The sequence below is a fragment of the Xyrauchen texanus genome, chromosome 2 (assembly GCF_025860055.1).
Source record: "Xyrauchen texanus isolate HMW12.3.18 chromosome 2, RBS_HiC_50CHRs, whole genome shotgun sequence".
NCBI lineage: Eukaryota > Metazoa > Chordata > Actinopteri > Cypriniformes > Catostomidae > Xyrauchen > Xyrauchen texanus.
In genome coordinates, this window is record NC_068277.1 from 58,529,961 (window position 1) to 58,652,925 (window position 122,965).

Genomic DNA, 122,965 nt, shown 5'->3' on the forward strand with positions numbered 1-122,965 from the left:
GACTTGAAATGGTGCCACCGCTGCATTACCATGATGTATGCCATCAAAGTACCACGAGAGTGATTCAAGATCAGCTCAGCTGGCGCAGTTTCTCCAGAGCAGCTGCACGATCTCTGAATGACAAAACAACTTGTTCACGATTGGCCAGTCTCACAACAGGACAACGGTTACACATTTCATGGGCTGCGTTCACAGTGGCATACTACAAATACTACTCTTACTACTTCTGCTATGTCAGTCTATGGCAATAATATGTGGTCTGCCATTACCAAGGTGTTTATCCTGACACCTCCAATTTGGCAAAAACTCTCAAAAATCCATGGTTTTATAACAGTGCATCATATCATGTTATATTATGTTTGTCATATCAATATCATGTCTATTCATAAAAACATTCAAAATGATTACATTATCTGATTAAAGTACAGCATCCTTTATTGATATTCAAATAACACAGGCTTTTATTGGAATTTCTTCTTGTACACACAGCAGATACTGTGTAAACCGTTCAAATTAACAATGTTTCTGGTTATTTTGTGAAAATTCAAGCATCTGTCTATCTGTATTCCACTTCATCTGTAATAAAGAAAGCAAACATCGAGCGATCTTCCGTGACTGGTGTTGGTTCCACAGATGATGGGAAGTGCAAAGTGTCCAGCTTGACGGCTCTCTTTTCAACTCCTCCCCCAACTGCAACCGGCAAATCTCATCGATCGGTAAATCATGATGCAGTTCAAGTGGAACACACCTAATGTGGCAGGATGCCATTTTTGTTATATTTCTAAAAACGTCATGCGTTTAAAACCTAAAATTTTTTAAAAGATTTCTTCTTTTATCATCTCTGACACCCTTATTTGTCACTGACCCAATGCTTTATATTATCAGTTATTACATCATAACAGTTTAAAAGCTCTTTTCAAGCTGTGCTTTGTGACGAGCGTATGGGAATTTTATTCTAGTTGACTGGGTTTAAAAATTAACTGACAGACATTTGGAGTCACAATGAACATAAAAGTTGTATTGGACATTTGGCAATAGGTACAGTGTTACAGAATGACAGATGGATTATGACAGGAATCTCAGTAAATATCTCTGAATAATTGTTTTGTCATGGGGCATGACTGTATGTGTGCATGTCTGAGGTTAAACTGCTCTGTGGTGATTAATTTGGATGTAGACATGAGGGGATTAAAAGATGTCAATCATGTTTTTGGCCAAATTGCCAAAAGCTTAAGCTTGCTTGTGTGGATGTGTTTAAATGCCCATCATCCCCAAACCCTCCCTCCATTACCCATCTGTGACAGCGAGAAGGGCGGGGCCGGGTTGTGATGCTAAACGCCCACCCCCTAATCAGGCTAATCAAGCATCAGAGAGGGATAGAGGCCGACTGGAGACTGCAGCGGGACAGTGAGAGAGATTTACGGACAGCTGTCCGACACCTTTGTGTGTTTGTCTTTTTGGTTGAGTTTTACATTAAAATATTATTCATATTGTCAAGCCGGTTCTCGCCTCCTCCTTTAAATTAATACCTTTACTCTGGTGCTGAAATCCAGGAAGGAGGAGGGATGTGCCGTAGTAGAGTCCTCGCCACTATCATCCACCCCAACGGAGCAGCCACGGCCATCCGCCGGAGACCAGCAGTCTGAAAACGGAGGAATGGCTGCTGACCGCGAGGGGAGGAGGGGCTCCCAATCAACTGCCTGGAGTGGTTACCATCCACCAGAGGCCGGAGGTCTGCCTACGATCTGTCCAGGGAGGGGCGGTGGTCATCCATTAGAGGGTTTAGGATTGGCCAAGTACCAAGCTACGGCGTATTGGAGACGATCGCCGTTACGGCGTGTAGGTGCCAAATCGTTTTTTTGTTTCCCTCCCCTTTTCTCCTCCCTCATCCAGGTAGACGGGGATGACTTGCCGGCAGACGGGGCGTTATGCACGCCCCTTCCCAGGGAAAGGGGGGGCATCATGCTGGGGCCTCCCCGGCCTAAGAGAATGAGGGAGGAATGTGACAGGGCGGCTCCGGCTCGCCTCCTCCTTTCCATTAATCCCTTTACAACATCATGCCCTCTTTCCATTTACCCACCTTTCCTGTAATGATTTGTAACCCTTTGTTTTGTAAAGCTCTCACAAGATTAACTCTGACAATACCTCTTAGCAGCAAATGCATTCCTTTTGCTGAAGAATAAGGTTACCATCAAGGCATCACCCATTTTTCCCCACCCAATTACCCATCATACCTCTCTCCCAATACCCATCATGCCTCACAACACCCAATCCCTCTTTTACTCTCTGTTTATTTCCCTTTTTTCTCATGTCGTGTTTCGTTTTTCTGTTGTTCCTGTTTCTGTTCTTGCTCTCATGTTTCTTTCTTTCTTTATCTTTCACACTCTCTGCTCCAGTCTCATTATAATGTGTGAATAAAAATGGCTTAGGGCTGCTTATGTAACACCCCGGCATGTTGTGCTGACACATATAGGCTACATGAAAGATGATAGGGATTGAGACCTGGATAGAGAATCTGATGATTGTGGATTATTTCATATTGATGCATGTTTCTGTCAGTGCTCAGTCACTGCAGGCGAATCAGATGTGACCTGTGTAATCATTACGGAAACTGAAGATTGAGAATGTGGCTGGCAGCTGGAGAGGAGAGGATACAAATTGAGCTGAATAGCACCCACTCACACCCACCCATTCCCTGCCTCTCCGTCTCGCACAGTCTCACATCTTACATATGCTTCTGCATGTAGCTATTCCCTGATGTTCAATCTCCTTGTACATTTTCATGATTTCCTACATATATTGCAAAATTACAAATCATGTCTTTAGGAGTTAAACATCTTTAATGAGGAAAAAATGACTCGATGCACCTTTAAATGTAACCAGTATCAGATACCAGTCTGAGCAGCCGATGCTCAGCATGTTTAAAATACTGCTGAGCATGTGTATAACAAGCCCAGACATGTTTATCATTATATGAATAAAGAATTAAATTGCATTTAAAAAAAAATGTATTAGCTGTTTTTTAAGTGGATCGGACACTTCGTGCCTATTTCTTATAATATTTAAGCAAGTGATGGAGAAAGGCCATCTTGATAGATAAATGCTTGTATTTTGAAATAAAGTAATTTGCCTTCGTATGGTGCAATACAATTATCATGGAAGCTCAAGAGTGTAATTTTACACACCAAAGCATTTTCTTTCCTTAAAAAAAGAGCTGCAGGGTGATATGGATCACTCCACCCCCCTGTACCTATTCCATTTTCTTTATTTGTGCCCACACGTCTTTACAAATACAATCGTCTCGTATAAATACTGTCACATAGGCCTACACACATAAAAATTAGCAAAAATGTTTTTTTTTTTTCAAATAAAATATTTTTGTTAATCATTTGTTTATTAATTAAAAAGTTATATTAGGGCTGATTAGAACCCAGAACTTCTTGTACTAGAGGCGAACATTTACCAAAAGTCCAAATTAGTCTTTCTGGCTAATACTAAGCTATGTACTTTATCCACTAACTAACAAAAATCCCAGTACTGACTGTGTTAAATATACAGGTCAAGTTATCAAATTAAATATGTCAAATATTTATTGGAGTGCTTGAATTGGTCATCAAAATGACTATTTATCAAAACAGTAAATTATTATTTGACATTATCTGCACATAACTTAACATTCATATGTATCGTCACTTTGTCATTGTGATTTTTCTTTCCCACAGATTTAATGCTCTCTCTCTCTCTCTCTCTCTCTCTCTCTCTCTCTCTCTCTCTCTCTCTCTCTCTCTCTCTCTCTCTCTGCCTGGAGAGGTCTTCTTGAGTCCCCCTGATGATTCAACAGGCGGAGGGGGTCACTGTCAGGCCAGTGCTGACAAAGTGTCACTTCCTGCAGGCGTCCTGAGACACTGACTCATTCATCCATCACTGTGCTGATGATTGGATGAACAGCCTGCAAAAATCATTCAAAAGTTTTGACTTTCTGGATCCTGAGGAATAAATTTCATGTGAAAATATGAAGCATGTGACAAAGAGAGATGTGGGCATTTTAATTAACATCCAAATCTGCCATATTTTGGTCAGATTAGCGCTGTGTCATTTTTATTAAGGGGCGAAATTTGAAACCTGGTATAGATTTTCATTTTCACCATTATGAGGGTGTAATATACAAAAAATGCTTCAATTTAGTCAATTCACTGAAATGGTCACTATGGATGTCATAAACAATCGATATATTTGTTATTGTACATTATTTTATCAATATATTTTAGAGGCATCAATATATAAAAATTAGCTGACGTTTATATTAGAAGCCCAATTTGTGTGCTTTCACATTCAGTCATTTGGCCATCTGTTTAACAGTCTGGTATAATAGCATTGGGAGACCACAAGGGGGTGATATACCATTTACTGAAGCAGGTCGTGTTCACAATAACACACACACACAGAACGAGCTGATGCGGCACAGGAGACTGCAGTCCAAAGTTACAGAGGGTTTTGCCCGTGCAAGTACGGCTGCCAACTCAGCTTTTGCCTCATCCGTAGCTCTTCCACCCGAGGGCAGGAGCTCAGAAGATTTGTCCGCTTCCGAAAGCAGAAGCCCACCCTCTGATGTTGTGACCGATAACTCATCCTCGACGAAAGCCCCGAACGAGATATTAAATTTGTCTTGATGCGGACCGCCTGCATCGCTCGTAAACTCTACTGGGAAGAACGAGTGTACTGGAGGGTGGGAGGACTGCGGGGATTGAGCCAGCGGAAACGCTCCCATATCCACATCCAGATCACCCGCGAGCACAACAACCCCGTCATCTGAGTTTCATCCCAAGACTGACCGGGTCAGGAAGCAGCCGCGGTGGCTCTCTGCTTCACAAAGAAGGAAGAGAGCCACGACCGCAACGTTCTCATGGGCATGTTCTCGCAGTGAGAACATGACCCCTCCACAAAAGCTGCCTCGGTGTGCTGGTGACCCAAGCAATCGAGACCATCCAGAGGGGAGAGATAACGGCCACACCCAGTAGCACAAAGGCAAAAAGACATCTTTAAAAATATGGCAATCATTTCTGCGAGCTCTATGAAATATACTCTTTTTTTAGAATATACTCTTCTACACCTGTGGACTCACCGAAGTGCCCTTGAGAAGCACAACACTTGACCATGTGAGGGTGACCGCTGATATGCACCGTAATTCCAGCAGACAGCAAGGTGACGGGACGAACACATACATGTGCTTGGCTCCGAAGAACAAGTCTGATTGAGTGGTGCACGCCATCTCCTTTTATACCCGTATGTCCGTGACGGAGAGTGGCATGCAAATTCCACTTGCCAATGAAAATTTCATTGGCCTTTTCTGAATAATGCAAAGGTGATTGGGGCTCTCAATTGGGGCACCCCTAGTTTCACTACATCAACACAACGTTGAGTGAGTCACAGACAGGGAAATTACATTAATGTCCTCACTGTTGTTTAGTCAAGTCAAGTCATTTTTATTTGTATAGCGCTTTTTATAAAACACATAGTTTCAAAGCAGATTTACAGAAAATTATGCGATAACAAAATTAAGTTGTCAAATGAGGCATGAAATCATGTTCCCCCCTGCAAGCCAAACCCAACTGTGACATGGTACCCAATGGTTACATTTCATACGCTAAGTATTCTATCAATGCAAGTCATTTGGAGCTTTTAAAATGTATTATAAATCATAGTTTACAAAAGACAAAAGCTTATTTTTTCACAGTGATTGCTTTGTGAGGACATATCTCCAGAGTTTGCCTGTACACTATAAATGAACTCTACTCTGAAGAAGTGTGTACATGAACACAGTGCAGACCTATAGTACAGTATCACACAGTTTCTAGCCCTAACTTAGCCTGTTTTAGATTTGCTCTGTATTCACATGCTTTAAACTGCCCCACGCCTGTGTTAGAAGAAATCTCTTTCACCTCTTCTTGATTTGACAGCAGTGTGGTCCTCTCCTCTGCTCTGGTGAAGTGGAAAACATCTACCTTATTGAGGCATGTAGAGAGCCAAAGGCACAGCAATCAGCTCTCGCCTCTCGGCACTAATTACTGCAGAGGATGAGGGCATTGGAGCGTGTGGAGATTGTGCCGTGTTTCTTTTTTTAACCGGTTACTGTTGAAGCAGAGAATACTTTAAAAAGGGAAGGAGAGATATAGACAAGTTGGATAATTTGTTCCTTTGATGTTACATGCAAAATGATGTGTGTAGTGAGGGAAGTGGTGTCACAAAGTGTATCAAGATTGAAAAATAGGGGCCTGGGTAGCTCAGCGAGTACTGAAACTGACTACAACCCCTGGAGTCACGAGTTCGAATTCAGAGTGTGCTGAGTAACTCTAGCCAGGTCTCCTAAGCAACCAAATAGGCCCGGTTGCTCGGGAGGGTAGAGTCACATGGGGTAACCTCCTCGTGGTCGTGATTAAGTGGTTCTCGCTCTCAATGGGGTGCATGATAAGTTGTGAATCGTGGAGAGTAGCATGAGTCTCCACATGCTGTGAGTCTCCGCAGTGTCACACACAGCAAGCCACGTGATAAGATGCACAGATTGACGGTCTCAGAAGTGGAGGCAACTGAGACTTGTCCTCCACCACCCGGATTGAGGTGAGTAACCGTGCCACCACGAAGACCTAGTAAGTAGAGGGAATTGGGCATTTCAAAATTGGGGAGATAAAGGGATAAAAAAAAAGAAAAAAAAAGATTAAATTTACTTTTATTGAATTTGGATGGAGCAACACACTAAAAGATAAAACCACCCTGTGAGTAAAAGGTACTCAGGGTGATTATAGTGATATTGTGTAAATATCGGGACAATAGTTATAGGGCAAAATTTGACAAAATATTAGATTAGATTAGATTCAATTTTATTGTCATTGTGCAGAGTACAAGTACCAAGACAACGAAATGCAGTAAATGCAAATGTATTTGAGACAGCAAGATACTTTTTTGAGGAATAACAATAATGCTTATTGTTATTTTGAATAATGCTTATTCAAAATAACCACTTCAGAAAAGGGTTTCTAACAGGAAGACTTGGAGACTTGAGTGATTTAAGATGACATATATTTGATGAATATAGTAATGTCTCTCTTTGGCATAGGCCCCGTCTGGCGGTCCAGAGAAGTTGTACTTGGAACCATCATATCCTGCCGGAGATAGGAGGCAGGTGCGAGGAGCCTACCCCCGTGCAGGATGGGACTCAACTGGTGGTGGTGGGGTGGTGGAGGTTGCCACGTTAGCACACTAAAACAGCAATGTGATAGATTGTGAGTAGACATATAAAGCAACGGTTTACATGTGATTGGCTGGGAATTACCCAGCTAATGGCGCGATGATGTACAGCTGCTAGTCTTCCTGCTAGAACTACACTGCGCTTACATTTACCATTTTCTGTTAATTTCAATCACATTTGGCATTTCATAACATCTCAAGTGTTCTATAAACCAATTATCTCCATTGTGATTGGATCAGTCAATGTGAGCCCCCTTTTTTAACCTTTTCACATAACAAATCTATTTGCCCTACTTAAGGAAAACAGTGTTTTATAGTGGCCTTTAGCCCCTGCCACATGGGGGCTTTTTACCCCAAATACTCTTTTCACTTATTGGACAGTTATTAAAAAACTTTATATTGAATCACCTTGAACAAAACTGACAAATAAGTGTTTTGTCTACAAATAAATTTGATAATTTCAGGGATTCTCGTGAGCTACACATTTGCAACTTTTAAATAATAATTAAATATTAGATAAAATGAAAAAAATCTAAATCAAACTTTAGGTATTGGACGCAAAGATCTCATGGATCAGGAATATTTTGCAGTGTAAAGTGAGAAACAGGTGTTAAGGAAAGTACTGTGGTGATTTTTTTTCTACTCTACTTAGCTATAGTATGGGGACAAATTAGTACCCAGAGGCAAGACCGTAACCATGTCTTGAACATTGGGGGGGACCAAACCATTTTAGTGGTGAGGGGTCACGGGGTGTTGAGGTCACAAATATAATGGTCCTCTACAAAATTATTTACTGCCCTCAAGTTGTCCCTCATTGTTGTTGATTGTTTTTTTTTCCAGTGGAATCTTAACACAATTGTTTTTCAAGTATCTTAACGCTGCTCTTTTCCATACAAAAACAGTTCTGACCACTGTCAAGGTCCAAAGAGAGAATTTTTTTATTATTATTATTATTATTAAAATACCAACACATAGCTTGGAATATACTCCACAAGTCATATGGACAGCACATTTTCCATTTTTAGGTGATCTAATTATTTAACTGGTGGCTTGTTTTTTGAGCACAGACCTGACAAGGACATACTAAAAATAAAAGGGTATTTTTAAAAGAAGATACTTAGGAGATGCTGTGCAAAATTCTGAATGCATAAGAGACATAAATATATTATTTATAATGTCTTAAATTGATTGTAAATTATTCCCTAATATCTGCGTTAAAAAAAAGTTATGACACTGTCGTTGCCACAACCTAAAAACATAATGGAGGCCTCAAATCACAGGTCTTACCATGTTCTAGTTTTAATCTGAGGTTGATAACGCTCTACTTTGAGTTTTATAGATCATTTTCTTAGACAATGTCAAGTGAATATTCTAAAAAGCTCCTTCAAAAACCTGCCAGATTACCACATTCAATTCCTTTACAATGTACACGCATTTGCTCTTTATCTTAAGACTGATATGCTGATAACGGCTCTTTTAATGTTTTCACATTCACAATTATGAATGACATAAGAGTCACGTAGGCCTACTGTACATGACATATTTTCCATTCAAAACGGCGAATTTCGCCGAATGGTGAATAGTTTACACCCTTGGAAATTAATGACAGTCGGATAACATTTTACTCATAAAACATGTGGCAAATTTAGCATATTTAGTTAGATACTTTAATTTTACACGACACTAACACTCTTAACCTGAACTGCTTGCTGATACGCGTCACTGGAATAATCAACAAAGTTCCCGCTTAGCTTCTGAAACTTAAGTCACGCCTTTGTCGATTTGATTGGCTATCTCATATGACATTGACGAGCTGTGTTAGACTACTGAGCATGGTAAAAAATAAACTTTTTTTTAAATCATAATGTTATTACTTAATGACAACTAGACAGCGGTTCATAATGGGCTACAGCAGAACAGCAACAAGGATATTAATTAGTTGGGGGGACAATCAGGCCATATCTGATTATTTGGTGGACTTTTCCCCCTAAATGTATATTGTGGTTACAGCCCTGCCCAAAGGTGAGCAAAATCAGACAAAGCCTTCCTTTGGGGACATTTTGTGATGTCCTCATTTGGAAAACCAATCCATAGATAAATTAAATAATGATGTTTAAAAATGTCTAATAATGCAAAAAGTTTTCTGTTAAGTTTAGGATGTGGGTTAAGGTCAGTTTATAGGAATTATAGCTACATTTATATGAAGACAATAGCTCAGCAAACAAACAAAAAGCAACATAAAATTACATGAAAAAACATCTCCAAGTCCATATGACTAAGCTTTTAACTGTCCCCAAAATCTCCTAGTGGAGGTTTCATAAAAATGCATTTTTATGAACATTTTTAAATAAAAATGCCACATTTATTATTATTAAATTTTTTTTTCTGTTTTGATTCTTTAGGCTTAGAGTTTTGTAATTGTAGTAACTGTACATTAGAAACAATGGATGTTAAAGTTCTTATTCAATGGCTAAAAATAAATTATGTTATTTCTATCTATCTATCTATCTATCTATCTATCTGTCTGTCTGTCTGTCTGTCTGTCGTAGCTCTCTACTCTCAAGTGCTTTCCTGTAGCGACATCCAGCGGATTTTGAAGGAAACGCAAGCGCTGCCAATTTTCCCCGGTGTGGGCTGCGCCTATAACACTTTCGCTCACAAATTCTGTCACATTTCTTAGCAGCCAATATTTCAGAGTATATATGTTTTATATTAATTATATAAGCTTTAGGTTTCATTTATTTTTATTTATTTTTTTTTATTTTTAAACGGCATACTCACCCAATCCTGTAATTAATAGTATTATATTACTTGCCCACATTGTAGAGTAGCCTAGTTTGGTTCGTGTGGGGAAAGTTGCGCGGGTAGCTTCAGTGTTCGTGAATCACAATCCGAATCACAATGTGATGAACACGGAGGATCATATCAAACACACCATATCTCGTGATATCAAACACATCACACCACACATACTCCCGGTGCTCCTGAACGGAACAAACGTGCGTGGACACTTCGTGCGTCTCCATTCAATCTGATGACAAGAGGATCATGAATAAGAAGATGAAGATCTATTAACGGAGAAGGTAAAGTAAATCTTGCATGAAGAATCTTTCCCTGGCATCTTATCACGCTAATAAAATGTATCAAAAAGTACTATGGTGTTCTACATAGATGAGTAGGCTACTAATACGTGTGTGTGTATGTATGTATGTATGTGTGTATATATATATATATATATATATATATATATATATATATATATATATATATATATATATATATAGGCATTGTGTGTTTTCTTTTAAGTATCTTGGAGTACTATGCAAATACCATGGTAGGGGTGATGCTGATCAGCTAATGTGGTCCACTTTTGGGTATATCATCTAGAACAGCACTAAAATGTTTTTGTGTCCTTTCCATACTGCTCTCTGTGAGTTAATTTAGGTTTTATGTTGTGAAATATGTAACAGAAAACAACTGTTTAAGCCCAAAGAACTATTTAAATGTCAGAAGTCCCCCTTCATGTCATCATTGCTTTGATCAGGTAAAATAGACCAGTTAATCTTTATAGTAAAACCATCACTGTGACCCGAGAAATATGCACTTTAAATGTATTTATTATGTCTAATTGAATTATTGCATTTCTAAAAGTGTATTGTGGAATTACAAATAAATGTTACAATGTAGTGGGAGAGGCTGAGTTGAGAGAGATGAGGTGGATTTAAACAATATGTCACTTTAAAAGGCAACTTTCCTTACTAAAAGTCACTCAGCTTAATATTATAATTGTGTGTGTGTGTGTGTGTGTGTGTGTGTGTGTGTGTGTGTGTGTGTGTGAGTGTGAGTGTGAGACTGTGGACTTTGAGACCAAAATACTTTTTGTGCTGTAAAGACTTTGTATAGCATCAGCGTGGCTAATTCGAAGTTGTGAATGTTATTTCTTTTCAATAGCAATTTTATTTGTAAATGTACCTGTTTTTTATTCAAAACAGTTTTTTTTAATTTAACAGCCATTTTAAAAATAGCCATGAGAGTGCCCCTGTAGGCAAAAAGGAGGCATGAGTGTGTGTTAGGGGGTTGTGTGTGTTTGAGCACATTGATGGGTACTGTGTTCGAACAATACTAACATAACAATAAATTTAAATTTGGATTCTTTCAATATTAGTTTAGTCATTTTAATGAAAGGAACCATCAAACTATCTCTAAAAGCCAGTTTTGCAGTTCTTGGAGATTAAATCTTAAAGGGATAGTTCACCCAAAAATGAAAATTCTCTCATCATTTACTAATTTACTCACTTTACCCTCATGCCATCCCAGATGTGTATGACTGTCTTTCTTCAGCAGAACACAAACAAATATTTTTAAAAGTATATCTCAGCTCTGTTGGTCCATACAAGGCAAGTGAATGGGTGCCAAATATTTTAAGCTCCAAAATGCAGATAAATGCAGCACAAAAGTAATCCGTATCCAGTGGATTAAATATTTTGAAGCGAAAGGATAGATATCCTCTGCATAGATAGTAATACATAAATACCTTATTAGCAGCTGTTCCTATGGACTGTGATACTGTTTCTACACAAAAGCAGTTCATGCAGAAGTCTGAGCAAGGTGCTCGGTCTAAGGCATCTCCTCTATTCACTTGCATTTAAACCGATTCAAACAGATCTCCTTGTTAAACGTTCCAGTATGTCCGTGGCATCGCAGTTGACGTAAACAAATTAGCTGAATGAGGGATCTATGTATGACTATATATGCTTCTCTGTTGTACACCACACTGCGCTTCCATATTTTCCTTATTTCACGCATCAGTTCTCACGTCAATTTGCCAACGTACTTGCATCACGCGAGAGGCTGAGTGACATCGACCTCTTTAAATATTGTTCTATTCCTTACACATACCTTGCGTTTTGCTTCAGAAGACATATACTAATCCACTGGAGTCGTATGGATTACTTTTATGATGGCTATATGACCCTTTTTCACAAATGTGGTACCCATTCACTTTTGCATTGTTTGGATCTACAGACCTGAGATATACTTATAAAAATCTTTGTTTGTGTTCAGTAGAAGAAAGACACATCTGGGATGGCATGAGGGTGAGTAAATGTTGAGAGAATTTTCATTTTTGAGTGAACTATCATTTAAATAACCATGATAGTCCAAAATTATCTGGCCCATTTCACCTGATGGCCCACTTTAGCTGATATTACCCTACATGAATATGGTATCATCAGTCAGGTCCATGGTATACTGTATAACAAGTATCATACTATTACCATCTAAGAGTTTTTACAAATATGCATTTTGTTTCTCAAGCACTAAAAGGTAAATCTGATTAACTTGTACTGGGGATTCCTGTTCTTTTCTGGGGTAAATAAGGAAACCATTGGGCCCAATTTGAGAGTAATTGTTTTTTCACACTGAGCAGTTATTTTCATATTGTCATCCAAAGAATGTAGAACATATTTTAATAGTCTAATGCAAAATTCTGTTTAACAAAACCTTGTGCTTTTGGCATAGATTTTTTTTATTAGATTTTTTTAAGGTAAATTGTTTATTTAACACAGTCTGTTTAGTCTACCTATTTCAAAGATCTACCGGACACTCCCAGCACTAATACTCTACAATCCCTCTCCCCTGAGTACTGATCATCAGCACCTGTCCCTCATAATTGCATAAATCAGCTCCGCATCATAAAAGCCCAATCCTCCTTTTACTCTTAGTTTGGTCTCGACTAAGCATACAGACTTACTACTGCTGGTTACTTCCTGAAGACATTCCCTTGCTCTCTTATCCTGGTTCCTGCTCCATTGCTCCGTTTGCGATTCCCCAAGTACTTCTCTTCCTTAGTTTAGTTTGTTTTGTGCTCAATAAACACAACCTCCGGGCTCTATGCTATCTACGAGTCTGGGTGTCTGTAAAAACATGATAGTAGATGATTATTTGTACATATACAGTATACTGTATAATCCGAAAAACATTTTGTGTGCATGTCATCTGTTGTGGTTGTTACTAGTGGGAAGCAGTCAGATGGGGGCTTTTTTCTACAGTGATTCTCTGTGGCCAATTCACTTGCTTTTTAAAGTTGACCAATGAACTCTGAAAGTATTTAGATTTATCTAATTTCCCAAGACTTTTGAGAAAAGATTCCTATTTGTTCTAGTTGCATTTTTAGTATGTACAGTAAAGGTTTGTTGCCTGGTGGGATTTTGACAGAAAAACTGCAGCTCCTGCAAGCATCTTTGTCTGCGGGGGTGGGAGTGTGAAAAGTATGGTAGAGAGCCTCCTCGGAGACACACACACACAAACACACGCGCAGTCTGTTCACACTTTTGCACTGGCTTTATTCACAGCACATTGACACATACTGTAGATGAAACTCATATTCTGTTTTACATTGCCATCATGACCACTCTAAAAACAGTGATGTCATTTGTACTGCTACACAGACGTAACACCTTTGCCATTATTAGATTTTTGAAAAAAGGTGTGCTAGCCTTCACAGTTGAAAGACAACAAGATTTATTTGATAATGTAAAGGAATAGTTCAACCAACACTAAAAAATATTCCTATCACAGACATTCTTTCTTCCGAGAAAAAAATCTGTGGAGAAATTTTGAAGATTGTTGCCATTTACTGTAATGAAAGCAAACTTTGACCAGTAGCTGTTCATTTACCATAACTCTCAAATCTCATTAGCATTTGCACATATGCTACTTGGTATGTGACTACCAGTTACGAGACATGTAAGGACCAATGATGGTCAATGGCTTGACAACAAACCTGGCTTGATGTGTCTTGACACACCAAGTTTGAACAATGGCAACCACAAATTAGATTAGAGAGCTAAAGCAGAAGGGAAGATTTTCAGTGAATATTTATTTTGATCCATTACACAAATGGTTGTATAGAGCTGTTCAGCCATGATGTCAGTTTGTAGGTAAACCCGGAAGTCTAATTCGCCATGGGTTCCCTTTATATATTCCTATGGGTTTTCATAATGGGGTTTTTCAACTTATGAGTAAAATAAGGTCTGTGGTAATCAATACTTGAGGATATGTGGACGTTTTGTTCTACAAATAAAATTTTCATACATCAAATGTGAATTTTGAAGCGCTTGTGTGTTTTAAAAACAATTTAATTCAATCCGGCTTATTTCAATACCATCTGGCACCCGTGACCAGACCTCTGGAATCTCCACATCTGGCCCTTGGTCAGGACGTGGAAGACCTAAGTGGCCTACCACCCGAGGTGGTAGACACGAACACTCAGGCCTGGGCTCCCTGTACGAGGCGCCTGTATGTCCTGAAGTGGCGTCTGTTGGCTAATTGGTGTTCTTCACGATGCGAAGACCCCCATAGATGCGCAGTCGGATCAGTGTTTTTCTTGCTGCAGGAGAGACTGGATAGGCAGGGGTCCCCCTCCACCTTGAGGGTGTATGTAGCCGCTATATCAGCACACCATGATGCAGTAGACGGTAAGTATTTTGGGAAGCATGACTTGATCACCAGGTTCCTTAGAGCCACAAGGAGGTGGAATCCTCCCAGATCGTGTCTCATTCCCTCTTGAAAGCTCTCCATGGTCCTTCGGGGCCTACGAGGAGCTCCATATGAGCTCCTGGAGTCAGCTGAGCTAAAGGCACTCTCTTTGAAAAGACACTTTTTGGCACTCTCTCCGTGGTGTTCTTCCCTTGGGAGGGACCCCCCCATCGACGCGGACCCTATATGGCCCCCAGCTGAATGATTTTGATCCTTTTGGAGTTTAACCTCCGTTCCATGATGGAGGGAATGAGACTTTGTGTCTCTCCTGCCACAACACTGAACTACCCGCTGAAATGGCCGATATGTTGTCTCGGCTCCTTAGTGGTTGCAAGCCAGCTCCTTTTATACCCGTATGTCTGGGGGAGTGGCATGCAAATTCCACTCGCCAATAACCATTGGCCTTTTCTCAAAGATCAATGGTGTTTGGGGCTCCCAAAGGCGACCACCAGTGTTACTACATCGACACAATGTCTTGTACCCTCCGTCAGGGAACTGAGGTTACGAAAGTAACCAGGACGTTTTTTGTCAATTTCAAGCATTATATAGCCTTCATTCCTCAAAATAATGATTAACTGATGAATTCCTAGAGAAAGCTGTTTATTTATTTTTTTACCATTTTTGACCTAATATTTACCACAAACACAAAGACAATGTTAAGCTTCATTTAATGAACCAAATAGCTTTAAACTGTGATTTTTAAGCAAATTAGCAATTTTGTATGATTACTCAACAATGAGGTATTGGAGTGATGGCTGCTGGAAATGTGGCCTGTCTAGATTTGATAAAAAATTACTTTTTTTTTCCAAATAGTGATGGTGCTGTTTTTTTACATCAGTAATGTCCTGACTATACATTGTGATCAGTTGAATGGACAGAAATAACCTTGACAAGAACCAGATTCATCTTTGGGAAGCTTATCTTCCTTTGGCTTTACAATAAATGTACTTAGTCCAATATTATTAAGCGTTTTAAGCAAAAACTGATCAACATGATTTTGGCCCATTATCCTGATTTCACATTGCATGTAAAGACCTTTACCAGCATTCTAACAGTCTTGTCCAATGTGCTTAAGTGTTGTGCTTATACCTGTTTCATTCTGATGTTAAAAAATTGGCGAATCTTCCTCTTAAATCTGTGATTGGTGATCGGCTGATCATGTCTAGATACAGAGCCATAATTGTTTTTAAATTGCGGCATGCACATAATCACACATACACTGCTACCCTAATGAATGAGGACTTGCTCAGCCCTTGAAGCATGATGTTGCGGCCACTGGAAGGTTAGTATTTGGCAATTGTAAGCATTCGCGAATTTACACCTTCAGAAATGCTGTAATTCATTTGAATATGCTGGTTTGTTTTAAAAATGTGTACGAATATTAAGGTGCCCATTTTCAAGAGTCATTATCATAGCAGTCCTGACAATCGCTGTACAGTTAAACACAGGGAGGACAAATAATAGGAAACAGTGTAAAAAGAATTAAACAACAAATAAATGTGCTAACACAAATCTGAGTATACTTGCTATAGTGTGAGTTGTGACAGACTGTATGTGGAGCGATAGAGAAAGTTTGAGTGATTATGCGCGCTCTTAGATTCACTCCCTCAAACCTTCAAGCTGACAGAGTCAATCAAACATACGGGATCTCAGTCTCACATCAGTACCTCATCCAGCACTTTTTTGTGAGAACCCTGATTTAAATATAAGATATAAATGTTTGTTGCAATACCACTAATTAACAGCATCAACAGTTTAACCTTCAATAACGGCACCTCATCTTCTTGAAGTTGCTTATTTTTTTAGTGATTTTCGTTACAAGAAAACAGAAAATACTTTTAATGGATACTTATTTTGGAACTTTTAATGGATATATCTCTCTTAGTTCTGAACCTATCTCTGCTGTGTGTGATGCTCTCATGGTCTCTACTGATTGCCAGTATGTCACAATGATCTTTGACAACAGAACAGTTTTACTGTGTGGGGCATTAACATATAACTTCAGCATATTACTTCAAAAGTGTGGCAAAGGTCTCTTTTGAAATAAAATATTGGTGATCAGAATTGGCTGATCACAGTGTTAAATTATTGATGACTGGTATCAACTTAAATTTCCTGATCAGTGCACCACTAATACTAAGTGGATAGAGTGGGGCTATCATTGCGACTTATACATGGTTGGGACTAGGTCTGCATGATTTGGACAAAAAGTCATATTGCGATTATTTTGGAAAATAGTGCGATTTGAACTGTGATTATAATAGAAAAAACAAAGTTGTAATTTATTTCACATGTTCAACTGCCAAAAGACTAATGGGGTTTTCACACTTGAGTCCTCTTAAAATGAACCAAACTGAGAACTTTTTTCAATTCACCCACAAACAAATAAGTATATAAACAGTGAAACAAAGAGAAAACACTTTGAATATGAAGAAACCTTCTTCATATTCAAATTCTACCCATCCACCTTGTACCTGTTCTCCAATACCAATCTCCAATTATCTTTTCATTTTTTTCATCGAATTGTCCGATGCCAAAGTTTTTATCAGCAGCTCTGTCAAAACAGGTTATATGTAAGCTTTCTGCTCAATGTCACAATTAACTGAATTTCCCCTTTTGGTAATACCATAGTTTTCCCTAGTTTTTCCTGTCAAAAATACTGTTGTTTAATTGAATAAATAAATTAACACAAAATATTCCATTTTATTCTTTACTACAGGACTTAAAAACAAGTAGGCTCATAAAAACGATTCTCTACTGTACATAAAATAGTCCTAAAGAACGAGGCTTAATGTCAAACTGAAGTTGAACTGATAACACATTGGCGTAATTAAATTTAAAGTGAAAGTTTTGGTTAGTTTGTCACCATTTAATACAAATTGTATTTATTATTTTATTATATTTCATTTAACAATGCATTATATTATAGTATCTAAATATATTTTATAGAGGTATTATATGTAAGACTGAGACGCTTCTACCGCAGATGATAATAAAAATTGCTTCACGCAGGATGCGCCAGTTTAGTGTAAATAAAGCACTTAGCACATGTAAGCAAACGGAACCGAACGCTGAGCTCTTCTGTTTCTTTAAGCATGAGATGTATTTGTTGAGAACAGAACCGCTCTGAAAACACTGTAATAATGCTCTAACCTCATATAGACTGGACAGAGCAGCGCAAATAATCTTTGAAGTGAGCTGACAATTTATTTATTTTATTAAATCAAATCCTTTTGCGATTTAACAATCGCACAAGGTCATATCGTGATTTCGATTTTATTTTGATTAATTGTGCAGCCCTAAGTAGGACCCATTTGTGTTTTTTTTCTCTCCCAACAATGGGAGTTTAGCAAGGTGCGACTTACTGTAAGTGTGATTTTCAGGTAAATAAGGAACCGGATTAGGATGTTTCCCTCTTGAACTTCCCTCAGCATGATTTGTATTTTGACATGTCAGGAACACCTGCAGCAAAATGAACACTCAATCTGAGTGGGTTCACTGGCTCCCCTGGTTTAGGCAACATGATCACACGGGAAGTTGTTTCCAACAGTTCTGGTACCCTAAGATCAGCCACATTATGCTGACTCACCAACAAGTGCCATTTCTTATCAGACATTTTTGCATCGGCTCCAGCGTGTTAACCTTCCCCTTGTGGTGTGGCCGGAAGCATGTTGCATCAGTAGTGTGGAAGACCCGGGTTCGGAAGTAATCGCATTCACATAACCAGTGATGAGTGCGATTCGGAGGTTGCATTTTTCATACTAACATATAATTTTTACACCACTGATGGTTAGGCTTAGGTTTGGGGTTTGGGTACGGTTTATAAGTGTGCTTTCGCACTCGGTTTGATTGCTTGGACCGAAACCTAGTTTGTTTTCTTCCCCTCCCCTTTACTTCTAGAAAATGCAAACAGGTATAGCTGCAGGCCGGAGACCTCCAAATGGGGACGAAATTTCCAAAAGAGGGTGGGGTTATTCCAGAAGGGGCGGGGTTATTCTAAAAGAGGGGTTGCACCAACTCCAAAAGGGGATGCCATATCCACTCACAGTTAAGGTTAGTGAAAGGGTTAGGTAAGAGCTCCCAATACCTTTAATGGCAGGTTGGAGATCCTGTCCCTTTTTGGAGCACTGCCTACAGCTATTCCCTTCTCGAAAAATGGAGTTCACATGTGCCCTGGGCCCGCCCTTGGCATAGGCGCCATAGGGAGTTGCCTAGGGGGCAAAATAATAGCAAGGTGCCGCACAAATTATTATTATAATAAATTATTTTGTCAGAAGTGCGCCCTCTCGTGACGACTGTGCGCCCCTCTACCCATATATTGAGCAGTAGTGCAATGCGATTAATTTATAATTGGATCCTTATCATATGTGGACAAAATGAGTGAAAAATAAACAAATTATCAGGTGCACAAGGCAGGAAGCAGCACAAGAAATCACAAGTTAATGACTGTCCTATTGATGTTTATTTACTACTTTGAAATATCTCATTTAGAACCTCTTAACTGGTACGGACACTGTTGGCCATTTTTTGCTTGTTTTATTTAAGTTTAGTGCAGTTTATTTTCTTTAAAATAAACTTAAGCTTCTATAATGTTGATTTAATTTCAGTTATATTGCTGCTTGTTTTACTTCACCAAAAAACTCCTACGTGTCTTCTTTTAAAAGACACCATGATTAGGACTGTAGCCTAAAGCATTCATGCTAAGCACCCTCAAACGAAACTTAGCGCACCCTCAATTGCAGACCAGGGCAAACCGCTGCCCAAGGGTCAATTTATCATGAACGTTTTGTTATTAGATCTTTCATTTATCTGGCTTTGGTATCCATAAGCTTTTAATATGCTCAGGATTGCCAGATAATAGATTCAACATCCATATCAGAGATTTATACATGCACAAATAGGAAATATTTCGCTTTATATTATACTTAATTTATGCAATCTGGCAACCATGTATACAAGTGTGCTCTCTCTCTCTCCTCTTCAAAAAAATAAAATACTTAGTGCTCAATAGTGAAATATTCTTGGAGTGGACCCGCTAGCAAAACCAAGTGAGAGAGGAAAATGTTTGTTCTTTGTGTTAATTGTGAAATGCTGAAGTCCCTCAAACCTATATGTGAATGTTACTCTGGCAGTAATCATTAATCACTGTCATGCAGCCTGTTTTATTCAGCTGTGTGCTGACAAACCATTGACGAGACCCACATCATGACCCATGAGCGTGTAAACAGGTTGATCATGTTTTCAGTATAAAACAACTTTATTCACTTTGTGTCAAACATTAAAATAAGCTTTTAAATCTATAATTTCTACCAAATTACCACTGTATTGAAATATGGTAAAATAAACAACTCATAATTTTAATTATCCTTTATTCATTTTTAGTAGCACATGATAGAAAAGTAGCAGCAAAACTTCCCCCCATCAGTACAATACACTTCAGAAAAATTGAGCATCATTCATTGAGTGCATGAGTGCATTTCTACTTCTGGGCTTAAAAGATACAACTACGCAGACAATTTTTATATTCTCTCTTCCAGGATCTGCTTAACGGCTGATGTGGCCCCTGTACCAAAATAATTGCACACACCTGCTCAATTTAACATGTAGGACTATTCTGTAAATTGGCAAGTAGATTTCCTTGAATCCCATTAAACACACAAAATGCTGTATCAATGTATGTCCTAATCTGCAGGTGCAGCATTTTGCTGTCATTTTCAGTGACCGATAATGTGAGAAAAACAAAACGAAGCAATAAATGTCCATATAAAATCTCGCCTAGGGTGCCAACAGAGCCTGGGCCAGCCCTGCATGTGCCCATCCACCCAACATCACTTTGGCCACTGGGGACAGTGTTTCGGTAAGCACAGACCGATTTTATCTAAAGAAACGTCAACCTGCTGTTTCCGATTTTACTGTAAGATCATTCTTGCTTAGGAAATTGTTAAACTGCCCTAACCCAACTATTATTTTTATTTGTTATTTTGCTTACTGAGAGCTCTTTACCAACTATATTTCCCATATACACATAGCCACAAATATTGTGAGCTCTTCAGCTTTGCAGTAGGGATGCATCATTTGATTATTGTGGAGAGAGAAAGAGAGCAATTTGTTTTTGGATGTACGTATAAGATGAGAAGAGTTTTGAGCTCATATTGTGATCTCTGACTGTTTATTGCAAACTTTGGAACTGTATCTGAGCACAGTTTTAGACATCTCCAATTGAAATGTTACTGTAAAGAGATCTCATCTGTGTGTAGTGCTCCAAAGTAAAGACCCTCATCTCAGTTTCTGTTTTCTCCAATTTGTCACTTGTCATTTTGTGTGTGATATGACTTTAAGGGCAGCTTTATATCCAGGCTCCTCAGTGGGCAGCTGGCATTAGGACCCCTGATTTTACACATCCCACCTCATCTTATCCGTCACTTATCCGGCCTTTTTTAGACACATGCACAATCTGCCACGGATGCGGTGTGTCATCATTCATCATGAGCTTAAAAAGACTATGACACCATCAGTGCACTAATAATGGAATGCATATAGACAGATTTAAGACAAATGACATGCAATCATTTAACAATTGAAAAGCAAATGCTGGCACACTTTAACAGCTGAATAGAACTGACCAAAACTAAATGGAAATGAACACTGAGTTGTGCTGAACTGTACTGAGTTTCATTTAATTGAACTGAGTTGAATCGAAATAAACTGAACTCTAAATGAGTTAAGTTGATCTTAACCCAACAATAAATTGTTCAACTAAACTAAACAGTCAAATTGAACTGAGCTGAGTTGAATTAAGTTGAGATTAATTTAACTAAACTGAGCTGAGTTGAGTTGAACTGAACTGAGCTGAATTAAGTCAGGCTGAGTTTTATTTAATTGAATTGACTTAAATTTAACTAAATTTAAAAACATAACAACATTAATGTTTCACTCAGACAAACTGTCAAATTGTGAAGCTATATATTGTTTCCCGACGTCTTTCCCTGACTATATGTTCCACATGCCCACATTTCTCACTGCCATCCTCACATACCACAATCTCTCAGTGATACTGTCACTTTCTCTCTGTCTCTCTGAGCTGCATTATTCTGACAGCTGCTGCTCATTTACTGTTGAAGGTGCAATCCTGTCTCTTTCCTCACTTCCTCCAATTTCTCTCTCACTCTCTCTCTCTCTCTCTCATTCTCTCCTGTCCCAGGAAAGTTTCCTCAACAGGCTTCTGATGAGACTTGTTTTTAATCTCCCGCACACTTCAACTTGATGACTTCTCTCTCTCTCTCTTTCTCTCATTGTGGAAGTTACTGGAAATGTTGAGAGCGATCTTGCAGAAGTGCAGCAATTGTGAAGCCGTCTGACAGCCTACAATAATCAGCCACAACATTAAAACCACCTGCCTAATATTATGTAGGTCCCCCTCGTGCCACCAAAACAGCGCCAACCCGCATCTCATTATAGTATTTTGAGATGCTGTTCTTCTCACCACAATTGTACAGAGCAGTTATCTGAGTTACCATAGACTTACAATGGCCATTCTCTGTTGACCTCTCTCATCAACAAGGCATTTCCATCCACAGAACTACCGCTCACTGGATGTTTTTTTTAATTTTATTTTGGCAACATTCTGAGTCAATTCTAGAGAGTGTTGAGCGTGAAAATCCCAGGAGATCAGCAGTTACAGAAATACTCAAACCAGCCACGCACACTGTTTCTCAGTTCGTACTCCGAGAGAGTGAGCAGAACAAACAGGTCTAGTGTGGCCTAACTAATCCTAAACACCAAAGGGAACCCATCTGGACTATTTTGAATTGTTTTTGTATTGAAACATGTGCTACATAGGCTTTGAATGCTTGATAAATGTCTGATGGATTCTCTTATTCAGAGATGGAACTTGACACTGCGTCTTTTAAAAGTGGCCTGAGATATGTATCATGTAGTCAAAGTTGTCTGTTTATGCATGTTTAAATATAAAAATAAATTAAAATTGTCCTGATGGGTCCCCTTTGGTTCCCCTTCTGTCGCTCTCTCCACGTTGTGTCGGAGAAGCGACACTAGGGGTCTCTCTTGAGCGCCGATATCCACCTCTGATCTATGAAAAAAGGCCAATGAGAGTTGGCAGCCAGTATTTGCATGTCCCGCCCCCGGACATACGGGTATTTAAGCGGCGCAAATACGGGAGTTCATTCAGAAAATTTCTTCGGAGCCGATGGTCTGTCTGCAGTTTGCTGCGAGTTACACACCACTATTACGTTCCTGTTTCCTCTGACAATCTGCATGCTGTTGGATTTGACGGCGCACAACAGCGGCTTTCTCCTACTTTGCACGGCATGCACTGTTGCCCCTGAGCGCTTCGACAGCGCAGCCACACACACATACTGTGTATTAAAAGAGTTATTTCCCTTAAAAGAGTGAATTTCTCTAAAAGAGCAAAACACAGCGGCTTTGAACGTCCTTTTCAGGATGCGTCTTTTTCAAGATGCCCTTCCGCCCCTGTGTTGTTCCTGGATGCGGTAGAGTGCTCTCCGCTTCAGACGGCCACAGGCGCTGTCTTGTGTGTTTGGGCCGCGATCACACTGAGGCGGCGTTTGTGGATGGCTTATGTTCTCACTGCGAGATTTGGGGGTGGCAGCGGGTGCAGTTTCGCTGGGTAGCCCCCCGCGAACCTCCCATTCCCCGACACGCTCGCTGGTCCCCGCCTACGCTCGCGGCGATAGCGGCTCGCCTCACGGCCCGGCTATCTATCCTCCCGAGCCCGAAGCAGATGAGCTCACCGCTGCATCGGAGAGTGTGATGTCTGATGCAGAGGACTCCCCTGGACTGCCGCCTTCGGGCCAGCAGGCCCAGGCTGAGGACGACGCTCAGATGTCTGACATGCTTTCCCGGGCCGCCGTGAGCGTGGGGTTGGATTGGAACCCTCCATCCTCCCCACAGCCTTCACGGTTGGATGACTGGTTCCTGGGGGCAGCGCGCCGTTGCGACCACGCATCCCCCGGTCCCGTTTTCCCGGAGGTGCATGACGAGCTGATGTCTACGTGGAGAGCCCCGCTCTCTGCTCGTCTAGGTGCCACCCGCTCCACTCTCACCACCCTCGACGGCGGAGCGCCACAGATACGGGGCGATTCCCCAGGTCGATAGGGCAGTTGCGTACCATCTATGCCCCGGTAGCCCTACCTCCTGGCGTGGCCGCCCCGTACTCCCATCCAAGCCCTGTAGGACAACATCCTCGCTCAACACGAAGGCCTACAGTGCGGCTGGACGCGATGCCTCCGCCCTGCATGCGATGGCCCTCCTGCAAGTCCACCAGGCCAAAGCACTCAGAAACATGCATGGGGGTGGACCTGATCCTGATGTGCTGCAGGAACTGCGCTCAGCGACCGACCTCGCCCTGAGAGCGATGAAGGCCAAAGCGCAGGCACTCGGACAGGCGATGGCCACCCTAGTGGTCCAGGAATGCCATCTCTGGCTCAATCTGGTCGAGATGCGTGAGGCCGACAAGAACCGCTTCCTAGACGCACCTGTCTCCCAGATTGGCCTTTTCGGCGACACCGTCGAGGACTTCGCACACCTGCCGCTACGGGCCCTGCCCCGTCTGCTCGCCGAGGGCACCCCCCTGCGGCGAAGAAACCAGCTCCTGCTCCGCCCCAACCAGGGCCCAGCTCTCAGCCCCAGCGTCGAGCACCCCGCAGGCGGCGTACGCCCCCTGTCTCACGAACCCCCTCTAGGACCCGGAAGGCTCCCAAGCGTTCCTGAGACAGTCGACCCAGAGCCGAAGACGTTAGCTCCGGAGGTGGTAAGACTGCTCCGTCCCCAGGTGGAGGGCCGGGAGGAGAATCCTTTGTTATTTCATTTGCTACACCCCCTGACGGGGGCTGTGGTACCCACATTCTCAATAAAAGAGCTATTTCCTTTGCCTCTGGGTCACCTGGCCCGCAAATGCCGTTCTCACGGCAATCTGCTTTCAGATTACGACAGTCCCGGTACACCGGACACGGCGATCCCGCCTTCTGCCTGCCCACGACTGTTCCCCAGCCGGCCGGTTCAGACGAGTCCAGAGGACGCCAACATCAGACCTCCTCCTCAGTCACGAACCCACCCCCTGCCGGCGCGCGCGGAGCAAGGTAAGTGCTTTGAGTCTATTCTCAGCATCTCAGCCTCAGGCCGCAACGAAGCCGCCCGACGCTGCATTACCTGTTCCGCCCCGCTGCGAGGCCCCGCCGGGTACGTCCAAAATACTTGGTGCCCCTAGCGCAGAGCTATGAAGCGTGGTTTTCGCTTCCCAACGCGTCACGCTGGCTGCACCGGACCATTCGACTCGGTTACGCAATTCAGTTTGCCCGGCTCCCGCCCCCTTCAGGGGCGTCCACTTTTCCACAGTACACGGCGAGCATGCCAGTTCCCTGCACACGGAAATCGCGACCCTCTTAGCCAAGGGCGCGGTAGAGCCCGTCCCTCCAACCGAAATGAGGAAGGGTTTCTACAGCCCTTACTTCATTGTACCCAAGAAAGGCGGCGGCTTACGACCAATCCTGGACCTGCGAGTTTTCAATCGGGCCTTGTTAAAACTCCCGTTCAAAATGCTCACGCAGAGAAATATTCTGGCTGGTGTTCAGCATCTAGATTGGTTTGCAGCGGTAGACCTGAAGGACGCGTACTTCCACGTCTCAATTCTGCCGCGACACCGACCCTTCTTACGGTTCGCGTTCGACGGCCAGGCGTTTCAGTACAAAGTCCTCCCCTTCGGCCTGTCTCTGTCCCCTCGCGTCTTCACGAAGGTCGCAGAGGCGGCCCTTGCCCCGCTACGAGTAGCCGGCATCCGCATTCTCAACTACCTTGACGACTGGCTCATCCTAGCACACTCTCGAGAGTTACTATGCACACACAGAGACCAGGTGCTCCGGCACCTCAGCCGCTTGGGGCTTCAGGTCAACTGGGAAAAGAGCAAGCTCACTCCGGTTCAGAGCATCTCTTTTCTCGGGTTGGAGTTAGACTCAGTCTCGATGACAGCATGCCTCATGAGCGAGCATGCTCAGTCGGTGCTGGACTGCCTCGCTTCCTTCAAGCCAGGCACAGTGGTCCCTCTAAAACTTTTCCAGAGGCTCCTGGGGCATATGGCGTCCTCCGCGGCGGTCGCGCCGCTGGGGTTGATGCATATGAGACCACTCCAGCACTGGCTCCAGACTCGAGTCCCGAGACAAGCATGGCACCACGGCACGCATCGGGTAAGGATCATCCCCGCCTGCCTCAAAACACTCCGACCCTGGACAGACCTCTGCTTTTTACGGGCAGGAGTGCCCCTGCAGCAGGTGGCCCGACGCGTTTTGGTCACAACCGACGCCTCCCGGTCCGGGTGGGGTGCCGTGTGCAGCGGGCACGCAGCAGCGGGCCATTGGAAAGGGGCCCCGCTGCGTTGGCACATCAACTGCCTGGAGTTGCTGACCGTCCTTCTTGCTCTCAGGAAGTTCCTCCCGTTAGTTCGGGACAAACACGTCCTCGTGAGATCGGACTCAAGTCGCTGCATGCCACTCACATCCCCGGCAAGCTCAACGTCGTAGCGGACGCGCTATCATGACAACGCCTGCCCGGCGGGGAGTGGAGGCTTCAGCCCCAGTTGGTCCAGCTGATTTGGGAACGGTTTGGCAAGGCCCAGGTAGACCTGTTTGCCTCCCAGGAAACCTCCCACTGCCCGCTCTGGTACGCCCTAACAGAGGCTCCCCTCGGGACAGACGTGCTGGCACACAGCTGGCCCTCGGGGCTGCGCAAGTACGCATTTCCCCCAGTGAGCCTTCTTGCACCGGTGCTGTGCAAGGTCAGGGAGGACGAGGAGCAAGTCACGTTAGTGGCCCCCTACTGGCCCACTCGGACTTAGTTCTCGGAACTCAGACTTCTCGCGACAGCTCCTCCCTGGCAAATTCCCCTGAGAAAGGACCTCCTCTCTTAGGGACGGGGCACACTCTGGCACCCGCTCCCAGACCTCTGGAACCTCCACGTCTGGTCCCTGGACGGGATGCGGAAGAGCTAGCCGGCTTACCGGCGACCGTTGTGAATACAATCAACCAAGCCAGAGCCCCCTCTACCAGGCACCTTTACGCCCTAAAGTGGCGCTCGTTCGCAGATTGGTGTTCTTCCCGAACCGAAGACCCGCAGAGATGCGCGATCAAGTCAGTGCTCCTGTTCCTACAGGAGAGGCTGGACAGGAGGCTGTCCCCGTCCACCCTCAAGGTGTATGTTGCCTCCATTGCCGCCCACCACAATCCTGTAGACGGCAAGTCTTTGGGTAAGCACGACCTGATCCTCAGGTTCCTGAGAGGCGCCCGGAGGTTGAATCCCTCCCGGCCAGGCCTAGTTCCCTCCTGGGATCTCTCGGTAGTCTTGGCAGGACTCCAGAGACCCCCCTTCGAGCCGCTTGAATCAATTGGACTCAGGGCCCTCTCTCTTAAGACGGCCCTGCTGATCGCGCTCGCCTCTATCAAGAGGGTCGGGGACCTGCAAGCGTTCTCTGTCAGTGACACTTGCCTGGAGTTCGGTCCGGCGGATACGTCTGTGATCCTAAGGCCACGACCGGGCTATGTGCCCAAGGTTCCTACCACATCATTCCGAGATCAGGTAGTGAACCTGCAAGCGTTGCCCCGGGAGGAGGCAAACCCAGCCCTTTCGTTGCTATGTCCAGTGCGCGCCCTGCGCATTTACCTGGACCGCACACAGAGCACCAGACGCTCTGAGCAGCTCTTTGTCTGATTTGGGGGACGGCAGAAAGGGAATGCCGTCTCCAAACAGAGGCTCGCCCACTGGGTTGTTGACGCCATCACACTGGCTTATCACACCCAGGCCGTGCCCCTACCCTTGCGGGTCCGAGCTCACTCAACAAGGGGTGTTGCGTCCTCGTGGGCACTGGCCAAGGGCACCTCCCTAGCAGACATCTGTAGAGCCGCGGGTTGGGCAACACCCAACACCTTCGCAAGGTTTTACAACCTCCGCGTTGAGTCGGTTGCATCTCGTGTTTTCTCAGGTCCGAGCCCGTAGAACTCGGTAACACGTAGACTGACCGGCCGGGTGGATCGCTTGCGCCCTGCGCCCTTTTCCTGATGTCAAGGTTAAGTAGTGCGCCTTTTTTCCCAGGGCGCCCCACTCCGAGTCGGGACCCTGGTCAATTCCTCCCCAGCCCTCCGGGTCCGCGGTTCAGCGGAGGAACTCGCCGACCCAAGCCACTGCGGGTACCCTGATGGCTACCCTGTACTGGTATAGGTGCTCCACAGGTAAGGCCTCCTGCTCGGACTCCCCCTGTGTGTAATTCCACGGTTCTGTCCCCTTACGAGCGGACCCCCATGTCTCCCTTAGGCAGCTACAACTGCCCCGGTCGCCGTGCTGTAGCAACTCCCCCCTTTCGAGGCTGGATCTACCACCGCACCATACTTTCCACACGAGTCCTAAGACGGCCGTGTGACGTGTCTACCACTTTTCCTCCCCAAGAAAAAGGGCAGGTGTGGTCTCCGCAGGGTCTGGGTAAGACCCCCTTCCCTATATGCATGTAAGGGCCCCGGCCGTGATTGCTCTATGCGAGAAACATAGAGAGAAAAGAGGCCCAGCCAGGCTGGCCCGTTCCCATGTTGGCAAACATCGCCTTGTTCCCCTCTCAGGGTAACTAGAAGGATCCCGATGTTTGTATGGGGCATTGGGGAAGGGTACGTGCAGCCAGGTACAGATGATGCGCGGCACTGGATGAATCCCTGCCCGCCTCTGTATCGGCAGTCCACGTACACTGTTCAGCACATGGCAAGATTGGAATGGGTCCCCTAGTGTCGCTTCTCCGACACAACGTGGAGAGAGCGACAGAAGGGCAACGTTTGGTTACGTATGTAACCTCCGTTCCCCGAGGGAGGGAACGACACATTGTGTCTTTCCTCCGCCATGTCGCTGAACCGAGCCACTGTTGTGGCCGGACCATTTCCAGTTCCTCAGAAAAATCCTGAATGAACTCCCTTATTTGCGCCGCTTAAATACCCGTATGTCCGGGGGCGGGACATGCAAATACTGGCTGCCAACTCTCATTGGCCTTTTTTCATAGATCAGAGGTGGATATCGGCGCTCAAGAGAGACCCCTAGTGTCGCTTCTCCGACACAACGTGTCGTTCCCTCCCTCGGGGAACGGAGGTTACATACGTAACCAAACGTTTTCAGGAGTAGTTAGCCCACAGCAGGCCTTGTTTATCGTTCTCTCTCATAGCAAACTGAAGCAGTGGGCGGAGCTAAGGGTACGTTGATGTAAAAATTAGGCATTGATGTTTTTGAGCTGTAGAGGCAGTCATGAATTAATGTACCCCTAGTGACATATGGAAGTAGCGGAAGTACAGAACGATGAGGTTTCAATAAATGCTTTTAGTGCATTTTGGATTAAGTTTTTAAATGTACAATATGTTTTTATAGTAGAAAGGCCTCTTATATGTCAAAATATCAAGGAAAATGTGATTCCTTATGACATGACACCTTTAAGCACAAATGTAAAATTTACAAGGAAACTCTGCAGTTTTTGTCATTGCCTTTTAATTCCTTAAATAAATACATTTCCAGAGAATTGAAAGTGAAATTGTTCCTGCTAATGTCTGAAGTATCCTGGAGAGAAATTTCAGAGCAGTGTTTGGCTGATGAAGGTCGAGAGACCGAACATTGCTAAATACATTTTAATTCTCTTTGCAAGCCAGGATAGTGTGCGGGATGTATTTTTATTTAAAAAAAAATATATATTTTCATTTCATTGACTTTGCAAGAGCAGTGTTTGGGAAACCCTATTTGATCTGTGCTCATCTGAGCTCTCCCAAAACTTTTACTCTGAGAAAAGATGGTATGAAAGTGAACAGATTGTAAACGAGTGGGATAAATACAGATTTTGAGGGGAAAAAAGGTAATTCAGCAACAGGAAGTTGAAAGTTCTGCTGCTGAAATAAGTTTGCACTTACCAAAATTCAAGACACTGCAGTGGATGAAGCTGAAAGTGCTGTTGTGGTGAAATGTCCACATGGTGGCACTAAAGGCGAGTAAAATTTTTAGTTGTAGATGATGTAATTTGGTCAACAGGAATGCATATTTTATTAACCATACTCCCTAACAGAAACCCCAAACCTAAACCTAACCATCAGTGTTGAAAATGTTTTATTTTACAGCAAAAATGCAACCTCCGAATCACACTGTTGTTTATGGAAGATATAGTTACTTCCTGGTTTCCTTGGGGCCAGAACATATGAACCCAGGTCCTAAAGATTTCTCACGCAGTGCGCCAGTAGCGCCACATGGAAAGGTACATTTATTTGAATTGATGCAAAGATGTCTTATGGGGGAATGTATGAATGCTATTTGTCAGTAATTTGGCAGAAGAGGTTCCATTTCAGGGTAAATGATCATTCGGAAGCAGCATGTCGATTTTCTGTGTGATCATGTTGACTGGGATGTGGTGGTTGGTACATTATACTGTATTTTGATTTGATATACTGTATATTATATTTGGTGGATATATAGATATACACTCACTGAATATTCTTCATGCAATTATCTAATCAGCCAATCGTGTGGACTTCTGTGCAATTAATAAAATCATCCATATATGGGTCAGGAGCTTTAGTTAATGTTTACATCAACCTTCAGAATGGAGAAAAAATGTGATCTCAGTGTTTTCAACCGTGGCATGATTGTTGGTGCCAGACGTGTTGATTTCAACGCTTCTATTTCTGTAACTGCTGATCTCCAACGGAGAATGGGCAGACTGGTTTGAGCTGTCATTAAGGCTATGGTAACTCAGATAACTCCTCTGTACAACTGTACTGAACAGAATAGCATCTCAGAATGCAAAACACATCGAACCTAGAGGCGAATGGGCTTAAATAGCAGAAGACCACTTTGTGTTCCACTTCTGTCAGCCAAGAAAAAAAAGCTTAGGCTACAGTGTGCACAGGCACATCAAAACTGGACAGTTGAAGGCTGGAAAAACATAGCCTGGTCTGATGAATCTTCATTTTTGCTGAGGCATACAGATGGTAGGGTCAGAATTTGGCACAAACAACATGAATCCATGGACCCAACTGTCAACAGTCCAGGCTGGTGGCGGTTTTTTAATGGTGTGGGGAATATTTTCTTCGCACTCTTCGGGCCCGTTAATACCAGTCAATCATTGCTTGATTGCCAAAGCCTATTTGAGTATTGTTGCTGACCATGAGCATCTCTTCATGGCTACAATTTACCCATCTTCTAATGGCTACTTCCAGCATGATATTGCACCATGTCTCAAACTGGTTCCATGAAAATGACAGTGAGTTCACTGTTCTTCAATAGAACACCTTTGGGATGTGGTTGAACAGGAGATTCACAGCATGAATGAGCAGCTGAAAAATCTGCAGAAATTGCATGATGCAATCATTTCAATATGGGCCAGAAACTCAAAGGAATTTTTCCAACATCTTGTGAGATCCATGCCATGAAGAATTGAGACTTTTTTTTTTAGAGCAAAGGGAGGCCCTACCCAGTATTAATATAGTGTTCCTAATAATGTTTTCAGGGAGTGTATATGTAAATCAACCTAGACGTGGTCAGAATGACAGCATAAAGCATTTCAAAATAAACATTCTAATATAAAATCAGGGACATAATAATATGAACAAATACGACTAACTTTACTTTAAAAAACTTAATTTTAAACTTAACTTAAACCTAAATGTATCTTTATTAATTCTTTAACTTAAGTACTATAAGCCCTTCTTTGATAGTGTCACATTTTTATATTTGTAAACTAACTTGTAGCGGTTACACATTTTTGGAATTGTGGTAATGTGTGATTGCGTAATGTAATGTAACACACAAAAAGCACATTAATAACATCTCAGTCTTACTTAGGCTAGGCGGGGTGTTTAGCCTCTCACAGAAATGTGCAAAAGACAGGGACCCTTCCCAACATTTGGTTGTGGATTTTAGGCTGGCTGACATGTGATCTTTCTGCATTCACCCCCATCAACACTATTTTTTACAGATCGCACAATAAGCTTCGCATTTGTTGCCCTGAACCATAACTCAAAAGTCATTTTACTCCAGCCATTTCTCAGAGAACTTGTATTTCCCCATGTTTTCACAATCCTTCTAATGTCTTCTTGCCGCAAAGTTAGGCAAAATCGAAGGGGTGATGCCAAATTGGAACTCAGAGGCAACTGAGATTCGTCCTCCGCCACCCAGATTGAGGCGAGTCACTACGCCACCACGAGGACTTAGAGCGCATTGGGAATTGGGCATTCCAAATTGGGGAGAAAAAGAGGGAAAAAATCAAATAAATAAATAAAGGTGTACCAATGGAGCAGCCTATGTGTTGTCAGAGAGGACAACAATCAATTCTTTACATACTGTGTGCAATGATATGTCAAACCTCTGCATCCTGAAATAAATCTTACATAACACACCATGATAAACAGTTTCAAGCATCTGCAATGAAGAGGCAATAGTATTCCTAAATAAAATATCACCATAGTCAAAGATAAAGAGGTAGCAGTTTCTTTTTGGCAACAAAAGAAAAACATGACTTATTATTGTACAGACAGCTTGGGCTGTTCAATTACTGGAGTAATAAAGACGTGTGTGTACGTGCGAGAGAGAGAGAGTTCACAAGAGAGGAGCGCAATTGATAGTGTGTAATGTGTCACTGACAAAAAGACCATGCTAATCTCACACGTGTCACCTCTACAAGTCTTAACAATGTCTCAAACTGTGTTCAGATTTGCTAGGATGCCAAAGTCTGCAATCAAAAGTAAGATATATAAATATTTAAAAATTTACTTGTATTCAGTTAGCAGATGCTTTTACTGTTTACTGTTTTCCTCATTTGTAAGATTACTTACAAATGAGGAAAACAGTAAAAGCAAATCATCCTATGGAGGTAATAATATAAGAAGTGCTGCAATACAAAGTCATGGAGGTTCTTGAAAGTTGCAAGAGAGTTGGCTACATGGGTGGATTTAGAAATGTTGTTCCACAAGTGAGGAACAGTGGAAGTGAAAGTCCAGGAAATTAATTTTGCACCTCAATAAGATGGAACCCTGAGGCACTGCTCACACATTGATCAGTGGCTTCTGGAGTGCACAGACTTGAAGAAGTGAGTGTAGAAAGGGGGGTGCAGAGCCAGTGCTTGTTCTATGTGCAAGCATCAATGCCTTGAATTTGATGTGAGCGATCATTGGCAGCCAGTGCAGTGAGATGAAAATAGTTGATACGTGCGCACACTAGTGCTTGTTGAAGACAAAGAGGGCCGTGGGTTTTGGATCATTTGCAACGATTTGAGTGTACATACAGGATGACCTGTCAGAAGAGCATTGCAGTAGTCCATTCTAGATATAACAAGGGACTGGACAAGGAGTTGTGTCTGATCTGGAAATGTTTGATCTTCCTAATTTTGTTCAATACAAGTCTGCATGATTGAGCTGTTTTTGCGATGTGATCTGTGAAGTTCAACAGATCGTCGAACAATAGCTCAAGGTTTCTGGCTGGGCTTGATGGTGTAATCATTGACAAGTCTAGCTGAGTAATGAACTCAAAAACATTTCTGTAATGCTCCTTTGAAACGATATGTATTGTGAATACTAGGATTGGGTGTTGATACAGATTTCCCCAAACAATTGTGATTTTAATTCGATATCGATTCATGTTTGTGGCAGGGCGGAGGGCGGGGCCGGGTCGTGATCATACACACCCGGTCCCGTATTAGGCTAATCAAGCCTCTGAGGTATAAAGGTCGACTGCAGAGGGTCGTGCGGGAGAGAGAGATCGTTAACGGACATGTCCGTCGTGTGTGTTTATGTCTTCTTTTAAGTTTATCATTAAAACTATTATTTATATTGAAAATCCGGTTTTTGCCTCCTCCTTGCCCATCCTTTAACTGTGTTACAATGTTGTTGTTTTTTTTTGTTAGAATGTCCCTTTTGCTTAAATATGAAAGAAATGCTCTCCCAGCTAATGCTTTTAAAGGGATAGTTCACCCAAAAAATTTTAATTAATATTTAATAATATATGACTTTCTTCAGCAGAACACATTTGTAGAAAAATAGAAAAATATCTCAGCTCAATAGGTCCTTATAATGCAAGTGGATAGTAACATGATTTTTGATGCTCCAAAAAAACACAGACAATCAGCCTTAAATGTCATCCATACGACTCCAGTGGTTAAATTAATGTCTTAGAAAGTGATACGATTGCTTTTGGTGTGAAAAAGATCAATATTTAAGTACTTTTTAATTATAAATCATCGCATCCGCTAAGCAGCAGTGTGCATGTTCATGAGAGTGCTGAGGGTGCGCGGCCTTTCTAGCGATAGCATGGCAACGTTTCATTTGTTGCTCTGCTTTGTTTAAATTTGCTTCAGTTTGTTTGTGCTGTTTGGTCTCTACAGCGTTCCTGCAACTCGGTTGAAAAAAGCGCTGCTCTTCCGGGTGTTTCGCTTATGCGTCACTTCTCGCATGGACATGCCAATGCCAATATGTCACACAACAGACCGCGTGGCCTCAGCCCTCTCATAAACTTGCATACTGCTGTGTAATGGAAACGATGATTTATAGATAAAAAATACAAAAAATATTTAGATTTTTCAAGTTGTCATATCGCTTTATAAGACATTAATTTAAACAATGGAGTCCCATGGATGACGTTAATGCTGATTGTCTGTGCTATTTGGATCATCAAAAACTGTGTTACCATCTACTTGCATTATAATTACCTACTGAGCTGAGATATTTAAAAAATGATCTTCAAATATGTTCTGCTGATGAAAGAAGTCATATACATCTGGGATGGCATAAGGGTGAGAAAATGATGAGATATTTTTGGGTGACCTATCCCTTTAATTGTACTGGGGAACTTCTAAATAGGTGCATTACGAAAATATACATTTTAGATTTTCATCATTTTGGTTACATCATGGCTTTTTAAAATGAACAAATCCATGTATTCAATCAATAAATAACATATTATATTTCATATATTATTTTTTGTTACATGTTTAATTGCATAATTTGCATTATTTACAAGTATTCCCTTTCTCTTTAACAAAACCTTAATTTCTGTAAAGAGCGTTTGTAGATGAGTGGATGTTAATGAGAGAAGGCTTTATCTCATCTGTGCCATGCTTTTTTTGTTGTTGTTTTTGAGAAAAATATTATTACAAGAGACATTATTCAATGGCAAATGGGTCATGTGGATCTTGTTTTTGGACACGCATTTCACGGACCAACGTTTACCCTCAACACTCATGGAATGGATCTCGCTGCTGAATGCACCACTATACACAATTACTGGTTAGTGAAATCTAATCATTTACCAGCCAGTTGCCAAATATATACATTTTATTCACATAGTACGAAATTTGGTTGAGTGATTTCCTCTCATTGTAGTGGATTGTTGCACATAGAGTAGGAGACTGATCTTGGGATTTAAGAATCGATATCGTTCAAAGAATATTGCGATGCATCAGAAAAATCTGTATTTTTACCCACGCTAGTGAAAACCATTATACAAGTAAAAATGACTTAATGACTAAATGACCTTTCTCATCAAATTCTCACTAGACATATTTATCTGTCCACATAATCTTTTTGACTCTATACTATATGTCAACAATTGCCTGATTTGTTTCTAATTTAGTTTCCTCTTATAGCATTTTAGGAGAAACCTCTGAGACAAAGTTGATACTTAGGGTGTGTTCACACTTGGCAGGTTTGGTTCGATTAAAATGAACTCTGGTGCGATTGCTCTGTTAGTGTGGTTCATTTGAACAAGTGTGAACGCTGCCATCCGAACCTTGGTGCGCACCAAACAAGCGGACCGAGATCACCTGAAAAGTGGGTCTCGGTCCGCTTCCAAATGAACTCTGGTGCGGTTCGTTGATATATGAACGCAACATGAACCAAAGACGTCTAAATGGACCAAAAACAGGAAGTAATGTACCTAATACTGTCCTCAAGCATACATGGTTCTTCTCATCATAGGAGCGATGTTGTCCATTATAGTTCGGTAAAGGCGTCGGAACCGCCGTCAGCCGTCCTTGCAGCATATCTTCATTTGTGTGTGCAACAGAGGAATTCCTGGCGCCGTTTTGACTCCTTTATACATTTTATTAGCTCTTTGTTGGTTCTCAGCTGGTAAAAATACCACCATATATACAAATATAAATATAACGAGCGCATTTCGCCCAGCAGCCAGCATTGTTTTGGATGATCGGCAAGTTCCGTCAAAAAATATATGTCATAAAAGCTGTCCAACAGGTTGTGAATTTTTCCTGATGCCTTTGGTTTTGTATCACTAGGTTCTGTGTTAAAAATGCCAGTGTGAACGTTAAGTGAACCAGGACTGAATGTATCATTTTCTTTTTTGGTCCAGACCAAGAGGACCAAGCGAACCGAACTACAAGTGTAAACACACCCTTAAATTTATCACCTGAACGCTGAAACAGGGCAACCAATGAGCAATACAATTTTCCTCTGAAAACTGAAAGACATTTTTGTGCTTATAAAAATTCAAAAACTCGACTTGATTCATAAATGTTATCTTTCTGATCTCAGACTAAGAATAGCTTCGAGGGAAAAAAAGTTTTTCAAGAGGAGAAACTCACTGCTTGAATTTAACTCAACTACCTCCTTCTAGTTTTTCTTCTCTTCCTGTGTTTCTCACTGTACATTATAGCTTAATTGCATAACTGCATGTAGGCTGCTCAGGGTGTTATGTAAGGAGGCCTATGCTACCAATGGGTATATCACTGCTCTATCACTCTCTATTCTCTCATGTTGTACGGTTTGCGTTATGAAGGTTACTGACCCATCTGTATTTTATGGATAGATTTGCATGATGATGGCACTCATTCTCATGTTATCTTTCAGTGGTTTAGTGATTGAGTTTGTTGGTGGGAAAGTCACCCAGGTCGGTAATGTGATGTTTACATAATAAACTCTCTCCATTAACCTCCAATAGGTGATAGAGGTGTAAAATGTACACATGGAATAAACAAAGGAATATTGAGAGCTTGGATTGAGTTGTAATGTATTTGCTTGCTATTTTCACAGTCTTTTTAATTAACATTGTTCCATTCTGTAAATACACAGAAATCACAGTAACAGCTGCCTAGCTGTCTACATAGGCATCAGCTTTGTTAGACCCCGTTTCCACCTGGTATCATGATGCATCTCAGGTGATCTGATCTGATTTGGTCAGGTGAGACACATCGCTGTTCACCACTGGTCACTTAAATTTGTCCCCTGTGACCACTTGTGTTTGGATTTGGAAGGGAAGGTCTCTGGTTCATGACGACATACATCAATCACTATGTCAATGTGTTAATGCATGATATTAAAACTCAGTGTAACACAGTTAAAGATGAGCAAGGAGGAGGCGAGAACCGGCTTGTCAATATAAATGATAATTTAATTAAACTCAAACCAAAAACATAAACACACACACACACACATGACGGACATGCCCGTAATTCTCTCTATCTCGAACCGTCGTCACCGGCCACCTTTATCCCTCGCGCCCCATCAGGTCGATTGGGGACCGGGCGTGCGACATTCTAGCCCTTCCCCCCCTCCGCTCCACACTCCTCCCGGCTTTACCTCAGGCCGGGGTGCCACTGGCATGACCTACACCCCCTCTTTCCCTGGGGAGGGGCGTGCTTTGCACCTCATCGGGTCATCCCCACCTTACTCGACCTGGGAGGAGACAGGAGGGGAAAACTACAACATCAAAAAATAGGTGCGACAGAGAGAGAGAGAGAGAGAGGAGAGAGAGAAGCTCACTCACCGGTTCTCTGATGTACCGTTACGTGGTCCTCAAACACTATGCCACACTCTCCGGTGGACGACAGCTGCTCCTCTCCGGGCGAACGGAGTCAAATCTCCGACCCCCAGCAGACAGAACGTCCCCTCCGCTCCAGGCGATCGGGGAGTTACTTCCCTCCTCCCCTCACGGACGGCAGTCTAACCTCGATCCCTCCGCATTTCTGGGGGACGGCAGGGCACTCCTCCGCCCCTGGCAGCGGCTCCATCGCTCCAGGAGGTCGGGGAATCCAATCCCCACTCGCCCCGCGGACGGCGCCGTTCCCCACATCCGGGCGGTCGGGTTACTCCGTTGGTAGTGGTGCTTCCCTGGGTGGACCGTAGTGTTGAGGATTCTGTGATGGGCATCCCTCCTCCCTCCCGGGTTTTCGGCACCAATGTGAGGGGGTTAAGATGGGCAAGGAGGAGGCGAGAACCGGCTTGTCAATATAAATAATATTTAATTAAACTCAAAACCAAAACACACAAACATAAACACACACATGACGGACATGCCCGTAATTCTCTCTCTCTCGAACTGTCGTCACCGGCCGCCTTTATCCCTCGCGCACCCATCAGGCCGATTGGGGACTGGGCGTGCGACATTCTAGCCCGGCCCCACCCCCCTCCACTCCACACTCAGCAAACTCAGAAAAAACAAATAAAGTTAGAAAAAACTGTTGAAATTTAATCCAAGCACAAATGCAACATGTCAAGCAGAATTATCCATTATTTTGTGTATTACCTGTATTAAAGGAGTTTCATATGTTCGTGCTTCTTCATTGTGTCTGATATCAACAACGATGACAAGATCCGTGAAGCTCTCTTGATTGTGTACGTATCAACGGTTATTTCCTTTTAATGCCACTCATAATCGGCAAAGTATATACTCTCGTTTAATCCTAGCGGTTGACAGGTTAGGGGTGGTGATTCACTGCTTCTGGGACACATACAGGACGAAATAATATTTACACCTATAATGCAATCTGGTCACATGTGTTTTTGACCACATTCCTAAGTGGGTTTTTTATCTGATCACAAATCGTTTTAGACCCTGTTTATGCCTGAGCACATATGATCAGATCACCTGAAACACATCTTAATACCAGGGGGAAACAGGATCTTAGGTAGCATCCTAACTCAAATGGAACCTCTTAATCAGCAGATGGAATCTGCATGTGTAGAACTGAACCGAAATGTCGGCAGACTTTTACAAATATTGGAACGCACGTCATTCATCAAGGCCACATCCACACCGAGCAGTTTAAGTTTCTAAACTTCGTTTTCAGTGTCCAAATGTGATTCGTTTTCAAAAGTATGCGATTACAGAAAGCGTTTATTGAAAGTCTCCGTTTTCGGGGGAGGGTAAATTCTGGTCCAGTGTAGATGAGAGGCGTAAACATAGCAAAATCAATGCAATTTAAAATGAAAACGTACTGTATTACTGTGGACGTGATCAAAGTTCCTACACATCCCATATCGCATATTTGTTAAATATTATTTGGTACAATTTGATCATGCTTTGAGCTGCCAACATGAGTGCAGTACTCTGAGCTCCATCTCACATCTTGACCATGTTTAAATCCAAAAACAGCATTCACATATTTCCACACATATCCACATATCCTCCCCAAAAATTATTGAAATGATTTGAAATACTCTACATAGGCAGCAACTCCACACTACACAATTTGCACTCCTCATATGAGACTCGACTCACAGTTGATTTCAATTGAGTTTAGCGTTAGCATGTTACTAAGCTAACAATGCGACCAATATTTTGTCAGTGTCACAACTTGCGTCACACATGGTAGTGGTGGCAAGCAAAACTGAGCGAAGAATAAGCACCATTATTACAGCCATAAAGTGAACTAGCTACTGAAACTAACTGATTTATTGTTGTAGTATACACACGTTTTAGTCCAATAGCGATACAAACAGGACATACCCTGCCATGCAGGCCCTTACAAAAAATGTAAACAAGCCGTAAACTTTCCGCAGATTTGCAACAAATTTGCCGCTTGTTATTTTCACATGCAAATGAGCTTTTGATTCACGCAGATATTTGCCAGAAGTTTGTTGCTCTTCGCTGGCAGTGTTGAACCTCCAGCTAAACTTTGGCAACAATGGACAATTTGCCACAAGTTTGCCGCAAATGTTATTTGCATGTGAAAATGATCGTTGGCGAATTTGCGTCAAATTTGCCATGAAGTCTCCATTTTCGTAAGGGGGTGCAGTTTGCAGTCAGTATGTAGAGTTCTACTCAGATGTGATCATCCCTATGCTCTATTCCTTTCGAAGACTTCACCCTCCATTTTGACAGTTCAGGATGGCCGAAAGGTGTGGGGCTAATAAATAACAGTCATTTGGAAGCCTTTTTTTTTTATCATTCTTTTTGTAATAACTCCAAGCATGGCTACCATCACTTGAAGTGGGCGATAAACAGAACAAAATTGTGTGACATGACTTTATGCTTTTTTGTCACCAATGAGATTTGATGCTGTTGACGTTGCTGCCATATTTGATTCAAACGCTTTATTAATATGATTTGGTTTGACAGTGAATTACGACTTTAATTTCATTCTGTTCATGGCATAAAGTTATTGTCAGAAGACTTGGAATATAGTGCATGTACCATTTATTTTTAATTTGGTTTTTGTGCTTTTCTCCATTTTTCACTGAAATTATAGTGAAACCCGGTGAATACTTTTTTCAAATCAGCTTTTGTGTTCCACGGAAGGAAGAATGTCATATGGGTTTGGAATTACATTAGATTTAGTAAATAATGAGAGAAGTAAAATGTTTGGTTTTACTGTTCCTTTAATTAAATAAGTAATGACAGAATTTTCATTTATGGGTGAACTATTCCTTTAACTTGTGGGTTTCAAAAACAGGATAAAAATAACGTGAAGTGCTCTCTGATTCTGCTTGAGAAAGAAAGGGCAATAGAGAGAGAAATTAAAACATCCTCTTCGCTTTGCCAACAGTTCCTTGCCTTTTTAGCAAATTGTGTCTTTTGTGTGTATGTGTGTGTTACGGGTGAGTAGGTGTCTGTGGCTGAGTGGGACTGCCTGGTAGGACGTGTAGGCATCTGTTGCCATGGCAACCATCTGCCGTTATGTATAAGCATCCTCTCGGGCTGCCCACACAGTGCCATCGTAATGAGAGACACCGTTTGAAGAATTGGCTGCCGTACTGTTCATTGTCTGAGTGTTTTGTGTTGGTCCAGACAGAATCTGCAGATTTTTGCCGCTTCTGCACTGATTTTAAGGGATTAAAACATAGTAAATTATGTTAAACAGTGCTCCGAGTACTGGCATGATTAGAGTAAATAACTTTTTTGGTGTCCATTAGAAGCACAAATTATGTTTTCTTTTCTTTTATTTTTTTTCGAGATCTATTAGATATATTGGATAAACTATTTTATTACACAACACTCTAAAATACTTTTACTAGTGGCATTTAGTGGTGAAATATTTCTGAATAATGATTGTTATCCAGGAAACCTGTTTACTAAGCAGATGGATTGTGTGTGTTTTTGTTAAGCATTTAAATAACTTAGATTTTTTTAATAACTTATTTTAAATAATTTTAAATTCAATATAAGTTTATCAATTACCTACAGACTAACATGAAAAACTGGCTAGCCTTGACTAACTAATGTAACTTTTTTGTTTGTTTGACTGTTCATGTTATAAATATTGTCTATATAATTTTTATGTTTATTTAATATTGTAAATAAACAAAAAACATTTTTTTTTAAATTGCACAAATCCGGGTTTTAAACAGTAACCTGGGGCCGGTTGCATAAAACTGTTTTAGACTAGTCTTACTAGTTAGTCGTCCAAAATGTTGGTCTTCATTTTTTCAGATAGTTGCATAAAAACTTCGATCAGTCTAATTAAAGACCAAAATGTAAGACAGCACACCTCAGACTAACTTTTGTTTACATTCCATTTTGCCATTTAAAATAACTGTCAGCTGAGCCAGTGGGGGCTGAAAGGGGCTTGAGTTGAGACTCGGTTGAAGACTTTGACTTCAAAAATGGTAACAAAATGTTGTGTTTTTAATTATTTGGGTTAAATCACTTCGCTTCAAATTTTGAAGCATTGTAGTCCTCTAATAAGCAAATATTCTCAGCGAATAAAAAATGTATTGAGCGGCCACTGTTGGCCATTTTTCTTAAGCTGTTCAGTGTCTTATTTTTCCCACAATGCAATGCAAATTAGTCTGTCTTACTAAAGACAACTGTGAGCTTGTTTTATGCAACAGGCTTTCTATGGTGTCTTTAGCTAGTCAAACTAATTGTTAGATGCAGTCTTAAGTTAATGGCTATGTTTATGCAACCGGCCCCTGTTGGTTGGTTCTCAATTCATAGAAAGTTTACTCTACTACTGTACACTCATTTGTGGCTAATCATTGTCAAGTCTGGTTCCGAAAGTAAAAATCCCACTACTTTTTTCTAAATGATTTTCAACAAAAACCTTTATACCTTTAAAGACAGAACTACCGTGAACTCTGAGGTTGTTCATTGAAGGTATATGCTTTTTTTTAAAGCCATCAGTCCACATTATTTCAACTTCATTGTTTAAAAATCGTGTTTATGAATTCCTAATGAACAACTACACTACCCAAAATCCTGAAGAGAGATCCACCAATCAGAGAACCGCAGCCAACAAAGCCTGCCAAAGAAGCCTAGCAGCGAGTGCACACTTCCATGACACAATGTGAATGATGCATTCGAATCTCCCTACACCCTGGAATTGCATTTATATTAGTTTATATCAGAATATTTTTCAACTAACTAAAATTTATAGTTTTACTCATTTCCATTGTTTTTTATTCTATTACGTCATTCTCAGTGCTTCATGGGGTTGTAGTTCATACTCTTGTGAAAGACGGTAAGTACACAAATAAAGCCTTGTGCCTTTTTGTCTGATTTTCAAATAAATGTTTTGCTTCAAATCAAAGTTTGTTATGTTGTAATTCACCTCGGAGCTGGTTGGTTTGGTTCATAGCTTAGAATTTAGAAGCCTGGTTTTATGTCTGTTTGTTCATTTGTTGACCCCTGTCCTCTGCATTATAGATGGACTTGTCTCTCCAGAGGAGTTTGAGTGTTCTGGATCGTCTCCTCCTCACACACTCCATATGGTTGCAGCTGTCAGTCAACCTTGACTCCGCCTACCAAATCCTACAGCGAGAGATAGTAGGGGTGGGACAATCCCAATCAGTCACTGAGCATCAAATCACCATTACAGTTACAATTACAGTTAATCATCTAATCACATAACTTGGTATGACCAGCATAGCAATAATAAAACGGCTGTAATTAGCAGCTAATAAGCCAATTATACATATGTACATACACAGCCAAATACCATCAGTGGTGCTGGATGTAACACATTAAATAAAAAGTAATCTGATCTGTAATCAAGTAATGAAGTAATTTAGACACTACTATTTGTTTTTTTTTCAACAATCCCACTACTGTTATTGTGTCTATAATTTTCATGAGTTGCACAAACCATTTCAGTTAACATTGGTTACTTAAAAGTTTACATTTCATGGTTTCATTTAAATGGTTGAGCTTCCTTAGGTTGGCATTAAGCAATATTTAGGGTTGCAGGTCCAATGTAGAGTCAAATGCTCTTTGTAAAATGCTCTGATATCAAAAATCAACGCTGTGCCGCTTATGTAGTGTCTTCTGCGTAAATGTCCTACAATATAAATAATGTATTTTGATTTAATAGTTCAATTTGATGTTATCAAAAATGATCTTAACAGTTCATACAAATATAATTTTCACCTCAAACCATCAGTCCCACTCTACAGGGCTTGACAATTAGCTTTACTAAACATAGAGGACAGATTAAAATGGACTTTACCTATATTCATTCTGAACATTAATACACTATAAACATAAACAGATTTTTTTTAAAAACAAGGTGGGAAGCCCAATGTAATATTCAGTCAGAGGGCCCAGAATGTCAGTCCAGCACTCGAACAGCTCTAAAATGGTTAAAAAGTGAAAACAGAGCAGCACGTCACCTGTTCACATTTTGAGCTACATGCACAGAACATGTAGTAATTTGATTAAATCACAGCCTTTTTTGGTTTAATAATCACATAAGGCCATATCATACTTTTTATTTCGATTAATTGTGCAGCCCCAAAGGATTGTGAAATTTGTCTAAAGATGTTTTATTTAGGAAATGTAGTTGCCAAAGCACATTAAAATCATCATAATATTCAAGATATTGCAAATGTTTTTATATCCCCAGAAAAAAATCATTGAATATTAATTATATGTTATATGTATTTTGCTTATATGTAATGGTAGAAACATGGTTACTTACATTTTATGTTACAAACCAGAGACTAAAATGAAATGTTTTTCATTTCGTTCTGAGCAAAACAGTATTTTTTCGTTTCGGGTTCAGAAGTTCCACAGCTTCCTTTCCAAAAGGTTACCAGTTATAATAAAATAGCATAACATTAATAAAGTTATTTTAAAATGACAGTACTCTGCAATAAGGGGTGGGTGTACCAATTGCAGTATTGTCAGATCTCGCAAGAGAAACAAGCAACATGATCTGGGGAAAAAAGACCAAAATAAGCCACTTTCCTCAACAAACAAAGCAAAAATAATCACAGTTAATAAACAGTAAAGTATAATTTTGTTTACATATCTGTTTCTGAGTCAAAACACGACAGCATAAAATCTGTATTAATGCATCATATCTAACAATAATTCAGTGAAGACTGAATGTATGTATTTTTTAACTCTAATAATGATTTCCTTGTATCTGGATTGTGCATGTACTGTATATATAGTATTTATACATAGTTACCAGCATTTAAAAATAAAGTTTTCACTGGAACAATTGAAAATCACTTCGTTCCAGTTTTTGGTTACGTTCTGCAAAAAACAAATTTGCATTTTCGGTATTCGTTTCGTTCATTTTTTGTTTTCTAATAAATGAGTTGCGTGATTACTGTACTGACAGAATAACTAGTAATCAAAAGTAATCTAATTACAATCTAGAAAACTAGGTATGCACAGACATTTTGGCTAATAAAATGTTTAGGCCAGATGCAATAAAGTGACATTTGCGTTTTTGAGCTGAAATAGTAAAAAGGTAAAAATGCTGGCAGAAAGTCTGAACAGAAACTGTTACTTAAAGTCCAATAATCATTTGACATAGTCCTGGTTGAATTACTTCTAATATAAATGCCAGCTGATGATGGATAATATATTGGTAGTAACAAGGTCACGTTACAGGTGAACCACTATTCACACCTTCCTGTGTGTGTGGTGAAAAACCAAATGTATGAGTGCAAATGAAATAAAAACTCACTGTAGTTTATAGATATGTCCTGCTGTTAAATATCCCCACCTACTGTTTGACTCTGGATTAGTGGTGTCGAACACGTCTCAAGTAGGACTCCAATCCTTAAACACGCAGAATAAATCAGTAGGGATAAAGGACTTTAGTACTCACTGTCTTGCACATATGTGCAAATTTGAACTTTTCATCTGTAAATCTGTACATTGTTTATGATTTTTATCTTATTATATCATATATAATGAGGTTGAATTAATTTGACCTGTTTTTCCTCTGTCCATAGACATTTCTGGTGTGTAAATGTAGTGCCTCCCACAGGAAAGTTCTGTGTGTGCGGGCGCAGGAGGCCAGTGTGAGTGTGTCACATTATCCCATCCGTGAGGAAGACTCGAGTGAGTTTAACACATCACACCCACACACACATGTTCAGTTTTATATCATGCCCCACCTCCCTAGACTTCTTGACTTATTATAGATGAACTTAAACTGTTTAGCTCTTTTAGGTTTCCCATAGAGTTGGTCCACACAATGATTACATATTTGTTCATTTGTTTTAAAGAAATAACCACCATATGAGACATGCGCTCACAATTTCAGTATTAAACAATAGCTAAGGTTGGCAGACATAGTTTTATATCATGTAACATTTTAAAGGAGTTCATAGTGCTTTGTCTCTGTTCAGCTTTTTCTTTAGAAAGTTCAGCCCTGAGCTTTCCAGATCTCTGCAGATTAGTGGCCTTTTACACCGTCAGCAGGTACAATAAACCAACAAACATTACAGGACAATGATTCATGTAGAGAAAATTTGTATTTCTATCTGTAGTGTATTATGTAATTGCTACGTATAATCAACTTTTGGTGTGTGTGTGTGTGTGTGTGTGTGTGTGTGTGTGTGTGTATTTCCAGGGATGTATTGCCTTTCCCATTGGAGCTCCCAGAAGCAATTGCACAGGCCACAACACACACACAGCTAGAAAATATTTCGCATCTGGGTTTCGGTAAGATACATAGATATAGACCAATTGAATAGAATAGAGGCAGAACAGAATTTAATAGAAAAGAAAACAGAGTAAAAAAAAGGACAAAAGAATAGAATGCAAATGAATAAATTAGAAAAGAGCAGAATAGAACATAATATAATAGAACATAACACAAACAATAAATTAGAATGGATTACAATAGAGCATAACTGAACAAAATAGAATAGAACTGAACATAAAATAAATTTAATAACTAATGTTTTTTAAATTGAGCTGTCAGAATTATCAAGTTAAAATGTGCAATTAATTTAAAAAGATGAACACATTCATTTGTCTTAATCATGATTAACGCATTTACCCTTAATACGCATAAACACTTGTGTGAAGGGCAGAACCTTTGTAATAGGTCCGCCCAGATTGATTACACTGACACACTCTTTAAAAACAGACATAGTGCCAGAGCCCTTCTACGAAGATGAGCCTACAAGCTTAGCATAAAATAGCATAATGCGGCAGTCTCATTGACATTCTATGGGCGGAACTGTTGTAATACTATCCTATGTTTGAGCCAAGGAGGTTGTTATTTCAGTAAATTAAAGAATCTCTGACAGCTTCCCTGTCAGTGATAAAATTATGGAGACAGGAGCTCTTTGCGCTATTTGATGTACATAACAAGTCCAGATGGGACTTGTAAGGCACATTTTAATTACAACAGAAGCAAGTCAAGTCTTAACTATCACCAAAACTCAGAATGCAATGTCTGGAAGCGCATTTTATGGTGAATTCAAAGCAGGACGCTGGCATTGATGCTCTAACACAAATCATGAATGCAGCTTCACGATTGCTATAACAAAGTGGATAGTCATGGTCTACTGGCAGATTAATATTGCGGAGGATGAGAGTTTATGAGATTTAATGCCCATTGCAATGAATATGCAACATATGGGGAAACTAGTTCTTTCAATTAGTCAAACTTTCACTTAGACTTTGGGAAATGTTTGACGTTACTTGAATTATTGCGAATAACTACAAAAAAGTATGTGATTAATCGTGATTTAAAAGTTTAATCAAATGACAATGATAATTTTAATGATTAATCCTGAGATTTGAGAAACAATTCATGATCTAAAAGTCTGTTTAACATCTCTATATTTATTTTGCCTCTCAGAGTTCTGGAGCTCCCAGACATCCTCTGGCCTTCCTAATGGACCCCCTCCACCCTCAGCACCCCACCGGACATCCAGAGTGATTAGCCCCTGTTTCATCAACCCCCTTTTCCTGCAACCGCCCCAGCCCAGCAAAGCCGCCTCACACAAGCGCCACCGCTTTAAACGCAGTCTAAGGGTTCGTGTGTCCAATGAAACTTCTCTCAGTCTGTCGGGTGGAGAATCTGACCAAACCCAGGGTGAAACGCATGGACAGAATTCTAGCCAGGGAGGTCCGAGACGGGCGGGTGGATTGAATGTCCTCAGGAGGACCCCGGCGCTGTCTCCAACATCAGAAGAGGAGGATGAACAGATGTTGGGACAGATACCACCTGTAAGTATGTGCACTCTTGGTTGATCATGATTTTGCAAGGTAGATTATATTCTAGCATCAACATGCTTGTTGGTTTTGGGACAAACAAGGGATAGGCCTTGTACTTGATCAACATTCCTATTAACCATTTTTATCTATAGAAAATTGTTAGGCTTAGGGCAATGGTTGGGGCTTGTACAACATTCTTAATTTATCATTACCCCCTGGTATCATTAGGTTTATGACTAGGGGCTATGTAATGTTGCCAGTAATGTTGTTCCAGGACCAACAAAAGATTTTGATCTAGGAACGTATTCTAGATGGCTAAATCATAGTCACTGTACCCATGTGGCTTAGCATGACTAGAATTTATTAACACTTTTGCCAGTAAAACATGTTCCTCTGTTAATGTCCTTGTTGGATTATGGCTAGGATTAGGTCAGAAGCTTGAAAAGCATTCATAACAACCAATTACATTTTATGGATAGGGTTAGGCTGGTAAGGTTAAGCAATAATGGATAATACTTATCAACCAATCAAATTATAGGGATGGGAAAGTGTAGAGTTAGGCTTACAGCTGTGTTTAAGGCTTGTCCAACATTCAGATCAATTTATCATGATCACACCTATGATTTTAGGGTAGTTAATGGTTAGGTTTAGGGAAAGAGAAAGGACTAGGACTTTGTTTTACAGTAATGTTGTTTCAGGACCAACACAAGAAACACATCCTACATGGCTAAATCACAGCCACCACGCATGAGAGCGCGGGTGGAGAGAGGTCAGCGCAAATATAACCTTTACTTGTTGAACCGCCTCTTACAAACAATGTAATGATATTCCACATTCTGTGCCTACACTACACTGTAGTTATGAAAGGTTGTGACCGTGAGATGTTTTTGAAAGTATTTTTGTAAGGCCAAGTGGTCAAATGAACATTGTTTTACCTCACCCCCTCCTAGAGCAACACTTTACCCCAACAAGACAATGCTGAAAACAAAGATCCCGAAGATGGTGAGGTTTGTCTTGCTTTGGAGAGGACTCGAGCTCCTTCCCTTGCCGAACTGGACAGTAATAGTTCCTTCAGCAGTCTGGAGGAGGAGGATGCCCAAGCAGACTCCACCCACCAGTGGCCCCCTGCCACAAGGGGTACACGTTTTCCCTCCGCAAACCCAACCTCAACTCTGCGCCGCATGACCGCTGCTTTTGTCTGTGTGTTTGCTCCTGAACGGCGAGTGGCTCGATTAGTGGACGAACTCTCCAGTGACAGACGGTCCACATTCGGATCATTGGTGCAAGACTTCTTAGAGAAACAGAGGCAAGAGATGGAGGCCTCAACACAGACCTCTACTGTGGAGCTGCTTCAGGAAGTGAGGAGATTTCTGTCCCAAGCCAAAAGCCTTCTTATAGAAGCAGGAGAAATAGAGCCTCCAATTGAGACGTTGGTGCCAGAGAATGAGAAAGGTAAGGAGGCATCACTGTTTTGGTAAATTGTTACTTAGCAGACACTTTAATCCAAAGTGATTTAGACCCGAAATATAACCTATGTCCATGCAAACTCTTATGCGATTTCTACAAATTGCTGCATCCAGCACTTCCACAAGGGGCGCTGTAACAAGCATTAGTGCCATCTTCCATGGTTAAGTCAAGTCATTTTTATTTGTATAGTGGTTTTTTTTACAAATCAAAAAAATTATGCTGTAACAGAAAATTATGCTGTAATTTCTTTAATGTCTTTAAGTCCTCATTGAGCAGTTCAAAAGAAAACATGATTTAATATTTGCATTAAAGATTATTTGTCTTTAAGCCCTCAGTGAGCAAGCCAAATGCGACTGTGGCAAGGAACCCAGAACTCCATAAGATGTTATTTAATGGAGAAAAAACAGGCTTAGCTGGGGTAGCCAGTTTCCCTCTGGCTAAACAGCATGAATATAATGGCAATATTAGTCCTCTGTGTAATAATAAGTAATATATTAATTGAGTCAACTGAGTAGATGTTGGTACATGAAGCCAGAGGCAGTTCATTTCTGGTGAAGTCCATCCTAAGTCTAAGGTGCAGGCAGTGGCAAATGAAGTATCCTTTGTTATATAGTAGGAGTTGGCAGCAGTTCATCCTCTGTGAAGTCTATCGCAATAGATTAAAGTGATGCAGTCAGTGATCATCGAAGCGGCCCTTGCTGTCTGGTTGGCAATGCCTGCAGTTAGTAATCATCGCTCAGGGACATATAGTGGTGGGAGTCGAACATTGGGCTGGACCAAATCTGGATCTCGCAGGCTCTGATATGTATACTGTGGTTGAGAGAGTGAAGCAAGTTGAGAATATTAGTTGAGATGCCATTGACTTTAAAGCAGATTTATAGAATATAAGAAGTGTTTCTTGTTCCAGCAGATCTGACTAATGCAGCATAACTACAGATTTTAGGATAAGTTAGGTGTATGCTTGGCTGAAGATATGAGTCTTTAGTCTAGACTTAAACTGGAGTGTATCTGAGTCCTGAACAGTGTTATGTAGGCAATTCCATTGTTTAGGAGCAAAATCGGAAAAGGATCTACATCCTTTTGTGAATTGTGATATTCTAGGTACTGTTAACACTAACAGGCTGAAATTTTGTGAATCGTAGTGAATGTGATGGGTTATAGCACAATAGAATTTCACCTAAGTACTGAGATGCTAGGTCACTCAAACCTTTTAACTTATTGGAAATATTTTAAAATTAATGCGAAACTTAACAGGTAGCAAATATATTGGGCTGATATGATGATATTTCTTGGTTCAGTTAGCACTCTAGCTGCAGCATTTTGAACTAATTGAAGCTTATTTATTGAGTTTGCAGAACATCCACCTTAAAATAATCATTGTGATCATGAATGCATGAGTTAGCTTTTCTTCATCAGAAACAGATGTGACGTGGTCTAAGAATGCTGTGCTGCAAACATTAGAAATGTGATTTTCAATGAATAGATTGCTATCAAACATAAAGCCCAAGTAGCTATCATCTGCAGCAATGAATACTTCATCACTCTAGAACAATAAAAAACCGACAGAAATGCCTGACATCAAAAGCATTGAGGAAACAGGGATGAAACAAGCACTACTTGCGAAATGCTCTTCTTACGCAGATCCGAGACAAATAGACAGATCACAAAAGAAAAAAAACAAATGTGTTTGGTGTCCTCTGCAGCTGATTGAGTTATTATATTTGCCAACTTTGTTAGCTTTCCTTGCTTTACTCTTCTCATCTTATTTTGTGCATTGTTTTATTCAGTAAGGGGACTACCCACTAAATTAGAAAGATCATGGCTCTCTGTTAAGTAAACCAGTGGCATTCTCAAAGACATAAACATAGCATTTTTATAGCATTATATGCTATAGAAAAAAACAAAATATAGCCTTCTGCTACACCAATGTTAATAACAATTCTACTGTTACAGTTTATAGAACTTATCAAGTTAAGCCACATTGAGAAGTATATACAAAATAATGTAATTACCTGCCGTCTTGAGCGTTGATGTCATCTCTGGCAATCTTGATAAGCAATTTAATACAGTAAAAGCAAAGCACAGGATCGGCACGAAAACCATTGAAATCTTGGTGGAAAATGGCTACCAGTGAATCATATACAAGGAGAAAAGCAGAGAACCTAATACTGAGCCCTGTGGCACTCCATACTTTGTTTCTCAGTAAAAATCAACATTAGGAGGACACTAACATTTTCTAGTGTTTTAGACTTAAATGGGAGATTTGATATCGGTCTACAATTAGCAAATTCTCTAAGATCAAGCTGTGGTTTCTTGATAAGCGGTTTGATAACAGCCAGCTTAAAACTTCTGGGGACATGTCTTAATTTATATAGCAAGGAGTTAATAATATTGAGAAGAGGCTTTGAGATTACAGGAAACACCTCTATCAGTAGCTTAGTGGGTATAGGGACAAGCATTCATGTTGTTTTGTTAGCTCTTCCTGACCTATAACAGCAAAGGACTGAAGTTGCTCTCAGGAAATACTATGAGAAACTGTTTTCTGAAGTGCTGTGGCAGATGGTTGCATAATTCCAATTTTCTTTCTGGTGGTCTCAATTTTATTAGTGAAGAAATTCAAGTCATTACTACTGTGCTCCAAAAGAATATCTGGATCAGTTGAGGCTTTGATCCTTGTCAATTTAGCCACAGTACTGATTAAATACCTATGATTGTTGTGTTATTTTTTCTGTAAGTTTGCTTAAAGATGCAGTCCTGGCAGCTTTTAGAGCCTTTCTGAAGCTATTTACTATCCTTCCATGCACCGTGAAACACCTCTAATTTTGTACTCTTCCACTTGTGCTCCATTTTTCAAGCTGCTCTCTTGAGAACATGAGTGTGATCATTGTACCACGGTGTGGGGCTTTTCTCTTTAACTTTATTTAATCAAAGGTGGGCAACACTATCTACAGTGCTAGAGAAGATTGTCTCCATATTCTTTGTTACTAAATCAAGTTCTTCTGAACTTTTTAGCTTACTGAGTATTTAAGACAAATCTGGAAGATTATTAGCGAAGCTATCTTAGTGGTCGAAAGAATAGTTCTACCCGTTCAATAACGCGGCACAGATTGAATGGCAGCTTCTACTGTCATGATCCTGCCACTTCTGTTGTTCTTGTTTATCATTTTTGTGGCTGGATCCTGACATTCATGTTTTTTGTTGTATGAGTGCATGTGGTGGCTTTGTTGTTTTTTCATTACCATGTGCACTCATATCTGCTCTGTCTTTAGTGAAACCCAGCCCCCTCGTTTGCCAGGTTATTTAGTCATCTGTTACACCTGCCCTGTCTTGTTAACCTCCTAATTTTCTATTTAATCTCCCTGTGTTTTTTCTTGTGCCAGTTTGTAGTGGGATGTTTGTTGTGGATTATTTCTACCAGAAAGTCTCTGATCTGGCAGGATCATGACAGTAGAAGCTGGCATTCAATCTGTGCCGCGTTATTGATCGGGTAGAACTATTCTTTCGTCCATGAGAATAATCATGATATGGGGTAGTATATTTTCCTTTGGCGTAAACCATAGGACCGGTCCTATGGTTCAGCATTCAGAATTTTAGCTTCAACCATCAGATCCTGCTGGAAGACGATGGCAGCAGGGGAGAAGAACTTACCCCTACAATAGGACCTAAACTGGTGGTGAAGGGGTGGAGGGGTGGTGAAATCAGTGCACATGACAAATGATGAATGACACCTGCAGAACTTATAAAGCAGATGCTGAATTATGATTGGATGTGACACCTTAACTTGAATGGTGTAATGCTACCCCAAGTCTTCCTGACAAAATTACCGTTGCACATCCATTTCTTCTAGAAAGACTCCGAATGAATGAGAATAATGATGATATGAGGGAAAAATATTTTCCTTTGGTGTAAGCCAAAGTATTTTTGCTCGAACAGTCAGATCCTGCGGGAAGACAATGAAGGCAGGTTTAATTAAAATTAAACCCCCAAAAGTTATAAAAAAAAAAAGTTACAAACCATGTCTTCAGAAGGTGAAGGTAATCAGAAAAAATAAGAAATAATGAATGAAACATAATATAGGATATGATTTAATTCACATTGAAAGAGTGCGTAGTGTAAATTGATGGCCCTAGCTAAAGGATGAACATTGATGTTAAGAAAGTAAAAAGGATGCCTGATACTTATGTGCACTCCTTGATAAAGTGAGAGTCCTGCACACACCCTGTGAAAAATAGGTGGCGCGTCAAAGCTACACCGCCATTCATAAGTTTTGGGTCACTTCACTGAAATGTTTCTCAAAATCAAATAATCTTTTGATATGAATAAATATGTTGATATGTTTGAATTTATTTTTGTAGACAAAAAAAAAGTTGTGCCTATTTATTTAATTACAAAAAAATAAATTTTATAAAAAAAAATATTAAAATGGATGACTTGGACCGAATAATAAAAAAAAGCAGCCAATAAGTGCCCAGCATAGAAGGGAACCCCTTCAATACTGTTTAAAAAGTGTGTGGTAAGTTGGTTTAAAAAAAATTTAAGAACACATTTCTGCAAATTCTAGGCAAAGGGTGGCTACTTTGAAGATGCTAAAATATAATATTGTTTGGATTTATTTAACTTTTTTTAACCCACCAAACTTTTGAACAGCAGTGTATTTGTATTATTTGTGTGGGGGAGGGAGAGCATTGTTTGTGCAATACACTTGAAAAGGATAAGCAACACTTTGGATGTCCCTGAGCCCTACATAGGTCAAGCTTTGATCGTGCCTTGAAAAGGATAACCAAAGCATTTGACTTGTCTGAGCCCTGAATTGGGCAGGCATTGTTAGTGCAATAACCTTGAAAAGAATAACAATGCTTATGACACGTCTGAGCCCTGAAAAGGGCAGACATTGGATGTGCAATACCCTTGTAAAGGATAAACAATGTTAGCTATGCATCCAAGCCTTAAATAGAGGTGGCATTGTTGTGCAGTATGCTTGAAAAGAGCAACAATGTTTTGTGTGTAAAAGGGAAAGGGGGCATTGTTTTTGCAATATCCTTGAAAAATATAAATACTGTTTTTTTTTTTATTATTTGCATGATTGTGAGCAATCCTAGCGAAATAGGGTTGTTCCCATGCAACAAATGGGAAAAGAAATGGAAAATATGGAAAATACATTAAGATGCAAATGGGCGGTAGAGTTGGAGCAGTACCCTTGGAATTTAGATTTCTAAGCTTGCTAAGCTTGCGGATGGGTTACCATTGCTTTTGTAATACCCTGTAAAGACAACTATGCTTTACCATTATTATTATTTTATTTATTTATTTATATTTGAACACAAATAACCAGAAACACAAATACAATAAATTAAACTGCTACTTAAATGTTACTGCCCAATGAGGACCACAGCAGCATCTGGATAGTTGATAAGAATATAGACACATATCTGAGAAAATAAACACAAATCTGTAAATGTCATGAATTGCTGTACTATGAAGAGGGGAAAGGGATATCAGGAATTGAACATTTTTATATTATCTAAAATGAGCAGAAAATACAATTAAAACATGTAAATTATTTAATTAGGAAGAAGCATAGAAAAATGCTTTGTAAGGGAGTTTCATTACTATTTGAATATGTATCATGACCCAACATCAAGGAACATATTTGTCACCATATTTGAAATGGCCCAGGCATGCTGCTCTGTTATTTGAGTGTATTTCGGTAATTTTTACAACATCCGACCACTAAGTGTCAGAAGGCACAAAGCAGCCTATGAGCATTTCCCTTTAAGAGAACAGTGTATGTAAACATGCTAAGTAAATTAAAACCTATGTGATTTCATGTGCGATTGGAGTGATGAGACAAACACGAGACACAACATGAACTTGTAGGAGATACACTGCCTGACCAAAAAAAAAAATAGATGCATACTCTAATATTTCATTGGACCGCCTTTAGCTTTGATTACAGCATGCATTCAGCATGACATTTTTTTGACAACCTTATGCAATGTCAAAACATTTATTTCCATCCAGAGATGCATTCATTTTTGTCCGAGATCTTGCATTGATAATGGGAGAGTTGAAGCACTCCCTTAAGTCTTGTCCAGCACATCCCAAAGACTTTCATTGGGGTTATGGTCAGGACTGTGGTGGCCAATTCATGTGTGAAAATGATACCTCATGCTCCCTGAACCACTCTTTCACAATTTGTGCCTGAGGAATCTTGGCTTTGTTGTACTGGAATATGCCTGTGATGTCAGGGAAGACAAAATTCATTGCTGGGATTACCTGGTCATTCACCATTTTCCATTCACTTCATTTAATTGCCGCATAACTTTGCTGAGCCTAGTCCTGACCAACTGAAGCAACACCAGATCATAACACTGCCTCCAGAGGTTTGTACAGTGGGCACTATGCATGATGGGTACATCGCTTCATGTGTTCCCTTCTCACCCTGGTGCACCCATCGCTTTGGAATAGGGTAAATCTGGACTCATCAGACCACATTACCTTTTTCCATTGCTCCACAGTCAATCTTTATGCTCCCTAGCAAATTGAAGTTGTTTGTTCTGATTAGCCTCACTAACAAGTGGCTTTCTTTTGGCCACAAATCTGTTTAGTCCCAATCTAGGGTGGTTTAGCCTTAATTGAATGAATGGTATAATACTACCCCGAGTCTTCCTGCCAAATTTCCGCTCTGCTACCATTTCCATTAAGTCTCTGTCGGTTGTTCTCCTTGGTTTTGGATTCCTGGTGGTTTCTAATAAGAAGCCTGTCTAGTTCCCCTGTTGGTCCTACACACCCCTGTTAAAACAGCAGGTTTTTGTGATGTAAAAAATGAAACTTTTTTGAAGAATTTTTGCACCTTTAATGTAAAAATTACAAACTAGGCAATGCCGCTGAAAACCAAAGTGACACATTTCGGAGAAAAAAGTAAAAATAAAAATCTTAGAAAAACTTAACTGCATAAGTGTGCACACCCTTTTATAATTGGGTTATGTGTTCAGAATCAACCAATCATCAAGCTCATGTGAAATAACACACACCTGTCTTAAACTGAAGTGATTCTGATTAACTCTGAATAAATCTCAGCTGTTCTTGTAGGATTTTTCTCACATCTTCTTTTTTGCATGCTACTACAAAAGCCATGGGCCACAAAGAGCTTACAAAGCATCAACGGGATCTCACTGTTGAAAAGTATCGCTCAGGTGAGGGCTTCAAAAACATTTCCAAGGCATTAGATATGCCATGGAACACAGTGAAGACAGTCATCAACAAGTGGAGAAAGTATGACACAACAGTGACATTATCAAGAACAGGATGTCCCTCCAAAATTGATGAGAAGACATAGTGAAAACTGGTCAGGGAGGCTGTCGAGAGGCCCACAGCAACATTAAAGGAGCTGCAGCTCTTTCTGACAAGTTCTGGTTGCTCCCTACATGTGACAACTAGCTCCCGTATTCTTCATCTGTTTGGGCTATGGTGAAGGGTGGCAAGATGCAAGCCTTTTCTGATTAAAAAACATCCAAGCCCAGCTAAACTTTGCAAAACATATATCCAGTCTCCCAAAACCATGTGGAAAAATGTATTATGGTCTGATGAGACCAAGATTGAACTTTTTGCCACAAGTTGTAAAAGGTACACTGCCGTTCAAAAGTTTGGGGTCACTTACTCATTCTTTATTATTTTTTCTTCACATTTTAGAATAATAGTGAAGTCATCAAAACCATGGAATAACAGAAATGGAATTATGGGAATTATGTCGAGACTAAAAAACTAAAAAAATTAAAAATATATGTTATATTTTAGCATCTTCAAATTAGCGTAGTATTAATAGTAGTAGTATTCTTTGCTTAGAATTTGCAGAAACGTACTCTTGGCATTTTCTCAACCAACTTAAAGTATCACAGTGGGATGCTTTTAAAACAGTATTAAAGGAGTTCTCTTCTATGCTGGGCAATTATTGGTTGGTTTTCTTTATTATTCATTGTCCAAGTTATCCATTTCAAAAACATTTTTTTGTATAAAATATTTAGTTTTGTATTGAAATAAATGAATATGTTGGCACAATTATATTTTTTTTCTACCAAACTAATTTCAAACATTTATGCCTAAAGATCATGAGAAACATTTCAGTCAAGGGACCCAAACTTTTGCATGTTTGGTGCAAAAACAACACCGCACATCAGCAAAAGAGCACCACACCCACGGTGAAGCATGGTGGTGGCAGCATCATGCTTTGGGTCTGCTTTTCTTCAGCTAGAACTGGGGCTTTAGTTAAGGTGGTGTGGAATCATGAATAGCTCCAAGTACCAGTCAATTTTGGCACAGAACCTTCTGGCGTCTGCATAATGACACAATGACAACTCTCATTTGCTGCAAGAATCTGAGAAGAGAGAGAAGATACATCCATATTATAAAACCTGGCAAAGGTATTAGGTTCCCAACCTGCAGCCAGACAGATGTCCTCCAAGGACAAACCCTTCTTCCAAGACCAGGAGGAAGCCAGGCTCCTGGTATAGTGGGCCTTAACACCCATGGGACAGTGATTGCTTTGCGAATCAAAATCGAGCACAATGGGGTGGAAACTAAAGTGAGAAAGTCTTTGCTTGGAGATCCCAAACCTTTTGAAAAGCCTCCAAAGCAGGTGAAAAGCTGATCTGGCAGGCTAAATTGACTCAAAACTAAACTGACTGTCAAAGTACATGCCTAACACCCTCACGGGACATAGCATATGTAGTCTTTGTGCCTTGTCGAATTCAAATGGAGGAGTTGTTGTTGAAATCGCATTAGGTTACCACATGAGCTCTAAATGCAGTGGCCAGAACCTTGGGCACATAACCATTCCTAGGCTTGAGAATGACTTTTGACAAGCTGGGTTTGAATTCTAAGCATATATCATGGACATACAGGGCCTGAAGATCCTTATCATGTTTGACTAAAGCCAAAGCAAGTAACAGCATGGTCTTCAAAGAGAGTAAATGCAAGCTTACTGCATCCAGTGACCCGAACAAAGAACTTGTAAGCGCATTCAGTACAATGCGCAAAGTACAATCTTCAAATAGCTAGCATGGCCAAGAATAGCACGTACTGGGAGATGTAAGAGACTATGTCGCCACATGTGATGAGTGACTCCCAAGTTGGCCCAACATTGGAGAGGCCTCATATGTCATAAGGCCATGGGGTTATAGCAGCCGCAGCGGCCGACAAACGCAAAACCCGCTGGAACTGTTGCAGTGGTAGGTCTATCCCTCGCTTGAACTCATCAAGCACCATAGGATTGATTGAGTGCATTTGTCAGCCAGATGTGGCAACAAGTTGAGTTTCATTCCAATATGAAAACTTGCCGACTGGCACCAATATGCTATTTGCTCAATTGACTTCAAAGCCCAAGTGCTCCAGGTGTGCAAACAGCCGATACCTGTACCTGCATGCTTGTTCCTCAGATTGTGCTTATAGCAACCAATTGTTGAGGTAGTTCAATACACGGACACCGCTCAGCCTTAACAGAAAAAGCACAGAACCGACACATTTCATAAATGTGCGGGGAGCCAAGGACAAACTGATGATCAGGACTTTGAACTGGTATACAGTCTCCTCAAAGGCGAATTTCAGAAATGGCCTGTAATGAGAGGCTATCCGAAAATGAAAGAAAACGTCTTTCAGAATGGTTGACACGAACCAGTCCGGAGGAAGGACGTGAGACAAAGTCTTGGAGTATTCATCTCAAACATCCTGAGTGTTCTATTTCGCCTTTGGTATCAAGCGCGCAGATCGCCACAGCCGTACTGGACAGGCTGGGATGGGAGAAAGTATTTTGACATCATAAAAAGTTACACACATCAGCTTCCAATAATTACTTTTAAGAAGCAAAATCTTCCTATGTTTAGCTATGTTATTGTGGAAAACTCCACTTTGGTTATTATACCTTGGTTAGAAGTTAGACACAAGTTGAAATTAAATTGTATTTTATAGATTTTTTTTAATATATACTGTATATTATGGAAGAATCAAAACACAAAATTGAAAAACATCCAATCTTTTATAATTTGTGTCCCTGGAAGGACTAAGATGAGTTATCATGAGTTATCTCTCCCAAATCAAGGCAAGCAATTTTAAAACCGACCCTTATCTCTGGGTCTGTAGGGATGGATGCTGTTTCAGATTTTAGTGGAGGCATTTGCATTTTCCTCTTTGCATTTATCATAAGCACATTTCACATTCCCACGCATACTTCAGGAAACCGAGAGAGAGAGAGAGAGAGAGAGGGAGAAGAGGGGATGGGTGTGATATTTTCTTTTTGCTATAATGTGTCTGGCTCTTTCTTGTTCTGTACAAACAGTCATTTGTATTGAACAGAGGAGCTTATTTAACTATTGTCAAGCTGCTCAGTGGCTGTGTGCCTGTATTTACATTATCACAGGCATAAGCATGTTAAAATAGAGCTGGAGCAAATATTGTACATGTTCAGATGAAATTAGAATTAGGCACAGATTACTGATTAATAGGCATACATGGAATCTGTACACTTATTTCACATGTTCTGTGTTGTATTGGAAATCTGCAGAATTTTGCAGAATGCTTTTAAATATGGTAAAAATAAAAGCATTAAACTGAGAGGACTACACTTTTATTGGTACTTAAGAGCATTATCAAATTAGCCAAAATATTTTAAAGAATGTTCTGGTTTTATACAAGTTAAGCTTTGTCAACAAAATTGCACTTTTAATGGAAGTCTATGGGGCAAGGTGTTGCACAAGAATAGACGTTAAAATACACACTGTTCTGAAACTATAACCACCAGACTATACATGCTGCTTTAAACCATCAGAAATGCCTTTAATTGTGAGTGCAGTACGGTAAACACATTTTTGGTTTATTTTTACAAACTGATGAATGAGTCAAAATTGCCGCAGATACTTTCCATAGAATCTAACTTGTTTTGAACCCTGAACATTCCTTTAATAAACGAATATATGACAGAAAGTTTGTGAATGGCAACTATTCTGTTGACCATTTCTCCCCAAGTTATCAACACACATGCACAAAGTACCTCAGCAACATGTAGACTTATTATCCACTTCCTTTACTGTCATGTGACCCACAGATCTGGCACTGGAAAAGGCTCTGTTTCGCTGCGTGTTAAAACCGTTGAAGGTTCAGATGCAGCAGACACTTGTCTCACTTCACACAAGGGATGGCTCCTTAAAGAGGATCACTGACAGCATGCTGGCCTGCCAGGAGGGGGCTCTAGAGCATCTGGGTGTACGAGTCGGGGTCCTTGACGTTCGTGGCATAGAAAGAGCAAAGAAAAAACTCATGTTAATGCAACGCAGCCATTCACCAATTGACAAGGTGGTGCTTTTGCTGCAGGTGTGCAAGAGTGTGTACAAAGCCATGGGTACAAAGCCTGGTGAGTAAAGATTTACTGTCACAGCTGTAATTTATAACTTTCTAAATAGTTTATAATTGGGAATAGGACTTCCCAATTAACTGTTAAAGTTAAACAGATTGTCTGAATAAATAGAATTATCATTTTGGGGTAACATTTTTATTTTGGGGGTAATCCATGAAATAAGTACAAGTATACTATCCTATTTTCTTTCTACAGATAATGAAGTGGGGTCTGAGGACTTCCTACCAGCATTGTCCTATGTGCTAGTTCAGTGTAATATCCCGCAACTGCTGCTAGAGACGGAGTACATGATGGAGCTGCTGGAGCCATTATGGCTGACAGGAGAAGGTAAAAAATCACATCAAAAACATATAGGCTCTTTTGCAAACCCTTGTGATCTGGTTAACAAGACAGCATACCAAGACTCCCAAAAATGTACTTTAACCAGAGAAATTATAAGGGGATGATGGCTTTTGTCCCACCTTACTGTTGAAAGAGCCTGTTACTCGTTTACACTAAAATGTGTATGCACATAAGCTGGACAAGCCTGAAAAATATAAATGTTTGGTTTTATTTTAGCTACTTAGTTACTGTGTACATATTAATTATCAGTTATTTGTGACATTAGGGTTTTGCACTTCATAGCACATGGTAACGGCCTATTCACAATGTGAGTTATGAATTTAGCAAGCAAATTATTTCAAGCACAGCTGTGCCTTCGCTTCATTGTCTGTGCAGCACTACTGTTGGAATTGTCAGTAGACAAATGTCAGATTCAGTTCAGTTGTGCATCCGCATTACCATGAGGTGTGAGCGCTCCGTACAGAGCACGCTCGCTAACAAAGAAGCCACCTGCCAGTAAAACAGTGTGTGGGTACCAGATTGAGTCAGTACTTTATACTACCTGTACTGGTAGAAGGCTGGTATCGTAACATCTTTTTAATATTAGTATCCACTTGGTACCAAAGTTTTGGTACATTTAACATTCATATTTGGTGCACATTATGAGCAGTTCCATTTTAATTAGGATGCTACCTCACACATCTTAGTCATGGTAGATGCTAGTGTTGGGTTCAAGCCCATTTCAGTCAAGTCATGTCTATCTGCACGGGTTTTGTAAAATACATACTAATGATTCAACATACTAGTAATTAGTACTCTCTGAGAAGTAACATTAAACAATTTGACAACAAATGCTACTTCCATAACACAGAAAAGCCACGTACACAGCTCTTCGCAGAAGGTGCTGCCAAAATATTTGATCTTTTATTGGGTGACAGTGGTGCCCGTGTAACAGGGGCCAGCTGGTAGATAGTTGTGCAGTTTGTAAACCTCACTCCCCTGACCTCAAGAGGTGCACTAGCGACTGACGCTAGAGGCTGTAACCTTTAGCCTCCTTGTTGGCGCACCCGCCTCCCACGCCGGAGCCGCCGGTTCGAGTCCCATTAAGAGAGGGGCGACCAGGGCCGGTTACACCCGCAATACAACCATTATCAGGATTCTTCAAAAACTAACCATAGAACATTTCACTGAATGCTCTTGGAAAAGTTTTAGAAATATATATTTTTTTATTTTTCATAAGCTCACAACACCAACTCAACAGTACAACCCAGTAGACAGTAGACAGTTCATTAGGGTTTGAAAAGGATTAAAGATATTAGAGTATTTCTGCTAATTTGTTGTCATTTTAAACTTTTAAGCATGCAGACATTTGTACCGAGCCCTGAATTTCCTTTTAAACCATGATTTTACACCCTCCCCTGGGGAACAGGTAAACAAAAAGTAGGATATACAGGCTTGTCATGACGTCTTTGTGGTTGTTCTTCCTTTACAGGTGGATACTACTTGACAAGTGTTTATGCCAGTCTATGGCTGATTCAGAGCAAGCCTGGGAGCATGCCCACCTGTAGTTTGACCAATGAGGCTCAAGAGAGCTTGAGGGAGTGGAGCAGGAGGCGGGGCCAAGAAGCAAAAACCCAGAAGGACAGTCAGCAGAAACAGGTTGAAACCAAGAGACATACACCAAGAACAAGTCTTAATTGTTCTTTTTCTTTACTACACTCTTTAATTCACTAATAGCCAGATTATCAGGAAAACGGCTTTTAAATAAGAATTCAACTTGGTGTGAAGAAGTTTGAAGACCTATGCTTTAAACTGCTTTGTCAACACGTGTAACTTCTGTAATGTGATGTATTTCTGAGTGAAACAGAAAACCAAGACATGATCTAGGGCGGGGCTTGAATTTACCCATCAAGATTTGATTGGATCATGAAGTGGTGTAACATGCCACGATATTATTGGATTTAATTGTTATCCCCCGCTATGACCTTGTTAAGGACAGCAGATGAATAGTCATTTCAGTGGCATAGGAAGTGCCTTGCTGAATTTTCTATTCAAGTTTTCTAATTATATCTCAGTACTTGTATAGTTCTCAAATCCACCCCTAACTCTGTCTGTTTGTGTTTCTTGTGTAGAGGTTCGTCCGTGTGTTATTCCAGGATGACAGTCATAGTGCAGTGCGGACAATTCTCTGGAAGGCAGGGGATAACATAGATGTGCTGGCCCAAACCTGCGCTGGTCTGTTTGGTGTGAGTGATCCCCAGCACTATTGTCTGTTCTGGAGGAGTGAAGGGAAGATGTGTCCTCTACCTGCCCATGTTCAGCCCCATGAGCTGGGCATGCATGAGGGTGGATCTCTGTCGTACCTCCGCTCCGATCACGACTTTTGCAAAATGCGCAGACTGACCCGAGGGGGCGCTGTCGATCTTGGGGAGTCAGTGTGTGAGGAGTGAAGAGAAACAGGTGTAGAATTACTTTTTTGGTACATTTGTGGCGATTTGGATATCACAAGTTTTTGAATGCTGTATATATGTCTATGGATGATGGTGATTATTTTTTGCGTGCAAGTGTGTTCGTATGGGTGTGTTGTGTGTTATAAATCAGAAAGCACAACACCGTTTTAGATTAATTGAAACAGATTATTCATAGGTGTGACTTGGTAATAATGCAAAAAGCAATATCTGCCAAACGAGAAGATCTGGAGAACGTTCCGCTATTTGAGATTTAATAGTAACTTATCAATTGGCTCGCCAGAAGTGTGCATTGCCAAACAACAATACCAAAGTATTGAATATGAATAAAAATATTTATAAAAACATGTTTCAAAAGTACATTATATATGTATGCATCTGTGATGCTCTGTGTTTGGGTCATTCTCAGGAGATGGTTCCATTTTGCCATTTGCTGTGTGTCCCCATGACTGATTCTGAACTTTAGGAACATTATTTGTTGCTAGCTTTGTTTAGTGTGTAATGCAAAAAAAAATTATAATAATAATTGGAAAATCAGCCAATCAACATGTCTTCATTGATCCCCATTACATTTAATGGACTATAATGTGTATCCCAAATTGTACTCTTCTGCACTATTTTATGCCATTTTGTAGTCTAGTAGGGTGCGTAATATGTATACCCTGACAATGCAATGAAGTGTACTACGAGTACCCGGATGTGTTTAATGTGGGACACTTCATGCTCTCTGCAGTCACCTTTGCCCTACATAGTGGAAGGGGCGAGATAAAGAGGCTGCAGTGTTGGCCTGACAAAACAATTGGAATTAATGGTGAAAATGGCTACTAGTACCTTGCAGATGTTAGAAGAATGCTTTGCCCTCATCACAAGCTGTGTGACTGTGTACATTATTTGAGAGATGAGGTTGGCTAATGCAACTAAAGCTAGAGGCAACACATTGCATGCGTTTGTAACGTCACTTCCTTCAGGTGTTGGAGCGATGAATGCTTCCATTTGGGACGGTACTACACGTTGAAAATGTATACACTAGATGGCCAAGTGCATAGTGGGACACGGCTACAGAATAAATAACAATGCATTTTTACATAAATGTGCTTTTCACAAGTTCACTGGCACATGTAGTCCTGGTGTGAATTAAGGTAAATGAATACATTTACATGCTGTCCATAGTGGATGGGCATTTAGGTGATGACCAGCCATGCGAGCCCTGAGAAACCCTGGATAAAGACCAGCCCAAAATGGTAAGAAGCAGAAGACGGACTGGAGATTAAATGGATAGGAGGAGATGAGGACTGCAGCTGTAATGGCATAGGGAATGGGATAATGTGAAAAAGTTAAGCAGAAAACACACAGTTGTGGTGTCGTGGGATGCTTAGTAGCATAGTCTGTGATGCACAGACTAAAGGGCTTCAGCAGAGGATTGGTAAAATACTGCTATGGCAGTATTAGCTGACAGAGGGGCCTTCCATGGCTACTGCGGTAGCTGAGTATTGCATCTCTGTGTTAATGCTGGGGTGGGTACGACGTCACTGCGCTGAAAGTAGATTAGTTGATGCAACACTACAATTTCAGAATTTGATATTCATGTATGATAGACCTCCTGCAGTCTGGCCTCAGCAGGATGAAAGTTTCCTAGAACCTTTTAAGGGATTAGAAGAGAGCTGTTTAACACACCTGCATTTCTGTAAAGACCCTGTAAATAATGTCCTTCTCTGGCTGTACAATACATGATAAGCCAGTATTATTTAGCTATAAACAACATACAGAAGGAAATGTTTCCTGTGTTTGCTCAAAGGGTTTGTCCAGAGTTATCCAAAGCGACTTACAAATGAGGAACATAGCAAGCAATTAGTCATACAAAGTTCAACAATATCTGCAATGTTGTACTGCTATGTTCTCAAGGTGACTAGAGTAGTATAGGTTTGTGGCAGGGCGGATGGTGGGGCCGGGTTGTGATTATACACACCCTGTCCCTTATCAGGCTAATTAAGTCTCTGAGAGGGATAAAGGCTGATGGCAGACGGTGGTGCGACGAGAGAGAGATCGTTTACGGACCTGTGTTTGTGTCTTCTGTTTAAGTTTATTATTAAAATATTATTTATATTGACAAGCCGGTTCTCGATGAGGGATGCCCATCGTGGAGTCCTCGACACTGCCGTCCACCCAGGGGAGCACTGCTGTCATCCAACAGGGGAGGGAGTAGGTGAACGACCGCCGTCCACGAGGTGAGTGGGGACTGGACTCCCCGACCGCCTGGAGCGATGGAGCCGCTGCCAGGGGCAGAGGAGAGCCCTGCCATCCCCCAGAAACGCGGAGGGGTCGAAGGAAGACCGCCGTGCGCAAGGGGAGGAGGGAAGTGTCTCCCCGACCACCTGGAGCGGTAGGAGCATTCTGACCACCGCCCAGGGAGAAGCGGCTGTCGTCCACCTGAGAGGGTGGAGAAGTGATCGAGGACCATGCGACGGTGTATCGGAGAATACGCTCTTTCATCTCTCCTCTCTCTCACTGCCGCTCTGTGTTGGCCTTTTCCCTCTCATTTAAATTTTACAGTGTTTTTTTGGGAGGGGTACTACACTGTTACAGGAAGTCCCCCCCATTTTAATAATTTCTGTTTCCCTCACCTTGTCCCCTCCCTCGTCCAGGTAGATGGGGATGACCTGCCGGCAGACCGGACTTAAAGCACGCCCTCCCCCAGGGAAAGGGGGGTGTACATCAGGCCGGGGGCTCCCCAGCCTGAGAGAACGAGGGAGGAATGTGGCAGGGCGGAGGGCGAGGCTGGGTTGTGATTATACACACCCGGTCCCTTATCAGGCTAATTAAGCCTATGAGAGAGATAAAGGCCGATGGCTGACTGTGGTGTGACGAGAGAGAGAGAGATCATTTACGGACATGTCCGTCATGTGTGTGTTTGTGTCTTCTGTTTAAGTTTATTATTAAAATATTATTTATATTGACAATTCGGTTCCGCCTCCTCCTTTCCATTGAACTACGTTACAAGGTTCTAGTGCTAAGTAGTTGGGAGGAAGAGCGCACGGTGTATTGTTGAATGAGCTGCATATCGAGATCTCAGTGGCATTTGAGCAGAAGAACCAGATCAGACTTGTGAACGTAAGGTTTTAGAATTATTCAAACATTTCCACAATTGATCGATTTGCTAGACTAGATACAGTTGTGATGAAAAGTTATGAGGAGAGGGACTGAAGAGAGAAAGGTAAATAGCACAGGTAGAATCCAATAGGATAAGGAATATAGACATGTAAAAAGCAGCGGTCACTAAAACTGAAAGAATTAGAATTGTTAGCTGCTGTGGCAGCTCCTGTTCAACAGCAATGCTACTTGAGATGAGGAATATTTTGTTGGATGAGTAACAGCTTGAAGTAGTGAGTAGACGGGGACAAATGCCAGAAGACTCAAGGGAAGCAGCCGCATATACACTGATGAGCTAAAACATAATCCTCTGCGTGCCGCCGAAACGGCGCAGATCCACTGAGGCATGGACTCTACAAGACCCCTGAAGGTGTCCTATGGTAACATGCATCAAAACATTAGCAGCAGATCCTTCAAGTCTTGTTATTTGCGAGGTGGACCCACCATGGATTGGACTTGTTGGTCCAGCACATCCCACAGATGCTCAATCGGATTGAAATGTGGCAGGGTGCATTATCCTGCTGAAAGAGGCCACTGCCATCAGGGAATACCATTGCCATGAAGGGGTGTACCTGGTCTACAACAATGTTTAGGTAGGTGGCACATGTCAAATTGATGTCTACATGAATGACCTGACCCATCATTTCCCAGCAGGACTTTGCCCAGAGCATTACACTCTCTCCACTGCCTTGTCGTCTTCCCACAGTGCATCCTGGTGCCATCACTTTACCAGGTAAACGCCACACACATCATTCATATCTAGGAGACAGAATGCGTCTCCTTCCTGAGCAATATGATGGCTGCATGCTCCCATAGTGTTTATACTTGCATACAACTGTTTGTACAGATGAATGTGGTACTTTCAGGCATTTGGAAATTGCTCCCAAGGATGATTATGCAGTGTATTTGTGTGCATATATTTTTATCAACAAATACTGTACCCATTTACCTATGATGTTACTGGCAGAGGTGGGAAACCAGTAACCTTTTTAAATGTATTAGTATTAGCAAAAATGTGATCATTTCCTGAGAATAACCCATGCGGTATTAGGACAATGTTGTGAGCTATGTGAGTTTTACAATAACACTATTGGTACTACAGCTTTCACTGATTGCTCACTTGTACGAGTATAACTTGGAAGGCACCAGCTATTTTATTAGCTGAGAATTCATTAAATGAACAGTCGTGAATCACCACTGAACTGATTTTTGGGTTTATTTGATGAATTCTATCATATTCTACAGAAATCAGATTATTTCAGTGTTTGAAGAATGTACAGTAGTGAATAAGTTACATCATAATCAATTGTAATTCAGACTCCAATGAATCAATCGGATGCATTTCATGTGTTCAGCCTAAATAATGCATCATGCCGAATTCATTGAATGTACAACTGTAATTTCACTCTATGGTGGGCAGATAAACATGTTGACACTGTCAGTGATTTAAGTTTGATTTATGACTGCTTGCTCGTACCAGGAAGAAAAGCTGTTAATGGAATAGGTCACCCGAAAGTAGAAATTCTGTACTCATACTCACATACTCATACTCTCTTGTCTTTTGAAATCAGTATAACTTTATTTATTTGTGGAAGACAAAATTAGTTATTTCTAGTAGAATGTCCAAGCTCCTCTTTTCCTCTCAATAAAAACAAATGGAAACAACAGCAGTCAAGTAAGATTTCCAGTGAATAATGACTTGAAGTAGTAATGAACTAGTACTTATGTGATGCTTTTATGGTGTTTATTTTATTTATTAGATTTGTCCTTTATGGGGCTTGACAGCCCCTGGTCACCATACGCTTTCACTGTATGGTGCTATCATTTTGCTTCTTCTCCTTAGGTGTTCCACGAGTTAATAATGACTATTTATATTTTTGGGTGAACTATCCCTTTAAGTCAGGAGATTTCCCTGTTGGTTTGGCGAAAGGTAGGTGATACTGAGTAATTTCATATACTGGTTTTACTTCTAAGCTAAAAACGGTTCCATCAAATGCTATTTTACTGAACTTAATTTAATGTGACATTGTAACATTTGTTGTCTATAATAACATATTGTGTAAACTATAATGTAATTCTTCTGATGATAAATTAATTTTCTTTGCTGGATCAGTTGAACTCTTGATATTTGGCCTTTGCATGCATTTGTTTGTGATGCAGTTCATCGTGATGCATGAATGAACAGTATGCTTCATACAGCTTCATGCATCACATCTGAGCACAATTTCTTTATATGTTTACTGCCTACAGAAAGGTGCTGTATGCTTATTCACTGACTTAACAATATTAAACTTGAATGTGAATGCTTACTGTTCAAGTCTATCTCTATGGAGCTCTCCTAGTGTTTGGTGGGTGAATTATTTGCAGGGTAAATAACAGGAAAGTTTGTGGTGTTGATCAAAGTAAATAACGTGTGTTTGTAGCCCATTAGATGGCAGAAGTAATTTAGTAATCATTTCTAATATAGAGAATATTGTCCTACTTTGAAGCAACAAGTAGTAGTATGTTAATTTCTTTGAAAAACAAGAGAGATTTAAGTATTGTGCAGACACAGTAAGTACTCAATCAGTTTTAGAGTTTTTATTTTTAGCCATCATTCATTATGCAATCTAAAAACCATTTGTTACTTTGTCTGAAAAATAAAAACTCTAACCTTTTTTAAAGGTGCACTCAAATTTTGTACTCTTTAAAAACAGATTCACATCCACTCTTATCCATTTGAAAACTTACTGAGTGCACCTTTAATATATAAAAATGTGTAATTTCTGCGCAACCAAACTAAATTGCAAAAATAAAAATAGTCTTCAAACAATCCCCCATCTGCCATTGATCGAACAAATAGATTGCCACTCATGCCATTGGTTGACAATAGACCATTTTTACAGACAGTGATCATGCATTTCTGCATTATTCAGAAGCATAAATATAGCAAACTTTTTCTATTTGAATTTAGTTTTAAATATTTGGTGTAAAATTCAAAAATTACTCTATAGATATGTGCTGGACAGGCCGCTCATAACAAACAATTTTATAGTGCCTCATAAACAGTGTTTGCTTGGATAGGAGAAAGTAGTTTAACATGAAAAAGAAATGATATTCAACATTTAGCCAGGCTAAATCCCTCCATTGAAGGAACAAAATGTATCTACACATTTCCAGAAGAATAGCAAAATCTGACAGAAACGCATTTCTAAATGTTCCCACATAGAAAAAGGTTCATAAATTGACCAAATATATTCTTAATGGAAATAAATATCAAAAAAGTTTTCTTAAGTGTTATAGTAGTTAATGATCGTTAATTATGTTATATTTGTAACAATGGAGTGAATACGGATGTCCCCACAAGGATGTGTATACAAGCTTTTGTGTGTATGAAGAATCCCATTATTGCTCTCTCATCGTAGACCACCTCCCAGTTTGTCCAGCACCTTTATGCCCTTCTCCTCGTAGTCCGCTCGTGATATCCAGAAAGACTCTTTATCTTTCATGATGTTGGCCAGCACCGCCCCACCCATAAACACCATGTGTTTACGCCGTGGAGGGTCTTCAATACGGATTTTAAATTTCTGTGTGAGAATAAGTGAGAGAAAGAGAAGTGAAAAGTGTATTCGCAATTAGTCCACATGGCAGCCTAAGAATGCGTTGTAAAAGATAATTGTTACTTCGCAAAACCTTCACAATACATTCCTTCAAAGGTGACGGGAAGTTTACTCAGCATTGCTGTCTGGTGTCAGAACATGTGGACAATTGCGTTTCAGATCACACATGGAATGGTGATTTGTTTTAGTCAGTAAGATGATTTAAATGTTTTCATACTTTTATTGGGGACGAGCTACTTTGGAAAACACTTAAATAGCAGTGTGGGGGCCTTGGTACCTCAGCGAGTAAAGACGCTGTGCATACAAGCTTTTGGTTGTAGTGCTGAGTGACTCCAGCCAGTTCTCCTAAGCAACCAAATTGGCCTGGTTGCTAGGGAGGGTAGAAGTCACCAAATATGGAATTGAAGTACAGTTATACACGTGCATATTTTGAGTCAGAGGAATTGGAACTTAGCATATTAGCAACACACATATTAGCATTGATCTTACAGAGATTTTCTCAGTGTCTCCCTTCAGAACTCTCTCCAGGTAAAGCTGCTTGATTTCTCGCTCCAAGCGGGAAGGAAGTCCTGGGTACATGGTGCTGCCTCCAGACAGGACTATGTGCTTGTAAAAGTCCGCCCTTCAGATAGACAATAACACATGAAGCGCATGAACCACATTAAAAGAATATTTCAGGTTAAATACAACTTACTGCTGTCAAATACTACAAAAGATAATCTCTCAGTCCCTCAGTTTGTAAAAACTTGTCTACACTATTGTAGAGTACTTCCAATGGAGGCAAGTGTACTCAAGGGTCTAAAGGCAGAAATGTGTAACATTTTAATTTCATTAATTTGTTAAAGCATTTACATCAATTCTTCAGTTCAAAATTGAGCTGTAAAGTTGTCTAAATTGTCATTTTCTTGGTGGGTGTTTCTTTTGAACAGATATTTAGTAAAAGTTGCCAGGTATATCAGATTGTTATGGTCATTGCACGATTTGAAAGACTGGATATACTGTAACTTTGCACAGACAAGATAGGTAAGCTAATCGATCGCACCATTATGCTAAACATTCATTCACTATGCTGTAGGTCTGCTGGGCTCCCATTGTAAGTGTATTACTGTACACACATTTTTCCTTTGTTTTCACAAACTGTGGGACGAATTAAAAAAACAGTTCCAATCAAAAACATGCCGCAGATGCTGTCGATAGAGCTTAAAGCTGAAGTGTGTCATTTTTGCACCACTAGTGTCACAAAACAGAATTGCAAAAGTAACCATTGTTTTCAAACAGGTTTCCAACACATTCCCTGTCTAACAGATATTTCGCCTAACAGTATTATTTAATACAATGTTCCTGTGTCAGGCTGGGGTGCTTTTCCCATACAACATTGTAACTCACTGATTAACTATCATACACTCTTAGAAAAAGGTTCTTTGGGGTTCTATATAAAACCCTAGGGTTCTTTCCTCACCTCCATAGAACCCTTTACGCCAAATAGATTCTATTTACAAAGATTTATAGAAAAAAGACAAATTTTGCACAAAAGGGTTCTTTGGGTTGGCAATTGCTTAATGTGAGTATGTATGGTTTCGATTAGAAAAGGATAAATGACAGATGATCAGATCCAATGTCCTTTCTCTTTTAGACAACAGGTTTATCTTAGTATTATATACAGTCTGTTGTATAGTCTATTATTGACTCATAATTCAACAAAAGATGCAAAAAATTGTGTTTACCATAAACAGCAAACAACTTGAGTGTAGAGCTGTTTTTACACCTCCTATATACATAGCACAAAGGCACTTTTAAGATGCGTGCTCGCAAAGTGATCAAAACACTTGAGCATTGAATTAAGCCAACTGCACGGATATAAAGAGATTAATCACCTCTGTTCAAGAGTCTGAATATCAGTGGCAGAGCTAGGCCGTGGCTACCATGGACCGAAGACTGGCCACCCCATTGGCCACCCATTTTTAGTCTTGGGCATGACCAATTGTGCCAAAATAGCCCAACCAGCCATGGTTTCTGGAAATTATGGAGATCTTAGATGGCCCTCCATGGAAAATATGCTGAGGGGGGATCTACTCTCTCAAGCGCATGGTGTGATTTGGCATCCCCAGCCGGAGCTGTGGAACCTAAATGTATGGCCCCTGAACGGAGCACAGCAAATGAGACCAAACTAGCTTAGTCTGTAATGAACACCATTTTGCAGGCTAGAGCATGCCTCTATGCGCTAAAATTGCTTGTGCTTGCGGATTGGCGCTCTTCACACAGCCAAGACCCAGTGAATTAATCCATAACAGAGATCCTTACTTTCCTTCAAGAGCGGTTGGATGCAGGTCTTACTCCGTCTATGTTTAAGGTCTATTTATTATGCCCCTTGCCGACATTGCACATGTATGTGGAACGCACTCGCCTGTTAGATCAGCTCTTCGTTTGTTATGGAGGACGCACAAAAGGTATGTCCGTCTCCAAACAAAGGCTTTCTCACTGGATCATTGATGCAAATCACAGGGCTTGAGATGCCCTATTGGCATTAAGGCACATGGCTTCATCATGGGCATGGACAAACGGTATATCACTACAGGATATATGCTTTGCCGCAGGATGGTTTTCGCAGAACATGTTCACGAGGTTTTATAACCTAGACCCCAGCGGGTAATTTTAATACAGCCGACTGTGTAGGCCGCTACCCAATTTACTCCCACTAGAATTCACACGCACTTCCAATTGAATAAAACCTCCCTCCTTACCTCTGATTATGAAGGGGTTAAATTATTCTGTGTGTATTATATGACTCGTATAGATCCTCAGATTAAGATTAATTTCCCATTTGGCTTTCACCATGTGGGGTTATTCATTTTCATACACACTTGAAGACATATCATAATAAGTCACAGCCCGAAGGGCCCGTGACCTCATATACATATTCTTCTAAGTGTTTCAACCCTGGTACATTTAAGGTATGATGCTACGTAGTGCAGCGTGATGGGACTCTGTTCCCCATAGAGTTTAAAATGCAATGGCGAGTGAACTGAATCGATAGGGAACGTCTCTGGTTACTCATGTAATCTCGGTTTCCTGAGATGAAGGGAACGAGACATTGCAAAACTTCGAGTTCAGAGTTTTTAGGTACAAGCATACATTCTTTTCCTTCAGACAGGAAATGGTTTTTGAGCACCCGCTTATATAGGGCAAATATCCGCCTAAAAGCACGGGGTTCAAGCACCATTGCCAATCATAAGATTGCCGTTATAATACAAGGGCTTCCTTAAAAGGTTCTATATAGAACCTTTTCACCTGGCTCAAAGAACCCTTTAGGGTTCTTTTGATAGAACCTATAAAAAGGGTTCAATACAGGGGGTGTAGCTCAGTGAGTAAAGATGCTGACTACCACTCCTGGTGGATTCAAATTTGAATCAAACTTGTTGAATCCAACCAAATTGTCCCGGTAGCTAGGGAGGGTAGAGTTACATGGGGTAACCTCCTCGTTGTCACTATAATGTGGTTCTTGCTCTCGGTGGGGCACGTGGTAAGTTGTGCGTGGATGCCGCGTAATGTGCTAAACAAGTCACGTGATAAGATGTGCGGATTCACTGTCTCAGACATTAAGGCAACTGAGATTCGTCTTTCGCCACCCGGATTGAAGTAAATCACTCAAAAAGAGAAGATTTCATACACTGGACAAATATGAGTCCCTCCATCTCCTGTATCTATCACCACACCTGTTAACAAGCCTGGCACAGGAAGTCACAAAGGAGTTAGAGGGCATTCCAAACTGGGGAGAAAAGTAGAGGAGAAAAAACATTTAGGAGTTCCAAATATGAAGCGAGCGATAGAACCCTTTAGGGTTCTATGTGGAACCTTTTCTTCTAAGAGTGTAGTACGTTGTATTGTTTGAGAAATTAACTAGCTAGTTGCGACTTTTTCCCAAAACCATAGTAACTATGTTGCACATTCAATGTTTCACATTATTTCAACAGTGTAGAGCTGTAGTTAATGATATTGGACAGGGGGTGGAGATCTAACTTCTGCAGAGATAAAATGGATATCAGTGCTTTCTCTTCACAGCATTTAATCCTTTAAACGTGATTAAACATGAAGTTTACATGTCCTGTCAGAACGCCATTTTCTGCAAAACCCTGGAATAAACAATTTTTTCAAGTGCAGGTAAGTGGTCAAAGTCTTATGAAACAAATATTGGATTAGTCAAATGAAGTCTACACAGCAAACTATAAATGAACTATGCTTCTAACCAAAGGTGGAGAGCTGAAACGTGAAATACCAAATTGTTGAATTATGATGGTAACGATGGAACTTGCAACCATAGTTGATGAGCTGCGTTTTGATTTTTTGGGGTAAAACAATAAGTAAAGGCTTACTTAGTATTCTTTCTGAATTTAAGATGGGATAGGAGATAATATTATAACATAAATAAATTTCACTTCAGCTTATGACCTATAGCCATGCTGAGTATGGCTAGACAATAATAATATGTTTCAAAAAGCTCTTGGGTAAAAATATCTCCTACATTTCTGTTTATTGGCTAAAGAACTTGACAGCAGAAGAATCTGTCCAATTACTAACCCTAACACTTACTCAAAAAGCAGAGTAGAATGTCAAGCCCTACACGAAATGTAGCATTAAACGTCAATTAATTGGCAATGGTAGAATAATTCTGACCTTAAGTCAATGTCTGCTGCTTGGATGGTGTTGAAGAGCAGTTCAGCCACACCAACACCCTCCACATTAACAAGATGAGGCTGAAAAAGGGCCTCTGGTGCTCCAAACCTTTCACCTCCAACCATTATTATCCGGCCATCTGGTAACTGCACACAGTAAGGTCAGTAAAATTCTCTTATATGCTATGAAGGGAGCAGTCAAGTTTAAATACCATATATATTTATAAGGCCAATAAGAGCTCCCTTGAACTGTGAAATTCTGCAGTTGCAAGAAAAAGTATGTAACCCCTTTTGGATTTACCTGGATATCTGCATAAATTGGTCATCAAAATTAACAGTAAGCAAGCACAGTCTGCTTAAATAACACAAAAACAACATGTTTTCATATATTTACTGAACACACTGTGTAAACATTCAAAGTGAAAGATATACAAGACCCTCCTTTGGCAGCAAAAACCTCCAGCAAACCTTTCAGATTTTATTACAAATAAATCCTTCAATGTCAGGAGTTTCCTCTTTACAAAACTGTTTCAGTTCAGCTGTATTCTTGGGATGTCTGTTGAGAATTCTTGAGAATTGCTCTGTTGAGGTCATGCCAAAGAATCTAAATGGCGTTGAGGTCACATCTCTGACTGGGCCACTCCAGAAGGCATATTTGTCTGTTGTTATGGCTAATTTATGCAGAAATCCAGGTAAATACAAAGGGTTCATACTTTTTCTTGCAACTATATATTCATATGCAATAGATATGAACTTGATGTTATTTTTGAATGATTTGGGCATGGGCTACATTCATATTCAACAACTACCAATATGAATACACTTGTAGATTTTTTTCTTTAAAGTGTATTACCGTGTAGGACTCCACCAGCACTGTGGTCTCATTGGCCAGCTTCTGTTCCTGCTCGATGTTGTAGCCTACAAAACACAACTTCTCCTTCATCATTCGCACGGTCTCAAAGTCTGCGGTATGGTTGAAGACATAGCCCCTCAGAAGCAAAAGCTAGATGGAAAAATGTTTAAATCCAGGGGTCAGAGAAAAGAAGATATGAACAAAATATTCACTTCAGTAACCAAAGCTGTTACCTCAACCCAACTCTGTTAATCGATAATTGCTTGCACTCATTCCATATACTGACAAATCTATTGGTAAAGTTGGATTTTGTTTCAGGTTACAAACCATAAGCCTACCTGTTGCTTTTTATTTATTTAAATAAGAGCTGTCAGAATTAATGCATGTGATTAATTAAAAAAGTTTAATGCATTCATTTTACTTAATCATATGTAACGCATTTATCGTTAATACAGCATAAATACTGGTGTTAAGAGTGGGACCTTTGTAATGTGTCCGCCTAGAGAAAACACACTGACGCACATGGCCACAAACAGACACACAACAGTGCCAGAGCCCTTCTGCCAGTCTAATGCATAGCATAAAATACCATATTCAATATAAAATTTTATCATCAAAATGGTACTTTAAGTAAATGTATTAATTCAAACTCTAATCAAATGAAAATAACATATGTGAAATATTGCTTAAATATAATACAATTACTAATGATTTATTATTAGTAGTAGTAGTAATAAAATCAGTAGTTTCACGGTGAATATTACACAACTATATAGTATTGATATATTTGTCAGAGTGCACAGTGCTTTTGATGGTGTTTTCCATCTATGAGCCAAGGAGATTTAAATGGTATGAACAGCCAGCTCCACACATTCACAAGTGCTCATGTTTGAAGTGCACAGCACACGCAAACTATATTTTTATCACATTAAATCACTGTCTTTGCTGTTTAATAATCACACTAGGACATAACGTGATTTTAATTTGTAAATCAAATGGCTTCGGTTTTTGGAATCAGGAGATTTGGGGTCGGAAGCGATTCCAGTATCGGTATCAGGACATCCCTAATGGCGATTCTTCAGAAACAATGTGCATTGTGATGTTTATCTAAGTGCAGTGCCTTGCCCCTTAGACTTCTATTGTAACATTACTGTAAATAAATTGAATTTTTGTTTACAAACTGAGGGACAAGACAAAATGATTAGCCTGTCAACACAGCTGAACTTGTATTGAACCTGGAACATTCAAGTTATCATCATCAGATTCCATAGCGAATGTACTGGAATAGAATAGAGGGAACTATGTCACCTTTATGAGATAACGTGTGATATCACGTCCTGCGATGTCTAAACGGCGAGTGAGGTGGGGAAGAGAGAAGCCTTCATACACTGGACAAATATGAGTCACTCCATCTCCTGAATCAATCACCACACCTGTTAACAAGCCTGCCACAGGAAGTCAGCACAGGTTAACTAACCTAATATGACACTAATAATAAGTGTGATTCTCATACACTGAAAACAACAAAAAATCAAACCATTCTCAAATCCTGACAATGCAAGATAGAACATAACAGATAGAACACTAATAAAGATGTTGAACCCCAAAGAAAAACTGAGGGAATGGGCAAAACTCTAGCTGAAGTGCTTTACCCTGAGCATAGAGTGTCAGCACTGCCTGTATACCAATGTAGATGCCATGGAATTTGTAGGTTTCAAACATGACTTCAGCAATCTTCTGACGGTTCTTCAGCGGGTTCAAGGGTGGTTCCGTCAGCAGAACCTTACTGTCAGGAGGGCTGATGTTCAGCCTCTGCGGACCGAAGGTGTGATCCCACAGGTGCATCATGTCCTCCCAGCAGCGGACTATTCCATTTTCCATGGGATACGAGACCTCCAACATGGAGCGGCATTCACTCGCCTCCTCCCCGACCATCAGATCCTGACAGAGAGACAGGAGGATGGAAGTGAAGACTGATTTCAATAATAAACAAGTAAATAATCAAACATTTAATTAATCTAATGCATTATAAATGCAATCCATTTATGAATTCAATACTCTATGAACCCAAAAAAGGATTCATATACATTTGTACATCCATATTGGTAGCTGACATGTTCTGCCATGTGTCATGCTACACTCCATCGAAAACAATTTTAAGTAAAAAAAGGACTCCAAGTTGAGACTACATGAAATATATTTCCTTTTAAAAATGTATTTGTAACACTGCTGGCCCATTTAAAATGAACTAGTGAAGGCAAAAAGACTATTAAAAATGGGGGGATATAGATACCATGTTTTATATTTCTATTTATTTTAACATTTTATTTTTAGCTGTGATGTCAAAGCGCCATTCACAGCAGTCATTTCTCCAGTTTACTAAAAAAAGCAATGTGTCACAAAATTTGGACCCAATTTATATTGGGCCACCCATGCCGCCGAGGCCTTAATTCACCACTGGATATAATGTACTTATTATGTACATGTTGTTGCACTGAACTTACATTTAAAAAAACCTGCATTTAATTACATTTGTAGTTACACTGTTAACCTTACCCCTAAACCTAACCCTTACCCTAAGCCTTATCTAAACAATAACACTAACCCTAAACGTACCCGTACCTCAACTTCAGTAGCAGCAAATATGAAACTTGTGAGAATTTTGCAGAACAGCATATAGTTACACAATAAGTACATTTTATTGTATGTTTTAACCAACTGTGTTCAGAATCTGCATACACCTTTTGATTTCACAATTCAATTTTGACGCAGTGGATTTCAAGCTTAAAAATCATTCAGAACCTGATGGTTTCATGTAAAATTATAATATAAGTCATTTATAGGTTCTTAACTGTTCATACTTGATATTGATATTTTGGCATGTTAACAAACAAATATTTAAAAAATGAATATGCCTTTTTTTATGTAAATGTAAATATTCTTTGACATTTGAAAATATACATTAACTACAGAAGAACCAGTTTGTTACATGTGAAAACATCTTTCAAACATTTCTGCAACATTTTAGCTAATAATAACATAATATCCCATTTATATTAACATCTAATTTGAGAATTACTAGTAATTTGAAAGAATTTCCTTTTAACTGCTCAGTACAACTTGGTGGTTAAAAACTGAGAAATCCACATAATCTTTTTCAAATAAACATCAAAACAACTGTACAACTCAAGTAAACACCATTTATACTACATAAGCTTAATCTATTCTATTTACTTGCATGAACTGCCGAATATTGAGGTGAGTATGCAGTAAGATGGTTCAGCATCAGATGGCGGCGGAGTAAAATGTGGACAATTTCCTTATTCAAGCCCAATTTAGGCTGTGTGCATGAACTTTTGTTCTTGCCACACCCCCTTTAGACAGTAGCACATTTTGTGATTTAGTTTATTTATTATGTGTGTGTGTGTGTGTGTGTGTGTGTGTGTGTGTGTGTGTGTGTGTGTGTGTGCGTGTATTTATCACTTTGTGGGGACCAAATGTCCCCATAAGGATAGTAAAACCCGAAATTTTTGACCTTGTGGGGACATTTTGTCGGTCCCCATGAGGAAAACAGCTTATAAATCATACTAAATTATGTTTTTTGAAAATGTAAAAATGCTGAAAGTTTTCTGTGAGGGTTAGGTTTAGGGGTAGGGTTAGGTTTAGGGGATAGAATATAAAGTTTGTACAGTATAAAAACCATTATGTCTATGGAAATTCCCCATAAAACATGGAAACACAACACGTGTGTGTGTGTGTGTGTGTGTGTGTGTGTGTGTGTGTGTGTGTGTGTGTGTGTGTGTGTGTGTGTGTGTGTGTGTGTGTGTGTGTGAACAAGATACTGTCCCAGTGTGAGACATAAAAGTGTGTGAGAGAGTATGGGAATTCATAGATCTACAAAAACATCTACATAATATCGTGTAAATCCACAACTGATTCCTGGGTCAAAATTGACTCACGAACGCAATAGGAGTGTTAATGTTAGTACGTAGTAGTAGTTTTAACATCCCAACATTTCAAAGTGTTTCCAAACTTTTGAAGGGTTTTGTATATTCATACACATTTTAACTTGATGCTGAAATCTTGATGTTGATTTAAAAAAGTCCATGGCCATGTTATTCATTAACAACCACATATGCAAAAGGGTTTGCATTTTAGAAGCAATTCATACATTCATGTGGTGCACACTGGCGACAGTCCAAAAGTAAAAAATAAAAAAATGCATCCGTGCTCAAACTCCATATATGCACACATACCTGTACATCCTAACAACCATGTTGTCAGTGTAAAATCAGTGTTACTGTTCCGTTTAACTCTGAATTTCTTTAGATTTAGGATGGATTTACTGTTACACTGAACACTGGAGACAAGGATACAGCAAGGAACTGACTCTGAAGAACTCACCTTGATCTCTATATTTCCAACTTTTGTATTTGACCGAATAATGGGACGACCCACCAGGGCTGGGAAGATGTGGTCTGGGAAATTGGACCCAGCGAAACCGCACTTGACAAACTGCAAATCATTTGTAAGAGGATGACAAGTGAGTAGTCTAAAAGGATAAGATGCAATTCTGTTCATATTTCAGGGATGTCAGGACATGACTGCAGATAAAACATTTAATATTGCAAATACTGTATTGATGTTGTTGATGTGCTAAAGTGTGAAAATCATGCATGATTTAAAAAAACTATGTCAGGATCAGAAGAGGACCTTTTTGGGGGGAGTAGTGTTGGGCTGTTAACTTCCCATTTAGTGCTTCCTTAATTGTGACCAATAACCTTGTATACTTTTCCATACCACCTTTTAAGGTGATGTGCTCATCTGCGTTCCTCTTGAAACATGTTCAAACAGATTCAAGCAATTTTAAACGCCCCTGTATGAGCGCGAGTCAGGCATGCATCTGGCACTGAAGTGACCAAACCACAAAGTTCTATGATGAACTTATTTACTTAATAAAACATTATTAACAATTTTTAAAAGTAATAAAAAAGCAATTTTATAGTTATGCTACGATATAATTATAATATACAATTTTACAATATACAAAGTATATATTACATTTTTTTAAATAAAATTAGTTGGAATGGCATAAACGTGTCACGTTTATAAATATGATATGAAATCTCAATCACAAGTTCAATATCCAAATACTTCTAAATCTCTTACCCCAGTACCATTGTCACAGACGACCACTTTTCTGCCCTCGCTGTCCATGGTGAAGTGATTCAGGTGAGGTGCAGGCAGACACCTAAAAATGCTTTGTGAAAAATGAAATAACGCCCAATTTATATGTAAATAAATTCAGTTATGGAGATACTAGCTTCAGCCGCAGCCGCGGTGTTTTGGTGATGTGAAGTCAAAGATGAAAGGGCCGGTTTACCTGCAGAGAAACCCCGCCTTCTGCGTTCATGCTTACAGCACGTGAACAACACTGAACCTGCTTATATAGGCGGCATTTATTATGGAGATTTAAGGGGCGTTCACACAGGGCCTGTTATTGATGACTTGACGTGTTGCGTCGCTGCTTTTGAACGCGTGGACTTCAATGTAGGCCCATTATTTAAAAAAAGGGTTCCGTGGAGAAGATTAGAACATTTATTTTTTTTACTTGACCTTAGTTAGCACTAATCATCTTACCCCATCTTACCCTATTAATCTGTGTTAATGCTTGTTACACTTATTAATTGTTGCTTTATGTTAGTCATAGTGTATTAACTAATGTAGCATGTACAACTTGTGATTTTAAAAATGTATTACCAGGGTTGAGGATTAATGGAATACATGTAATGGGATTACAAATTTAAAATACAAAATCTTACTAACGGTATTTCAATAAAGTTACATTTAAAATTGTCAGTAATCAGTAACTTCCCACTTTATATAATTTATTAATATATAATTTAATATTAATATAATACATTCTAAATATAGTATTTTTGTATTGTTTTCCTGTACAGAATATAAAAAAATCTTTCAAACCTTATCCTGTTTTAGAAGCTACACTGCATGTGTATATGTATACGATATGTGAAAAACATATGTGCTGAAGAAGTAATCCCAAGTATTTAGATTCAGATACGTTACTGAATTTGTGTAATCTAATGTAATACTTTACATTTTTTCACCATGTATTCTGTAATCTGTAGTAGAATACATTTAAAGATAAAAGTAACCCAACCTTGTGTATTACTATACATTGAAATTAACATTAGCCAAGATTAATAAATGCTGTTAAAGGATTGTTGATTATAGTTCATGTTAACTAATGCTGTTAACTAATGTTAACCTTTAGTAGGTCTCTGGAGTGGCTGAGGGTCTGAGTCGGGGGTCATTGGGTCTGTAAAGGCTGCACAATTTATGAGTCAAAAATAGTCTGTTTCAAAAATAATTTAATTTATTTCAAAATCGCAATCAACAGCAACACAAAAACAATAACAATAATTTTCATGTAACTTCGGTGAGTATGGGTGTGGAAATGAAACATGAAGGACACTCATATAACATTGTCCTTAAAGTGTAGGCACATCAAAATGACTTAAGAACAAGCTGAGAGACTCTATTTGCTGGTATGTAAAAATAAAAAAATACAAAAGTCAGTATTATCTTTGTGTAGGGTATATAGAAGTTGATTTAAGGTGAAATATTTCAAGTTAAGCAGCATCACATTAATATTTATCACTAAACTGTCAGTTCATATATGTTAATTCAGACTAAGACATTATTCTTTGGAGAGTTAAATTGACCTACTGTATATCCTCACTAACACACAAAACGAAAACAGAACAAAGACATGTGTAACGTTACCTCATGTACCTTCACTATATGCTTACAAATACATACAGCAGCAAGTTACTTGTACCTTTCATTTATCAATCTTTCCCTTTTTAGACATTCAAGTTTATAAATGAGATAAGAACAAAGAACATGAGAACAAAACACTTTCATGGTATTCACTATTAAAGGAAAAAATGTAACATGAGGTGTATAGTGCTATGAAAGTCCTGGCTCAAGACAAGAGAAATAAGGACCTGAATAAACTGCAGGAAATAAAACTTCTTAATCAGTCTTGTTTTCCAGTCAAATAAATACATATTTAAAATCCTTAAATCAAGATAATTTTACTTGACAAGCAAAACGGCATGAGATATAAAGACATGTTTTCAAAGAATATATGACTTTTGACATTTTAATGTCAGAGCGTTATTGTTGTCCATAAAACATGTTCAAAACAATGCAAGGAATGCAAAGAAATGCTAAATAAGCAGAATCACTTGGCACGTCATGTCCTGCAGAATAGAGGTAGAGCAGGCATGGGAAAAGTTGTTTGGTATAGGGGATACGTAGCCTACTAGACACTGCTCAATTCATGTACACTTCAAGTCCGACATTTTGATGCAAATATACTTTTTGTCCCACTTTTTAAATTCACTTTAGACATAAACGACTGCGTTTACATTAAATCCTCATCAAGATGGGCATTGGTGTATTTGGCCATTTAGGCGCATAAGCGCTCAAACATTAGCTGCCTGACAATCAAACAACATGCAGCTACAAACGTCAGGAAATAAAAAGTAAATCTTTTATATTTTATCTAGATCAACAAACCAGTGGTGCTCTTGCTATTGTAATTGATGTAATGAACGCCCCTGTTCTAGATGTAAAACATAGGCTAAATATAGAAAACTACTCAAAAGTTTGATTGAGGACATCACTCTTTTTTCCGATAAACATCTAGATCATTTTATTGCCCAACCCTATTGATAACATTGTGTTAATCTCTCAGCAGCCCAATAATCTCAGTGATAGATAGTTAAATTACAGGCTACGTTACAGACACAGAATCTAGTAAAGCCCTGCAAAGGGTGGTGCGAACTGCCAGGAACATCATCGGAGGTGAGCTTCCCTCCCTCCAGGACATATATACCAGGTGGTGTGTGAAAAAAGCTCGGAGGATCATCAGAGACTCCAGTCACCCGAGTCATGGGCTGTTCTCACTGCTACCATCAGGCAGGCGGTATCGCAGCATCAGGACCCGCACCAGCCGACTACATGATAGCTTTTTCCCCCAAGCAATCAGACTGTTGAACACTTGATCTATCAGGATCAATAATTAGCACTGCACTTTATTAATCTTATATCTCACACTGGACTGTCAACATATTCTCCTCAATATACTACTTCATATATATATACGTATATTTCATATACTCCTTACTTACTGTATTGTATATTGTGTGTATTGTTTACTGTACATTGTATATAATTATTGTGTTGTGTAAGTATGTGTACATTTGATATGTAAATTGTGTTGTGTAAGTATGTTGTTTATTGTAATTGGTATATGTCTCGTCACTGTCATGACTGCTATGTTGCTCGGAACTGCACACAAGAATTTCACCTACTGTTGCACTTGTGTACATGGTAGTGTGACAATAAAGTGATTTGATTTTATTTGATTTGATAGTAAGCAGAAATATTCAATTTACCTCTACATGTTTCTTCAAATTAGAGGCAGGATTAATGCTGATATCTGGTTTGAGCAAGTTAAACTCACATGACACGATCTTTAGCCTTTTTCAATGCAAAATGCTATTCCAGGTGCGGCTGAGATGTTCAGCTGTAAACTGTGCCTGAGGCATTCTCCACATCCATAATAGTTGGCGCCAGATCTGCAGCTGCCGTTCAAGTTGTTTATATGTGATTTGATTTGACAGGAGTCACGACACTCTCCCTAGCCAATCATGTTGATAGATAAAAATAAAATCAGGACAGGGAAGTAGCGAACACAGACGGTGGGAAAATAGTGCAGTAAATGTACAGTTACAGCACTTAAACTGTACTCAAGTAAAAGTATAAAATTTGTAAACTACTTAAAGTAACATTCTTGGTAAAAAAGTAGTTAATTACAGTAACGTGAGTTGTTGTACTACGTTACTTTACACCCCTGTTTACAGGTCAAAGAGCGAATCACCATTTATGGCACTTTTCCACTGCACATTATAGTTCGACTCGACACAACTCTGCTTACTTTACCTTTCTGAGCTTGCTTTTCCACTGCAGTTTAGTGCCGCCTCTAATGTGGGTGGGATTATAGGCTGATCGTCATAGTTGCGCGCCTCTACAGCAGTGACATCATCTTAAATGCGACACAAACATCACTGACCATAAACAATAACACGTCCGCTAGCTGTTAGCTACTAGCTCATTGTGATGCATAAAGCAGTTGTTGCATGGTGATTTTACACAAGTGTAACAGTTAAATTGGCCTGGTTGTTTTAGAAGCAAGCTTTCCAGTAGCTGGTCAACTAAATAAATAGAAGCTTTCAAGCAGAATATATAGTTAACGTAACAAAACCTACCATCCTCCATCGTGGACTCCGACAACGCTGTGGTCCAGTGCACTCTCGCTCCCATTGCTCGTCGGTCTATTTTCATAGATAGCGTCTATTTGGTCAAACCACTTCCACTTTCTTCTGTTTGAACCACTCTGGCTGTTGTGGTCCCTGATGGTTCAGTAGTCACTTTTTTTTTTACTTTTCCCTACACTGTTGATAGGTATGGTGGTAGCCGTGTATGGACAACCGCTGAGACACTTCCTGAAAGTCTTTTTCGTTTAGCATAGTTTTGTTCATCGAAAACGAGAGAAACATCTGCAACTCTTTTATTGACCACGGTGTTGTTTTGCCCACAGCCATTTCTTTTTACAGTTTGAAAGTTGCGTGAACCAATGATACTGCTATCGCTGTTGCTAACTTTAAAACTACCGGGTTTATATCCCGTGTCTCAAATCCAGTGACACTGGTAGTGACGATGCTCTCTGACCAATCAGTGATCTGCAGGGTTTGACGTCACATTTATTATCGGCTTGGCTCGCTTGGAACCTCGACTGAGGAGGTACTAAAAAAAGTACCAGATACCAGGTATTATCCACAGTGGAAAACCCCCAAAATGTGAGCAGAGCCAAGTCGAGTACTCAAAATTGCTGTCCGGCAATGAAACACAAGGACAATTGCATTTTAGCTTATACGTGGAACGGCGATTTTTCAAATTTTTCATTATGTTTTCGTACAGTTTAGTGCGGAAGAGCAACTTGTGGAAAATGCTTGAAATGTATCAAATGAATACGGATTAATGTGGATGTACTGTAGCCTTAGTCAGCTCGAGAGTGCTAAATCGTGAGCAATCACATGACATGAAGACTCCAGTCATATCAGTAATATTATAAAAACTCTACAAAGAGAGGGTCCACACATTGGGGCTGCCATGTTAAAATCACATCACCAGCTGAACTACTTACTTAATTTCAGTAACCGTATTGATATTGAACACTTTCACTCTTGTATTAAATTAATCGTGTCTGACTGTGTATATCGAATTTCTACAATGGCATCTGTAGCTAAACATTAATGATTTTGAGTGCATCCACGCCACTAGGTGTCACTGTTGGTCCAAGATGACACAAATACAAAAGTTATTGAGTGCACCTTTTTCTCTTAACCACATTTTATATTTTATGATGTGTCACATTAATTTAGTGAAGAATTATTGAATTATTGTCAGGCCATTTACCCCTTCGTCAACAGTATGAAGCACAACATTTGGTTGGCATCTGAGATGTTTAGCAACATAGACACTAACTGAAGCAAACTCTGATTTTTTGTTTGCACTTCTCAGCATGGGGTTGTTGTTGCATGTAAAGTTGTCTCAGTCTCGCCCGACATACTGAGGCAGATCTAATCAAATGAGATAAAGAAGGGTTAACCTTATGACACACAAACAAAGACATGCAAGCATACAGTATGCACAAAGGCCACAGTATCAGATAGCAAACCTCACATGTGCCTTACACTTCAAAAACATCTAAAACCATCTCCACTTATTCTCTCCTCTCAAACACGAAGCCCCATTAAAAAAAAATATTTGAATAAATCAAAAATATTTCATGAATCATCCGAAAATAACTGAGGGTTTGAACTCAGAAGCTCAGGTTAGCAGTTTGAATCAGATTCACTTTCTCTGTGAATCACGCGCGAGCTCACGAATGGGAGTGCAGACATTTCAAAATGAGAGTCCAATGTGTATTTGGGGCTTCTTGATAATTAAAAGTCCCCTATTGTGTACCACTTTTTTTTCCTTCTGGTTATTATTGATTGGGATTGGAGTAGCAAAATAAACTGCATCTGGGATTTCATTCAATTTGCACTCTATTTGTTTCTGTGTCATATATATATATACAGTGGGTACGGAAAGTATTCAGACCCCCTTAAATTTTTCACTCTTTGTTATATTGCAGCCATTTGCTAAAATCATTGAAGTTCATTTTTTTTCCTCATTATTGTACACACAGCACCCCATATTGACAGAAAAACACAGAATTGTTGACATTTTTGCACATTTATTAAAAAATAAAAACTGAAATATCACATGGTCCTAAGTATTCAGACCCTTTGCTGTGACACTCATATATTTAACTCAGGTGCTGACCATTTCTTCTGATCATCCTTGAGATGGTTCTACACCTTCAGTTGAGTCCAGCTGTGTTTGATTATATTGATTGGACTTGATTAGGAAAGCCACACACCTGTCTATATAAGACCTTACAGCTCACAGTGCATGTCAGAGCAAATGAGAATCATGAGGTCAAAGGAACTGCCTGAAGAGCTCAGAGACAGAATTGTGGCAAGGCACAGATCTGGCCAAGGTTACAAAAAAAATTTCTGCTGCCCTTAAGGTTCATAAGAGCACAGTGGCCTCCATAATCCTTAAATGGAAGACGTTTGGGATGACCAGAACCCTTCCTAGAGCTGGCCATCCGGCCAAACTGAGCTATCGGGGAAGAAGAGCCTTGGTGAGAGAGGTAAAGAAGAACCCAAAGATCACTGTGGCTGAGCTAAAGAGATGCAGTCGGGAGATGGGAGAAAGTTGTAGTAAGTCAACCATCACTGCAGCCATCCACCAGTCGGGGCTTTATGGCACAGTGGCCCGGCGGAAGCCTCTCCTCAGTGCAAGACACATGAAAGAACACCTGAAGGACTCCAAGATGGTGATAAATAAGATTCTCTGGTCTGATGAGACCAAGATAGAACTTTTTGGCCTTAATTCTAAGCGGTATGTGTGGAGAAAACCAGGCACTGCTCATCACCTGTCCAATACAGTCTCAACAGTGAAGCATGGTGGTGGCAGCATCATGCTGTGGGGGGGTTTTTCAGCTGCAGGACAGGACGACTGGTTGCAATCGAGGGAAAGATGAATGCGGCCAAGTACAGGGATATCCTGAACGAAAACCTTCTCCAGAGTGCTCTGGACCTCAGACTGGGCCGAAGGTTCACCTTCCAACAAGACAATGACCCTAAGCACACCGCTAAATTAACGAAGGAGTGGCTTCACAACAACTCCGTGACTGTTCTTGAATGGCCCAGCCAGAGCCCTGACTTAAACCCAATTGAGCATCTCTGGAGAGACCTGAAAATGGCTGTCCACCAACGTTTACCATCCAACCTGACAGAACTGGAGAGGATCTGCAAGGAGGAATGGCAGAGGATACCCAAATCCAGATGTGAAAAACTTGTTGCATCTTTCCCAAAAAGACTCATGGCTGTATTAGATCAAAAGGGTGCTTCTACTAAATACTGAACAAAGGGTCTGAATACTTAGGACCATGTGATATTTCAGTTTTTCTTTTTAATAAATGTGCAAAAATGTCAACAATTCTGTGTTTTTCTGTCAATATGGGGTGCTGTGTGTACAATAATGAGGGAAAAAATGAACTTCAATGATTTTAGCAAATGGCTGCAATATAACAAAGAGTGAAAAATTTAAGCGGGTCTGAATACTTTCCGTACCCACTGTATATATATATATATATATATATATATATATATATATATACACACACACAGATCAGCCACAACAGTAAAACCACCTGCCTAATATAGTGTAAGTCCCCCTCGTGCCGCCAAAACAGCTCCAACCTGCATCTCAGAATAGCATTCTGAGATAATATTTTTCTCACCACAATTGTACAGAGTGGTTATCTGAGTTACCATAGACTGTCAATTTAAAACTGTCTGGCCATTCTCTGTGGACCTTTCTCAAGAACAAGGCATTTCCATCCACAGAACTGCCGCTCACTGGATAATTTTTGTATTTTTTTTGGCACCATTCTGAGTAAATTCTAGAGAATGTTGTTTTGGAGGCACAAGGGGGACCTACACAATATTAGACAGGTGGTTTTAATGTTGTGACTGATCTGTGCATGTAAAATCAAGCTTTTGACATTTTGACAATTGAGGTACTTGCAAACAACTATTACACCTCTCAGCCTGGAACTCAGGTGCTCGGGCCCTAATTACTGTTTTTGTGATGATGTCTGGCATGTCATTTAGTCGGCTAGCTAAGCCAGCCTATTTATTATTTCAAAAAATGTGGATACAATGACACCCGGGATGGAGAGGTTATGCGAACTTGGTGTGCGCACAGGTTAAGATGATTTCACCTCTAATGAAATAAATTGTGCCAAAAAATTACCAAATCAATGATTAAAACAGCAACTGCATGTGAGGTGGCCAATGGGGTGGCCAGGCTTCGGTCCATTATGGCCAAGGTCACCCCTGGCCACTGCCTAGCTCCGCCACTGGAGTCAATTAATCAGCGGGAGAGAGAGATAAATGGGAACCGGAGACTCAAGTTCAGGAGAGAGAGAGAGACACACGCAGCCACGCTGTGTGTGTTTAAATTAATTTATGCCTTAAAAGTTTATGTTGATTGTTCAGCCGGTTCCCACCTCCTCCTTGTCCTTTACCTGTTACATAGATCAATGTTTAAGTCATTTTTCCTATAAATTCTCGCTCCCTGTCCAGTAGGTGGCCATATAAACGAAAACTGGGAATCGGCAAAAACGAAAGAAGAATGTGGAAGTCAAAGAGATTTATAGTAAAACAGGACTTAAATATTGATCTGTTTCTCACCCACAACTATCATATTGCTTCTGAAGACATGGATTTAACCACTGGAGTGGTAAGGATTACTTTTATGCTGCCTTTATGTGATTTTTGGAGCTACAAAGGTCTGGTCACCATTCACTTGCATTATAAGGTTCAAAAGAGTGTTCAGCAGAAGAAAGAAATTCATACACATCTGGGATGGCATGAGGATAATTAAATGATGGGATTGTTTATTTTTGGGTGAACTATCAATATAAAGATTGTGACCAACACAAATGTTGTGGGTTTATGTAACAAAGTACAATAAAACTCAAAGGTCAGTATTATTATTATTAATAATTAGAAACAACTCCCATAACTTGTTCATTCAAACAACAACTAAAATTAGTTTTGTGAATAATCAAATAATTACATGTGTTTTGTTATCACTATGGTCACAATTTTATAAAACACAATTTCATAGCGCAATACATTTTTCTTTGTAAGGTTTCTTGATCAGCAGTGTTTCTCCAGTGTTCAAACATCACAACATCCATGCTTACATCATTACACAACACTATCAGGACAAACATACAGTTGTTAAATAACCAAAAACACTCTTAAGGCAAAATAAAACTCGAATAAAAACTAATGGAAAGATAAACTCATTCAATAAGATTTTTCACATCAGAAATGCATACATGTTGTCAGCAAAAACTTAAAAGGAAAACTAGTTCATTTTAAAATGTAGCCTTGTTTGAATGTTCCAAAACAATGGGCAATACAAACTATCCCCTTTAGTGTTAATACCTATATCTCTTAAAAGTTCATGTAAATATCTATGACATGTATAATATTGCTTTTTAAATGCATTAAATTGCACACTGTATGGTGACTACAGTCACTACAACCTGTAAATTCCTGCATTAATCTAATTTTGTCATCTTCCTTTAATCTACGAGTCAGAAATAATTAAAACACTAATATGCTTTTCAGACACAACTCTCTGTTCATGTAATATCATCAGGGTTTACAGCCTCTTTGGATCCATTACTAGCAAAAAGGTGGCCTATCGACCTTAATATGTTAATAGCTTTAAAACTAATCTCTGGATCTTTACGAGAGGAGATGTCTCCTGAGTGACACAAACACATGTATGCATACAGTCACAACATCAGAGAGCTGCACAACATCTTGGTAATGCTTTATGTGCCTCTTATCCATGTAAAACACATTGTACTTTACTGTTAATTTGACAAAGGTGCAGCAATTACCCCTACTTACACAATTTGTAAAGTATACAAGAATTGTAGGTTAAAAAGAGTTCAAAAACAGCGAATATTCAATTAGCATCAATATTCAAATAAATAAATTAGCTTTGAAGACATCAAAGTATGAAATAACCATGTCACTTGCTCTCAGAATTCATTTGAGTCCTTAATTAAAGGTGTGTGGGTGTGCTGAAAACAAAAATACATTTTGGTATCAATAAAGAAAAAACCTCATAACCTCTTTAACTAACTTTATTTGACCACGATGTTCTCTGTTTAAAAAGCATGACTGATGATGTCCGCATCCTTGTTATCTCGTTTTTGAGGTACATTATAACGCACAGACAATTACAGACAGGCAGTTTCAGTTTTGTGCAGCTATTAAATCCAAGCTTCTCGAAGTCTGGAAGATGCTGATTAGGGTTTGATTGAAATGTGTAGTGTAGACTTTACATTTCTGACAACCATTGTCTTAGCAGCGGTGAGGAGAGTTGGGATACTTGGCCTTCAAGTTCTCCTTGAAGCTCCGGAAAAGGAGGCGGTTTTTACGGTTCTCTTCGTCCTTTCTGCTGTGGAAATCTCCCTGGACCTTAAACCCTTTGTGCACCACAAAGGCATTGCTCACCACGTAGAACCTGTAACCTGCTATGTGAAGCTCACAGGCCTAGAGAAAAGAGTAGAAGTGTCAGTGAATGAGTATGTACCTGAGAGTAAATTAATCTAAATAACTGAATGAAAATATTGGACCAAATAAAGTTTAGTAACCTAAATGTAAGGTAATTAGACAAAATGCAAGCAACCAGTCAAATGTTAGTTTGAAAATCAGACAAAAAGAGAAAAGGTATAAGGTAGCCAACATAAAAATTTTTTCGAGGGACTGAACTACTTTTCGCATGAATGATTAGTCCTGTTGCCATACAAGTTATGAATGTAATATGTGTGCAAACTGGAATATCACACAAACAATTTGCGAATAAAACAGTGTTTCAATCCCATGTGTTTAAGAGAACAAAATCATCACTTCTAGGGAAATTGGTGTGTTCCGTCGCCGGAAAGCAATTCTGAGTAAACTTACTGTTGCCTTTAAAGGAATGCAATGTGAAGGTTGTACAAAGTAGCATTTATCTGTAACAACACTATCAAGGTAAATATCAGGCACAACAATGCCGCAACAACTTTGGCCATAATCTTGATTGTATCACATTACTGCGTCACATGACAACAAATACATCATCGCTTCCCCGGTCCACACTATAACACGAAGATGCCCTTTTCAAATGTATCCACTTGAGAGAGCGTTTTCAAAAAGCTGCTTCAGATGTCAAAAAATATTTCTGAGTGAGGACGGAAGGTTTTCAAATCAAACCGTACATTTCAAAATGCATTCATTTCATCATGTTTATGGCTCTCATCCTGGAACGGCAATAAAAACTTTCAAAAAGGCGTATAAATAATCGTATTCTTTGAAAATGCAGACAATACTTGAAATTCTGTCAACTACCTACATAACTATGTGTAAATGTTTATTCAGTGCAACAAAATCAATCAATTAAAAACAAAATATTGGCCAAAGATTACAACATCAGTCAAAATTAGGAAGTCACAACAATATATTTATTAACATAAAATGTATATATATACAGTACATTCAGAAAGTATTCAGTCACCTTCATTTTTCACATTTTGTTATGTTGCAGCCTTTTGCTAAAATGCTTTAAATTGTTATTTTTTTTCCACAGCAAAAAAAAGATTTTTGATAAATTTGCAAATTTATTAAAAAGAAAAATTGATAGTCCAACTGTGGCAAATTCAATTCATTGGACATGATTTGGAAAGGCACACACCTGTCTATATAAGATCTCACAGCTGAAAATGCATATCAGAGCAAAAACCAAGCCATGAGGTCAAAGGAACTGCCTGCAGAGATCAGAGACAGGATTGTGTCGAAGCACAGATCTTGGAAAGGCTACAGAAAAATTATAGCTGAATTGAAGGTTCTCAAGATCACAGTGGCCTTCATAATTTTTAAATGGAAGTTTGGAACAACCATGACTCTTCCCAGAGCTGGCCGCCCGGCCAAAACGAGCAATAAGGGGAGAAGGGCCTTGGTAAGAGAGGTGACCAAGAACCCGATGGTCACTCTGGTTGAGCTCCAGAGAAACTTGCAGAAGGACATCCATCACTGCAACACTCCACAAATCTGGGCTTTATGGCAGAGTAGCCACATGAAACAATCTCCTCAGTGCAAGAAAGCAAAAAAACACCTAATGGACTCTCAGACTGTGAGAAACAAGACTCTCTGTTATGATGGAAAAAAGATTGAACTGTTTGGCCTCAATTAATCATTAGAATTAACCAAGAATCATGTCTGGAGAAAAAGGGGCACCGCTCATCACCTGCGCAATACAATCCCTATGGTGAAGCATTGTGGAAGTAGCATAATGCTGTAGGGGTGTTTTTCAGTGGCAGGGACTGGGGGACTGGTCAGGGTTGAAGGAAAGATGAACACAGAAAACTAGAAATATCCTTAATGAAAACCTCAGACTGGACCAAAGGTTCACCTTCCAACAGGACAATGATCCTAAGCACACAGCCAAGACAACGCTTACAAGAGTGGCTTAGGAACAACTCTGTGAATGTCCTCGAGTGGCCCAGCCAGATCCCGGACTTGAACCCAATCAAACATCTGTGGAGAGACCTGAAAATGGCTCTCCACTGACAGTTCCCATCCAACCTGACACAGCTTGAGAGGAACTGCAGAGAAGAATGGCAGAAAATCTCCAAATTCAGGTGTGCAAAGCTTGTCGCATTATACCCAAAAAGACTTGAGGCTGTAATCGCTGCCAAAGGTGCTTCAACTAAGTACTGTGTTAAGGGAATACTTATGTCAATGTGATATTTAAATTTTTTCTTTTTAATAAATTTGCAAAGTTATCACAAATCAGTTTTTTGGTTTGTCATTATAGGGTATGGAGTGTAGATTAAAGCATTTTAGCATAAGGCTCAACAACAAAATGTGAAAAAAAAAAAAATGAAGGGGTCTGAATAATTTCTGAATGCACTGTATGCGTGTAAAGTTTAAACACATACCTTTTAAAGAGCAGATCTTTGCAGAAAGGATGGTTTGGTTATTTTGTAGATTAATTGCTGATATTTTCACTCTGTGTGAGTTTTTTGCATCTTTATGTCGACAGTGTTTGAATACTTTCCCCAGATTATTCTTGAAGAAACGTGACAAGTCTTATGCTTTTGACTAGTGCTGATGCAGGTTCACCACAACTGGTGCAGACTTCTGGCAAACATTTACGGTGAATCACTAGCTCATTAGCATGAGAAAATAATGTGTGGGAAATCTGTGGCAAGTTTTTCAGAACTCTATAGATTTTTTTTTGTAAGGGCAGAGATTTACTTTTTGACAATTTTATTTAGGCTTACATTTACGGTTATTGTATTTGTTGTATTTTCTGTTTTGGGGATTATGCAGAGCTCCTCTTAAAATAAATATTTTGCTTTTGGTTGTTACCATTATTGTGATTTGTGTGTTAAATGATACACTGTATACCTTGAATGTAAATTGCTTTGGATAAAATTGTCTGCCAAATGTATAAATGTAAATGATGAGGTCCATCAGCCTTGATCTTACTCAATATGTAAAAAATGGGATGCAAGGAGCAATGTGGAATTTCAAAATAAAAGTTATGCATGTTTCTTAACATTATAATATGTTTCTTGACTATACACTTTGTCGCGGGGCCCCCAGGTAGGTTGGGGCTACCTATATAGCCTGAAGGAAGGAAACTGAAAATTGAGTTTTTAAACTTGAAAACTGAAAAAGGATTAGTGTGGTCATAACAGCATTGGCGCTCGTGGTAGGTATGTGTTGAAAAGCTTGGTCACAAAAAAATGTTTAACTTCCAGAACACAACTGTTGTACCTATAAAGACTGGCCATATCCACACTAATCTGTTTAGGTTAAAAAAAAACAACAACTCAACTTTCAGTTTCCTAATGTCAGTTTTCAGAAGGCTCCATTTTCGGTGGAGTAAACAGCATTGATGCGTGGGCAGGAGGCATAAACGTAGCCACATCATTGTTTCCAAACGAAAACGTAGTAGTGTGGACGTTGCCTTAGACAGTGCCATTTTCTTGAGTGTACATTAAAGGAGATCCAACATTATGATTTTTTCAGTAGATCAGGCATCAAATGGACAGCGTTCGCTTCCTCTTGCAGTACACATATCCATACACTCACCTGACTGATGCGGTTGAAGCCATATTGCCTGAAGTTTTCATCATATAGAGGAACCGATCGAGCGCCAATGTAGAAGGGCTCCCATGGATCTGCCCAATTTATAGTGTACGCCAGCTCCAGTGGCCCAGAGTTTTTGCTGGGCAGATTGATCCACTGAGAATAGTTAGTGGGAGCCTGACAACGACGGCAAAGTTCATCATAGAATGGCCGCACCTCCCCAACCTGATAGAGCTGCACCAGCTCTGACTTTGAGGTGGGCATTTTGCGTGTGTGTCTGATTTCAAAAGCAGGAAGCACGAGGACTTCATCCGCAGCTGGTTCGTGTCTCATCAGCATGGTCACAAACTGGTGGTGTAAATTAGCACTGGGGATCATATCAATGTCAATGACCAGGATGTAGGCAGCATCTGTGCCACTACGGGCCACGTTACGGAGGAGGTTATTGGGGTACGAGACATTGCTGCCAATGGCGTAGTTTTTATACTTGTCCCGGTGGGACTCAAGCTTTGCGAAGACACCGGAACACCCTTTCTCCTCAAGTCCAGCAAAATGCTCTCTGTCCTGCTCTGGAAAGCTGGCCATCTCCCCAGAGTGGCAGACCAGATGGAAGTCCACCAGAGCTTGAATCTGAGGACAGAAGAGGCTGAGTGCGTAGACGAAGGCAGTGGCAAACTTGACATCTTGGCCATGGGCAAATATGGCTATGGACAGAGGATTCTCCCAGCGCTCCAGCAAAGAGTTCAAGTGATGAAGGTTATTGATAGTCGTGTGTGTGGCCAAAGTCAGGTGGTGTGATCTCGGATCTGTGCCTGGCTTCTGACTGGTTGAAAAGTCACTTTTGATTAGATTCTTATACACACGATACTGGCCACTTCCATCGAAGATGCCACCAGTGGATAAAGAGTATCTGAGATGTTCTCGCCTGGGGTTCTTCTCTGCTTGATGTGAAGTCTTTTTGGAGCCAAACAACTCAGAATACTTGTAGCGCTGCTGTTTGCCATGCAATTTTGAGATGAAAGACAGATATAAAAGCTGCAACAGCGCAACAAGGAAAAGGGCACCGAGCACCACTTTAAACACTGAGCATTTTTTGGAGAAATGCATTACAGTACTTGTTACCTTTAAATGAATGTGCATGAAATAGATCCTGAAATAACAAGCTTTGTGGCTGCTGTAAACACAGATTATCAGTATGCCTGGGTGCCACTAGCAAGCTAGGACGCCCTCGTGTTTGCATCAGACAGCACTTGCATCGCAGCAAGCTGTGGTTAAGGTCAGTTTAAATATTTGCGCGGGAATTGAATCGCATGTTTGGCTGCATAAAACGACGCCCGTTAGACGGATATACAACAGAAAAACGAGCGCTCGTGAAGATCAGAGACTGCGCATGGCGTCGCATGTTTATTCGGTGTGTTAACCGTCGCGGTTACCGTAAACACTGTACAACTGGCACATATGAAACGTTAGCATAAGTGTGGGCGGTATTTTCGTTTTTCCTGTTATAAATTAAGATTACAATTAAGGAAATATGTATTTGATATTAGTGATATTATTAATAATAGTAATATTAGAAAATTAAAACATTTATATAATATCTTGCACATATATATATCTATTCATATCTTAATGATAAGCAATCACGAGACGAGGTGGCCGAGTGGTTAAGGCGATGGACTGCTAATCCATTGTGCTCTGCACGCGTGGGTTCGAATCCCATCCTCGTCGGCATACATTTTCGCAATTCGCAAATGCACTCGATGACTTCTTACATTCACTTACAAATGGGTAACGTGGTAGTACTAAAGAGAGGACTACCAGTCAAATATCTGAACACCACAGAAAAAAGTGAATTTGTTTCTCATAACCTATTTAATATTTAGATGTAAAGTTTTATGCTTAAAATTAGTGTTTTAATTGTGCCTATTTATGAATTTCTTTATGAAACATAAATTTGTATTTAAAAATATATATTTTTTCATGTATGAGTTTTCTATAGTAGTAAAAGCAGCCAGCACCAAGTGAATCTGTCACAACGTAAACACCCATGAATCCACGAAATTTCGTAGCAAGTGGAAAATAGTTCTAATAAAGAATGTGTCTCCAAACTTTTGCCTGGTAGTATAAAATAAAAACTAAATGCACATATGTATTTTGTAATATTCTGATTGATCTGATTTAGTAATACTTAGCACTGTTCAATCAGTGCAAATTCAGGGAAAAACAAACAACACTGCAAAAAGATCTTGCTCAATTTTGTCTATTTTAATTAATTAACCAAAACAACCACATAAACATAAAAAGGCTTTGTCCACAGGTATGCAGTCATGAAGTGATAAGTGGAGTAGGGCTGTGCTCCAAAGTCAGAGGTCATCATGGTAATTTCAGTCAAAACTGCACCAACAGCTAAATATAATTTATTCCAGAATTCAGAAGTGAAAGTTGAAAAAAAAAAAAAAAGTTTGTCTTGTCCAGTCCTTGAATTAAATTTACTGAGAACAGGTGAATTTTGCAGTTTAATTTCAACATCAACTTCATGGCATATCAATGGACTAAACATAAAAAAGTAATCTTTCAGCTGTTAGTTGTAATAAACTGAATCGAAAGGCAACTAAGTGGCACAATGTCAAAACAAAATGTGCTCAAGGATATAACTGATTTTGCTAGTATTAATTGGAGTGGTAAAGTATATTGTTGTATGTAATGTTCCAAAATGAATACACAAAATGCACATGAAAATGTTTTTTTCACTTTACTGAAACAAAGACTTTCATTCTCTTATGTGAATAATGACCAGCATCTGTAAGACTCAACAAGAAACATGCCCTCCATATCTCTACCCTGAATATTACAGCACCAACAAACACAATTTCTTGTGACTTAAAGAAAACATCCACTACGAGACGAGTACTCCAGCGCCACCTTTAGACCCTCCTCCTTCACTCTCTTTGGCTTGACTGGCATCTGCTTTGCCCTGTTTGTCATCCTCTCCGACTAATCGGATGTTGTAACGTTCACGGTATTCCGTCAGTTCGCGCCCCTTTGACTGCATCTGTGTGTTAAGTGACTCCACAATCTTTGAAATCTGATAGAAAATAAAAAGAGACAAATTATAACAATGCCTGAAATGTGATAACCAAACAATAGTGAACATAGCAGCATATTTGTACCTGTTCTTTATTGTTTTCTAAAGCAGGCAAAACTTCTTTGACGGTCCTCTCCACCAGCACACCCCCAACTAAACGAAAGCACTTTCGTGAGGGATCTATGTCCTTTAGTGTGTCAATGACGAGGCTTGGGAGAGGAAAAATGTAACTTTTAGAGGAAGAACATGCCAAAAGAATGTGTTTTCTGCCTTTAAAATGCAGTAGAGGTCATTCATATGAATATCTGTGCCTTAAAAATTAAGGTAAAAGCTTGGGTTTCAGATTCCAAACAAAACTTAGCCATGGTAACCATACTATTCACCCCAATACCATAGTTACTACAGTAAAGCTGTGTTGCCTTACTTTTAAGGCCAAACTATACTTTGGTTTTCTGCATTGATGATCACTCTGCGGAATATGTGCAACGCAAATTTCGTGATGCGCACAACAGATTTTGCCAACACACGGACAGTCTTCGTCTGTGCGCATCGTAGGCGAAAGCATGTGCCGTTGACTGTAGGTCAAGAGTATCACAAAGCAGTTGTATTGTGCATGTGTCAAACGTGTTCGTATTCGCGGTCAAGAGAGTAAACTTTGAAAGGCAACTCGGTCGACTTGGCACGATCCAATCAGAAAAGCGCAAAAACTTAGTATACCCAAGCCTTTAGGCACCACTGTAAATTTCTACGAGCAAAACGTTTCTGAAAGTCCCTTAACCCTCTGCAGAACTGTCAGCGTTACCAAAAGGGGGCGCGATGTTGCAAAAACCATTTACGCTTAAAATGCTGAAGTCTCCGAATTCAAGTCAGGCATATGTAAAACATCATTTGAAAGCTTAGAATCTGAACCTTTCATAGATAACCATCACTTCTGCATTCATGTTACAAATATTAAAATAAGGCCTTAAAACATCCGTGACACACATCAGCACCACCTAGAGGTCATGTGGTAAACATATGAACATAAAAGTCTTTCAAATGGCACTTAAATAGACAAATCATATCAAATGAATGCTCTCATTCTTAGTAATGTGACTTAATTTTGTGGCTCTAATACCACAGTTTGAAAGATTGTCAAAAGAATCTCAAAATGAAATATGATTTCTTTAAGAAATTAAATACAAACGTCTCTTTTATGAGTCGATCACTGCTGCTGTAAGCCGTAAATAGGTAAAGATATTATATCTGCTTTTACCTTTGACAGTTTATACTCGCATAATTTTGTTACTTGTCTGTGAGCTTGTGTAAAAATTCCAATGTTATATCTTAGGTATCAAAACAATCAAGAACAAACTATGTGGTCCAGCAGGAAAAGCATGCTAAACAAATCATTGAAAATATATGTTATCGACGATTGATAATACAATGTTATACATCATCGCAAACCTTCTAGTCCATTCAGAGGCCGAGATATTTGATGAAACAGTGGCGGACTTAATGTCTATGAAGGAGCACATCTGTGAGGGCTAAAATCAGTTAGAGCGCCATCTATATTTCAGGAAAAAATTAGGTTTTTTTGGAGAAAGATGGCATGAACGGAACCAGAATGGCATACTTAATATAATTATTTATAAAATGCATGCTTTTGGAGCATTAAATGGACAGCCCGAAATGTTATATAAGCTGATAAAAACTATGATTTCCATGGCAAACGTTTGAAATGGTTTACAAGGCAATGCATAAATCACTGCATGCCAGAAGGGAAGGCTTCCCATAAAATATCACTTTTTATATTTCATTTAAAAATTTTAAAACACACCTGTGTTCATTGATCTCCATCTCAAACTCTGCCGCTTTGGAAGCCATACTGCGCTGCTCTTGTCGCATCCTCTGAAAAGTAGCCACCACCTGAATCAAACACAAACAAACACATAAATCATTCCCATATGATCACACTGATCTGGCCAATATTGCCAAATGTTACTGAAATTAACAGGAAATGATTAACCTTTTTCTGAAGTGGTTATTTTTAAAAGCATTATCTTAATTTACTAAAAGGGCCTTCTGTTATTTTTTCTTTTCAAACTACGTTGCGCCATCATAAATTAATAAAAAATAATTTAATTTTTTCAATCTTGATACATTTTGTGACAATAAATTGACCTTAAATGTAAAAATTCTCTCTTCATTTACTCCCGCTCATGGCATCCCAGATGTGTATGACTTTCTGTCTTCAGCTAAACACAAATTAAGCTTTTAAGAAGAATATCTCAGCTCTGTAGGTCCATACAATGAATGGTGGCCAGAACATTAAAGCTAAAAAAAATTACATAAAGGAAACATAAAAGTAATCCATATGACTCCAGTGGTTACATCTATGTCCTCAGAAGCAATATGATAGGTGTGGGTGAGAAACAGATCAATATTGAAGTCCTTTTTTACTATGAATCTCCACTTTTGCTAAAAAGATAAGAGATTTATAGAAACAAAAAAAAAAGTATTGAAATATTGATCTATTGCACACTTAAATTGATTGCATTGTTTCTGAAAATATATTTTAAACCAGTTGAGTCATGTGGAATACTTTTAGGTAGCCTTTAATGTCACCATTAACTTGCATTGTATGGACCAAAAGAGAAGAGCTGTTCGTCTAAAATGTTAATTTGTGTTCTGCAGAAGAAAGCAAGCATGACGGGGAGTAAATGATAAGAGATTTTTCATTTTTAAGTGAACTATCCCTTTAAGGTGTGTCTTTAGCCCCGTTCTACTACACTGGTTTTATGATCTGATTTCACGTGAACCACAATATTCTAAATTGGCGCTTAATTATAAACACGTAAACAAGAATAACAAAAGAGTACGCATACTATTGAACCGTATCGTAATACTGGTCATCATATAGGTTATCAGCTATAACATTATAATAAAAGATAATTATCGGAAGCAGTACTGGCCAAAATGTCTATATCGGTTCATCTCTTACTATTAGTTAACAATTTAGTGCATGCATCAATTGATTTCAAGGTTCTCTTTTGTTCTTCAGTGTTAACTTGCATTTTTACGAATAATTAAAATCGCTTTCATCTAACATTATCTTCCATCTCACACGTGTATTAGTTGCATGGCTAGAATAGTGATAGATATGCACACGACGCATATTCCTTATAGAGACAGCAGGGGATGAACTGGATTCTTATGGGCGGAGACTCATTCTATCTATCCTGAACAACCCACATTTGTAGAGGTATTAATAATTACAGCCTAATGCACCGATGCGACGCTCTAAAGTATCACACGCCTCTGTTAATCAAACACCCATACATACTGAGCGAGCGACTAAACAAAAACTACAACGCTCCAATTATAATAACCGAAGAGACGTCTCGCGTGAGCAAATCTGTTGTTATATAGCGTTCTAGTTTTATCGCGTCGCTCACTCAAAGTGTAGATGGGGTGTTCAATTAAACGCCTAATGTCCCGTTACCTGCTCGGCGGAGGGAGCGGACTGCTTTCCACCGCCTTTACCGCTCGTGTTGTTGCTACTGTTCGCTGCCATGATGAACTGCACGCCAACCGCACCTCTAACGACAGGACCCCAAAGCGTCACATGTGCAGCTGACCGCTAACATGCCTGACTGAAGTTGCTTCTCTCCGAGCAGAAATGTACCCTGCGTTCAAAATGGGATAATTTCGCCTCCAAATGGCACTTCGTAGAGGCAATGATTGTGGCCGCCACGTTGAAGTGTCGTTCCACACCGAAGGGCTTATAAATGGATGCTTCGAATGGCCATTCGAAACGGGCGTTTCCGTGGGGTTCAACAAGGACACTTCGCTGCCAAGCGGACCCGGAGCAATCGTCACAAATATGGATGTTTGCCAAGTGTAGTTTAGTGTGGCTGATGCATGGCGCTTTTTGAGTCCTGATATGTTGAATTTTACTTGGTCTAATAGAAGTTTGTCGTGTAAATCTAGAATTGAACTTTTTTTAATTTCAACAAATGCTCTTCATCTTCTTAAAAACGTGTCTCATTCAGGCAGACCCCTTTATCAGATCATAAACAAATTATTCTGAAATTGGGTGATTCACAGGAAACTGCAAACTTAAGAGGTTACTGGAAATTCAATAACTCTCTTCTCCAGGACGTCAACTTCAATGATAATATTAAATGATGACTTTAAAACACTTTGTGACTCAGAGATTACTTTGAATGAAATTAAAACAGCATTTTTTTCAATGAAAAAAGGGAAAGCACCCGGTATTGATGGCCTTTCAGTAAAATTTTATATTAATTTCTGGGACCTTATTCAAAATCCTTTATTTTACATACAGAATGCATCAGTCAGAGAGACATGAGCACAACGATGAAACGGGGTTATCTCCTTAATACCAAAACCTGATAAAGATGTTTTGATAATTGGCGGCCCATTACTCCATTGACTATTGATTATAAAATCTTGGCTTTAGTTTTTGCAAGCAGATCAAAGACCGGACTTGATCATATTGTTGCTGAACCCCAGTCAGGTTTTATTAAGGGACGGCATATTAGTAACAATAGACTTGTATTAGATCTATTCTAATAGATTTTTTTAGACTTTTATAAAGCCTTCGACACCATTGAACATGGTTTTCTTATAAAATGTCTCAAGTTGTTTGGTTTTGGAATGGCATTTGTAGAGATGATTGATATGTTTTATAAAGGAATTAATAGTTCTGTGATAGTACATTTCAACACATCTCCTAGATTTGATATAAAGCGGGGTGTTAGACAAGGTTGCCCTATTTCACCCTTTCTTTTTATTTTAGTTGTTGAGTTGTTATCCAGGAACATTGTATGCAATCCTGATTTTAAAGGCATCTCCATATTTGATAGGGAAATTAAAATTTCGCTACTGGCGGATGACACAACACTTTTCCTTAAAGATAAAGATCAGCTACCAAAAGCTATTGAGCTAGTTGAACAGTTTTCTGCAGCCTCAGGTTTAAAACTTAATATATCTAAATGTGAATTATTGCCTGTGCATGATTGTGAAGATACCTCGATAGGAAGTGTTCCTGTAAAGAATGTAGTGAAATATTTAGGTATTTATATATCCAGGAATCTTTCAGCCAGGCAACATTTGAACTTTAATGAGAGAATTAAAAAAAAACAAGAATATATTTAACCTCTGGCTTCAAAGAGACTTAACGATATATGGTAGAGTGCTTTTATCAAAAGCCGAGGGTCTGTCTCGTTTTGTTTACCCTTCACTTTCTCTTTTTGTTAATGAATCCATGGCCAATAACATTAATAAGTTATTCCTTGATTTTATTTGGAGAAATAAAACTCACAAACTTAAAAAGCTGTGCTATCTAATAGCAGAGCGGAAGGAGGTCTTGAAGTTTTAAACTTCATTGATACTGTTAATACTTTTAAAATTAACTGGCTTAAAAGATGCCTGGCAAACCCTAATTCTGTATGGTTTTTTTTATCCCCAACTACATTTTTGAAAAAATTGGTGGCCTCTCTTTTGTCTTGATATGTAATTAGGGCTACTATCCAAACAAACTTCCTGTTGCATTATCTAAGTTTCAGCAGTCACTTGGAAGCTATGTTTTTTCCACAATTTTTCCCCTCACAGAACTTTCTTATGGAATAATATTGATATAACTATTAGAAATTCCTCTCTCTTCTATCCAAAGTGGTTCCAAAGAAATATCGTAAATATCTTAGCGTTGGTTGATGAACATGGCTCCATACTGTCATATGAGAACTTCACGATAAAGCACAGTTTTCCCATTCCTTTTAAGGAATACAATGTGGTCATTAAAGCCATCCCTTCTGGTTTGATCCATCTAATTAGGAGTCATGTTCTTTTTAATAAAGTAAATACCTCATATGCTCAACCTACATTGTCTTTGAATGGCATTCAATTACTTGATAAAAAATGTAACAATAAATATATTCGTCGAATTTTGCAAAGTAAAAACAAAGTTGTTCCAAGAGGAAAATTTTACTGGAATTCACAGTTGGATGATATAAATTGGAAAAAAACATGGCTTTTACCTCATAAATTTTGCATTTCCAACAAGGTAAAAGAAGTTCATTTTAAAATCTTACATAAAATGTATCCTGCAAATTCTATAATATCCAAATATGTGGATGTTGACAGCTCCTGCTCCTTTTGTGGACGCGCTGATGAAACTTTTATTCATCTTTTCTTTCATTGTGATACTACAAAGAAGTTTTGGTCTGATTTAAATTATTTCATATTCCATCCTCCCATGATAATTTATAACCTTTCTCTCAAGGATGTAATATGTTACTATGATAATAGTAAGGATCTGTCTCTAATTCATGTGGTTAATTTTTTTATTTTACTGGGGAAATTTTTCATTCATAAACAGAAATTCTTAGGGTCTCAACCCTCATTCCCATTATTTTTAGTGGAATTTAAACTACTCTTCAATTCTCTTACCCTGATAGACAATAAGAAAAATAATAGACTTATAGAGTGTTATAAAAATATACTTGGTAAGTTTCCCTGATATTATAGTGATTCATTTACCCTCTATGTAGTGTTTATGTAAGATGAAGTTACTATTCATGTATTCCGTGGCTAGCTATTTTTTATTTTTATTTTTTTATTTCATCTATCTTGAATAATTGTACTGTATATGTATGCTTATGTGTGTGTATATATATATATATATATATATATATATATATATATATATATATATATATATATATATAGGCCTATATACTTTATACTTTATATATATTTCTTTATACTTATATGTTTGTGATATGAGAAATGTGTTAATTTTTTGAATTCTGTTTGTGTTTGTATGTATCTGACTAATTTTTGTAACTCAAAATAAATTAAATAAAAAAAAAAAAATTTAAAAAAAAAAAAAAATCGTTTAGTGTAAGGGCAAATGTCAATCGAAATTAATCCTCCCTATGCCCTACTCACTACGAAAGGCAGAGCGCTTGATGTGGGCACTCTGAAGGGAACATTGCATTACAGTTTAAATGTAGCCTTCACAAAAATTCTTCCGAATGAGCCCTTTTATGATAATGTCTTTCCTTTCGAGTGGTGTCCCCTTTGCGAAGTGCCATTCAAGGGTGCAAAAATGCCATTTGGTAAACGCCATTAATAAAACCAGCTGCAACTGCAAACCGCGTAGATTTGGCAGGATCATTGCGGGGTTGCGGTCTGAAGCATTTAGCCTACATGTTTCCAATGATCATGGTATACATATTTGGGGGTTGTACTTGCTTGTTTTAATTATATATTTTATATTTAAAATTATAATACAAAGTGCAATTTTTAATAAACGCACTTTACATTTGTTTAATTGTTTCTTTTATATTTAAATAAAACACAACTTTTTAAACTTGAAGCTTACAATTTTCATATTCATAAATATTTAAATTATTTATTTTTCTTTTCTATTTTGAAAGCAGTTCGTTATGCAAAATCGTTTAAATATTTCTGATTAGGTGCAGGTAATGTTCATTAGCGTCAGCCTTTGCGCGACACAGCGGCTCCTTAATGCGGTCAAGCCAGCCGCCACTTCGAAATGAGCGGTCAAACTAGCCGCACCTATATTTCGCGGTGTGCGTATACACTGGTTATTGCGGTATGACGTTAGAACTAAAACAAGTTAATTCCTGCTAAGGCAATTTCACATGCATTCATTTATTCTGTCTGTCTGTCTGTCTGTCTGTCTGTCTGTCTGTCTGTCAGAAAGAAAGGAAGACAGAACGAAAGAAAGAAAGATTTTAGCACACCTCACAACCTGTCACTGCATGATATATTGAAGTCCAAAATAAGAACCCCCCCAAAACTCATATATTACCTTTTTTGTCCATACATTCAGAAAATCATAAAAATAAAAGTCCTAGCTTCCACAGACCAATTTCACCTCAGATGGAGAGGACACCTTCTCAAGGTGTGAACTACAATGTTTCAGGACATTCTGATGTTGAATTCCAAAATAAGAGCCCCCAAAACTTACATATTAGATGTTTTGTGTACACATTCAGAAAATCATAAAAATAAAAGTTTTAGCTTCCACAGACCAATTTCACCTCAGATGGGGAGGACACCTTCTCAAGGTGTGAACTACAATGTTTCAGGACATTCTGATGTTGTCTTCCAAAATAAGAGCCCCCCAAAACTTACATATTAGATGTTTTGTTTACACATTCAGAAAATCATAAAAATAAAAGTCCTAGTTTCCACAGACCAATTTCACCTCAGGTGGGGAGGACACCTTCTCAAGGTGTGAACTACAATGTTTCAGGACATTCTGATGTTGAATTCCAAAATAAGAGCCCCCCAAACTCGAATATTAGATGTTTTGTTTACACATTCAGAAAATCATAAAAATAAAAGTCCTAGTTTCCACAGACCAATTTCACCTCAGATGGGGAGGACACCTTCTCAAGGTGTGAACTACAATGTTTCAGGACATTCTGATGTTGAATTCCAAAATAAGCGCCCCCAAAAACTCGAATATTAGATGTTTTGTCCATACATTCAGAAAATCATAAAAATAAAAGTCCTAGCTTCCACAGACCAATTTCACCTCATATGGAGAGGACACCTTCTCAAGGTATCAACTACAATGTTTCAGGACATTCTGATGTTGTCTTCCAAAATAAGAGCCCCCCAAACTCGAATATTAGATGTTCCCCTTCTGTCGCTCTCTCCACGTTGTGTCAGAGAAGCAACACTAGGGGTCTCTCTTGAGCGCCGATATCCACCTCTGATCTATGAAAAAAGGCCAATGAGAGTTGGCAGCCAGTATTTGCATGTCCCGCCCCCGGACATACGGGAATTTAAGCGGCGCAAATACGGGAGTTCATTCAGAAAATTTCTTCGGAGCCAATGGTCGTGTCTGCAATTGCTGCGTGTTACACACCGAGTTCCTGTCATTCCTCTACTGCATGCTGTTGGATTCTACGGCGCACAACAGCGGCTTTCTCCTGTTTGCACAGCTGTGCATTTCCTGCCCCTGAGCGCTTCGACAGTGCAGATTATAAAGAAGTCTCACGAGTCCTTTTCTTTCATAAAAGAGTGATTTTATTTAAAAGAGTAATTTCCTCTAAAAGAGTAAAACACAGCAGCGTTGAAGTCCTTTTAAGGACGCATCTTTATAAAGATGCCTTTCCGCCCCTGTGTTGTTCCTGGATGTGGTAGAGTACTCTCCGCTTCCAACGGCCACAGGCGTTGTCTCGTGTGTCTGGGTAGCGATCACACCGAGGCTGCGTTTGTGGATAGTTCATGTTCTCTCTGCGAGAACATGACCATGACAACGTTGCGGTCGCGGCTTTCTTACAACCGTAAGCAAGCCACTCCAGCCGCCCCCCACGTCGCTCCTTCTTCCTACGGGATTGAGGACGATGCGGCTGGCGATGGAGGCGATTCGGGGATGGTAGCAGGTGCAGCTCCGCCGGGTACGCCCCCTCGGACCACCCGCGCCACGGCACGCTCATTGACTCCCGTCCCCGCTCGAGGCGGCGGCGACTCGCCTCACAGCCAGTCTGCCTACCCTCTTGCGATGGAAGCAGACGAGTTCGCCGCGGAATCGGAGGGCGTGGTATCTGATGCTGAGGACTCCTCTGGGCTGCCGCCTTCGGGCCTGCATGCGCACAGATGTCCGATATGCTTTCCCGGGCAGCCAACAGCGTGGGCTTGGATTGGAACCCTCCATCCTCCCCACAGCCATCACGGCTGGACGACTGGTTCCTGGGTGCTGAGCGCCGCTCACAGCCTTGCACCCCCCCCGGTCACGGCGATTCCCCAGGTGGATAGGGCTGTTGCGCTCCATCTATGCCCCAGAGGCTGCCCTGTACTCCCTTCCCGGACCTGTAGAGCAACATCCTCGCTGACCGCAAAGGCCTACAGCGCCACCGGACGCGCCGTTTCCGCCTGGCATTCCATGGCTCTCCTGCAGGTCCACCAAGCCAAGGCACTGCAAAACATGCACGGGGGTGGCCCTGATCCCGACACGCTGCAGGAACTGCGCTCAGCGACCGACCTCGCCCTGAGAGCGACGAAGGTCACAGCACAGGCGCTCGGGCAGGCGATGGCAACGCTGGTGGTCCAGGAACGCCAGCAATGGCTGAACTTGGTCGAGATGCGTGAAGCTGACAACACTCGCTTTCTCAACGCCGCTGTCTCCCAGTTTGGCCTCTTCGGCGACACCGTTCTCCATGGTGAAGAAGCATTTCCCACATCATGCCTCGCCGCAAGCCTGCCGCCACGGCCCATGCCCCGTATGCTCGCCGAGGGCATCCTCCCGCGGCCAGAAGACCTTCTGCTCCACCTCAACCCGGGCCCAGCTCTCAGCCCCGGCGTCGAGCAAACCACGGGAAGTGTACGGCCCCTGTCTCACGGACCCCCTCGAGGACCCGGAAGGCTCCCAGGCGCTCCTGAGACAACGTACCCAGAGTTCAAGAAGTTAGCTCTGGAGGTGGTAAGACCGCTCCGTCCCCCGGTGGAGGGCCGGGAAGAGAATCTTGTCTTTTTTCATTTGCCGCACCCCTCAACAGGGGCTGCGGTACCCACATTTTCAATAAAAGAGCTATTTCCTTTGTCTCTGGGTCATGTGGCCCGCAAATGCCGTTCTCATGGCACTCTACTTTCAGGCCTCAACAGTCCCGGCTCCCTGGACGCGGTGCCCCCGCCCTCAGCCCCACGACTGTTCCCCGGCTGGCCGGTTCAGACGAGTCCTGAGGACGCCAGCATCAGACCTCCTCCTCAGTCACGACCCCGCCCCCTGCCGGGTGCACGGAGCAAGGTAAGTGCTTTGAGTTCATTCTCAGCACCAGAGCCTCGGGACGCTATGTTGCTTCCCGACGGCGTGTTACCTGTTCCGCACCGCTGCGAAGCCCCGCCGGGTACGTACAAAATACTCGTCCCCTTGGTGCCCCTAGCAGGGAGCTTAGAGGTGTGGCTTTCACTGCCCAACCCGTCGCGCTGGCTGCACCAGACCATTCGACTCGGTTACGCAATTCAGTTTGCCAGGTCTCCGCCCCACTTCGTGGGCGTTCATTTTTCCGCAGTGCACGACAAACATGCTCAGTCCCTGCGTGAAGAAATCGCCTCCCTTTTAATCAAGGACGCGATAGAGCCGTCCCTCCAACTGAAACGAAGAAGGGTTTCTACAGCTCTTACTTTGTTGTACCCAAGAAAGGCGGCGGCTTACGACCGATCTTGGACCTGCGAGTTTTCAATCGGACCTTGTCCAAACTCCCGTTCATAATGCTCACCCAGAAAAAAATTCTATCTGGCGTCCGGCATCTAGATTGGTTCGCAGCGGTAGACCTGAAGGACGCGTCCTTCCACGTCTCGATTCTCCCTCGACATCGTCCCTTCCTGCGGTTCGCGTTCGACGGCCAGGCATATCAGTACAAAGTCCTCCCCTTCGGCCTGTCTCTGTCCCCTCGCGTCTTCACGAAAGTCGCAGAGGCAGCTCTTGCCCCGCTCCAAGGAGCTGGCATACGCATACTCAATTACCTCGACGACTGGCTCATTCTGGCCCCCTTGCGAGAGTTACTATGCGGGCACAGAGACCAGGTGCTCAAGCACCTCAGCAGTTTGGGGTTTCAGGTCAACTGGGAGAAGAGCAAGCTCACCCCGGTCCAGAGCATCTCTTTTCTCGGTTTGGAGTTAGACTCAGTCTCAATGACAGCACGTCTCTCCAACGAGCATGCTCAGTCAGTGCTGAAATGCCTCGCTTCCTTCAAGCCAGGCGCCGTGGTCCCTCTAAAACGTTTCCAACAGCTCCTGGGGCATATGGCATCCTCCACGGCGGCTGTGCCGCTGGGGTTGATGCATATGAGACCACTTAAGCACTGGCTCCAGACTTGAGTCCCGAGACGAGCATGGCGCTGCGGAACGCACAACGTGAAAGTTACCACTGCCTGCCGGCAAGCCTTCAAACCCTGGACAGATCTCTGCTTTCTACGGGCAGGAGTTCCCTTGCAGCAGGTGTCCTGACGCGTTCTGGTTACAACCGACGCCTCCAAACTGGGTTGGGGCGCCGTGTGCAACGGGCACGCAGCCGCAGGTCGGTGGAACCGAGGCCCGCTGCACTGGCACATCAACTGCCTAGAGCTGCTGGCTGTTTTTCTTGCCCTGAAGAGGTTTCTCCCGTTAATTCGGGGCAATCACGTCCTAGTCAGGACAGACAACACCACGGTGGTAGCCTACATAAACCGCCAAGGTGGAGTATGCTCCCTCCACATGTCACAGCTCGCCCGTCGTCTCCTCCTTTGGAGCCAGCAGCGACTCAAGTCACTGCGCGCCACTCACATCCCCGGCAACCTCAATGCGGTAGCGGATGCGCTGTCAAGACAGAGCTTGCCCGGCGGAGAGTGGAGGCTCCACCCCCAGTCGGTTCAGCTGATTTGGGACAGGTTCGGCAAGGCCCAGGTAGACCTGTTTGCCTCCCGGCAAGTACGCATTTCCCCCAGTGAGCCTTCTTGCACAGGTGCTATGCAAGGTCAGGGAGGACGAAGAGCAAGTCACTCTGGTGGCCCCCTACTGGCCCACCCGGACTTGGTTCTCAGACCTCACGCTCCTCACGACAGCCCCTCCCTGGCGAATTCCCCTGAGGAAGGATCTTCTTTCTCAGGGATGGGGCACGCTCTGGCACCTGCACCCAGACCTCTGGAACCTCCACGTCTGGCCCCTGGACGGGACGCGGAAGATCTAGCCGGCCTACCACCGACCGTCATAGATACTATCAACCAAGCCAGAGCCCCCTCGACCAGGCATCTTTACGCCCTAAAGTGGCGTCTGTTCGCATACTAGTGTTCTTCCCGAGCCGAAGACCCACAGAAGTGCGCGGTTAGGTCAGTGCTCGTGTTTCTACAGGAGAGGCTGGAGAGGAGGCTGTCCCCTTCCACCCTCAAGGTGTATGTCGCCGCCATCACGGCTCACCACGATACGGTAGATGGCAAGTCTCTTGGTAAGCACGACTTCATTGTCAGGTTCCTAAAAGGTGCCCGGAGGCTGACTCCCTCCCGGCCTAACCTGTTCCCCTCCTGGGATCTCTCGGTCGTCCTCACGGGCCTCCAGAGACCCCCCTTCGAGCCGCTAGATTCAGCTGGACTCAGGGCCCTCTCTCTCAAGACCGACCTGCTGATCGCGCTCGCCTCCATCAAGAGGATCGGGGACCTGCAAGCGTTCTCTGTTAGCGACACTTGCCTGGAGTTCGGTCCGGCAGACACTTACTTGATCCTAAGACCGCGACCGGGCTATGTCCCCAAGGTTCCTACCACACCCTTCAGGGATCAGGTAGTGAACCTGCAAGTGCTGCCCCGAGAGGAGGCAGACCCAGCCCTTTCGTTGCTGTGTCCAGTATGTGCTTTGCGTATCTATCTGGACCGCACACAGAGCACTAGACGCTCTGAGCAGCTCTTTGTCTGCTTCGGGGGACAGCGGAAAGGGAACGCTGTCTCCAAACAGAGGTTTGCCCACTGGGTTGTCGACGCCATTTCATTAGCTTATCACACCGAGGCTGTGCCCCCCCCTTGCGGGTTCAAGCTCACTCCACCAGGGGTGTTGCATCCTCGTGGGCACTGGCCAGGGGCATCTCCCTAGCAGACATCTGTAGAGCAGCGGGCTGGGCAACACCTAACACTTTTTTGAGATTCTACAATCTCCGAGTTGAGTCAGTATCGTCCTGTGTTTTCTCAGGTCCGAGCCTGTAGAACTCGGTAGCACGCTGACGATCTGACCGGGTGAATAGCTTGCGCCTAGCGCCCTTTCTCTCAACCGAGGGAAAACAGTGCGCCTCCGTTCCCAGGAGATCCCATCTTCGGGTCGCTGGTTGACTCCTCCCTAGCCCTCGTGGGTCCGCAGTTCAGCGTAGGAACTCGCCGACCCAAGCCATTGCGGGTACCTCAAGCTACCCTGTACTGGTGGAATGACCTTCCCAACTCAATCCGGGAAGCTAACTCACTCTCTATCTTCAAAAAATGGCTAAAAACACATCTTTTCCAAAAGCACTTAACTGGTATACTATTATGATGATAGTGAAACTTTGTAATATGGCACTTTTTGTACCACTGTCTCCCTAAGATGATTCGCTGATGTTCTTCCTCTTTTGTAATTCGCTTTGGATAAAAGCGTCTGCCAAATGAATAAATGTAAATGTAAATGTAGAGGTGCTCCACATGTAAGGCCTCCTGTTCGGACTCCCCCTGTGTGTAATGCCACGGTACTGTCCCCTCACGAGCGGACCCCCGTGTCTCCCTTAGGCAGTTACAGCTGCCTCGGTCACCGTGCTGTTCGCTACCCCCCTACGAGGTTGGGTCTACCACCACACCAACTTTTCCACATAGGTCCTAAGTTAGGCCATCTGATGTATTTGCCAATTTTTGCCTCCCCTGCTGGGTAGGTGTGGCCTACGCAGGGTCTTCTCTGCCTTGAAAGAAGGGCTAAGACCCCCTTCCCTCAATGCGTGTAAGGGCCCCGGCCGTAGTTGCTCTATGCGAGAAACATAGAGAGAAAAGAGGCCCAGCCAGGCTGGAGTCTGATGGCTTAAATGGGGCATTGGGGAAGGGGTACTTGCAGCCTGATACAGTTGGTCGTCCTGCACGTAAGAATACCTGCTCACTCCTGTATTAGCAGTTCACGTACACGGCTCAGCGCATGGCACTTTATAAGTGGACCCCTAGTGTCGCTTCTCTGACACAACGTGGAGAGAGCGACAGAAGGGGAACGTCTAGGTTACGTATGTTACGTAGGGAACGAGACGTTGTGTCTCCCCCGCCACGTCACGGAGCCGAGCCACTGTTGAGGCCGGACCATTTCCGGCTCCTCAGAAAAATCCTGAATGAACTCCCGTATTTGCGCCGCTTAAATACCCGTATGTCCGGGGGCAGGACATGCATATACTGGCTGCCAACTCTCATTGGCCTTTTTTCATAGATCAGAGGTGGATATCGGCGCTCAAGAGAGACCCCTAGTGTTGCTTCTCTGACACAACGTGGAGAGAGCGACAGAAGGGGAACATCTAATATTCGAGTTTTGGGGGGCTCTTATTTTGGAAGACAACTTCAGAATGTCCTGAAACATTGTAGTTCACACCTTGAGAAGGTGTCCTCCCCACCTGAGGTGAAATTGGTCTGTGGAAGCTAGGACTTTTATTTTTATGATTTTCTGAATGTATGGACAAAACATCTAATATTCGAGTTTGGGGGGCTCTTATTTTGGAAGACAACATCAGAATGTCCTGAAACATTGTAGTTCACACCTTGAGAAGGTGTCCTCCCCACCTGAGGTGAAATTGGTCTGTGGAAACTAGGACTATTATTTTTATGATTTTCTGAATGTATGGACAAAAAAGGTAATATATGAGATTTGGGGGGCTCTTATTTTGGAAGACAACATCAGAATGTCCTGAAACATTGTAGTTCACACCTTGAGAAGGTGTCCTCCCCACCTGAGGTAAAATTGGTCTGTGGAAACTAGGACTTTTATTTTTATGATTTTCTGAATGTGTACACAAAACATCTAATATGTAAGTTTTGGGGGGCTCTTATTTTGGAATTCAACATCAGAATGTCCTGAAACATTGTAGTTCACACCTTGAGAAGGTGTCCTCCCCATCTGAGGTGAAATTGGTCTGTGGAAACTAGGACATTTATTTTTATGATTTTCTGAATGTATCAACAAAAAAGGTAATATATGAGTTTTGGGGGGCTCTTATTTTGGAATACAACATCAGAATGTCCTGAAACATTGTAGTTAACACCTTGAGAAGGTGTCCTCCCCATCTGAGGTGAAATTGGTCTGTGGAAACTAGGACTTTTATTTTTATGATTTTCTGAATGTGTAAACAAAACATCTAATATTCGAGTTTGGGGGGCTCTTATTTTGGAATTCAACATCAGAATGTCCTGAAACATTGTAGTTCACACCTTGAGAAGGTGTCCTCCCCACCTGAGGTAAAACTGGTCTGTGGAAGCTAGGACTTTTATTTTTATGTTTTTCTGAATGTGTACACAAAACATCTAATATGTAAGTTTTGGGGGGCTCTTATTTTGTAATTCAACATCAGAATGTCCTGAAAAATTGTAGTTCACACCTTGAGAAGGTGTCCTCCCCACCTGAGGTGAAATTGGTCTGTGAAAACTAGGACTTTTATTTTTATGATTTTCTGAACGTGTAAACAAAACATCTAATATTCGAGTTTGGGGGGCTCTTATTTTGGAATTCAACATCAGAATGTCCTGAAACATTGTAGTTCACACCTTGAGAAGGTGTCCTCCCCATCTGAGGTGAAATTGGTCTGTGGAAACTAGGACTTTTATTTTTATGATTTTCTGAACGTGTAAACAAAACATCTAATATTCGAGTTTGGGGGACTCTTATTTTGGAATTCAACATCAGATTGTCCTGAAACATTGTAGTTCACACCTTGAGAAGGTGTCCTCCCCATCTGAGGTGAAATTGGTCTGTGGAAACTAGGACTTTTATTTTTATGATTTTCTGAATGTGTACACGAAACATCTAATATGTAAGTTTTGGGGGGCTCTTATTTTGGAATTCAACATCAGATTGTCCTGAAACATTGTAGTTCACACCTTGAGAAGGTGTCCTCCCCATCTGAGGTGAAATTGGTCTGTGGAAACTAGGACTTTTATTTTTATGATTTTCTGAATGTATGGACAAAAAGGTAATATATGAGATTTGGGGGGCTCTTATTTTGGAATTCAACATCAGAATGTCCTGAAACATTGTAGTTCACACCTTGAGAAGGTGTCCTCCCCATCTGATGTGAAATTGGTCTGTGGAAACTAGGACTTTTATTTTTATGATTTTCTGAATGTATGGACAAAAAAGGTAATATATGAGTTTGGGGGGCTCTTATTTTGGAAGACAACATCAGAATGTCCTGAAACATTGTAGTTCACACATTGAGAAGGTGTCCTCCCCACCTGAGGTAAAATTGGTATGTGGAAACTAGGACTTTTATTTTTATGATTTTCTGAATGTGTACACAAAACATCTAATATGTAAGTTTTGGGGGGGCTCTTATTTTGGAATTCAACATCAGAATGTCCTGAAACATTGTAGTTCACACCTTGAGAAGGTGTCCTCCCCATCTGAGGTGAAATTGGTCTGTGGAAACTAGGACTTTTATTTTTATGATTTTCTGAATGTGTACACGAAACATCTAATATGTAAGTTTTGGGGGGCTCTTATTTTGGAATTCAACATCAGATTGTCCTGAAACATTGTAGTTCACACCTTGAGAAGGTGTCCTCCCCATCTGAGGTGAAATTGGTCTGTGGAAACTAGGACTTTTATTTTTATGATTTTCTGAATGTATGGACAAAAAGGTAATATATGAGATTTGGGGGGCTCTTATTTTGGAATTCAACATCAGAATGTCCTGAAACATTGTAGTTCACACCTTGAGAAGGTGTCCTCCCCATCTGAGGTGAAATTGGTCTGTGGAAACTAGGACTTTTATTTTTATGATTTTCTGAATGTATGGACAAAAAAGGTAATATATGAGTTTTTGGGGGCGTTCTTATTTTGGACTTCAATATATCATGCAGTGACAGGTTGTGAGGTGTGCTAAAATCTTTCTTTCTTTCGTTCTGTCTTCCTTTCTTTCTGACAGACAGACAGACAGAATAAATGAATGCATGTGAAATTGCCTTAGCAGGAATTAACTTGTTTTAGTTCTAACGTCATACCGCAATAACCAGTGTATACGCGCACCGCGAAATATAGGTGCGGCTAGTTTGACCGCTCATTTCGAAGTGGCGGCTGGCTTGACCGCAGTGGCTCACTGGCTTGGGTAAAGTGCGTTCCGAATAACTGATATTTTTGAGCCCTACACCCTTCAACCCTTCGAATCTCTCACTCTGGAGGACAGCAAACACTCAACGTTCCTCTAACGTTTCCTGATGGTTCCCGTTTTTTTTTTTTTTAGGAACAAAATAATACCGTTCTAGGAACTTTCCTTTTAGGTTGTTGTTTTTTTGTAACAAAAAAAAAAACCTTCCCAGAACATTGCATGAAGTTTTTTAAACAACTTAAAGAAGAACCTATACAGAACGTTCTCTTTTATAAACCATTAAGGAGGTTTATTACAGTAATTCAGCATGAACAGTATAATGTATGCAATTTGAAGTGAAAATGCATTAATCGTTGATGCAAATTAAAAATTAAACCATTCACAGCTGAAAATAAACCAACTTGCATGATTTTGATATGCACACTTTCTACAGACCTCCACAAAAATCAAGGGCTTGCACAATTTAAAGATTCAAATTGTGTTCAATTCACACTGTGATGAGTAAACTCCACAAGCCTGAGAAAATATTACATTATTCTAATCAGACAGTAGAGGACGCTCGTGCAATGTTTTTAATGTTTCCTTGCCATTTTAATGGAAGGCCTCTTATCTTGAACGCCCATTTCAGGATTTGAAGCAATTTACTAGTCAACTGATGAGTTGAATCAGGTCTGATAGGGGGTGTGTTGGAACCACTTTCAAACAGCATTTACAGGTGCGTTAATTCCAGCTACTTATTTGACAGTTACATGCTAAAGATTACAGAATACATGCTGTAAAATGTAATTTGTAATTTATTCCATTAGATTACTCAAGGTCAGTAATGTATTCTAAATACTTTGGATTACTTCTTCAGCACTGGTAGATTTTTTTCACTTGTTTTGACTATAAAAACTCTGTCAGTACAGTGAGACAAAATACACATGTTAAAAATACATTCTTATAAAACCTAAATATCTTATGCAGTGTTGTTTCTAAAACAAGATTCATCTAATTTATCTTGTTTTAGATATTTTTACAGGAAAACAATACAATAATTATTATCAAGAATATGATTTTTGCCCTAATATCAAAGGTATTACTAGAAAAAAGAAATTATGAGTATTCTTGATAAAAATATGATGGTGTCTGGTAACATGTGCATGTAAATAATACCACTACATGATGTTTCTATTACCTGGTAGGTACATCTGAAATAGGTGCCCTGAGAAATGACATCTGTGTCTTGACAGCCTTAAAAGTGTAGTTCAGACAAAAATTCAATTTCTCTCATCATTTGCTCATGCCATCCATATGCCATCCCAGATTTGTTTCACTTTCTTTCTTTTTTCTCAACACAAATGAAGATAGCATCAGGTGCATCAGACTGCATGTAACCTTTCCCAACACCCCAAAACACATCATATAATTCCCCACATCCCTGAGGGAGGGAAGTGATGTAACTAGCATGGGAGCAGGCCGTGCCAGCCGCTGCCTTTTTTTTCTCTCCATAGAGTGTTAGATGCGGCTGGGGCCATCTAATGCTATAACACGCATCATGGAAAGCATTATTTTCCAATACTATTCTTTCAGGGGAAAAGATCCTACAGAGATCACATCCTGCCCAGCAGGGGAGGTTAATATGTGTCAAATATGTCACATGGGCTTACCAGCCACATGTGGAAGGTCCTGCCTCGACGGGGAGGAGCTCTACAAACACAGCGACCGGGATTTAGGGGGAACTCTGCCCAAGGGAGACGTGGGCCCACCAATAGGGGGACCGTACCGCAGATAATACATCACTGGAAATATTGGAATAATCAGAACATGTGGAGCCCCTGTTCCAGTACAGGCAAGTCATTGCCTGCGGTGGGTCTGGCTTCGAACTTCCTCCACTGAAATCAGAGTGTTAGGGAGGAAGGACACCCAGGGTACGTGACTTGTGAACTTGACTGGAAGAGTAGAGCGCACGTCTTCACCTCAGGGGAGGGGAAAGACGCTATGCGCAAACGATTCACCTGGCCAGCTGTACCATATTACCGAATTCTACATGTTTGGACCTGTCAAAACACGGGACGAGACATGCTCAACCCGGCGATTGTAAAATCTCGTGAAGGCATTGGGTGTCGCCCAGCCTCCCACTCTGCAGATGTCTGCTAGAGAGGTGCAATTGGCCAGTGCCCACGAGGATGCCATACTCCTTGTAGATTGTGCTCGAACCCGCAAGGGGGCGGGCACGGCCTGGGTCTGGTAGGCCAATGCAATGGCATCCACGATCCAGTGGGCAAGCCTCTGTTTGGAGACAGCGTTCCCTTTCCTCTGTCCACCAAAGCAGACAAAGAGCTGCTCAGCGTGTCTAAAGCTCTGTGTGCAATCCAAATAGGTGTGCAAAGCATGCACCAGACACAGCAACCCAAGGCTGGTTCTGCAGCTTGCAGGTTCAATACCTGATCCCTGAAATGGGTCGTAGGAACCTTGGGCATGTAGCCCGGTCGGGGTCTCAGGATGACGTGAGAGTCTGCGGGACAGAACTTCAGGCAAGTGTCGCTGACAGAGAACGCTTGCAGGTCCCCAACCCTCTTGATGGAAGTGAGCGCAATCAGGAGTGCCGTCTTCAAGGAGAGGGCCTTTAGTTCGACTGATTCTAGCAGCTCAAACAGGGTTCTCCGAAGGCAAGAGAGGACCATGGATAGATCCCATGAGGGGAACAGGCATGGCCTAGGAGGGTTCAGCCTCTGGGCGCCTCTAAGGAACCTGATGATCAGGTTGTGCTTCCCTAATGACGTACCGTGCACTTCATCGTGGTGAGCCGCTATGGCAGCTACATAAACCTTCAAGGTGGAGACGGACAGCCGCCCCTCCAGCCTCTCCTGCAGGAAAGAGAGCACTGACCTGACTGCACACCTCTGTGGGTCTTCAGATTGGGAAGAACACCAATTTGCGAATAAGTGCCACTTTAGGGCATAAAGCTGCCTGGTAAAGGGAGCTCTGGCTTGAGTGATCGTGTCTACGATGGCTGGTGGTAGACCGTTTAGATCTTCCGCATCCAGTCCAAAGGCCAGACGTGGAGGTTCTAGAGGTCTGGGCGCAGATGCCAGAGGGAACCGTCCCTGAGAAGGAAGGTCCTTCCTCAAGGGAATTTGCCAGGGAGGTGCTGTCACGAGGAGCGTGAGATCCGAGAACCAAGTCCAAGTGGGCCACAGAACTTGTGCAAGTAGGCTCACTGGGGGAAATGTGTATTTACGCAGCCCCCGGGGCCAGCTGTGTGCCAGTGCGTCTGTGCCGAGGGGGGCATCTACCAGAGAGTACCAGAGTGGGCAGTGGGTGGGCTTTCGGGAGGGAAACAGATCTACCTGTGCTCTGCCGAACCGAGCCCAAATCAGCTGGACCACCTCAGGGTGGAGTCTCCACTCTCCGCTGAGTGTGACCTGACGTGACAGCGCGTCCACTATGGTGTTTAGGTTGCCCAGGATATGAGTGGCATGCAGCGACCTCAGCCGATGCTGACTCCAAAGGAGGAGATGGCAGGCGAGTTGTGACATGCGATGAGAGCGAATGCCGCCCTGCCGATTTATGTGCGCTATGGTCGCTGTGTTTCTGAGCAAATCAACACATGCTTGCCACGGATCAATGGCAGAAATCTACAAAGGGCAAGAAATACAGCCAGCAACTCTACGCATTTAATGTGCCAACCCAGCCGGTGCCCCATCCAGGCAGGTGAAACTTAGGGTATGGAAGTTGCTGGGTCTGCCCTCATTTTGTCACATATTCCCTGGTTTTTGTCTAGAGTTTTATGTTGAAATTCTTGTTTAGTTCACCGTTCCTGTTTCCTGTTAGTTTTGTAGTCCTTTGTAGTTTCTTTTCCATGTTTGGTTCTCCATGATTGTTTCCCCAGGTGTTCCTTGTTTTCCCTTGTGTATTTAAGCCCTTGTATCCCCTGGTTAGTTTGTCAGTCTTCACATTTGTTGTCATGTTCTGTGACTGGTTCCCTGAATTTTGTTTTGTTTTGTTTTATTCTGAGTAACATTGCTTACCTTTTATTCATTAAAAGCTGCATTGAGATCCTCATTCCTCGTCTGTCTCATCACAGAAAAACTGACCAAAAATGGATCTATTAGCTGTCAAAATTCTGCTTCTGAAACAAGGGGACCGTCCAGTTGACGATCATGTCTGTGAGTTTTTAGTGCTAGCAAACTTTGTGCACTATCCAGACCGCTGTCTGGTGGTTTTCTTCCGATCCGGTCTGAATTGTGCACTGAAGTAACTGATGCCTCCGGCTGATACTCACTGGATGCTCCGCGAATATGTGGAGAAGGTTCTAGAACTTTGCGGATCCCTTTACACAGTGGATTATGGTGGGAACCCCGGGCCAAAACCTGCATCTTCTGTTCCCTCGTCCACGCCTTCCACGGCTCCTTGCTCCAAGCCTTCCACAACTCCTTCTCAGAGCCTTCCACGGTTCCTTGCTCCAAGCCTTCCACGGCCCCATTCTCCAAGTTGAATGATCTGCCACTAATGTCGGCGCATAGGGCCATGAAAAACCTATCTCACAAATTGTCAGTGCCCATGACTGCCACGGCCTCGTCCATCCCAGAGCCTGCATTGCCAGCCTCGTCTGTCCCAGAGCCAGCGTTGCCAGCCTTGTCCATCCCAGAGCCATCATTGCCAACTTTTGATTAGCCTGATAAGGGGCCAGGTGTGTAGAATCACGACCCGGCTCCGCCCTCCGCACTGTCACAAAAGGCTTCTGTTCCCAAGACTCTTCCTGGAGGTTGTTTCCAACTTTCTGCCCATGTTCATGACCACAGAGGTCGTTCCAGAGTCTCCGCCCATGCCCACGACCACAGAGGTCATTCCCAAGTCTCTGCCCATGCTCACGACCACAGAGGTTGTTTCCTGGTTATCCAGGACTCTTACCCCCGAGCCTCTCCCAGCTCTGCCTGCTATGGCTTTTCCCCTCGAGCTTCCCATGGCTCCGCTTTCCATGGCTTCGGCCCTCGAGCCTCCCATGGCTCCGCCTTTAATGGCTTTGCCCCTCGAGCCTTCCACGGCTCCGCCTTCCATGGCTTCACCCCTCGAGCCTCCTACGGCTCCGCCTTCCATGGATTCGCCCCTCGAGCCTCTCCCTGCTCCTCCTGCCTTGTCAAGCCTCTCCCTGCTCCACCTGCTTTCTTCTAGCCTCTCCCGGATCCAACCGGCCTTCGTCAAGCCTCTACAGAGTATTCCACAGCTCCGCCCACAGGGTTTTCCACGGCTCCACCCGCTCCTCTAGAGTCTCCTCCTCCAGCGGCGCCGCCCGCTCCTCCAGAGAATCTTCCTCCAGCGGTATCACCTGCTCCTCCAGAGACTCCTCCTCCAGCGGCTCAGACCGCTCCCCCAGATACTCTGTTCCCTGTGGCCACCTCCCAGGCCTCCTGGCCCAGTCCCAGCCCTGTGGCTGCCTCCCAGGCCTCCTGACCCTATCCATACCCTGAGGTGGTCTCCTTGGTCCCCTGGCTATCTGCCTGATCTGCTCTGGGCTCCTTGGTGTCCTGGCCATCCACCTGATCTGCTCTGGTCTCCTTGGTCTCCTGGCTGTCCGCCTGATCTGCTCTGGTCTCCTGGCCATCTGCCTAATCTGCTCTGGCCCCTTTGGTCTCCGGCTCCACCTTGGTCCTCAATCCCACTGGCTCTGCCTTGGTCCTCTGAGCCCCTGGCTCCACCTCAGCCCTCTGAACCTCTGGCTCCAGCTTGGTCCTCCGAGCCTGCAACGTCGCTCTCGCTAAATGCTTGGTTAAAGTGGTTAAATCCATATTTTCAAAAGCAAAATGATAAGTGTGGGTCAGAAACAGATCAATATAGTCAATTTTTACTATAAATTTCCACTTTCACCTTCACATTCTTCACTTGTTTTTGGCATTTCACATTATTCTTGCATATCGCAGCCTGCTGGGCAGGGAGGAAAATTTTAAGTAAAAAAAGGACTTAAATATTGATCTGTTTGAGAGTCTAAAATTTATATTTACTATTGAGACACTAAAGCTGAAGACATAAAGAACAATCTTAAGACAAATGCTTTTTTTAAACATCTTATGTGAATAAGACTTTTGCATATATACACTGATGTGGCAAAACATTATGACCACCTGCTTAATATGCTGTTGGGCCTCCGCGTTTCAACAAAACAGCGCCGTCACGCTGAGTCATGGACTCTACAAGACCCCTGAAGGTGTCCTGTGGTATCTGGCAGCAAGACATTAGCAACAGATGTCCTCTAAGTTTCAAGGTAGAGCTGCCATGGATCGGACTTGTTGGTCCAGCACATGCCACAGATACTCTTAACTGGAGACCATGGCAACACCTTGAAGTCTTCATCATGTTTCTAAAACCATTCCCAAACAATGTGTGCAGTGTGGCAGGGTACATTATCCTGCTGAAAGGCCACTGCCATCAGGGAATACCATTGCCAAGGAGGGGTGTACCTGGTCTGCAATGATATTTAAGTAGGTGGCACATGTCAAATTGATGTCCACATGAGTTGCCAGGCCCAGGGTTTCCCAACAGAAAATTGCCCAGAGCATCACACTAACTCCACCGGCTTGTCGTCTTCCCACAGAGCATCCTGGTGCCATCATTTCCCCAGGTACATGGTGTACACATACACGGCCGTACACATTATATAAAAGAAATCGGGAGTCACCGGATCAGGGGTCATCATGGGCACTTTGACCAGTCTGCGGCTACACAGTCCCATACGTAGCAGGGTGGGATGCACTGTGTGTTGTGACACATTCCTCCAGTGTGTTGTGATACATTCCTACAGACCTTGACACGTGGCTTTGTTATGAGATGATCATTATTATTCGCTTCACTTGTGTGTGGTCATAATGTTTTGGCTCATCAGTGTATACAGTACATACTATATGACAACTGCAAATATTCTGTGAAAAAAAAAAAAAGTGATGTATTTATATAAATTGTAACCTTATATAAGTTTTTGCCCTTGTTTTTTTGTCAATTACCTATTTTTACCCACCTGTTTATTAATGTACTATACTGCCCTACAAAGCCAAAACAACATTATACATCAACACTGAAAATATAAATTGCTTGTTTTTTGTGGACTACAAAACAGATATCTCTGTCTTCTCTGAATCTTAGCATAGTTGAGCCAAACCTGACTGTCACAAAATATATTATAGAGACGAATCCTGCCATTGCAGAGCATTATAATGAATTTATAATAGCTTATTAAATTTGTACTACTATTGCTTTT

General features: G+C 40.9%; 4 protein-coding genes and 1 non-coding gene across 6 annotated transcripts; 2 read left to right on the plus strand and 3 right to left on the minus strand.

The window, feature by feature from the left end:
* Window positions 1-10,271: 10,271 nt before the first annotated feature.
* rin1b (Ras and Rab interactor 1b) lies at window positions 10,272-63,346 on the plus strand. The gene is made up of 11 exons (XM_052147275.1): window positions 10,272-10,325; window positions 42,685-42,810; window positions 45,228-45,336; window positions 45,627-45,699; window positions 45,851-45,942; window positions 47,093-47,463; window positions 48,402-48,903; window positions 60,014-60,319; window positions 60,518-60,649; window positions 62,136-62,302; window positions 62,776-63,346. Exons 2-11 carry the CDS (start codon window positions 42,685-42,687, stop codon window positions 63,091-63,093), a joined length of 2,196 nt encoding a protein of 731 aa, XP_052003235.1. The 5' UTR covers window positions 10,272-10,325; the 3' UTR covers window positions 63,094-63,346.
* A 5,483-nt stretch (window positions 63,347-68,829) lies between these two features.
* zgc:101810 (uncharacterized protein LOC493612 homolog) lies at window positions 68,830-80,802 on the minus strand. Its single transcript, XM_052147310.1, has 9 exons — window positions 80,764-80,802; window positions 80,550-80,640; window positions 79,785-79,895; window positions 77,033-77,321; window positions 76,689-76,825; window positions 75,381-75,530; window positions 74,529-74,674; window positions 70,347-70,479; window positions 68,830-69,824 (listed from the first exon to the last, which is right to left on the minus strand). The coding sequence occupies exons 2-9, from the start codon at window positions 80,595-80,597 to the stop codon at window positions 69,654-69,656; spliced, it is 1,185 nt and encodes a 394-aa protein (XP_052003270.1). The 5' UTR covers window positions 80,598-80,640; window positions 80,764-80,802; the 3' UTR covers window positions 68,830-69,653.
* An 8,735-nt stretch (window positions 80,803-89,537) lies between these two features.
* Window positions 89,538-96,229, minus strand: LOC127659381 (beta-1,4-glucuronyltransferase 1). 2 transcript variants are annotated; one of them, XM_052149170.1, is made up of 2 exons: window positions 94,829-96,229; window positions 89,538-91,240 (listed from the first exon to the last, which is right to left on the minus strand). In XM_052149170.1, the coding sequence occupies exons 1-2, from the start codon at window positions 95,963-95,965 to the stop codon at window positions 91,049-91,051; spliced, it is 1,329 nt and encodes a 442-aa protein (XP_052005130.1). In that variant the 5' UTR covers window positions 95,966-96,229; the 3' UTR covers window positions 89,538-91,048. The 2 variants fall into 2 exon arrangements, 1 of the variants encoding a protein (XP_052005130.1); XR_007972532.1 differs by having other exon boundaries at window positions 91,105-91,240; window positions 93,667-96,229.
* Window positions 96,230-96,471: 242 nt separating this feature from the next.
* On the plus strand, window positions 96,472-96,553 carry trnas-gcu (transfer RNA serine (anticodon GCU)). Its single transcript has one exon. It is a non-coding gene; the product is annotated as a tRNA-Ser (tRNA).
* A 522-nt stretch (window positions 96,554-97,075) lies between these two features.
* LOC127660938 (prefoldin subunit 2-like) lies at window positions 97,076-101,525 on the minus strand. Its single transcript, XM_052151434.1, has 4 exons — window positions 101,395-101,525; window positions 99,730-99,818; window positions 97,996-98,119; window positions 97,076-97,910 (listed from the first exon to the last, which is right to left on the minus strand). The coding sequence occupies exons 1-4, from the start codon at window positions 101,464-101,466 to the stop codon at window positions 97,722-97,724; spliced, it is 474 nt and encodes a 157-aa protein (XP_052007394.1). The 5' UTR covers window positions 101,467-101,525; the 3' UTR covers window positions 97,076-97,721.
* Window positions 101,526-122,965: the final 21,440 nt, after the last annotated feature.

Excerpts from the sequence above, each read along its gene's own strand:
- rin1b (XM_052147275.1), top strand. The coding sequence starts at position 42,685 with ATGGACTTGTCTCTCCAGAGGAGTTTGAGTGTTCTGGATCGTCTCCTC. Across the intron at positions 42,811-45,227 it reads TACAGCGAGAGATAGTAGGG|ACATTTCTGGTGTGTAAATG; the intron begins GTGGGACAATCC and ends CTCTGTCCATAG. Across the intron at positions 45,700-45,850 it reads GCCTTTTACACCGTCAGCAG|GGATGTATTGCCTTTCCCAT; the intron begins GTACAATAAACC and ends GTGTATTTCCAG.
- LOC127660938 (XM_052151434.1), bottom strand. The coding sequence starts at position 101,466 with ATGGCAGCGAACAGTAGCAACAACACGAGCGGTAAAGGCGGTGGAAAG. Across the intron at positions 98,120-99,729 it reads ATGGAGATCAATGAACACAG|CCTCGTCATTGACACACTAA; the intron begins GTGTGTTTTAAA and ends TCCTCTCCCAAG. Across the intron at positions 97,911-97,995 it reads TAGAAAACAATAAAGAACAG|ATTTCAAAGATTGTGGAGTC; the intron begins GTACAAATATGC and ends ATTTTCTATCAG.
- zgc:101810 (XM_052147310.1), bottom strand. The coding sequence starts at position 80,597 with ATGGACAGCGAGGGCAGAAAAGTGGTCGTCTGTGACAATGGTACTGGG. Across the intron at positions 70,480-74,528 it reads GCAGCAGACATTGACTTAAG|GGCGGACTTTTACAAGCACA; the intron begins GTCAGAATTATT and ends GTCTATCTGAAG. Across the intron at positions 69,825-70,346 it reads GAGACACTGAGAAAATCTCT|AAATTTAAAATCCGTATTGA; the intron begins GTAAGATCAATG and ends ATTCTCACACAG.
- LOC127659381 (XM_052149170.1), bottom strand. The coding sequence starts at position 95,965 with ATGCACATTCATTTAAAGGTAACAAGTACTGTAATGCATTTCTCCAAA. Across the intron at positions 91,241-94,828 it reads GCTTCAACCGCATCAGTCAG|GCCTGTGAGCTTCACATAGC; the intron begins GTGAGTGTATGG and ends TCTTTTCTCTAG.